This window comes from Zonotrichia leucophrys, chromosome 1, assembly GCF_028769735.1.
Source record: "Zonotrichia leucophrys gambelii isolate GWCS_2022_RI chromosome 1, RI_Zleu_2.0, whole genome shotgun sequence".
NCBI classification, from domain to species: domain Eukaryota; kingdom Metazoa; phylum Chordata; class Aves; order Passeriformes; family Passerellidae; genus Zonotrichia; species Zonotrichia leucophrys.
Window position 1 is genome coordinate 99596033 of NC_088169.1, and position 144179 is coordinate 99740211.

At 41.0% G+C, this 144179-nt stretch overlaps 1 protein-coding gene across 6 annotated transcripts; it reads right to left on the reverse strand.

Moving 5' to 3' along the window:
- Positions 1-28035: 28035 nt before the first annotated feature.
- ZPLD1 (zona pellucida like domain containing 1) lies at positions 28036-108759 on the reverse strand. Of its 6 annotated transcripts, XM_064703180.1 has the most exons (14): positions 108705-108754; positions 85452-86509; positions 85119-85239; positions 57637-57750; positions 48971-49084; positions 43590-43810; positions 41127-41308; positions 40429-40501; positions 37317-37414; positions 36633-36713; positions 35646-35817; positions 34214-34322; positions 31422-31451; positions 28036-29508 (listed from the first exon to the last, which is right to left on the reverse strand). In XM_064703180.1, the coding sequence occupies exons 5-14, from the start codon at positions 49074-49076 to the stop codon at positions 29333-29335; spliced, it is 1248 nt and encodes a 415-aa protein (XP_064559250.1). In that variant the 5' UTR covers positions 49077-49084; positions 57637-57750; positions 85119-85239; positions 85452-86509; positions 108705-108754; the 3' UTR covers positions 28036-29332. The 6 variants fall into 6 exon arrangements, with proteins under 6 accessions (XP_064559250.1, XP_064559264.1, XP_064559269.1 ...); XM_064703194.1 differs by lacking the exons at positions 85119-85239; positions 85452-86509 and adding an exon at positions 57875-57998 and having other exon boundaries at positions 108705-108742; XM_064703199.1 differs by lacking the exons at positions 85119-85239; positions 85452-86509; positions 108705-108754 and adding exons at positions 57875-57998; positions 70987-71047.
- Positions 108760-144179: the final 35420 nt, after the last annotated feature.

Sequence of the window (144179 nt, forward strand, 5' to 3'; positions counted from 1 at the left end):
AAGCAGAATGTGAGAAGGTCTATGGATAGACAATTCCAGGGCCGAACTGCTGGAAATCTTGTCTCAATGTTTAGCCTAAATTTCCCTTGCTGGAATGTGAACCCATCCAGATTTTCCCTATTTGTGTGTCATAACATACCTGTAGTGCAAACTCCTCCTAAACCAGATTGCCTTGGACATCCTTTTCCTGAGTATTTTGGCTATTGAGTAGCTTCAAAAGACCATCACAAGTGGAGTGAGCAGCACAGAGAGAGAATTTCAGCATCCACAAGCACAATCTTGGCAGTGATGCCATGACTACAGAATTAAATATGCACAATGATCTGACCCACACCCAAGTGCAACTTTGTGCACCAGATCCATCTTCCAAGATGATCCCCAGAGTCCCACATCCACTGTTAGGGCTAAACTCAGGCTCTTCAGTGCTATTCAGTGCAAAGCCAGAGTCATTGACAAGAGCAGTGAAACAAATACAAGGGTATCATGCTTGCCTGAATTTTTCTCAGCATACATTATATACATAGATAGATAGATAGATAGATAGATAGATAGATAGATAGATAGACAGACAGACATATAGATAGATATACTGCATCTACTGCGGGCAAAAATTATCCCAAGGCAACAATAATTCTTTCAGGATGGTGTCAAAAAGGCTTATTCTATTTTAAGTTTTCTATCTCTTCAACTCCTCCTTAGTTTTCTAAATAAATATATCAAAGTGTCAAAAAAGAAGTTGCTTGGGATCAAAAGATAGCATCTTCTTTCAAGAAACAACATGTTCCTTAGAGAATATCAAAAGAAAGAACTTGGACTTTCTCAAAGTTTTCTTCAGAAATAAAAACATATGACAGGATGGTCACAAAAATATAGAAGATCCTTTGTCAACTGACATATTTGGATGCAGCATTTGGCAGAAAACATGCCATAGGAAAAGAAAAAATGTCATAATGTGCCAAGCTTTCACACTGTGCCTCAGGCTACCTGCTCACACCACGCAGGAGACAATTCTCTTTACAAGGCCCAGATCACCATTCAGCAAGAGGAATATCTCATAAAAACACAGTCACTAATTCACTGGAGTGTGTTGGTTATCCATGTAGGCATCCCCTGGTCTAGGTGGCATTCCCATGTCGATCTTTGAGCCCAGTGTAGTTAGCTGGCCTTACACAAGCTGTAAAGGGTTACAATGGTAAAAGGCTGCCCGAATGCAGTAGGGATTTGAAGTGTGTATTTATGTTTGTAAACACCATAGTGTGGCATTCACATTCTCTGAAAAAATTCCTTCGCCCAGGATTTTCCTCCTGGGAAGCTGCGAGGCCTCAGAGAAAAGGAAAATAGTTTTTATCTCATTTTCTTCTCCTGTGTTGTGCTCCTTTGGAATGTATTTGGAGATTGTTTACCCACAGGTGATTGCCTGATTGGACTCTGGTGTGAGTTATTTTGACTCTTTGGCCAATTGGGGCCAAGCTGTGTAGGGACCCGGGAAAGAACCGTGAGTTTTCATTATTAGCTTTTTAGCACTCAGTATCCCTTCTGTATTTTTTAGTATAGTATAGTATAGTATTCTTTAATATAATATAGTATAATAAAGTAATAAATTTGCCTTCTGAGAACATGGAGTCAGATGCATCATTCCTGCCTTCGTCAAGGCTCTCTGCCAATACAATATCTTAGAACAGTTTGTGTTGGAAGAGACCTCGAAGCTCATCTAGCTCCAACCCCTTGCCATGACAGAGACCCCTTCCCTTCCTTGCTCAAACTCCATCCAACCTGGCCTGGGACACTTCCAGGGATGGGGCATCCACAACTACTCTGTGTAAGCTCTTTCACGGCATCACCATAATTGCAATAAGAAATTTTTTCTGATATCTAACCTAAACCTACCCTCCTACAGTTTAATTTATGTGTTATTGGCAACTTTATGAGAGATGAGAACAGATCAGAACAGGGGAAAAAATGAGATTAAGCTGTCCTCCTGGGAAACTCTGAAAGTCTTCAGAAGAAAGATGTTACAGTACACCATAATATCGTTAATTTTTCAACATATTCCAAATAGAAGCAAGATATTGTCAAACACCTGATAAGGCCTTGACAATTACAAAGCTCCTTAAATATTAATGTGAATTGAGTGAGATATTTTATTTTTTGGCTTAGCAATATTTTACTTTCTATTACTTTGAGAGTACTCAAACATGGAAACGGGAGCAGGATGCACTATCAACTGGGTAAAGTGCCAGAGAGAGCAATATGAAGAATAAATTGGAATCCAAATCTCATACACAAATTACTATTAACACTAATTTCCGCATATTACAAAGCAGCTTCTTTGCATGTATGACATTGCCTTTTGCACCCAAACATGACTTTAATTAAGATCTAACTTATTCATGACTATAATTCAGATCTAACTGCTGCTCTAGTCAAATGAGTATAATTAGTCCCAGAGGGTAGATCTAAGAGAACTAGGGTTTCCTTTTTACTCTACATTTAGGCAAGCACAATAGATGTTGTAAGATCCATTTGGAAACCTGGAAATGTAAAGAGTTTTACAGAGTTGGTAGGTAAACTCTAAACAAAAATGTTGTGAAAAAGGACTTTCATAAAGGCTCATTCAGCTTAATTTATTCTTTCAGACTACACAATAGAAGTGAAACAATAGAGGTGATTAACCAAAGTAAAGCTGATAAACTTTTTGTAATGATTTCCTTGTTTATTAGGAAATGGAACCACTAAAGTTTGTTTAGCCCATCCACACATAATTTTTAAAGGGATTAATGAGATGGGTACTCATTTTTATTCCTCTCCTGCAGAGAATACAAATCAAAGAACCTTCTGCATAAGCTGTCACTGGCATAACCAAGCCAGAAGAAGTCCTAACAAATACTCTATAATCAAGCATTCAATTATCCCAGTGTCCCCACTCACAGCATATTCCATCCAGAAGGCAAAACAATGAACAAAACACAGTCCAGATGATTTGTTCTTTCTTCTAGTACATCATCCAAACCCTACAGCTGCTTTGCTTGTCACCACCTCCTCCTTCCCACTCACTTCCCAGCACGTTTGTCCCTTGTCCACAAGGCACTAACTTCACCTTTCCCTGCCAAAGCAGTTCTCACCCAGTTCCCCTGTCCTGAAAGAAGGCTGATAGACATTGGTTTTGCAGCAAGGACAACCTCATTTCCCAGCTGCCCCAATGTCACATCAGCTCCTAAAACATGGAATTACTGCTCAGGCCCAGCTTAAATTTTTATGTATTCTGCTGTGTCACTGTGCTTGGTGACCCAGCGGTTCAGAGGACTCTAAACTGGCATTGTTGTACCCTAAAGCTGCCCTCTGGTTTGATCACTGATCATGTCTGAACTGCAAGGAGAAGTGTGAGCTTCCACACACTGAATGCTGGGGACAGCTGCTCTTCTTTCACAGCTGGCTTTTAATCTATCTGGAGCTGGGACTCCACAATGCATGTGAAATCTCCAAGCTGCGTTGGAGAAAAAAAAAAAAAAAAGACTCAAGAGACCTTGTGGTGTAAAATATCGTCACAACCTCTGGTTCAGCCAGAGGACCAAGAGCTGAGGCTCTGAATATTTTGCTGTTCTCACCAGAGTTAAAGTAGCAGCTCAGGTGCTTCATGTGCAGTCAGCCAAGTTTGGTCTTCAGAGTGAGGGAGCTTTCGCCATCACTCTGTAGGTAACAGCAAATACCTTTCTTCTTACATTCATTACAGATTAAACTTCACATTTCCCAAGAATAAATCCATAAACTCAGTTCTCAAAGGTCAGTGACTTTTTTCAAGAACTGCTTTTTAGAAACAAGCACATGTTCTTAATATTCATTTGAGATAAATAGGGCTCAGTATATGCCTAGTTTCAACCATATGGTATTTGCATCCTTAAACCAAGACTTCTCCTTGTATCTGTAAGTGGAACTTGTTTTAAAACTATTCCCAGAGTGAAGGAAAAGGGGAAAAAATAAAATCAGTTTCACAAGGGAAGAGGGAAGTTAAACTCACAGTGTTAGATTGGCAGCTAATGCATGAGTCTTGTAAGGCCACAGCCAACTGGTGTGGTACCTTTATGACAAAAGTGAGAGAGGCTCTTTTAAAATTGTACTTCAGAATAAATGCACACACACACAAAAAAAAAAAAAAAAATAGAAAAATTCTTAGTAAGCCAATATTTTTGTAGTGAACTCACTTAACCAGGTGATAAAAATCATGGTTTGATTCTGCTCTTAGCATGTTGTTCCAACTGTATATTTCCATCACTTTCACTAATTTTCATCTTTGTATGCAAAAAGACAAACTCTCACAAGTAACCACTTCTTTAATTGTTTACCATTTCTCACAAGAAAGTCTCTTAAGAATGATCATTCAGTCACGAACACAAGACAGTTACTTTTTATCTCAGTAGCAGCCCAAAGAACATTCAAAGTTTAAAAGGGAAATGGAAGGTTTGTTTAATTTCCAGAGGCATTTCTGAACTTTTACATCCAACACAACCCTACCAAAAGAAGACAATGTCACTTTAGGAGGAGTTAACTGGATTGTCCTTGCTAAATTGGTTTTGACTCAATCAGGTCTTAGGGTGATGTACTGCTTCAAATTACACAAGTATTTTTATCTAAGAAATACATTGAACAAAACATGTATGAGTTTCTTCACAGTAATGGACCCTGTACAGTGCTAAAGAAAAGCTAAATCTGAGCCAGGACTAAGAGGCTGAGAGATCAGAAATTCAATTTACATTGCCTTGCAGCAGGTTCAAGGCAAAGCTGTACTCTGTGCATCCTTTACCAGGTGTTGTACAACACATCCATGCGCAGAGCAGTAGCAGCGTTCTGCTGGATAAGCAGGCTTGAACAGCTTGTGCTGCATAATGAAAGACAATGGAGAGTCAGCTCAGAGAGGAAATAAAAACCTATTAGATTGTCTATTTCATCCCCTTACCACTATAAGACTTCACTCTATAATAATTTCATACCATTTATTCTATTCTAGTTTAAAGTGCCTGGGGTGAAGAAGCTTCCCCTGAGATATTCACAGCTTGATAGATCTCAGTATGTGGAAGCATTTCCTAACACACAACACTCATGTTTCCCTTTGAAATTTCATCCCATTACTCCTGGGCACCCACCCTAAATCAATATTTCTTTTCCTTCCCTTATTTGTCACCTTCAAGTTTCAGCAACACACCCCCTTTTGCTCTCACTTAACAACCCTGTAATATGCAGCAGATTTAATATCTTCTAAGAGCACAAATCAATCCTCAGTACCCCGGTTGTTTGTGCCTTCCCCTCACAATGTTCCATACCTTCAGCTGAGGACAGGGCAAGAGGGCTCTGCGGGGCCAGGGCTGCAATGCCCCTCAGCCCTGATTCACAGCCACAGCCACCTTGGCTGGGCTCAGGGTGCTCCTCCACCTTGCAAATGGATTCTGCTCCTTTGCACAACGTGTAGTGCACAAATCCATGTTAAAATCCTTCCTTGCACTTTCCTTTCTAAAATGGATATATCCGCCATGCAGCAATTTGTGCAGTCAAGGGACAGTACAATTAGGAATGAAATCCAGTTTTTCTTTCCATGTGTTTTGCTCATAGGCTGGCAGGTGGCAGTGCATCCTTAGGAATTAGCCATAGAAACATGGCCACTGAAATTGTCATTTATCTTTTATTTTTTGTGTGTGGGAGGGTGGTTTTTCTTTTCTCCTTCCTCTTTCATTTCACATTTCTTCTTTTTCATATTTGTTTCCCTTCCTTATCTCAAATAATTGTTCTCCCCTTTCCTGCATGGAAAACAATTTAATACTATGTGTTTCACATCCTCTCTGTGCATGTTCAGGTATGACAACATTTTTGGTTTATTCCTAAAGGTCCTCTATTCTCACAGACATTCAAAAAAGTTAACCTGCAAGGTCAGTAAGAGAGAAACTGAAATGAATCAAGTTGCTTTGGGCAAAAGCTGGAAGGAGAAGAAAATCTGAAGTAACAATCTTGCTGATGCAAAGGATATCAGCCAGCTAGCTCAGTCTGCTGTGGAAATATGCATTGCTGGTCTTTGATAAAAGATCAAAACCTTATCTGGTTTCTTCAGGAAGCCCAGATGAGACTGAAAACACCACAGAGGAAGAGAAAAAAACAACGCTGATACCACTTGTGTTTTGTCTCACCTCAGGCAGAGAGGCCCTCTGCGCTCCAGGTAACAGTAAACAACATCTTAGGGAGAGCAGTGGGATGTCCCAGCAGCATCTCCCGAACCAGAGACCACTCCCCTGCACTACAGGCTCTGTTCCAGTGCTGGCTGGTGGCATGAGGAAGAGCTCATCAGGCTGTCAGCTGAAAGGCACTGGATGGACAGGCTGTAGAGCAGGGGAGATCCTGCTGCCCTCAGCCCAGCCCAGGGGGGCTGTGGGGAAGCAGAGCACTGAGCAGCTTTGGACACTGCCCCCAGCTTACGTGGCTGGAGTTCCAAGAAGCTCCTTGTTCAGGTTTTAATCACCTTGCTCTTCATCTTCCCCATCCTGGCTTTAGTGTATGAAGCACTGCTCCTGCACTGGGCTGGCCACTGGAGAGGTAAGAGCAAAAGGATGTGAGGCAGCAGTTTTGGGATGGGGACAGCACAAGGGTGGCTTTCTGGCAATGGAGGAAGCCAGAAGAATCGTGGCCAAACAGGAAGATGCTGGAAGCAAGCGAGGCACAAACAAGAGAAAAGGCATACAATTACATGGCAAAAGCAGAGGGAGGTCCAGAAGGAGAGGTGAGACCAGAAAATCCTGAGAAAGATGTCAGCCCCTGTGACAGTGGTCACAGGGGTTTTCAGGTGAAGGGAGAGACGAGAATGTTGACTCCATGTTCAGAAGGTTTGATTTATTATTTTATGATATATATATATTACATTATAACTATACTAAAAAGAAATAGAAAGGAAAGGTTTCCTCAGAACCTAGCTAAGCTAAGAATAGAAAAGAATAACAAAGATCTGTGTCTCGGACAGAGAGTCCAAGCTATCTGGTCTGTGGTTGGTCATTAATTGTAAATATACAAGATGGCCCAATCACAGACAAAACCTGATGCATTCCACAGCAACAGATAACCATTGTTTACATCTTGTTTCTGAGGCCCTGTTTCTCTCTCAGAAGGGAGAAAAATCCCAAGAAAAGATTTTTCACAAAAGATGTCTGCAACAAGCCCCCCTCCTCTGAATGCCAGACTCATGGGCAGACAAGTTAGCACAGCCTGAAAGAGCAGCATAGTGGGGAAGAAGAAGGCAGGACACTCATGATTCTGTCCTGCAGGCAGTCTCTTCCCATCTCTCATCTCCAGAGCCTTTTGGTGAAAGAGAGATTCACAGCAGTGACCCTTGCCCCCAACACTACAGAAGCAAAACACCCTGTTTCTCAGGAATGCTGAAAAATATTCACCTAGGCCCATCACCTGCCTTCCCAGACACAGCTGTTGCCTCCTCATTCTCAGGGCAGGAGTGCAGGCTGGCTGGCTTCAGGAGCACAGACAACCCCCACCAACCCCTCATCACAGTCCCAATCCTCCCAAAGCTGCTGAGATCCCGCCAGCACCGCAGGACCTCTTCCCTTTGCTCCTGCCCTCACTCCATGACAAGCAAACTGTTGTCACACTGTGTCAGTCTGTGACCAAACCCCCCGGTTCTCAGGGAGCCCCATGGCTCCCCATCCTGCCCTCACAGCTCTCCTCTCAGCCCAGACCCCAGAGGGAGCACTGCCAGCTATACTGCTCCCAGCCCACTGAAATTAACACAGGCAGGAGAACTTTCTCCATTTTAATGCTTTTTTAAAAAGCGATCAGCTTGGGTGGGGAGAACCCACAGGTCCATGCTCACTCCGCCACTGCTCCCAGGAGCGACTCTGAGAAGGATGAAGAGTGCAGCTTTGTCCATGGGTCTGTGGCCAGAGCTCGGGGGGGTCCATCCTCAGGAGAGCATCAGGAGATCCCTTCTTGTTTGGTTCAACATTTGAGTCCTTGTCTAGCTGACATCTTTAGGTTAGGGTGAGGGTTAAAAGGGGTCTTGGTGGATACTAGGTGCTGTTCCTCACGTCTAGACATAACTTTGATTCGTCAATTTTGTGTCGGCTCGTTGTTTTAAGGGTTTTTGGCTAGGTTTGGTGAGGGGTCTCTCCCATTGCCTTCTGGATCCGATGTCATTTCCATGCTAACTCGATGTCCTTTCCCCTTCTCCGTCTGGGTGCCATCCTCCAGGAAGCAGCAGGGCAACACCCGGCTAAGGGGGAATTCTTAACCATTCTCGACAGGTAGTTAACGAAAACCACAGGTGATTACAATAACAAACAGTTAGAACTCCACCCTGGCAGCAACTGGCCCAACCTGCGAACTCTGCAACCTTTTTTATAAAATGGGCAGCTGTTCTACTCATAACACCCACCACTGCCAAGCTGAGCTCTGCCCAGCCTGCCAAAATGCCTTCAGCCTCCTCCAGCCACAAAATTTACTCTGGGTATTTATTTTTGTCTATTTTTTTAGGTTTATTGGCTAATTGCTGTTGCCTCTTGGCTGTGGTTGTGGAAGACCTTTACCCTTCAAGCACTCAATCTTTGCACTGTGATGCAGGCCCACATTTCAGCGCTTTAAGTTATGGGCCATTATCTTATTCCCTGGTTCCTCATTATGGTACTGATCCAAAATCAACGGAGGCTTTCCTCTGGCTTCAGCACACTCTGGATCAGGCTGGCAGCCCCGGCACAGCAGCAGCTGGCACGTTGATGGCTGCTTTGAGCGAGCTGCTATCCAGAGAGAGCTCAGAAGAAAATGGCCAATAACATTTGGAGGCAAGGGCAGAGTGTTATGGAGGAGATTGGCAGTGGGCATTTAAAAAGCACCATGAGGTGGGAAACAGCAGCTCCCTGAAGAGGTTCAGAAGTCCCTCACAAGGAGATGAATGGCTAAAAATGTGCCCAGCTTGGCTGAATGAGCATGCAGGTGATAGACCAGGTAAGAGCAGAAGGGGAAATGCAATGAAATTTCAGACCAAGCACCAAGGAAAAAGTCCCCAGACAGACCTCTGCTTAGCTTCTGGAATATCCTCCAAAAGAAAATAATGCCAAGCCATCAACTGGTATATTTATATGCAGATTTGACAAAGCACCAATAAATACTCTATTGAGAATAATTCTACAGTGACAAAGCTATGGATGCTTTTGTGGAGGTTTTTTGCAGCATTAGGGTATGTGATTTTTAGGATACAAACTGGAAAAATGACAATCCTTCCCTCCTCTGAGATAAAAACCAAAGGAGCCATGCCAAATTACTGTACCATATATGCAAATGCCTGAATGCAAATTATGTTGTTATCCTTGTGTATACTCCCAAGGAGCCATAGCATCTTTTAAGCCCTTTCTTCTCCACGTACAGTGGATGTAGCCATCCGTGACAAATTTGTGTTTTCTTTTCTGAGAAGTAATATACTGTATTCCTCAGTGGCAGAGAAGTGAATGGAGCTGCCATGTACAAAATTTAAATGTTTACACCCAGAGCGCAATTAAGTGAGTTTTATATGATAATGTTATAAATGAAATGCTAATAAGTACTGTAAATGGCCATGTAATCACATCCCATCATTTGCCAATTATTAACGGGGGGGGGGGGGGGAAGAGCTGAAAGCCAGCAGTAGAGCTGAAGATGACATACTACTTTAAATGAGAAAATGCAGGTACTGTGTAATGCACAGCCCTGACAGAGGCATTTTTATAACAGAAATTCAAATTTCTAAGCAATGTCTGATTTTCCCTTGTATTATCATGTCAGTAGTAGTAATAAATTTCTCTGACACAGGCATTTTGTTACAAGTATTGCCAAGGGATTTACAGAGATGAAAATTGGAATTTCAAAGGAACTGAAGTGCACACCTACTTCAGGAGCTGCACAGTGCCCAGGGGGACTTTGCCTGGGCTGCAGTATAACACTGTGCTCTGGAAATTGTTTAGAGGCTTTGTTGTGCAATTGTGTCCCAGTGAGAGTCCTTAAACAGAACTTAGTTGCTATATCCCTCTGCCAAAATGGTTTCTGGACAATCCCCCTTTCCACCACTTTGAGGGGCAATTTTAGACAGGTCTCAACAGAGTAAGTAGGAATATACTTTCAGTAGGGGCTCAGAGACTGAAGTCTGAGGGGATGCCAGTAAAACTTTCCTGAACATCATAGATTAAAGCAACTCAGACTGTGAACTACTGGGCACATAAAATCTTTTTTTGAAAACTGGACTCTGGTCCCAGAAGGTTCATCTCATGGAAGAGAATTTGAAACACATATCAAACCGCTGGGAGCTATTCTTGACCCTGTTACACATGTGACTAAACAGCTAAAGCCCACAAAGACTTCTTCCCAAACCAACCCTTCTCCCAAAGACTCATGTGGGACCCAGAATCACTTCTGCTCACACCACTCAGAAGCCACAAGAGCTGCTCATCAGTTTGATGACTGAAGGTCAGAATTTCATCTGTTCTGGAACATTTTCCTGGACAGGCTCCCTGGGAGACAACAGGGAGGGAAATTGCTGGCTTACTGAAATGAGAAAAATATGATCAAGATTCAACAACCTAACAATTAAATGAATATACCTCAGGATAGCTACTACAGCATGAGGTCTTAAGTAGAACAGAAAGCTCCTTGTCTCAGTCCAAGGGCTCTCCTATGTGAGGGTACCATTTCCTAGAGCCAGTGCAAAGCAACCAGCAGAACGCAGAGGGAAACCCTTTCACATTGACACAGGCTTCTCTGGTTCCACAAAATCAGCATACACCCATTTTGCATCAAAAATGCAGATTCAGGTTCCTAAGTGCCAAGCCTTTTTGCTAAAGCAGCAAAATTCTTGCCTTTTCATCATAAGGGAACTGTGTCCAGTATTTTAAGGCTGTAATGCCTTCCTCAAGCCATGAAAAGCCACATCAGATGTCAGAGGGCATAAAATTTAAAAATAATACCTTTGACATTCATTCTTTCATCCTTTGAGCCCTTAGAGATCATATTTTCAAAATCCTCTCCACCACTAAAAGAGATCAAAAACTTTCTAAACAAAGCCTGAGAATCTCATCTAATCATGCAACTCTATAAATGAAACTTTTTTTACAGAAAAAATAATCAATGGACATACAGCAACACAGAGCTGGCAAGAGTGTTCATAGGTAAAGACCAGGAATGAACAGTGAGACTCATGTTCAGAGCTGCACCAGAGGACAGTGAGTGAAATATGAATTACAACACTATCCAAAGAACTATACCAATTTTATAGACTTCACTATTTCACAAAATAAAAGGCCTTCAGACACTCAGGAGAGTTTTGTATCTGAGAACCTAGGACAGGATGACAAAACTCACAATAATACCATGTTATAGTTCTTAGTCTGAACTTAACTGTGGTACTTCTGACTGGGCTTTGCAGGTCAGACCCTGAATTTTCTGTATCCTCTTCCTTAATGGGTATTGATCATAAGCACTGGCCAGAAGACTGCAATAAACATGCGTAATAAACAAATATAACTACTGCGTAGGAGAAAATCACTTGGCATTGATGGTAATTAGTGGGCAATTTCCATGCTTATATTTGGTTTTAATCAAGACCATGAAGCATTTTTTTGCTCCTATTGTGACAGATGAAGCATGACAGACAAAGAAAGTCATGAGTTTCACCTCAGACTCAGTGTAAGCAGTGACGAGATTTCTACAATTCACTGTGCAGAGCATGTTGTTATATTTTCTACAACTCAGCAGCTTTGGAGAGTAAGGTAACAAGGATTCTAAAAAATCACAGAAACTATAAAGAGCAAAGGAGAGTAAGTCTGCCTGCCTGAACGACATCTAGTAGGACATTGGTACACACAAAGCCTTATCCTAGAAACAGGCAATCCCCCAGCCAGGGAATAATGTGCTGTGACTCCATGATTCAGAATGCTGAACAATTGCTTTATTAAAACTATACTATATTACACTACTACTATATTAAATTACATACTAAAGAGATACTATTCCATATTACACTAAAGAAAAACCCGTGACTGCCTGGGACAGCCAGGACACAGCTTTGAGTGGTTGGCCAATCACCCAAAACAATTTTCACCCGTGTCCAGTTAACACAATCACTTTCTGTAGACAATCTCCGTAACACATTCCACATGTGCAAAAACAACAGGAGCAGTGAATAGAGATAAGAATTGTTTTCTCTTCTTCTCTGAGGTTCTCACTGCCTTCCCGGAAAAATCCTTGGGAAGTTGTGCCTGCTGTTCTCTGTAAAGAGAGCTGTGGTCACAAAGCCTCGCCTATTTTTTAGCAGTGATGTAATCAATTCTGCAGCACATGTTGTCTGGATGAGTAAGAAAAGATTGAGCAGCCCCCAGCAACATCAGCTGAAGTCAGGTTGGTTTGGAACATCATCACCCCTATGAGTGGGGTAAAGTCAGGGGGAAGGTGTGAAGCTGGAATTTGTTTTTTGCCTGCATGTGTGCAGGATGCCTGGGCACTGTGCTGGCTCTGCTCAGAGTCTGCATCACACTGACAGGCAGTGGTTTGGGCACACATTTGATCCATGGGGTTTGCCTTTGGATGCCTAAAGGAAAATACTCCTTGCTGAACTCCATACATTCCCTTCCCTACCAGTAATCTAGGTGAACTCAAATCTGTGAATACCACAGAAGGACCACAAGAATTATGGTGGGGGTTTGTTTTTCCTTCCATTTCTGCTCAGTCTGCTTTTCTCACCACAGAGAGTAAAATCAAAAATTTAAAACTGGGAAGCTCAGACAAGCATTTAAAAGAGCAGCAACACATTCATTATCCTCCTCTCTATGACCAAGCCAGACAGCAGGACCCATCCATACATGCTCTCCACTGGCACACTTTGCCCACCTTTATGGCCTGAACTCTGGCCATACCTGTAATAAGGAGCACCATCCTCCACACACAGACCAGGCTTCCTTAGCTGAGTGCTCCTGGCTGGAGAAGAGCAGCATTTTTGGAAGGCACCATCTCAATGTTTTCCTGCTGAGGAGAGGCACACCAGGCTGCACCCATACACCTCACCATAACCTGGAGAAATGTCCTGACAGCCAGGAGCTGATGGATTCCTCTGGAGGTCTGCATGCAGTGGGCACAGCAGGGAAAGGTACAGGACAGGGAACTGCAGCGTTTGATCTAGTGTTTAGAGCACTCTGAAGGTGAAAACCATGAACTAGAATTGGAAAAGAGCAATGCCAACGCTTCCCCTGCAGAATGTTTGCTCACTTCACACTCAGGAACAGCTTTTTAAATCTTTATTAAATCCTTTCTCCCGTTGGAAAAAGAACTCCACAGAGAAGAATTAAAAGAAATCTCTAGAATTTCTCTAACAGTATTGAAGACCCATGTTAGACTAGGTGATCATGAAGGTCTCTTCCAGCCTTGATGATTCTGTGATTACTCTGACAACATGTGAACTCGTTTGCTGCTTGAAACTTTCTTATTTCCTATGTGAAACACTAGCAAAGTTACAGAAGGAAACAAATCCCAAGGAGTTCACAGGAGCCATGCATATTAGGGTGAAAAAAGAAATAATAAACCACATGAAACAGGGAAGTCAAAAATCCAGCAGGGATATCAAGCAACTGATTTGCTTAAGCAACAGAAGACAAATGGGAGAAAATTTCAAACAGGTGAAAGAGATGATGAACATGGGTTCATAGAGTTTAGAAGCATGGCTTAGCACCTCTCATGCAGATGGGAAAACTAAAAAAATTTATAAGATTTATGCACAAGGCATTCCCGTCTAAACATGATTCACAAATTAAACATAACTTGCAAGATGAGAGAACCCCCCTTTCACAGGGAAACCTGTCTTTCACAGCCTCCCACTGGTAGGCATCAAACCCAGCTCAGAGCCCAAAGGCAAACAAGCAGCCCTAGGCTCCTGCAGAAATTCAGGATCCTGAATGCAGAATTCAGTGAAATGGCTGAAACCAACAGGGCAGGGATGAGACAAGGATCTGGCTCCACATCCATGCAGGGTTTTCTGGAACATTAGCTGCAAGGAAAAGAAATAAAAGTCACAACATTTAGTTTTACTCAGAAAAGGATGTAAGTATGTCTCAGTATGCCCAAGGAACAGAACTGTTGCATAGATAAATGCTATTCCTACATATTGCCATTTCTCTCCAAAATGCACATTTTTAATGGAACAATGTGGAATACTAAGATGTGCATAATATGCACAAAATGCATAACAGATTCACATTTTCAGTGGTTGAAAAGCCATTCAAAACCACCTTAATTTCTCCTGAAAACATTTCTAGAATAACTAAAAAATATCCCATGCAATCAGAATACATCTACATCCCTGTAATGCAATCTGCTCTAGGTATAAGTGTCAGAAGGAGTTATAAGGTGAGCAATTATTACTGAGCTCCACATTGCCAGTGGCCTAAGTACAAAAAATATGCAAGACTACAGGGGTTTAGAGTGAAGGGAGAAATATATTGTTTTTATTAAAACGCATTAGGATCTCATTTGTCTAATTCCCAGTTTAATGATGCAGCCTCTTGGCAGAAAAATAGCTTTGCCATTAGTTAACTTGATTGTGTTGAGGGGGGACTTTTTTGTAAACAGAAAAGCTTTAACATCAAATTGATTTTTTTCTCTATTCAAATGAACAAGCACAAAGAGAAAGGTCTTTTTTGAGAATATATTTTTATTGGGGAAAGACATTTTTGTCCATTCTCTTTTGGGGAAAGATTCTGTGGAATGGATCATCACTAATCTAAGTTACTTCTAATTGTAGCAGCCTATTTTCACAAAATTATTCCTGAGTGAAATGTAATTTCAATAGAAATGCCTCATTTATTCCTATTGATTTGAAAAAACAACCAGAAGATCATTGTCCTGAACCTTTTGCAAATCTGTTACTTTACATAGCAGTAAATTATTGATGTAAACAACCCCAATATTAACCAACTCAAAAGTTAACTCTAGGACAATTTATTAAGCATTACTTGACCCAAAAAAAAGAAAATAATTAAGTGGGGAGAGTCAAGGTATTATATACTGATCTCTTCCCTTTTTAATTTCTCCACAAACTATTTAATACATTATTTCTCTGTTTTGCCATGTTTAAGAGGAGCAAGTGCTAGAACCCAGTTTTCATCTAAAAGTCAAGAAACTGATTTGAAACTATCAATAGAGTTTTACAGGTTCATCTTTGCTCTAGGTTTGAAGAAGCAGGGAAGGCATGATTACAAGAGAAATAAAGGAAGAAAATTAGGGAGTGGGGAGAAAGGTGTTAGGATAGGGTGGAAATGTAGAGAGCAGTGCAAGGAGCTAAGGATCTTTTCCAAATCAGAGTTAGAAGATGGAGGTAAGCAAGCAGTGTGAGCAAAACCAGCATGCCAAGCCACAGACACACACACTGCCACCACCCCACACCCTGTTCCAAGGAGGAGTTAACTTGCTGTGACTTTACAGCATTTCTCATAGTTTGAAATATCAGTCAGGGCTCACTTTCTGCACCATTTAACTCATTACAAACTCAGTTTTGGAAGTTCACTCATTGGAAAATCTTTATATTTTCACATGTTTAGTTAGATACAAAGGGGCAGAGATGAGATAAGGATTCCCACGAAGCAAATGTTTTTGCAAGATACAGCTGTTTAGAGGCATGAACCATTGTGGAGCTCGTTATCAAACTGCTACAAGAAGTAGGTCACTGCAGCTTCAGCTATTCAAATGTCACTCTTCCAAGAATCAGTCACTGCTGGGCTTCGCTAATAAAAGGCAAATCTCCAGCAAAAGAAAAAAAACAGAGAGAAGCAATTTCCTACAACAGCAATAGCAGCTCATGAAATGGTACTGACTTTGCAGTATCTGCTGACAGAAATTGTTGTAAGAAGTCAAAGGAGCGTAACTGGCACAACATCTGTCTTCAAATTACACTTCTGAGTTCCTCATACATCATTTAATGTTGAGAGAGTTTTGCTGGCTTGAGTAACCTATCCCTAAGATGTTTTTTCCTTTTCACTGTACAACACTTTCCATGTTTATTCCTAGGCATAGATTGCTATCATGCTGAGGCTTTTTGTTCTCCTTTACTTCACCCCCATCATCTCACAAATAAAAAACACTCCTGTCTTCTCTAGTGTGGAGAGGGAGGTTGCTCCCTGCTTTGTGGAGAACATCTGATGATATTAACAGGTCTTTGCACACTGTTTCCCTCCTGCCATTCTCACACAGGACACCAAGGACACGAGAAAAACATGAAATGCAATAGGCTCATGTGTGTGTCATCCACTGCCTCTCTAGCTAGGGCAGACTAACATCAGAAACCAAACCAAACCAGAACCCCAAAGTTCCCATGTGCTCATGTTTTGAGCAGCTCAGGGTTTAGCAGTCACTGACTCTGTGTAGTGCAGTGAAGGGTCCCCAGAAATCTCTTTGCTACAACCATACCTGGTACAGGGTTCTCAGCATTCTGTGACTTGATGCTGTCTGTCAGGGCAGAACACTTTGCTTTACCAGCTGATACTTCACCACTGCTCTGCTTTAAGCTTCTGCTCGCTCTGGAGATGCCCTACAACACACTACAGGCTTGCAGGTTGAAGAGTAGTTTAACTACTTCTCTTTTGGCCTGGAATCAGTAAATATGAGAGGAGATAACAAGGAATGCTCATCTTTCCTCTTTGTGTTACCATTGCTTGGCAGTGAGCTATCTCCCCTGTGTCCTCGAAAGTTGAGGGATCTCAGGTGCTTGTAAACAATTTGAAAAATCACGCCAGTGGCAAGCAAGACTACTTAAACCTGTTCTATAAAGAGTTAACTGAACTTTTTAATGGATACAGAAGTGCTGCCTTTTTAAAATGTAAGAACTTTCTTTAACTCTTTCGATACCTTCACACACCCTGAGCTCCAAGAAAATAAACCAGAGAAAAGCAGAGGCAAAAGATATTTACAAGAATTCAGTTTGAAACAGAATGGTCAAAAAGCTCCTGATCTACTATGCTTCCTGCAGTTTTGGTTTTAACCTATGGCACAGCAGCAAGCTTGAAACAGCACCAAGCTAATGGTGGTGCTGCATCCCACTTACACTCATGTGGGATGTCTTACCTGAAAATCCATGGCCAGACCTGAGTTCCAGAAGGGGAATGCTCAGAAGAACCACCTGCTTCACTGTGGTACAAACACAGGACTCTGCCTTGGCCAAAAGGGATGTTATGAAGTGTGAAATCACAGCCTTTAAATGCATCCAAGCAGATGAGAGTGCAGAGCACTGCTTGGGCCTCACTGCCCTGGAATATCCTCAGAACCACACAAACCTTCTCTGTGGAATTCCATTCATTTTCTGCCCCTACCTCCTGCAAGCAGGGGAGCCAAACCCCAAGGATTCTGACTAGGAGGTCACTGAAGAAAAAGTGGGTCTTTTTTTCCTTTTCCTGTCACTTACTGGTGTTTGACAATTATTCTCAACAACTCCAGCTCCAGAACAGGCTTTCCTGCCTTTCCCCAGAGCCAGAGGATCCCCACCTTGAGAGCAGCTTACTCCAGGGCTGACTGTGACAGGACAGGCCTTAACATGAAGAATATCTTGCTACAGACACATAAGGATTTTTATTCAAAACAGTGCTGAACTATTCAAAACCGCAAACTGCTTTTTAAGTTTGCCTCTTTTTGTGCAAAACCAGCACACACTTCTACAGAAAATAAAAGTTTTTCATATAAAAGAACACCTATTTGCATTTTCAACTAGCTTTTTAATTGCTCAGTCAATGCTCCTGAAATGCCCAGCTTATTCCTTCTTGCTGCCAATGAGTTTATTGCACATGAAAAGGGCATCTGTATGGCTTTTGTCCATGGAGAAAACAAATAATGGCACCAGACAATAACAAAACACAATCTCCTCATATTGCAGTACAACGTAGAGCACTATAAAAGCAAAACATTATATTACTCCTCAGCACAAAGTCATTTTCTCAGAGCTCATATGAGTGATGTGAAATAGCCTTGTACAGTACTGTAATGATTGACAGACCTGATACAAAATATCAGGATAGATTATATGAGCTGCAGGGCTCTGATTTCTGCCACCATTCGTGGGATGAGCCAGTAGCAACAGGAAAGAGGTACTGAGCTGTCATCAGAAGCCACAGCACAGAAGCTTCCTATCTTTCAAAAGAGGGCAAGAGATAAGGTCAAGAATTTCAGTTCATTATATACAGATACATAAATTCCCAGTAAATACCATATATTTGTATTTTCAAGTGTTGATCTTTATAATCACTATGTGCCTTCTCTTTACTGGTAAATATAAAGTGTGACAACTACAAAAGAAGTATTTTTCCCAACTCTACTCCAAGAAACCCTCTGATAGAGCTGGTGCTATCAGCAGTGCTTCTCTGAGCACTTTGATCTTACATGGACATCACAGACACCACAGCATTAAGTGTACTAACCTGAATGATTCCCATTGACTCCTCAGAAAATTTACTAACTTTGCCATAAAATGAGAGCAGCTGCTCATCAGTCCTTCATGATGCCTTGACTGACTTGGAAATGTGCTAGTTCAGAAACGAAACCTGATCATATCTCTGCATCTATCACACTATTTGCTAACTTAGCAGTGTGACTCCTTAATCCTTGGTCAGCAAAATAACCTTCAAAGCATTGCTGCCTGGAGCTATACTCCATCTAACTGATGTGTCCACACAGGGAAGGTGCTGCAACACATCCCTAAAACAACTCTGGTCTGGATTCAAGGAAGTGATTGAGGCTTGACACATTTTCAGTTTTCACCTGCAAAACTTCTTTTCATTCTTGCTTCTTCATCTTAATTCTGCCTCCTTCCCACTTTTCCATCATTATACACCCCACAGAGTTAAACACTGGGATATGCTGTGACAAAGATGCTACAGCACATGTAGGTGTTGTACCAGCATAGCAAGAGAGGGGCACTGTGCACTCCAAAAAGCCAGCAGCTGCCCTCCCAGTGCTCCAGGAGGAAGTTACACCCTAAGATGGGCATGGATTTGTGTTTTACTTATCTTTTGGTATTTATCTTCTGGTACCTGCCCACATCAGCTGTCTTACCCAGAAACATGGAAGTACCATGACATAGTTCACAAACCACAACTGTGTACCTCAGCTTTCTCCCATCACTTGCTCAAGAATAATCTTCAGCTGAGCACTGCACAGGCTTGTCTCAACAGAGTGGGACTCAGAACATTACCAGCTGCCAGGTCCCATTGTCAAGGAAATGAACAAGTACCAGCTAACTTATGTTCCCATTCTTCTTGTCTGGATATCAACCAAACCTGCACAATACCACCATGTCCAAACAGCTTCTTGCCATCTCTGCATCACAGCTGTCAACTGGATTTGGTTTCATTCACCACCACTCTCTGGGCCTGGACATCCAGCCAGTTTTCTACTTGATAAAGAGCATTCCCATCCAAGCCATGAGCAGCCAGTTCCTCCATGAGAGCTCTGTGGGAGACAGTGCCAAATGCCTCACTGAAGTTTAGACAAACACCCACAGCCTTTCCCTCATCAGCAGGTCATTTTGTCATAGGAGATCAGGTTGGTCAAACAGAACACATGATGTCAAGAGGTCTGTTGTATCTCACAGGAACATCTATCCATTTCCTCAGTTTTACAGTGGCATAACTCTTCAGATGACTAAATGAATAAAATGGTAACAAATAACTTGTTTTATAAGTTCTCCTCACAACCTTCACAGTTCATTGTGAAGTGTTCCTTGTACATTACTATCCCACATTTATATTTCACTGGAAGAAACCCTGCCCAGCCAAGTCACCCTGTTACAATTAAAAGCAGGTAAAGCATTCTCTATAGCCAAGAAAGACAAAGGAAATATTTCATCCAAGAGAAAAGGATACACAGATTTTTTTTTTCCAAATAAAAGCCTTCCCAAAGGCCACTTTGCTAATTCATTGCTATACCTCAGCAGATACTTGATCAAGGGTATCTTGCAAAAATCAACTGAGAAAAAAAATCCAGATTGTTATTTATTATTTTCCTCTTGAGATACCTTTTCTACTGTCCCTAGCAGCTTTAAAAAGAACAGAGAAACACAAGCACTATGATTATAAAAGACACCAGTGTATCACAGCAGAAGTCAGAGGGTGAAGGACTATTGCAACTGTGCTGAGGAAGGTATTGAAAGATGATTATTAAGAAAGGAAAGTTTTCAGCAAGCTTGAGATAGGAAACTAAAATTTCAAAGGAAAGGAAACCATGTACAGATGGAAAAGAAAAATAGGAAAAGGAGGCACGCAGCTTACACCACAAAATTTACATCTCTATAAAATGCACCCATGTCACAGAATCACAGACTGGGTAAGGTTGGAAGAGACCACAGTGGATCATGTGGTCCAACCTCCCTGCTCAAGCAGAGTCACACCAGAGCACATGGCACAGGATTGTGTCCACGGAATATTTCCAGTGAGGAAGACTCCACAACCTCTCTGGCCAGTCTGTTCCGATGCTCAGTCACTGCACAGTAAAGAAATTCCTCCTCATGTTCAGGTGGAACTTTTGTGCTTCAGTTTCTGCCCATTGCCTCTGGTCCCATTCCTTGGCACCAAGTAGAGCCTGGATCCATCCTCCTGACACCCTTCCTTCAGATACTTGTTGGTATTGACAGGATCCCCTCTAAGCAATCTCTTCTCAAGGCTGGACAGGCCCAGCTGCCTCAGATTTTCCTTGTAAGAGAGATGCTACAGTCCATTATTCATTTTCATTGCCCTCCAGTGGACCTGCTCCAGGGGCTCCTTGTGTCCCTTGTCCTGAGGAGTGAGGCACATCTGGAATCATGTGTACAGTCAGAACAGGACACAGCATTCCAGGTGTGCCTCACTAGGGCTGACTAAAGGGCAGCATCACCTCCCTCAACCTGCTGGCAATGCTTTTCCTAGTGTACCCAGTTCTGTGTTTCCTTCAGCAATTCAAAGAGAATTCAATTCAAAGTGTTTGTGAGGCAACTCTGTGAGAGGCCAGACTGTTTTTACCAGATGGAACCAGATACAGATACCATTAGCTATTCTATTGTGTATTCACAGCCTGGTAATCATTACAGAGGTTTTCCTCACGGAGGGAAGCTCTTTCCTGACAGCAAAACAGCAGCAAAATGCAGCTTCTCTACCTGCAGGCAGCCAACGACTAGTGATCTCCATACCTACCTTAAAAGGTGGTTCCAACACTCCTGGAAGCAGAATTAACCCTGGAAGCAGTCAATCATAGAAACAGATACAAGAAGCAAGATACAGGTCTCTTTCCAGCCTTCTCCCATGGCAAAACATGTAAAATGAGGATGGCAAGTAGCCTCTGTATCATAGGAGCAAACCTGTATGAATTGTAAGGACAAAGAGCTGAGGGAGAACTTAAGAGAGATGCCCTCTGAGAACACAAGTGTCTTTCTGCTTTATTTTATTAACTCTAGAAGGCCCTCATGCTGTATGCAAATTCATGTAAATGAGACTGTATCAGTGACATTTTTTTGCACAACTCCAGTCCAAAATGGAATAGACCAAAAATGCTACTGAAGCAGATAGATTTCAATTTATTTTTTAATTATGAGGCAAGTGAAAAAATATCAGTAAAATGTGTCACTGTGGCTTTATATGTTTTCCTTCCTCTTAATGCTATTAGATCTTCTTTCCAGTATGACAGCAGCAGCAGACCATGCTCAATATATTGAGCATCAAAATTTATTTCCTTAGGACTTACCCAGAGGAGCAGTAGGTTTGACATTTACCGAAACAAGAACTCATTTTCTAGACTGTTAGCCACTGCATGCTTTTATTACTATAACCAGAGGTCTCCTGTGCCCTATCCCAAGTAAATGGAAATTGAAAAGGCAACAATCACCTAAGAGTTTGGCTTAACCACCTGGAGGAGGGACACTAACACTCAGAACCAGAAACACAAAGGGGATAATGCTTACATGGCTCCCACAGAGTCACAGCTCAGGGCTAAGCCAGGCTGGGTGGACAGAAGCAGAACTGCAGTCAGGCAGGCTGGGGCCAGGCAGGAGAGCAGGCAGGCACCCACCCAGTCAGGGAGCAGCAGAAACAATGGTCTGGGCAGAGCACAGGGACTACAGCCTGAAAAGCCCTAAAGCAGCAGGCAGGGTCAGGAATACTCACAGTGGTGGAAAACTGCACCAAGAATGATGCCAAGGATTGAGGCTTTGGCTTTACATTGGAGGTGGGGAGAAGGTGAAGAATTAAGGTACAGGGCCTGATCTCAATTTAAACTGTCATTCCAGCCATATCCATCAGGAGACTGACCCAGATGCGCTGTCCAACTGGGCAAACCAAAATCAACCAGTTTCACCATACAGCCATTGTCTTTTAGACCATTTCCCTGCCTTTTTCACTGGAAACTTAACTTCAGTAAAGGAGATAGGGCTTCACTCAGCAGCAAACTCCTTTTCAAACACTGCTTGAAACGACCCTGGTTCACTGTTCACCTTGTACCTAGGAGGCAAAGCAACATTCCAAGGAAAATAAGAAGTCTTCTTTCCAAGAAAACACAGCATATCTGAGCATAGCTCCTTAGTGCTTTACTTTGTACCATTAGCTTTCTGTCAGGGTTGGATTTCTGATGTAATTTCCTGATTAAAAATAAGCAATATAACAACCTCTGCTGTGTAGCATTGTTATTGTCCCTATCATACAAGATCAGCAGAACATGAACCTTGAACTGACAGCGACAATCTCTTTCAGCTGGACAGATGGAGGAATGATTTAGTTCATGGGTAGTGGTCACTGTCTGCCTGGATACCAGCAACAAATGGAGTACTGCGGAATTCTGCTTGAGATTGTCCTTTTGAACACCTTTATCAATGATCTGGAGAAGGTGACAAAGCAGACTATAGTCAAATTTTCAGATGCCACAAATTAGGATCACCACCCAATACTCTTGAGAGCGGGGCTGACATCTAGAGGGACCTCACCACACTGGAGGAATGGGCTGACAAGGACATCATGAAATTCAGCAAGCACAACTGCAAAGTGCTGTATCTGTTTGGGATTAACCCCTGCAGTGACACAGGCTGGGGACTGGCTGGTTGGGAGCAGCCTGGTGAAAAGCAGGGGGATCTTGGTGGGCAGGAGGCTGCCCAGGAGCCAGCAGTGGGTCCTGGCAGCAGGGCAGGTCAGCAGTGCCCAGGGCTGTGTGAACAGGAGCATGGCCAGGAGAGTGAGGGAAGCAATTTCCCCTCACTGCTCATCACTTTTTGCACAAACAAGATAACCTGTGTCATTTTCTAATCCCCACATTAGAAGGAAAACATCAGTAAACTGGAAGAAGCCTGGTGAAGGGCCAACAAGATAGTCAGAGGCTAGAACACCTGCTGAGGGAATGAAGAACCTAATAGGCTTTAAAAATTTGAAGATTTGAAAATTGCTAAGGAAATACAAAGCACTATCATAAGCTATTGGCAATTTCCACTCTAAGGATTAAAATTAGGGTAGGAACTGAAGCAGGACCCTACTCAAAGCATGTCTAAGTTTCACATTAGCAGTGAAGGCACAAGTCACACTGCTGTTTTGGGTATGACAGACCAGAAACACTTTTATAAAGTGAAATTAATATAATAGCAGCTCCCAGGAAGGGGTTCCTATCTGAGCACTGTACCTGTGCAGTGTTCTGCAAGCACTGATAAAAAAGCTGACAGAATTGAGAGCACCCAAGTGCCACTGAAGAAAAACACATATTGCTGCTGTAGAAGTAATCTGTACAAGAAAAAAAGTAGATGTGTGCTTAAGGTTTCAATCTGAAGACCTATATCTTGATGTAAGCTTGGTATCAAAGCAGATTTCCCCAGGATGACTCAGTCCTTCCTAGTTTATACCACAGAGCCTACATTATGCACTAACTGCCCTGGAGTGTACCTGGCCAACCACAGATATTTGCTTGCCCCATAGACAACATAAACATTAAAAATTCCTGCCACATCATAGATGGAATAAAGCAGCTTCTCTTCCTTGTGGCCTGACATCTTGGGAGCCCAATCTGCAGGGGCTGCTGCCCTTGCACCTGAGGCCACAGTCCTGACACCGCCCCATCTCCCCGCCCTGCCTTCATTTGTGAAAATAAACACAATTATCCAGAAAGGGGCTCATTCTGTGATTTCTCATTAATTCACACATTTCTGTTTCTGTATTTAATTGGTATTCCCAGCAGAGCAAGTCTGTGTGGGGTTCACGTGCAGCAGAACAAGCTGCTCAGCACTCTGCAGGAGCAGCAGCACAAACAAGCAGCACAAGCCCTGCCACGGCTCTGCTCCCACTTTGCCAAGTCCCAGTGCACATGCAGAGCTCTCCCAGAGTCAGACCTGCAGCCTGGGAAGCACCAGGACACGGTGGGGAGGCTGACTGGGAGCACCTGTCCTGGCCACCCACCTCATGGTCCTGCCCACAATAATTGCAGTGCTGTGATGACAATATGCAACCCAGTGCTCAGTGTTTTGGGGGGAGGGAGAGAAGCCCCAAGGCATCACTCTATCACTCAGTTGTGAAGCCCCTAACATCCAGGAGCACGGTTTGACTCTGAAGTGAGACAGTGCCCTGTCTACTCACCTCCTGACATGTCACTGGCTCCAGAATGGGTGCAAGCCTCTGTAGAATACACAGGCTTGTGTATGCTGTGTGTGCATGATCCTCTGAGTCATCCACTGCAGACCCTACACTCAATTTTTGCCCTAAAAGTCATTTGTAATTAGCATTTGCATTAACAGCATAATTATTTTTATCTATTAGAATCTGGAGAGGGGAAAACACAAATCAGGAGTATCTGCTCTATAAAGTAGCTTGCGATTGTACTGACTGGTCCAGTTCACTAATTCCTCTTCATAAACTGATAAAAACTCAGTTCAAAAAACCACACTAAAATGAGGCCTGTCCCTAAAAACAGCTGCTGAGCAGAGACATATTACTACCTGATAAAAGTAATAAAATTTTCTGAAAAGAGTTTGATTCAAGCTCAGCTTGAATCAAGAGACAAGGGATTACAACACTGAGGAGAAAACAATCACAAGAGCAGATTCTTCTTTACCCACTTAGAAGAGTGTCTGTAATGGATATCATTCAGCCTCTCTGTCTTGATGAGAAATATAACAGACTGCTGGAAGGAACACTGGGCCTCTCTTGATTCAATCTTCAGTCCAGAAAAAGGGGTTGAAAACTTGCTGAAGCAAAGCTATTTTTATTTTTTGTTTGTTTTATTTATGCGAAACAAGCAAGTTTGATAAACACACTTCAGAGACCTAGAGTCTATACACAAGTAGTTCAGGATGCAAACAGAGCATTTTATGCCTGTTCAGGTGAGGGTAGTGAATGTCTATAACCACCACCATCTCATGAGTTCAAAAGAGTGAAGATTTCCCCTTTTTGCAGGGGATTGCAGCAAACATTTCAGCTATGGCTGAATTTTTTGGTTGCAAAGACAGGAGGAGATCCTGCTTTAGCACAAAGTACTTTTCACACTACACTCTGAAGTACAAAAGCAGAGGTTGAAAGTGTAATAGCAGCATTTGAAATCTGGCTGGCCAGCACGTTCCTTGGTTTACCAAACATGATTAGTTTACCTTCTTCACAAAATAAGTCACTTGAACAACTTTTCCACTGTATATTTTCTATTTCTCTGATCTCAAGGATGTGCTTCCTAATTACACAAACATACTCTTTTAAAGACCAGGAAAGAGTTAATTAACTAATAACAGAAAAATTAATAAAACCTTTCAAAAGAGACGCTATGGCAAAGAGTCATGACAATACTGCAATCACAGGTCCAGTCAGTGCAAAGCTGTTGTCTGATGTCTCTTCCAGGTCCATCCTACCTGCTTCTTCCTGAAAGGCATGGTGGAAGGTCCAAGGGGCATTGAAATAAAACCTGGGAGCGACCTGAGGAAGGACCAGTTTGCAATACTTGGAATATTTCCTAGTTTACCACAACACTCCTACCTATTTGTCCTCCAGATGAAGAGGTGAGTAGCTCAATCAGGGCAAGTCTGCTTCTTCTGGCACCTTTTGGAGCCTAAGAGATACTGAGAGTCAGAAATACTGTCTGCTGAATGAAGTAGGAAATGTGATTTACTTCCAGGTTCCTCGGCCAAGGTCTGTTTCTCAAACATCAACTGAATTTATCCCAAGCACTGGAAATACACAGCTCCAGTTGGATATGCCATTTATCTCTTCCTTCCAAGGGGGAAGCCTGGAAGTGTTTTCACCCTTCTATATATTTATTAAATCCTAGTGGATTTAGAACTGAGCTTAAAATTTTAGTTTGTTTTTAGTCTGCTCCAAAATCTAGGTCACAGCCCTGAGAATATTTCAGTACACTGTGATTACCTGCAGAAACCTGACCTCTGTGCCAAAAAAGCATTAAAACACACATAACAAGCATCCCTAAAAGAATTGCTTACATTATCAGAGCCACTATTCTTTTAGCAATTCTGTTTCACTTAACACCTGCAAAAGTCCCATTTTGTATTGGGCCAGAGCTCCTTCACACAAGGTACAAAGTGTCATCTTAATTTCAGTACTTCATTTACAACTTATATTTTCATTCCATTCCCCATTCCCTCCCACCTGACATCCTGCCTCTCAAAAAGGGGGGTGTAACCTTCATGCACATCCACTCAACTTCTGCCTGACCTCTTATTAGAAACTTTTGAGGTCACAAATTATGGATTCCACATATTCCTTAATACCTGTATATTTCTTTCAAACAAACCAAGATGGGGACATTTTTATAAATTCTTCACCTTCCTAGAAATATTTTGCCAGCCTGGCTCAAGTTTTCAGCTCCCCTCAACTCATAAATCATTCCTATGTCAGACCTGTAAATGGATAAGCCTTAGTTTAGGCATCATTTTCCACCTGTGCCTCTCCATGTTTCTTTATCAAGGAGGAATATACATTTATCTCTTTTAATGAATGATGGAGACAAATAAATTCACAATCCATAGCAAGCTCAGTAATGACTCCTATGGATGGCTGTTGGAACTCTGTCACTAATTTAGCTAAAGGGAGATCACCCTTTGGTACCAGCAATTTCCACATGAGGAAAAGTTACACAGATATCTTACCTGGTTCTTCACAAAAACAAAACACTCCAGAAATTAAAAAAAAAATAATAATAATAACATTCTGCATATTACATTATTGATAGCAACTCCATTTTTGTAATAGGTTACCCGAGCCTCAAAAAATGTGGTCAACAAGACTTTGTTAATGACTATAAAATACGTTTCCTTATAGAAAAGCAACAAACTGTCTTCCAGAAACACAGAGCAATCAAACAGGACAAGTACGATACCATATCAGCAACTTTTTCTGCTTCTAAGACCATTCACTTTCTTTTTCAGTGATCTTAGCCAAACTGAATGGGATTTGTGTTAGAAAAAGGGTCTCTCCCTTTCTCTAGCAGACCCAAGCCTGACATTTTTTAATGGCTGGTAAGTTAAAATGGGCATATTCACATTAGTAAGCATTTTTAAAAGTATTGAAGAGATCAATTAACTGCTGAAACAACTTTCTAAGGATAATGGCTATCTCCATCACTGGAAACTTTCAGCTAAAGCTGAAAGCAGCTAAAGCAGCTAAAAGCTGCTCCTTACTAAGTAGCAATTACTTTAATGGGATTTTTGTGGTTGTCTTTATTAGTAAATTAAAATAGATTATCTGAATTTATTTATCCCCAGACTGGAATATAAATCTCCAGAGCTTACCACACTCATTTAAAGGTCAGTAAATCTATAATTATATTAATTTATCCTGTATATTGAAAGCTCTTACCAAACCAAGTTAAAAAAAGCAGGTGCAGTTTTCCCTCTGTAGAATGAGGTTCCTGGAAGCATGTAAAAAGTAACAATTGGACAGGGGAAGGAAAACAGTTCAGACAAAGCATCCACTCTGAAATGTTTAATTTTATTAAACAATCGTGTTTTACATGTCATCAGACCTAACCCCTGAAGTGCAAAAATGTTTCTGAGGTATTAAGACTGGAGGAAAACAGGCACAGTATTGGTTGTTAGGGATACCGCCCTACAGCACAGTGGAATTTGCAAACAACAGGCCTTTATACAGCATTTGCAGGGTCAGAGAAAACTGAGAACAAGACTGTATTTGTCTTTAGCCTTGAGAGCCAAAAAGCCCTGATCATTAGCCAGTTCTGACACAGACACAGTTAACACAGGATGATGATAAATATCAATGAGGTGTTTCTAGGCCAATATGTACAGTACACGAAAAATGGAATTTAACTGCTGTATGTGTGACCAAAATCCCAACTGTCTATCCGGTCCAGCTTAATATGTTGTGCCCATGGTGGCCTCTCTAGTACCAGCATTTTTGTCTACACAGCTAAGCCACTGCCTTGTGCTCCTGTTTGAGGGCACCTGCCCCTCACACTCACTTCAGATAAGTCAGATGTTCATCAGAATAACTAGAGGCAACAGTGCAGTACTGCCTGTAGCCTGTTATCCTTCTAGTTGCCTTCTTCCCCTCATCCATGCAGTGAACAAGTCTAACTCATGCAGAAGATCTGCTAAAGAAATAAGCACTGGTTGATGACTGTTCATGTGGAAATGAAAGCTTTATCTGAGAGCTGGAAAACTCACAGGGCAAAACTTGCCCTTAACAATTAGTATATTACTGGGAGTTTTACTCAGTTGCCAAACTGTGTACCAAAATTCATTTTCTGTGAGGAAAGTTTGGGTGATACTTGATACATGATACCTCCACAAGCCAATGAAAGATATATTTAAGAAAATACTTTGAAATTACAAATAAGTAAAAGTCACTTGTTCCAAGCCTCTCTTAGGTCATTTTTAGCAAAGACAGCTGAAAACAAATTCCTCCTGAGACACACTTGTATTTGTGAAAAATGTAATACCAAAAAAGAAGTTATCCTTATCTTACTAGGTGTTCATGAACTTATGAACTTTCCTGAATATGTCAGCCTTTGTATTAAAGTTGCATACTTGGAAAGGTTCTCATCTGCAGCCTCTCCAGCTTTTAGACCTTACTGAGCAGATGAAGATGTGAGCTCTATTGTCAGCACATTCATGGGCAAATGTCATGCAGTCTGATCGCAAACACAATTGAGATTCTCAACATTTTCTAGGCTTGTTACCAACATCACTGCTGCTCACCTACACAACATCATCTATCAAATCTACAAATACAGAATAGCTGGAACAGAAGCTGGATATCACTGGAGTGTTGCCTTAATTTTACTTTTTAATGGAATCATACTTCACAGACAAGAAAGGCAACCCCAAACAAAAAGTGCAAACAAATCATCACTTTCAGTTGAAAACTGGGTTTCGGATGCCGCTCAGGACCGAACTGCTGGGCCAGTTTCTGTGCAGAAGGGTTAGAGAACATACAAAAAAGAAAATGCTTGAAATTCCCAGGACGACAATGCCTGAAATCAGCGCACTGGTGACCGTGTTCATCTGGAAAGGAGGTCCATTTGGGTGAGCTGCAAGGAGAAGAAAAATTCTCAGGTGACATCTGGTTTTATCTCTCATGAGTGCCAAACACTTCTGCCTTCCCCTTCCAACACCCAATATACTGTATAATTGAAATGAAGGAACTAAAACTAGCTGTACCTCAGAATGTACACCTGTCTACTTGGATAAAGCTTATCTAAGTATATTTTCTTTCAATATTAATCATGTTGGGGAATAAAGACGTGTGCCTTCTGAGGCATTACCCTCATCTGCCAGTGACCAACATTGACCTGTGTTACTCAAGGCAAGACTATGATTATCCAAGGACCTATCCAAGAACTTATCCAAGGACTATCAATGTAGATGTATAAGGATTGGTGGCCTAATCAAGTCAATGAAAAGATTTCTTCCCCACTGTCATTATCTACATTTCAATTCAAGGTCTATATAAATCAGCAGATATGTCTGGCACTGGACATTGGACATTCTGGAAGCTTGTTGCACACCTTCAGAAAGGGCTTCTTAATATGTTTATCAATTCTCAGGTAGGAAAGGTGACATTTTTAATACTTATTGCAGATCAGGAAGCTGCTCATGGACCAGTTCTGACATAATGGGCCACATACATCCACATCAAGTACTGTGTTTTCCAGCAGGAGGGGAAAAAGCATTTGAGCACCAATGAGCATTGGCCATTGCCAGTGGTGGAGAGTGAGGTGAAATGACAGCACAGTCTTCATGTGAGAAAGCAGACTGCTCCTCCCAGAAGCAGCCCCCTGCCCTCAACACCATTAATCCCACCCTCCTCACCCAAGCTGAAAGGAAATCAGCACTGTTGATCTGGTTACCCTCCCCTTCCCAACACTCTGCTGCTTTCTGGCTGCTACAGCAGCAACCTCACCCCACTCTACCTCTGCGCTCTCCACAGAGACAGCAACAGGCAAAGGAAAGGCTTTTGCTCTGGGATGGAGAGGATGCTTCTTTTGTTGGATGGGAAGGAAACATAGCAGCCATCAACACAGCAAACTGTGTGCAGCAAATAAAGAATTTGCTTTTTATCATTTTAATTATATCCATGGGTAGGAGCACACCAGGGAACAATTAATTACAGGAAGAACTCTCCATGACAGACAAGAACAGCAACTGATTTTATATGTTCTTAATTGAGTAAAGAAAGGAACAAATAGCGTCAGAGTTCAGAGGACAGGATGGATTCTTTGTTCCACTCAGTCATGTTATGAAGAAATACAAGGTGGAATGGCCCAGTGTACCACCTGAGCATCCTTTCTTAGCCATCAGCCACTCCTTGTTACCAGCAGAGAACAGTAACAGACAGGCTGAAACAAGTGTTCCAAGTGCCCAAAGGAAAAGCACCCTAAAACTTTAAGAACTGAACTGCCCTGCAGCCTATTTCCTTCACTGCCCTAGCAGAGCACAAGTTCTATCCAAGTTTTTCCACAGGCTCTGTGAGGTTAAACACTAGGATAACAGGAGCTGAAGATCTGACCTTCTGGCTTTGAGATGTGAACCAAGCTAGACCATAACAACAGCTAGAACCAAGCACCATAACAACAATTTTTCCACTCTACTCCTGTGTGGCATGGGAAAATTTTACTGTTTAAGTCTGGTTTTGCATCTGGTGGCTATAATGTACCCTTCACCCTCAAATATTGTAGCATTAGATCTTCATTTCAATTTCATCACAGGAATTAAAATTTCAATGTAGATGGTGTTGGGTGCACAAATTAAACTGAGAATTCCATACTTACCACTTGCTTTCTTTTCAGAGCATGTTGGTATTCACTCATTTAAGCAACAAACATAAATCAAAATTAAAAAGGAAAAAAAATCCCAGTGCATAGATATTAATCAAAATGGTTCATCCTCAGTTCTGCTTCCCTCATAAACCCTCTTATGTTTCTGGAAATTCTGATTAACTTACCAAGCTGTGAATTGTTGGTTGGTGTCTCATCTATATTAAAAAAAAAAGGTATGTGTCATATTTTTAAAATACCTATGACTACCTCCTCCCCTCTTGCAAGACAAAAGCCAATAGTTGTATCTTTATTTTAAAAATACATCAGGTCACTTGCCACATTGACTAGCAGCTTTTAGCATCTCTGTTAAAATATGGACAATAACATTATTGCATGCCATTAATTCATTTTTAATATCAGGAGATATTAAAATATTAATTTAAATTTTTAAATTTAAATTGTGGAAAAACAAACCAACACCACCTTTAATCAGGAATCTCTTAATTGAAAAGGTGGCCAGTCCTGTTGTCTCCCTCAGTAACATCAGAAGCATAAGCACAATGTTATATGTAAGCCCCTTCATTTAATCATTTATAAAATAACTCTATAGGAAAAACCTTGAGTTTTACAAGAAAAAATATGTCAGCAACCATAAATTATTACAAAAAAGCTCTTTTTGCCGTGCTCATTTTCCTCTTGGCAGTTACATAGTGGCTTTATATTCAGGCTAACATTTGTATTTTGTCTTCAGTTTTTACTTCCCAGTGTCCATTTCAGAATTACATTTCTTGTCACTGTTTTGGGGTTTTTTTGTGCAATCTGTGAGCACAGTTCACATGTACATTTGTTTTGAGCAGCTGTCTCCCAAGCTTAAGTGAGACATCCATCAAAAGCTACATAATTTTAACTTCACAAGTAGGTCCCTGCTTTGTCTCCATACAGAGACTAAAGCATTTTCTTCTGTGTGTGCCTCCTGTAATGACTAATTTTGGATTATCAAAAAAGAATAACGTTTCTCTGAAAAGAGCCAAATGTTAGAAATATGAGTTCAGAAACACACAGGAGAAGGACCAGCACTTTTTTGCAGCAGCACTCTTCTGTTCCTACCAAGGCAGCTGCATCAGAGCAGCTGGTGACAGGCCATGGGGGGACAAATGTATCTGTGCTAAAGCTAGACCAGTGCTGGCCTTGAAAACAGTGTAAGCACTTCTATGCACCCTGGTATTCTTCATCCAAAATTTACCTAAATTCTAAAAAATTATCCAAAATTTTCCAAATTTATCCAAAGTTATTCATCATCCAGATAGTTTTGGTCAAGTTCTCACATGACCTTCCCCCTTTTAGTTTGTTAACAGTATTCATAATCCTCCTAGTTCTTACAAGTTTATTTTCACAAAGGGAATTGACAGCAGGACTAATTCCCCTCTTTCTGACCCAGAAGAAAAAGGGAAATGCAAGGGAGATTGAGGGACTTGCCCAATGCCAATCATTAAATTTGTGTCAGAGTTTAGAATTGAATTCCATTTTTTTTTCAAGTACTTCCCATTAAACCATCCTTCTGTCAAGCATGAGTGGAATGCTTCAAAAGCACACTATGGAGAAATCAAAAAAGCTTTATCCACCCACTTTTAGAATATACCTAAAAATTACTTTCCTTTTTCAGCCTTATTTAAACAACCTCAAGAGTTGTCATGAAATTATAAAATTGTTTATACTTTCTTTGGCGCCATTAAACATCCATCAGATCTCTTTGCTTGAAGCTATACAATATTTAAAGATAATTGATCAGTATCCTTTTTTTTTAATTTTTTAATTGTAAAAATAGCATCCCCAGCATTTGAATCATGAGCTATGTTACCTACCAGGGGCTGCTATAAGAAGCTGTATCTAGTTTCCATTCCTTGCCTAAGGCAGCATTACTCCAGCACGCTTGTTTGGCTGAGCAAATCCATCACTCATTTCCCATATGTACTCATGTATGCAACTTTGAAGCTAGTTCTTCTCACTTTTTCTTGACTAATCAGATGGCAGCAACTCAAATGGGACCATGTATAATGAAAAAAATCACTCATTTTCATTGCAGATATGCTGCTCATAATGGAGCCTGTTTGCTCTAGAAATGGTCGCTTGTTAGGTGGTTCCCCCTTCTGCAGGGTCAGTTGCTCTCTTTATATATACAGGTACAACTACTTGGTATTTAAAGAAGGATTTTATTCTCAAGTTTTAAATTAGATTTCCTAGACCAGGTTCAGTCCTACTCTCAGCATCCTAAACCTAAGACTGCTGAAATAAATTGCTTAACTGCAACTACTTATAAATATTTGTAATTTTTAAAACTTAAACAGCAGTCATATAAATTTTTTTTCAGAGACTGCAGGTTACATTTAGAGCTGCCTGTTATTTTTTTCCTAAAACAATTGGCAATAAAAATGAAAGTCATGGAATTTCACCCTCAATTAAAAGTGGATTTTTTCCTACTGTTTAAAATTTACAATGGTTTTGTCCCATTTCTTTCTTATAGCTGAATCTAAGAATAGTGTGCATTAATTTGAAGCAACATGTAGATAAAAACCCAGAGGGAAGCTGGAAGAAATGGTGAATAGAAAGTGACAGTGAATATTCATTATCCATCCAAATTAAATTGCAACACTGAACACAGTGCCTTAAATTCTATTATCTCCAGTGAAATCTGACAAAAAAAAAGTCAACCCACTGAGTCTGGACTTTTATAATAGCCTTATATGTGTAACAGTATCCCACGGTGATTTTATTGGAGGAAGAAGCATGTGAGAGCCAAACAAAAATAGTAGCTCAAAATTTCTACCAAACAAAGTAGTAAAAAATGTCGTAAAAAATATTCAGTAGTAGTAAAAAAATACTCAGCAAAAAGTGACTGCAAATTTACATTAAACTGCAAAACATTTCCCCAGGTTTCTGAAATTCCTGCAGTCCCTAGAGAAAGATTGCTTATTCCTACCACTCCTTGTAATGATGGGGCCAGCAGAGATGACAGCATTGCCCGATGTGCTCTGAGGGCGCCAAGTCGTCCGTCCACCAGTGTCTCTTCTTTCTCTGTTGCTGCAGATCTGAGTGGTCAATCAAAACAATCACAGACTCAGAGTGGAACACAACTGTGGCCTTTTTGTGCTTCCTGATGTAATATGAATTCTTTGGAAAGGAATACTACAACTTTGATTTTATTTCTTAGTATGCATTAAATCACTTTGCAATAAAAACATCTGCAATATTGCCTAGAAGTGCATCTTATAAATTCCTGGCTTCCCATTTTATTTTGCCTCACTGTGTTTACAAAGCTACATTGCTGTTGTGTACAAGATCCATCTTATAGTATATTAAATTTTCAGTAGTTAATTTCCCAAAGCTATGTTTACAGACAGTTTTCCCCAACAAATCTGTTTTGCTTGACAATCCCTATTCTAGCAAGCTTCTTGAGTGAGAGTTTGCACATCTTCCATTGAGTTCTAAATAGCAATGACAGACTAAAACAATCCCCAGCACTCTCATCTGGTGTGCACCATTAACATTTGTAACCTATCAATAGGTTAATCTAATGGTACTCAAGCATGCTCCAAACAGGAGCATTTCCTTAGTTTCAGCTTCTTGTGAAAGAACTTCAAAAAGCTCAGAATATAAATTGAATGCAAAATTAATTATGTAAATGTCTAACATAAAAATATAAACAACATACAAAATTTCAGGAGTATACTGAACTGACCGCGCTTAAAATTCTCAATGGGAAGTCATTCAGTAGGAAACAATGCAGTGTTCTGAAGACAGCACAGAACTTTGTGTTTATATGTTTATTTAAATGTTTCCATTTCCAAACTTTGTGGTTCCTGATACTCCTAAAATTAGTTAATTTTAAATAGACATAACATCATGAACTTCATCACAAGAGTAGTTTTCAGATGATAAAGGAGATGATATACTCTAAAGGGCATGGTATTTTTTCTCACTGTGAGAAACTTCCACAAATTTTCCTTGTCAATATAACAGTACTTTCTATAGCATTAACTTTTCCATAAACTATATTCTAAGATATTTATCTTCATCCACTATGATGATGGATACCTTACTATTATACTAAGAACATCAACCTGAAAGCCATCTCAAAGTTGTTACTTTTAAAAATTAAGGATCACAGGGCAAAGAAGTAATTTCTGATACACTCAATAGCCTGTGTTTTGCAGGTCTAGTGTTATTTTATCTCCAGATGACAGTATTCATTTCCACATTCTTCATCAGTAGTTTCACATTCCTTCAGGCACAAAAAACATTCTCACTTCAGCCTCTACAAGTCGCTTTCATTTTGCACCATCCAAACTTCCACAACACTTGTATGCAGAACTCCATGATGCCTGTTTTATATCCAGGTAATTACAACTTACTGGCACAAGAAAGGGACAGTCATCTGCTCTGCACAGCTTCGTCACACAGTGGAGGAAGACAGTGGACATCTTCTGGTTCTTGTGCTTCACAAAGCGAAACACCTCGAAGGAAAACCGGCCCATTTGACTCTTGCCGTTCTCAATTATGGTTGTCTGCGGGTCCTTGTCACAGCTAGTTTTTGTAGAGAAGAGTGAAACCGGGATGAGCAGCTCTGTTAGTATTTTGAAGCTCTTAGCTGGGAATATGATAGCTTAAGCAGCAAGATCAACACTTTAGCTCCTTGGAAATGAAAATATCTGCAGACACAATCTGCCTGCACAATTAGGCTGCAGGTTCCTGTGCTGAAACACATTCCTACAAAAATACTGTGTTGTTTTGCAGCACCACAGCTATAACCAAGGTACCATTTAATTCCAGTGCTCAAAGAAACTTGGGACCTGAAGCAAGAAGCAGGTATGCTAACTAGTATAGACAGGTAACTCCAAATGAAGACAGTACCTCTCCATTAGGTGTCATGGATAAAATTTAATTTGAGATATTGCCAGGATGTTTTTCAAAGGTCCAATTCAAATAAATGTTATTACTGGGAGTAGAAGTAGCAGCATCTATTTATATTTGATAATTTGTTTAACTACTTTCCTGGACTGAAGTCTCTGATGTTTTACATCACTGTCATTCACCACATTCAACTTTGGTAAAATAAAGGCCAGTTTAGCCATTCACTTTAAGTGTTTATGTTATCTCTGGAAGAAGTACTTTGGATATATGCTTTTCTACATTCATAATTCTTATAACTTGGCACCTGCTTCTATATTTATGTTCACCCAAAAAGAAGCTCTGACATGTTATCTATAAGCCTAGCCCTTGGTCCGGCCTACTAATAATGCTTAAACTTTCCAGGCAGTTTAGGACACCACTACTGAAAAAGTTTATAATTATTTTTTTAAAGAAGGACCAACAAAACACTGGGTTTGCACAGGCCCTACCTGAAGAAAAGATCATACCGAAGATCATCACTAGGATTGCCAGATGGTGTGGTGTAACAGTAGTCCATCAAAACATTCCACCTGCACAGGGAGCAAAGGGATAGATGAGGGGAGCTGGCAGTGCAAGCGTGGGGGGTGTGAGTGAGGCGAGATGTAAGGACAGCACAGAAAAGCATACAAACAGGTAGTGCAGGCTGTTACAGTGAAACTGAGCTACTGTGTTAAACAGGTCACATGCCAGGCATCCTGTTTCTTCAACTACTTACAAGATTAAACAGCACAACATTACAGCAGAACTTTATAAATCAAATTATTTGGTTTCAAAGTCAACACACACTGCACACCTCCTCTCAGAAATCATGGCCACAAAGGACTAGAAATCAAAACCAGCCCACTTTTAAAAGCCCTGGATTTTCTCTCTTGGTCCAACAGAGGCCTATTCTTAAAAAGAAAGCTATGTAGGATTTAAAGTCTAATTCAGGAAAACTTTCATAATGAGAACTGCAGCAAAATATGCATTCACTGCCAAGGACCTGACACCCTCCAGCTGCGAGCATTGATTACTGAACACCAACCATTATTTTGAAATACAAAAAGCTATGAGGAAAGACAGATGCTTCTAAATCAGCTAAGTAACAAGAGCTGGAAAGCAAGCAAGACAAGAAATAACACCCTCTATGGTACCTGCCATCAAGGTTGGTTGCTCTTACAGCTGCATATATTTTGGTTTTCAAAGGTAAACCTGTGCTTGGAATAAGGAGTTGCTGGCTGTAGGTTGAATCCTGTAAAACAAACATTGCCTCAATTGTAACAGAAATTCTACTTTAACAACCCATCTGTATCCAGACTGTGTTCTTAGCAATTTTTCTGACCCTTCTGTGTAGAATGATTGCTACTTCGTTCTCTGTAAGGGAAGAAGCAAGAAGCAATGCGAGAGAAATTGCCTACAAGTTTTTCTGCAAAGACTGGCTTTGCCCCATGCAACAATTTGGAAGAATATATGATTTAACAAGGTGGTTGGTTCAGTGTTTAAAGAAAACATATCATTCATCGCCACTTCAGTAAGTCTCCCAGAGCTTACAGGCACACAGAGGAGCTACTCTGGTTTTCTAATAGAGGAGCTTTACTCGGTTGTTCCACTGCATTCTTTCCCAGGAAAGGTTGGTAAAGTTATTTGAATTAGTGGAGTTAGGAATATTATCCATGAGATGCTATATATTTCAAACTACAGTCCAGGAGAACAAAGACATTCTGCTATGCCAAAGTGTAGTTTGTGTCAAAGTGGCTTATTGAAAATCACAAGTAACAAACATTTTCATTTAAATTCTAGTATTTCAAAAGAGCTGTTTCAAGAATGCTGTATTCAACATAAAAGTTGGGAATTCCCCATGTACTACTTCTTAAATGTAGGTGTTTTACTGGGGCTTTTTGTTCAAAATCTCAACCATTAACACCACTTTACACCTGAGCAACAAAGCAATGAAAGAGATCTGTGCAACAGAGATTAACTGAGAATATCAAAATGCACTACCTGGTAAAGTCACCTTTGTCAAACTAGTGCTAATACAGACAGCACAGTGACTCAGCACGTTGAGACCTCTTGTGAAAGTTCAAAACACTCAATATCTATGAAAAAACTGGTAGATAAGATTTCAACCAGGTTCATTGCGGCAAGTGAGACCATGGCAAGCAGCAAATGACAGCAACAACGGTGTTCGCACCAGAGACCAAGTGATTTTTTTTCAAATGCCAAAATTAACAGCATGCCCAATATCTAATCTATGCAGTATCAGAGGCCTTCAGGTAGGTTTGCCTTCTTTCAGATTAATTATACATTTCTATAACAGTTCAGCCACATTTTGCAACTGATTAAAAAGTGTAAGACCCTCACTATTACACTCCATAGTTGCTCTTTATTCTTTAAAAGTAGTTTTTATTCATTTAGAGAGACGTTTGCAAAAAGGCATAAAAGCACATAGCCACTTAGGTTCTGTGAAAGCCTATTAAACATTTTGCTATTAAACTCTTAGTCTACCATAACAACACTTGTCTCTCCTAACAATGACATGTACTGGCATCACAAAGTAAATCTAAACAACACTTTGTGACAGAAGACAGAAGTAGCTTAGAAGATGAAGAGTCAATGTTGAGAAATAGCCCTACAGGTAAATTTGGAGAAGACAGCTTGCAGTCAAGAGACAAATCTGTACATATCCCGTCACTAAGAGCAAGGGTGGACATGAGCCTTGAGGCCCAAAACAAGGACTACTAACAGGGATCAAGTGAGCCCACAAGAGAGCAGGTGTCCAGAGGCACTTCCAACAGGGAAAAATGCAGGCAGAGCACAAGGTGTCCATGTATTTATCCAGCCCTGGGGAGTGAAGCAGAAGGGCATATCCACCGCTGGAATCTGCCAGCCTTAGCAGTGTTATTCATTGACAGTGCTACTCATTAGGGTGAGTCATTGGCTGCTACCACCGCTGGTCATGGTCAGCTTGTAAACTTACAGGGGTGGGCAGGTTGAAAGCACATTTGGCTTTTGGGGATATCTGAGGGGAAAAATGTGCTCAATATGAGCAACAACTGCATTTATTCCTGGCTGTTTGCTGAACTGGGCCCTGAAAGGCAGTCAACATGCAGTGGTCAATGCTTGGTTTGACTGAGAAATTTGCCTTCTTCATTCTGCCCCATCTTTTTGATCATAGGTTTATTTAAAAATGAGAGAACTATAATCATCATTTTAACAGATTATAGGTTCTTATTTGGAGCTCTGCTCTTTCAAACAAACATGATTTTTTAGAGAATGCCATTGAAAAATGTCCTGTTGTAATATTTATAGCTCATTATGTTCAAAGCATAAAGCATTGACTTTTAAATCAGTTGCATGAATTATAACTCAGCAACACGATGGCATGAATAATAATGCAAAAAAAATCGGATTCATAATTTACAAAAAATGATGCTTGATAGATTGAAAAATTGATATTTAAATCAGGTATTTAAAATGTATGAGTAAAAATTTTAATCAACACAAAAATATAATTTCAGGGATTAATGTTAAATAGAGGTCCTTGCATTTTTCATGTTTCAGTGTCACCAACCCATTTACATGGTAAAAGCTTTTACAATAATGCATATTCAAATTATCTAAAACATAAGGAAGAAGCATTGGATGAAAACTGTCATAATTATTAACCCTTTAAATCTTTAAAGGCCACACCTTAAGGCAGCATATGCATCAGTATATAGATTTGGAACTGATGCATCCTTCACAACAACCAGAGATGACTGAAACACTCTGATGAGGCTTGAACATAAAAATACCACAGCCAAAGTGCTACAGTTCATTGCTATGGGAATAGGTCTGGAATAATTTTATAGAATTCTACAGAGTGCTCTCTGTTTAGGCACAAAGCACCTATAGACACACAGAGAAACATAATAAATGCAAACAAAATGCACTCTGGAGTATGATTGTTATGGCTACAATTGACTGGTCACATGGCACTACCAGCTGAAAGCCAGAGCTGTGAATGAGGAACTGAATAAATACAGGACAAAAAGACTGTGCCTGTCCTCAAAGACCAGCCATATGAACACAAGACAGCAGGTACATGCAAACAAAAAGAAAGGAGGAATTCAGAGATGAAAGATGCCTGGAAGAAAGTCTTGGCCCATGGGGGGAGTGGGAAGAAAACAGCAAATTATGAATCTATACTTTCATCTGCTAAAACAGTTTGTAACCACATAGCACAGAGATTAATTCATTCCAGGTCATACTGTGCTTTATACTCACATTGTAAAGCAACAAATTCAAAGTGCTGATAAATGTACCATTGTTCTCTCTCACAGAAATAGCAGCTGATGACCTACAACAGACCCAGAAACCAAAAACCATCATGAAGAAAGATACCTTATTTTTGTTTTTGCATACTTCAGTAGGCTTTATCATTAAAAAACTCAATGAGTCATATCACAAGGAGTTAATTTATGCATTTGGGTTATAAACTTCAGAAACAGGAATTTATAGTGAAAATACTGACAGTCTTAACTATGCAGAAAATAATGGATGGTACTGGAAACACAAATCAGAAAAATAATTAGCGGAGAGGCAAAGTGACAAAAAGGAACTCACCTGACATGATGTAAAAGGTTTACTCATGGAAATATTTTCTCTTGCATTCTATATTTACAAGTTTCTATTTCATAAAGATTTTTTTTCTGCTATAATTTTTAAGAAAACCTGAATTTTAAGGGAAGTTTTACATTATCTAAGGGTCTCTTCATAACAGCAGGTCTTCATAAATTATATTATCTCGTATAATGACACTACAGAATTTTCTTTTTCCTTGCAATACTTCTTTTGGTGCTTTTTCCTTTTCCTTTACTCTTAAACAGCCAAAATTGCTACACGGACAATGCTGTTATGGCCTGCACATATAGATGCTTACACAACCATGGGGATGAAACACACAGAAACAAAAAAGCACTTACGAAGCGAGCTGGGTGTTGTTAACCAAGTACTCCAGTGGGTAGCTACAGCTAAATTTGTACAGAAGCCCAGGCAAATAGCTGATAATCGTTGGTGGGTCTGGTGTGTCAATATAGCCTGAAACATTACCTATCTGTACCACTGAGGTATTTCCATAAGCATTGATACCTCGAGCTGAGGATACCTATTGAGGAAGAGAGAAAATTTCTGTTAGCTGAAGTTAACTGTGGAGCAAAAGAAACTGAAGGACACTGATGGTTTAGCCCATAATTTACCCTGAAATATGGTCATTAAACATTCAAAAAATATTTAGTTTCATAACCTCTTCCCTGTGTTCTGTCTTTCACCTCCCTGGAATCATGCATATAACAGTCACTGTTCTTAGAACGGACTTGAGCAATATTTGAAAAGAATTATGAATCTTGGAAGCATATTTTTTCATAGGTACTTTTTTTCTCAACATTCCCAATTAATTTATGCAACTTATTGGGAAAAGTCACAGCAACATTTCTATTACTGTTAAAAAGTATTATCTTACAATGAGCTTCTATATCCAATAAAAAGGCCAATACACAAGCAAGAAACAATATTCTCTCACTGTTGCGCTTCAGTTTGGACACATCAAAAATAAGGTACTTTTATAAGTAGATACAAACCAAATAGTTGACCTTTGAGTGTGGCTTTGTTTATAGTATATATTTCTAAATCTTAAATATAAACTGTCAGAAATTACAGAGCTCAAAAGCAGTACAAAATTAATGTCAATGCAACCTGAATTGCATCCATGGGCTATTCTGTATTGCTCAGGTCACAGAGTGTGCAGAGCCTGCAAGAACACACAGTCCTCAGGAAAAGTGAGGGGCACTTCCCTGCTGGTATCAGCCCAGCCCCACTCCATCTGTAGCTACAGATCTGAATAAGGGGTTGTTTGAAAATAACTGAGAACAGCACAAATTCCTTTTTCAGTAAGCACAGACACAACGGGGCAAATTAACATGGCACTGGACTTCTACTGCAGCATTTCTTTTGTACAACTGTATTAGCAAAACAGATGTTCTCAGTAGCTTTAAAACACATGGTTTCTTAAAAAACCATTTCATTATGGAAGAATCATCATGAGGTGCACATGAGTTGTAGCATTTTGCAGTAAGTAGCACAGGATGCATGGAATTTTGATTTCTTTGTCCATCAAAAACAAACCTAAAAGACAGAAACAGGCATGCATTTTGCCCATAGTGTACTTAATAATTTTTTTAATGGCACAAAAATGTCGAAAATAGAATTTTCCAGGATCTGAGTTTTGCCTGAACATTACAGGCTAAATTAGTACAGTCAACCAAAGCTTTTTTAACTTCCTCACCATCCTACTCCCATAAAGTAAAAATCTGAGCCTGCTGTGTTACAGAAAGACATGGGTTTTACACAAGTTCTGCCTGAATTGTTGTCTTTCCTTTACTCTTATTGAAAATTAGCTTGAAGGTCTTTGCTGTGAAACACTGCCAAGAAATGCAGGGGATTGTAAAACTCCAGCGTGGGGAACATGATAAGAAATGCTCCCTGCTCCATTTTTGTCCTCATCTGGGGGCACAGCATGAATAAACAGAGAGGATGGGGGAATATTTTTGTTATATTTTTAGCAGCTGCTTTGTCTTTGTATTCAGTGCAGCCTGATGGGGGACTTCATGGGAAGCTCCAATTATTTGGACTTATCAGACTGGGGGGTCTTTTTGTTTTGTTTTTTAAACATCAATCTCTTACGATTATGATCAAATAGCAAGATCAGAGAGTTTACAAGGTGACCAAATACACAGGAACAGGAAGAAGTTGCTTCCTGGAAAATTCTTCTACTGCAAGTCATACAGGTGCTACAGCTAGAAAAGAGAGTCTTGAATTGGCTGAACTGTTTTTTTGTTGAAATTTTAAAAGAAAACTCACCCTAAGTCACAGAGCATATCAAACATTTCAGCAAAATTATTAGCAACAAAACAGGGGGTTTGTTATAAAAACTGACAGGGATCAAGTACAAATAAGAATTTTTGAGAGAATAAAAGCCTTGAAAATAACACATTTTTAAACCTGGTTTTTAAGTTATTCATAGGTACTTTGATTTCACTCAATGTGATACACATGAACTATCAAACTCTCCACTTCTGCAAAATCTAAGGCATGGTCAGCAAGACTTTTAGAAAGACCTTGGAACAATCTCATTCTTCCACTGAAAAAACACTTAAACAAAAATTACACTTTCTAATTAGAGCACAAACGTGGGTCCCATCATATTTTCTCAATAGCAATCAAGATTATAAATTATGAGCTTCTTCTGGTTTTCTTTGATATATGCACTATGTTTCCAACTGGATAAGACAAAGTAAATATAATCTATGGAAGATACAATACCGTCAGGGCATTCACTTGACCCTATGTATACATAGCCATGCTATAATTTCACTTTGCTTTGGTCTTACCACTAAGGTGTTTCCACAAGATTCCAAAGTACTCAGATTGATGATGAAAATGACCACTGCTGGAAAGGTGTTGTTATTGATGAAGCCCCTGCAGTGGGCATCCCCATGTTTCCCATTCAGTGCCAGATCTGTCTCAGAATAACCAGAAAAAAGAACTGTGCAAAAATTTATCTTCATAGTAATCGTCTGTACTCCACAGAAAACATTGATATCTCGCTCAGCTGCAAGAAAAACAGAGAGAAAGACATTGTAAGATTTGAAGAAATCATTACACAACTATTGTAGCAGTTAGTCTAGCATTGTGACTTACAATCAGATAAATTTTTAGATTTCAGTTTCAGGAAAATATTAGAATATAAAGGTAGGAATTGCATTAGTATGAAGAACAGATCTGACTCTACCATTTTGCTGAAGAAAAAACCACAATTTAATATAGTAACATAGTGTAAACAAGCAAGAAATATATTAATCCCACAGCAAATCTTTTAGTAGCACATTTGTAAAATGAAACACTGCAATAGAGTAGAAAACAGCAAGTGTTCAAATATTTGGAGTCTGATTAAGCAGCCCCCTCTGGAACAGAAATTTCCAGCAATTCTGAGAAATAGAGAAGGCCAAGCTCTGCCTCCCAGCCCACTCTGGCATGAAAACTGGCTACATTTTTCTGAGCTGTCTGGAGTCCACTTCGTATGAGATCACAGTCTCAGGCTGTGCAGACTTTGAAGTACAATCAACAGCATATCAGAGTAATTTATTATGATCTCTCTAAAGTTGGTTTTCCCTGGATTTTGGCTTTGGGTTTTTTTTTTAAGAACCATCAACTTGAGCTTTAATGAAAAATCAGTTGGCTCTTGGAAGACTATGATCAATACCACAAAGCATCTTGCAATCTTTCATTCTGTGCATTATGACAACACAAAAGACCTAGAAAGAAGCAGCTGTTAAAACTGATCAGTTTTTGAAAAGCAAAAAAAGTGTCTTCACCAATTTGACCTTTTATTCAAAAGCTTTGGAGACTTTTATGTTCTGAATGGAAAAGCATCAGGTTCAGATACAGGCACAAGCAGCAGATTGTCTTGCTTTAAAGCTCTAACATTGCTCTTCTTTAAGCTCTTCTTTGCCCGTAGATGGTTGGGGGATTGTTCTGGCATTTCCCCCCAGTACTTTACAAAAATACATACTGCATTGCATTAAACACAGACATTACTCCTTTATAGAACTAATTTATCACATCTGCTTAAAGATTAAGGGCTGTTAAAAATTGTAGAACAACTTCAGTCAATACTGTACCATTAAGCCTGCTAAAACGAATTGTTTCACTTCGTAGTCACAGCAGAGAGGAAATGAAATTTCCATTACAATGAACTAGTTCTTCCCCCATGGTACAGGAGCACAAGTAGTTTAATTTAGACAGCTTTAATGGTGGCTTTCAAGCCAAAACAATCAAGTGCAGAAATTAACAGGCCAAACTCACTCCTGAGCTAATGCCATGATAAATGTTACTCACTGGGTGTAAATCTGGGCAGAAAGGTACTGGAGGCAAGACAGGAGTTGAAGTGATTTGGCATGAAATTCTCCTGGTTTGTACACAATCATAATCCCACTAATGTAACGCACAAAGATCAGGAAGCAGCATGCCTTCGTTTTCTCTGCAGGAGGACTATTACCATCCATTTAATGAGTGTACCAAGGTAGAGGGGCCAGCACAAAACAGGGAATGGCAAATTATGCATTTATGCCTCCTTGGGCTGACGCACAAACAGATCATAACAAATTGCAGGATGTAACAAAGTAGCTCAGTTAATTTCATAACTCACCTCAAGCCTTCTCAGAAAGCAGAATAATAACTTTACCAATTAACTTATCATTACTGCTTGCAAAATTATCATTTGACACTTTGGGAGATGAGACCTATCATACAAAACCAACTTCTGCATGATACAGGAGGAGGATAAACAACCTTTACAGACTTAACCTTTTCTGCCCGCTATTTCATGAAGAAGTATTGCTGCCAAATTAGTCCATTCTGGAAATAAAACATTTTTTGTGCAGAAATTCATCTGAAGCCAGTCCCAAACAGATCTAATGCCCTCTAAGTTGCTAAATATCCAGTGCATTTCTTAACAATTTGGGAGGGTAAATATTTGCTATATAAGTTAAAAGAAACAAACAAACAAAAAGTATTTGCATTCCTGCATTAAAAGCCTCTGGTTTTCTGAGTCAGAGGAGTGATGGCTTTAAGGTTATGGCACCCAGCTGGTGAAGCCTTAACTGTGAGGGCCTCAGAGATTCCATACAGGCAAATTTGGTTTCTTTCTGACTCAAATCACACAAGCTATCTACAGCCAGAAGTGCTCATGGATGTCTCTCAAGCAAGAGGGTAAAGCCCAAGAGGTACACAGATCCTACAGAAACAGAGACCATCCTGAATTACAGACAGACTCATGGGGGAAAATGCTGGGAGCTTCACTGCCCACTTCTGCTCTGTTACCCCTCCACACATTGACAACTCACCCCAGGGCAGGCAGCAAAAAACCCTCAGAGGAGAAGAGTTTCCACAGAACACCACTGATAAAAGTCATTCCATCAGAGGAGGAATGAAATGTCCTGTGTAGTTCAAAACCAGTTTCTCCTCATGAACCTCCTCTTTGATCAAATCCCTGCTTTGATATTAAATTAAAATGCACAGTGTATGTGAAAAATCTGCAACATTTCCTCGGTCCCTACAAAGTTTTCAACATGAACTCAAGATAAGAGCCCCCTGAATCAAAACTGCATGTCCCAACTGGAGACAGACTGATATGGCTCTATGTCCCAGAAGCCTTGCAAAAGCTATGCTTCACTGCAATGCAGATCTAAAGTTTTTCCCTATGTAAGCTTTCTGAATGATGGCAAGATCTAACCTAATTATATATTCTCTAGAACAAATCTAGCTTTGGTACAAAAAAATTGCTGCATTTTCAGTCTACCAAAAATGGGGCTATTTTTTCCTTCATTCCTGATGACTATTGCATACCTGCACTCTAAAATAAACTTGCAAACTGCAGAAACAAAAGTTCTGTTTGATTGTCATCCTATTTATGCAGCACTATTCCCTATGCAAGAAGTCACCTAAGCGATGAATGATAAAAGCACAAACAAATGAAAAATGGATGAGCTCCATGGTTCCTCTAGGAAGGCTTCATTTGTCCTCTTTGTTGAAGACAACTCCTGTTTCTTATCAACATTTAAAGAAAAAGAGGAGACAACTTCAACACCCAGTGGCTTCTCCAGTATCTGCACATCATGCTTGGAATTCCAGCTGACAGCAATAAAGACTCCTTGCGTGGAACAAATAAGGAACAGGAAGAAAAATCTACCCATAACAAGGCTCTGTGAGTACTATCTCAGCCTGGAAGATATTGGTTTTAAGATGTTCTCCTTTTCGACCTCTCCTGAGCCAAGTGCTGGGGAAGCCAGCACAGGAAGAGTGAGCCCCTTCTCCCTGCAGAGGCTCTCTCCACCTTCAGCAGCCTCACAGCTCCACTGGCCCCAGCCCATTACACAGCATATGCCCATTTCTGCATATTGAAAACAACACCTGGCAAATTTGGGGCAAAAGGGCTTCTTGGCTTTTACCTCCATCTCAGATGCACAACTAACAAACAGAATTATTTTTCTTTCCTAGCTCTCAACATCAACAATAAGACTGTTGATTAAATCCTGGCCTTTGAATCTTTTATGACAAACAAGAAAAAAAGTAGGACTCTGCTCTCAGCTCTTATGGCCAGTTAGGGGTGAATTGGAATTTACTTTAAAAAAATCTGTTTGCCTGTAACCTAAACAGATTTTCTCTGAATTCAATCAGATTTGGCAGAAACGGAATCTGATATGACTCATTTTTATGAGACAGAACTGCAAGAGGCCCCTAAGTACCCTCAATAAGAGATGAATTCAATTTGCAGGTATCACATTGCAAACGAACATTGGCACAGAGCAGGTGCAAAAAATGACCAGAGAAAAATTTTAAAACAGAGAAAGAAGAACATAAACTTCCTTCTACCTGTTGCAAACATCTCAAGAAGCCTGAAACAGGGACCAAATAAGCCACAATTACATAAGAAACTCAAAAGGTAGCTCTGAAGCAAGTGGGCAAAATTCACGCACACTTCAGAGCCAAGTCTGCAAAAATTGACACTAAATGGAATATATTTATTATTAATAGAATAGAATAGGAATATATATATATTAAAAAGTAGCTTGCAAAATATTCAGCTAAACTGTGATTTTCTCAGGAATGGAGACAATGTATTTGATCTTTGCATGTCTTATTTCTCTGTTCTTCATGTTCATATTGATTAAGTGGAAAAGAATCAAACCCACTGTTGGTCCTTATGCCAACAAAACACCTAGCAGTGTGATAGTAACATGGGAATCAATAAACCGACTTTCTGCCTTCTGCTGACTTAAATTTAATAAAAGAGCTGACCCTTCCTGAAAAAAAATCAAAACTTTTATTATTCAGAAAGCAACAACAGGAGAGGTATTACAGTGTAATACTATACTGAGTGTTCATTACTGAACTATTCAAGTCAATCGCTATCTCAGAAAAACAAGATGTGAGAGACACAGTATTATCAGGCTTCTTTTTATTATTCTTACTCTGCCCATGACACAACTCAAGCAGGAAGGATCAGCAATGTAATAGAAACTAAAGGATCCTTTGCCTGAGTAAATCCTGATACCATGTCACCAAGACTGACATTTCATTTCTATTTCTCCTTGTATTAACAGCTCTGAGCATCCAATGTCCCCAAAATGACTTCATTCCCATTTTCTTAGAGGAAGGAAAATACATCATCCATAGACAAAACTCATTGCTTCACGTGTCCCTAAGCAAGGACTTAATGCTGAAGCGAGGCACTAAAATTTTGCCATCAAGGTAATTTTGCTTAAAATAGATACCTATTTCTTTATTTTAATAAAATGATATAATTATATTCTCTTACCCAGGAAAAAGAAAACTATAAAACCTAAACATGAAAGAAAACCTAGTTAGAAGTGTGAGAGTGTTAAATCTTTAGAGAACATTTACAACAATATGAGCTCTGGTGAATGTCTTGGGCAGTTTAGAGCACTGGCAAAAGCAGGTCAAGCCCCACTGGTGTGAGGGGAATGGTTTGCCTTGCTACCAGGCTGAATTTGACCCATTGTGCAATTAAGAAGGAAGTAAAGTGCAGCATTAGGCAAGTTCATTGTCACAAAAACAGTTAAGACTCACTTAATCTGGAGTCCTACCCCCAGGCCTTAGACAGATTTAAAGCTCTGTATTTAAAAATAAGCACTGCTTTGAACCAAGACAATAAAGAAGCCATTAGAAAAAAAGTCTATCAAATACTTACCAGGAAACCTGCTATGGAGGTTAGCATCACAGTTGTATCCATTGAACTGAGCAGTCACTGGGAGCACTTCAATCATCAGCAGGAGCAGCAACCATACCTGTTCCATTGCAAAACCTAGCAAAACATGGAGTGGTTATTACACACATCTGTTCATTGAATTAAAGATGCTCACTGCAAACATTCCACTGCTGGGAGGCGGTGATCTCCAGCAAAGGAATTGAGGATAAAGCTCACAAACTTGTGGGAAAGAGGTCACAGGCAGCAGGGCCCATTTCTCTGCTCCTGAGTAAGCCTAATTTCTATTAACTTCCAACTTCAATCATAACTAGCAAAATAAGGCATTCAAGGATAATAGAAAAGGGAAAAAAAACAAGCCTAAAATATAATGATAGATTAGAATTGCTTGAATATTTAAATTCCAATCGTTTTTTGATGTTTCAGCGTAAAATTGCTGAGGAAAGACATCTTGGCTATAATAAAACTATTTTTCCAAGTCATAGAAAACCACAGAAATAAATTGTTAGCTCAGAAATTCTGAGGTTCAAGATCCTATAATAAAAATGGGTTCATATCTGTTTGCCAAACATTTGCTCTTTGCAGCACAAATGCAATTAAACTGAGCTTCCACAAAGAGCTGATACAGACACTTGCATCTACTTGAATTGTATCTGGCAATCAGAACACATGAATTTCAAGTGTTCTCAGTAATGATTCCTTTTTCAAGGAAAGCTCCAAGGTGTAATACCTGTGGTACTTACCACAACCAAAAAATCCCAACTTCTTATACCTCTGTCAAAAGCATCCCAAAATATTGAGATTTTTGTCAGTGAATCCAAGAGCACTAATTTTTTGTTTTGTTTATTTTGTTAGTTTATTTGTTTGGGGTTTTTATGTATGTAAGATTTTGTCATTCTAGAGAATATAGCTGCTAATGTAGACCCCAAATGTGGCAATGTTCTCCATTTGCCTATACAGGAACCCAGTAATTCCAAGATTTCGGAAATTGCTTCCTCTAAGAGCACAGATCACCTCTCTCCAAGTGGATAAGGTACATGTGCAAACTCCAGAGATGTAGCACTCCTCATTTCAGCCATACCTGGCATGGCAAGGGACTGTCCTGCATTGCTAAAGCTGGCCACAGCACATGGAGAGAACACGAGACAAAATGTCACTCTTTACTGGATCTTTCATGGCTACACAGCAGTGTGAGCCGCTTCTCCTCAACAATGCAAAGGCTTTCATTAATTTTCAAACCATGCTCATTTAATGTTCTGCATTGAAAGAAAGACCCCTAGAGGACAGTCCCACATGCTTTGTCAATGAACAGATCAACTCCAAGAAAACACTGACCCAAATTCTTCTAAAAAGTCAAAGGTGTGTCCAAGTGTACAGCCAATGATTCTTGTGTAATTCTGCTTGGAAGTACACAGAATAAAACCAGAATTGGAAACACCAGCTTCCAGCTACGCATGCACATTTGGGGAGCCAGGTGTAACTTTTGCTATTATCACATCCAAAAGCAGCTCTCCAACCTAGTTCCTCTCAACTTGCTCAACGAGTGAGTTACAGCAACAATGCAACCTCCTTTTTGTTTTAGGTGGATACCTAATTCCAAACAAAAGCACTCTTTGACTCTTAACACTTTTTCCATTAGATTCCTGTGGAGATTGACAGCACTTGCAGCTAATGTTGATGAAGAATTGTGAGAACATAAGAAAGAAAATAAAATTTCCAACTGGGTTGCTATGAAACCTCTGTATTTTCATGATCTCTTCACCCTGTCCATCACTCTCAGACAGAGAAGCACAGCAGTGTTTTGCTTGTTTGTTTACTATGAAAATTTATACGTTATTTTGAAAGAAACATCTTTTCTTTCAGAATATTGGCATTTCTCCAGTGTTCTGGAGCTTTACCTCTGCTTGTGCATACAGCAGTTATATTGATAAAGTGGATATTACTGTTCTCTTGTATATGGGCTGGTTTCTGATGTCCATTACAATGGGATATATCAAGGATATACCAAGATCTAAATCTGAGTTTAATTTTCTAACATCCACAGTGGTTTTCTGCTAGTAAAAAAATGTTTGAAAAGAGTTAAATGAAAGATGCCACTGATAAAGCTGTAATTATTATTTTATATGAAAAGCAGGACTTCACAATAAATTCTAAAATTTTAATTATTAAACATAACTTAAACTGCTTCATTTTGGAAGAATGATAGATGATTGCTAAGGAACAAATCTGAATTAAGACATTAAGTATTTATAGCATTATTTCTCTAGCTATATTCAGAACAATTCAGATTTTAACACAACCAATAATGTCCTACTTGCTTTTTGGCTATTGACTCATCTGCATATGAATCAACATGCAGATCCACATCACCAATTGAGTTTACTCCTGCTGCTTTTGGTTAAATAAGCTATGAATATGCATAATTTTTCATTTTTCAAGAGAACTGTAGGGCTAGAAAGCATCCTGGGAGGCCAACATCACTGATCTGCCCTCACCAGACACAACTAAGGGAGCCATTTTTGCTTTTCCAGTCTGGTCTTAAAGGCCCCCAGCAAGATATTTTTCAACATAAATTTCTGAACTTCAGCCCTCCCAAATGTATAGGTCATCCTAACCAAAAGTTTTCTACCATACCAATATGGCTGACCATTTAATACAATTATAGAAGCATAAAAGTTCTATCAAAATAATAGCAAGAACATGATATGATTGCTGATGTATAAATATGAAACTAAAAATCCATGTACAAAATCATAAGATAGCATGCAAGTGTCAGGAATGGGATTATTTATAATCCTGGAGTGAAATACATGAGGAAGATATCTGCCTTTTTTCCTTCATTTAGTGTGCAAGTCTTAGTATGCATTTTTTGAGGAATGCTGTTCTTGATGGTTTAAAAACAAAAGGCTTCTTTGATCTACAACAAACACATCTGGCTGTTAAGAAGATTTCCAGGATTAAAAAGATGCCAACACATACTGCAAGGGAAATCTGACCCCTTCTGTTCATTAAACTCCTAAACAGCAAACCCATATAACGTTTCACTGCTGTACCCTGACTCAGGCCCTGCTGTTCTGTGCTGCTCACCACTGAAGAGTACAGAGAGGTCAGAGTTGCAACAGGCAGTGCTCACTTCAATTGCTATCACTTTACAAAGCCCTTGTCCCTGCTTTGATAAACTTCACTGTATCAGAAAACCTGCAGAGAATTCCCAAGAAAAGATGTTTATGATTTAAACATCACAAGCTTTTGCAGTCGATTTAGGAATTTAATTCCACTGAGAAGATATAGTTTGATTTAAATTCCCTCTTCTTTCCTCTGTCATGACCTGATATTCATTTATTTTCTCTCCCATCCTCTCTAAAAAGATCTTCAAAAATTTTCCATTGTCAACAGTATTCACTGACTCAGCCCTACATTTTTATTGAATTGCATTTGTGAGCCAGTCGCAACTTCCAAGTGCATTATTATTTCAAATATTCTTCCTGTATTTTATAAGAACTTTCTATAGTCCACTGCTTATTCTCTATTTTTAATCCACAGGGTATGGCAGTTCAGCAGAATAATATGGTGATCCTCATGCCTTCTGACTAGATATATCTTTTAAAAAGTATAGCTAATATTAATAACAAAAATTTCTGAAAGAAAATTATAGATGTGTTGAGCACATAATAAGCTGGTGCCACATTAATAAGTGTTTTCATACATGCCTGGTATACCTAGTAACTGCTTAAATGTTGTCTAGCAATGTACACTAGGTATTTACAAGTAATGAAATAGGAACTTCTGCTCACAAAAATATTGTCAAATTATCATTACATAGTTCAACAGGCCCATCTCAGCCATCTCATGACAAAATAGCTCCTTGTCCTCCTGGCTTGCATTCATCTTTCGGTCCCACTTGTTTCTGCATGTGCACCCAAGATGTGAGCAGCTGTGAAGTGCATTTACTGCGCTACTGTCAGGTCCTCCAGAACCACTTTGCTTCTAAGCACACACAAGACTGCTTGCCATCACTCAAAAGCAACCCAGTGAACAAAATCAGAAGAATATCTCTCTACTTCAAATTCTTCAGTGGAACTTTTTCCTTTGACTTGTACATCCTGTTGAAATAAATTATCCAGATAGTTTCAGTATCACCTCCCACTTTATATCCTTGGGTCTTATGATGCAGATAAAACAGGACTTGGATCTTTATAGCAACTGTTTTAAAGATAAGTCTGTCAAAAGGTGATAACTGCCTTTTTTTAAAAGGTTTTTTTTATAGATAAAGGGCAACTGAGATGCAAAGAACTTTAAGACACATTTCAACTACAAAATTTCTCTATGTTTGTAGATAATCTTTGGTTCTGAGACTTTGAAACACATATCTTTTTTAGAGTGTTCTGTGATTTCAGACCCCATAGTGCCATCACATTCCTGACACCTAGAAAAACCTGCAACATGGAAAAAATAAATATAAACATGCACATACATATATGTACATGACAAACGCAAACACACAGAGGCGCACACATGAGCCTTGTAGTTCAACAGTCTCCTACTAAACCTATGAACAGCTTGTATATTCCCAACATTACAGTATTTAAGACTCACAGCAAATGTCATAATTTGATATATATGAGGTAATAATAAAACTAAGAACATCAGAAATCGGTGCACCTCAGAATGTACAAAACCAGATGATTGTTCACACATGGAAAATGTGAAAATATTTTTCTTTAAAACAAATAAACTAATGTCTCTTGTAGCTATTCAGAACAGAGCAGTTGTGGACTGAATGAGAAAGACCATGATTTAAAAACACACATTAGTCAGGCAGGGACTTGCCTTCAGCATCAATTATCTGGCCTCAGAATGACCTGTATGTATTTCCTAGTCATATTTTTGCCCTCAGTTCTTGAGATTTATAAAAAAGAATCCTGAATTAGCTCCATAATATATTAGGTTTGTAATTAAATATTGGGTAAAAGCTTGGAACACCTACTTAATCTATCAAAATACTACCAGAACAAAGTGGGAGCTTCCCCTGACCAATTCTAAATCATAGCTAAAGCCTCAAATGCCAAGATGTTTTGTGAGTCAAGTAGGTGCCCATACTATCCAATGAAAATGAGACTGAAGAAATTTTTGCATCTTTTGAAAAACAAAGCTTTTGCTTTGGTCCAAAATTTTAAAAAATTCTAGTGTAAGTTAAAATAATTTTGTGTTATTTTCAAATGTTTTTACAATAATCTTTCACAGAACAAAAAAGCCAAAGGGTCTGAGAAAGAGATGTTAAGTTTCCACAAAAAGAAGTTACAACAAAATCATTAGACTTTAATTTGAAAGACCCCAGATTTTCACCAGCACGCTACAATGGGCAACTCATATTCAAGATCATAAAATATTTATGTGGAAGCAATACATAACGTGCTTATGAATTGAAATGAAATAATTCTAAACCCTTCTGAACACCAAAAGGGTGAAAACCTACATCTGCTTCCAGAATTCACAGCTCAGTGGTTTTTGTGTCTCTTATGACTGTAGTGAGAAATAAATGTGTATGTTGGGTAAATAATAGAAGCCTTACAGCTCTGGAATCTATAAAACCAGGTGTGTTTAGAGAGAGACAGCAGCACAGGTCCATCTGGAGCTTCATCTCAGAGCCTCAGATAGGCAAAAATCCAGCTGAGACAGTTTTTCTGCCTGCCTAATGACTGGGGAAATTTAATTGGTGTACCACACTGCCAAAAAGCTCTTAAAAAAATTACAAACCTACCCTCTAACACTACAAAACATTCCTAATAAACTTTTATATATTGTATCTTAGTATATGTGTATGTCTTTATTTTTACAACCAATCCTTGGATGCACTGACTTTTTTTTTTATCTAGTCTGAAAAGAAACTGAGTTAACTGCATATTTACAATGTAAGAAGAGAATGGTGATCAAGTGAATACTACACCTTTATGAAATATTTCCAGGAGATTTATACAAAGCAGCATAATACCTTCTTCCAAGAAGACAGACTACTGGGAAAATACAATTATAATAGTATAAATAAATCTAAACAACTATTGTTGAACAAGCCAGAGATCTTGACTTACTAGGTCTATTTAAATTTATTCACTTGCAAGTGTTGAGGTCTGTTTTCCTGCTATTCTGTGCTAAATAGCAAATTTATTCTAGCGTTTCAACTACATCCATTAGTGAAATAATATTCTTCATAGGTGATATCTTCCCCCTACACTGTTCCATATTACTTTCACCATAGCTCTGCTTAGTATTGTCTACTACATCAGAAAAACTTTGACATCAGCAAGATACCTGAGAAAAAAAGAAAGGAAATTCAGTATAAGATTTGGAGACTATTGCAGTGACTAGTCTGAAAAGATTACTTTAGCTCAAGTTTGGATGTTCCTGACAAGTCAAGTCCTCCTTTTAATCATTAAAATCCACATAATTTGGCTTATTGTGCTCTGCTTTTCTTTAATTTTGTGGCTAAACTCTTTAGTGGATACAACTGAAACACCAGGAACATAAACCAACCAAAAACATTGATAGATTCCCTATTGAGGTCACTGCAGTTCTGACTCACATCATAAAACTAAAATAAAAATCATGTTGGATTTTCTTTATCTTACTTCAGCCACAAAATACTATAAACAAGCTGATTACAAAACAAGAGCCATCAGATAAACACCAGCTGGGCCACATTCACTTACAGGCTGGCAAGCACATAGAGAAGTATCTGTAATGAACAGAACTACAGTGTTTAAGACACTGTCTAATTAATCCAATAGTGAGGAAAAAAATGGGATCATTTAGCTCTATTGAAGCTGGCTTACATTGTGTTTCTCCTTCACTTTCAGTGGAGACACTGCAATTTGACAATCACTGAGACTAAAGCAAGTCCAGGATCACCTTGGACTGAAACACAAAAATAAAAGCTGTGACACGTCCCCTGCACAGGTAGTGTACAAAGACTGCCCCTAAAACCTGGAACTAAGAGGCTGTTCCTAAGCTTAAATACATTCTCCACACATGCACATTCAGTGTCTAATTCCTTCTCAGACCACTGATCATTATAGGGGTTCCACCAGCTAGCCAATTTACAGAGCAAATTTACAGAGACTGTCAAATCATCTGATAGAGGCCCCTGAAGTGTCATCACATTCTACTGGCCTTCAGTAGCCTCCAACCATGGTCTGGATTCAAACACACTGATCTAGTGATGAGATGCACTTAATCCTATTGCCTGACCCCAGAGCCCTGCAATCACATGGGCAGATAAAGATCTAAACTAGTATCATTCTACTTAATTGCGCTTTTTATGATTTTAAAGAGAGTGATATAAATATAAATCTTCAGTAAAATAATGCTTGATCTCACTAGCAAGTAGATTATACTGCAGCCATCTGTTTGCAGTTTGAAAAGTTACCAGTAAAATAAGACTTGCCTGACAAAAAGCACCAAGAGTTTATGCCATCAGGATTAGTTCAATTTCCTCGCTTCTAGAAACAACAACTAAGCACGAAGGATGTGGAATAATGCTGCAGTAGAGTACAACCTTATCTAATCCTTGGAAGTTAAACAAATTAGCAGTAAATAATGCTGCCAATATCTTGGTCAAAGAAAGCATGTAATACCACAGATTTCATAAACTATGAAATCAAAGAGATTCTGTTCCCAAATTTATATTTAAAAAAGAAAAACTGCTTCTACTGTGAAATAAAAGAGATTCGCTTATGGCTATTTCTTTCATCATGTTTCAAGTCCGTGTTGTAGCCATCTGGGACTTAAAACAAGATTTGAAGTAATTTTTGAGCCAACCTGTAAAACAAGCCTGAGGTGTACTGCTGAAGATCTAGTAGAAAAAAAAACAAATCATCATGCACTGGTAAAACCATTCTTTGACCAAGAATATGTAAGCAGGGTCAGCATTCCTATCTCCTGCAGCTCTTAAGGCTTTCCCCCACAGTACACAAGGCAATTATAGTAACTATGTCAATTTGGACAGTATCAGTTCATCAGCTTAACCCAAGACTTGATTTCAAATCCCCGCGATCTTCGCTGAAGAATATATCGCTGTTATGATTACTTTTAAAATAAACAAAGGTGGTGCAATTACCACGTCCAGCCAGCTTTGTGACCGGAAACAATGTCACTTCCAATCAACAAACTCTTGTCATTCAGCTGCAGTGGAGCCAGATAAGAAGTCCTGCTTATCAAAATTTTCCTCCATCAATGCAATGACTGTGGGAACAGGCTGACTGACACCACAAGTTGGGGAAAATTGCCTTCTTCAAGCAATTGATTGTTTCCCTCCTGAAAGCAACATGAGGGGGTTTGACATACACTGATAGCCTCTACATTGCACAGGGCTTATAACCTTCCTCCTCCAGCATTAATAGCACAAGTCTGGTCTGTGTACCCTTAGGTAAAAGCTAACTTGCAAAAGTCAATCCCAGTTGGACGCTAAAGCCTTCATGTTTGCATCAGCCATTCCCTGCATGCTTTTTCCCCAACAAACTACCCCTGAGATTTCCTAGTGAGGTTTAATTTGTCTGATGGGTGACAAAGTAAAAATTTCCTTTTAAAAGTAATGAATACTGTGATATTAACCACTATTTAATAAGTCCTAGTTGGCTGACATCGTGGGCACTTACCCAAATCCCCTGTAGCTGTTGAGTCAGCTGTACTCCATCTATCCCGTGCTCCTGCATGTGATCAACTGTTCAACTCCTCTGCCCTGCAGAACTTTTTCAGAAAATACTCTGAGCCTGTGGATGGAGGAAAAGAGACACTCATTATGAAAATTCTTTTTAAAATAGGTCTGGATTTCAGATGGGAAAATTTGACAGGTCTCAGAATACTTTACAAGCCTGTTCATCATCAGAATGAAACCTGAGTAGGCTCTTTATGGTGCCTTTTTTCAATCCTTTGCCTGTTTTTTTCTTGCAGGCTTTTGATCTGCTTCTCTCCACTTGTATGAAGAAATCCAGAGGACCATGTGGGGCGAACAATCAACCTGGAGAAATTATTCTGTCATCAGCTTGTTGAGGGAAAACCTTGTCTGCTTAAAAAGAGGGGTGGGAGGAAGGAGAGAGATGGAAGCATTGAGATAGGATCAGTAACTAAACTGCAAGGTTATCAATGTACCATTGTGTGTTGTGAGAAGTGTCTTTTGTGGTTTTTTTCAGCTCTGGGCTAAACTCATAGTACTAAACAAAACAAAAGCAAAAAGAGCGACATTTCACGCTGTGATGAAAATGTGATATAGGGGTGTCATCATGAATACAGGTGACAACAGAAGGATAATTACCAACAGGACATCAATGCACACAAAGCCAAGTGCACACAAAGGCAAAGATCAAGCTGCTAGAAACTAAGCCTGCTTCATAATGTCTACTCCTCTATTTCTGGGATTTAGGGGGGAAAGGGGAGGGGATGCTTAACTCCCATTTCTGGCATTAGACTTTCTTCCTCCTCCTGCCCCCTCCCTTCAGTTTATATTGTAACCATCTATGCTTGGAAGCTTTTGTTACACCTCTGGCCAGGGAAAACAGTGCGTTATAGAGACAGCTATGAGGTGCTTGGATTTGTTGGAATATGGGGCAGTTTTTAGAAGAGAAAAGCCCTGCCTCTGCCGTGCCTCCACTTTGGCCAGCTCCTCTTAAACATCCAAGTGCTGCAGAGCACATTGCATACATTGATGGCAACCCAGGCAGGCCCCACAGAGCAGACATGGCAGAACCAGCACCAACATGATGCACTGACTCCCCTCCTCTTCATCATCCTCCAGTCTCAGGGCAGTGACAGAGGAAAGCGGATTTTCCTCTTAACGCTGAAGTGTCGTACAAATCCAAACTAAAATTTCTCTGTGTAATATCAGTTTCACAAACAAGTGCATTTAAAGAACAGTCTAACCTTGAGTAGGTTTCCAAAAATGAGAATCTCTACTTATGTTGTTTTATCGTTTAAGACATGTCCAATAACACAGCCATCTCTTGCCTTTTGGTCTTCAGATGAGATTATTGGAAGCATCAAATCATCATAAATCACAGCGCAATTTCTGCTTCCACTGACAGCAATCACAGCTTCTGCAACATCTGGGTTTCCTCCCTCTGCAGGAGCATGTACACAATGAAATCCTGACAGGTGTCATCCCACCTTTCCCTTGCTGCAGACTGTCTTTCAACAAATTAAGGAGACAAAGCACAAGACTGCAGGACAGGTCCTTATTATGAGAGCCTAACTCAAGGAGCTGCTCACCAGCAGCTGTCCATGGAGGAGCTGAGGCTCCTCCTGGGAGACAGCTCTCCCCAAAAGCTGTGGGAGCAGCTTGGCAGAGGTGAGTACACTTCCACCTGCCCAGGTGTGTGAGCAAAGTGGGTTAAAAGCTGGCTGGGCAGCACAGCCCCCAAGCTGCATCTACTGCCTCCATCCCAGCAGGGCACAGCGCAGCACAGCACGCTCCCTGCGGCAGTCACTGCTCACAAGCACCTCTCACCTTTACCTGCTCAGGGAAACAGTGATTACCTGGATGTTCCCAACCCCAACCAGCTTTTGCCACCTGGAAGGGCAGCTGGTTTCCCCTCAATCTATTAAAACCCCATAGGCAGGGTGAAAAACAGCCCAGCATGTTTCATGATTTATTAACTATTCTTGTTTACAGAGCTATGAATCAAGAAATCCCTGTTCTTAGTAAAAACAAGCCCTTCACTGCTATAACACTGTACCTATAAGTGACCTAAAGGATGTACCACACGCCCTCAAAAATCCAAGTTTCTTTTTTAGCTTCTCTTTGGAGAATTCATTAATTCCACTGCTATATAATGTGCTATTCCTGTATTCTTTACATTAAAAAAAGGAAATCCCTGAATCCTTTGACAGGGAAAAAAACCAAACCAAAACAAAAAACCTGACTATTTCACCATTAACCCTTGAGAGAATGTGCCCCCAAATATTTGATTCTCCAATCTAAGAGTGTATTCATAAGGAAAACTATTTTCACCTGGTATAATATTCAATGATTTTGAAAGTTTTCAGCATGATTTCCAACAGCTATTCTGGCCAGAACAAATATAAGACTGCAGTTCTGTGAATAGATCACAATAAGCTTTCCAAATTTACCTCATAAAGAGACATTTTGCTCATTTCCAAATTAAAAATCTTTCTCCAGTCCACAAATCCCTCTGCCCATCTCACTCATATTTTATATATTATTTGAAATCAGACAAGCTGATTCTTCTAAACCATAATTTTCAAGGAGATTTGGACACAGTTTGCTTACTAATTTTATCTAATTGGCTTCTAAGGAACTTTTTCTTTTCATATAGAAGGGTATAACACATAAGCAAAAACATTTATTTTCCCCTCTTCTCCAGAACATAAAAGCCCCCACACCTTGCTACCCATATCTAAATACATGTGAAGAGACAGAGAAACTGCAAGAGAATAGAAAAACTCAATGGAGAAGAACAAATTTCAAATAAAAGATTATGTCCAAAGATTTGAACCAGCCCACATGCAAGCCAAATTCCACTGCTATTTTGCCCACAATGTAACTACATATTTTGCCAGATTTGCAATTACTGTAATAAAAATAACATAGATGAGATAATCCTTTATTATTAACCACAATAAAAAACACTCCTAGGTTTTATCACTATTATCCTCTAATAGATAGCTCTGGAATTATCTTAAACTTGCTTCTACCAAACACAGACCACATCAGAATTTCAGTGTTAATATGAAATTCTACAAACCTCAGCTACAGTGAAGCACAGAGGCTATTTCAAAACAAAATATTCTTCAATGTCATAAGTCATATGAAATTCCCATTCTCAGTTTAAAAGTGAAATGCTTTGCTCTGTGAAGAGGGATTCTGGGTTTTTTGGAAATGGGCTCTGAAGCTGCACAGTGATTGCTGGAGCGTCCATGAAATGAGTTCTGCAGCTTAAATGACCTTCTAATGGAACAATTCAGCCAAAGCACATCTCCACTGTTTAGAAACAGAGGATTTTTTTATGCACAACTATAAAAGTAATTTTTCTATAAAAATGTGCTTTTTGTCAACATCAAATGTTTAAAATATGTCTAAAAAAAAAAAAAAGGATAGTTAAAAGAACAACCTCAGCTGTCAAAACAGAAACAACCAAATCTTTCTGATAAAATAACCTGTCAAATTTTGGCATATTTTTGGGACATATATCTGTGTATAGGCTTTTATTTGAGAGTATTCTCATGGATTTTCTCCCAAGACATCAACATCATCATCCATGTTAAGTTCTTCTGACAGTGAAATTTTTTAATCCTCCAAACAGGCCCCCACTCCTCCTCCAGTTGCTTTGTGTTTCTTACAGCTGTATTCATCTGCACTTAAACTCCACACACACACAAACTTGCTTTTCTAGGCATTTCTCAGTATTAAGTCCACATTGAGCCCCTTGATATAAGCAATTCACATTACTACCCAAGTTTATTTTCTAAAAGATCAGACCTAATTCAAACCCCAGCTAAACTGGATTAACAACTTATATAATTCTTACTGTACCAAATCAATGTGTGCTGTAACCACAAGGAAAAAAAATGTAAAAAAAATCAATACTGCATGAGAGATTCTTCCCTAGTTGTAATCAAATATACTCACACAAACATATGGCTTAAAAATTGTCATGGCTGTTTACATTATTGGCATCTAGAGAAAGTGCACGCCAGTTTTAACTGAATAGTATTCAACCTCAAAACCATCTAGTTCACTTTCTATCTTGCCAAAACAATTGTAATTTAAATCTCTCCAATGCAATCTACTAGCAGAACAGGGAGCACAAGTGAGAAAAATGATCATGAAAGTACACCTGCACTGAAACATCACAGAACCCAAATCCAGTTTAGGCAAAGTTTTACCAAAGGCAAAATCATGACCCGAACAGATTGTGAATAACCCTGGCATCAGTTTCATTTGGGTACAGACCACAAAACTGGGAAAGACAAATCCCTGTTAGTTTTACTAGTATACAACAATATACATTAAAAGACCACTATGTTTCAGTATTAGCAGAGGTAAATGTGAATTAGAAATGGCTGTGGTTACAAATTGGGAATTGAAATAAAAAATACACACAAGACTCCTTCAGCTTCTCTGGATTTACGCAAACCTGCCTGCTCAGTGGTAATAAATACATACTCCCTATGCTTTAGAACAGCATTTAAACCAGCTCATTTCTACATTGAAAACTCCTTTTTATTTCACAACTCTGCTTTTTAGTTTTAGATTTTTAAGCCCCTACTGGCAGAACCTACAACTGATCTACATCAACACTGTAGATTACCTTAGCTCACCTGCAGCTGTTTTGAAAAAGAATTTTCGTGTTGACAATTACAGACTTGACACCTCAGTGTGGAAATAAATCTGGAATTCAACTTCCTTTTGGATTATACAGAAAATTTTTGGTTTGTCCCAAATCAAAAAAAAAAAATTAAAATTTAAAAAAAACAAATCACCACGTTACCATTTGCTATCTTATCTCCAGTTATAGAGAGTTACGCTTTTCATACACAAGACCCAAGTTTGTTTTTAAGGCTACAATTTCCAAATATGCACACTCTTTGGTAGCATTAGATGAATCCTGAACACTGCACACTTGTATGTAACAACTGAGGCACCCTCCTTTATGAACATATTTCCACCTCCCAGCCAAACCCACAGTCTTTATTCCTGTCCTAGATTATTCTTTGTTTTTCAGTAGTTAAAGCATTTTCTTCTTCTGCAGAGGCCCCCTCATCCCTCAGATGGGAAGAAAGGGTGTTTTTGACCTGAAAGGAATATTCACCTGGTCCTCTTGCTTTACAGCATAGCCTTTTTCCTTGTCTCCTTCTGCCATTAGCTTCTTCAACTAAATGCAGATGTCACCAGCCTTTCTTTAGAAAAGGGAAATAAGTGTCCCATTAAGTACTTAGAGGAGTGGACAGATTCTCCCATTCAGCTGGTTCCCTACACACTTGCTGGTGCTGAACAGCAAATCTTCTATTTCTGAGAAAGGGCTATCACAGAGAGGTCATTTTCCTCTAAGTGGTTTCCTTATTTCATCTGTTCTCAAGTTTAGTGTTAAGTTGCTGAAAGATTACCTCATTCACATGATTGCGAGCCTGTTCGCCTCCAGAGTGTAGGGTGAATGAGGCAATAATCATTTGTTGGAAAAATACAGGTAGTTTAGCTTGCATTGCAAAGAAATATGCCTAAAATTGTCATTATTCCAGTGACAAATCCTGAGACCTTTATTTTCTTTTCAGAGAGTCAGGCCCTGCTCACAATGGGGAAAAATTACATGCAGAGAGTCCCAGCTTCTGCTGCAGCTCAGTGAGAGCCCAAAGTGAGCTGGGCAGAGGGGCTGCCTCACCAAGCACTGCTGCAGACCACGTGTGCACCCACAGCCCGGGGCTTCTCCAAGAAGGAACGCAATCACCAAGTAAGGTAGGACGAGAGTTTTATGTACTTTAGTACACCAGTGAAGGTCCCCAAGCCAAATGGTTCCGTGTGCCTCCTTTGGCGTAAGTGGGTTTTTCAGCTTTAGAGCCTGGTTTACATTACACCAGAAGGTTCTCTTGGAAGTCTCTTATATTTGGAGGCAGGGGGGATTTAAGCTACTTATTTTCAAGAAAAAAAGAAAAAAAAAAAAAAAAGCAAGTACAGTGTTAGTGAAATAAATGCAGAGTTTCCCAAGTTTAGTCAATTCATGGGCAGATTTCTAAGATCATTTTTGATAAGATTTTTCCCAGCCAAATACATTCACTGTTGTAGTTACTATGACAATTTTCTATCATTAAATGCAAGATTAAAACTTCAAAACAATAAGACCATTAAATGTCAGGAAACTAATAAAGGAGCAAAATTGAGTGACAGAGATCAGAAAGTTTTTTCCACAGAAGAGCCTTGACCCATTCCTCCTAGGTTGCACCTGCTCTCAGAACACAAAAGCAGCAAACTGCCCCTAGAAAGAAAAAAGCTTACTACACAACCCCTATGAACTGCATTTAAGATGCATGTTCATTATTTTGCAGAAGGAACATGCAGCAGGATCAATATGCCATCAAGATAAAAGAAGAGTATAAATTGTCCTGAGAGTTGGTCAGAATTTTCTTTACTGTCAGCCAGGGAATTAAAAACAGGGCGGGAGGCATATTAAAACTGTGCTTTTATAAGCCTAATCAGTAGGCTGGAAAATGAGTTTCACAAAGAGATAATGAGCTCCCAAATCATAATTTGCCAAGGCTGCATCGATTTTCACTCATCTTCAGATCATTTACAAGCACCCAGCACAAGAACACCTTTCTGCCCCAGGCTCCCTCCAAGCAGGGACATGTGCCAGAACAGCTCTCCTTGTGCAAGAAGGAGTTCCCAGCTCAGTGGTTGCATCAGCTAGAAAAGGACATGAATTTGGATCCACTCGAGATGGATATTTCATGGTCATTATCAAAGCTGAGAATTAAAGCATTCTTGTGCCCTGTTGAACAAATATTTGCTTCCCTTCTTGGGCATCTTCACAGATATGGCAAAGAGATAATAATAATAAGCAGATGATAAAATCAGTTGTGCTGCCATCATGGTTTTAGCAAGACTGTGTTCTCACCCCACTCCATCCCCAGAACTGTTAGGGCATTTACCCAGTGCACAGGAGAACAGACTGAATGTCCCTCCTCCAGCTCCACCTTGGGGACCACTCCATTAGGTCAAAGGATGAAACTTACACCTGGGTTAGCGACAACAGGTTTGTCCCCACCAGCTCATACTGAAATGGCTAAATGAAGACTCTAATGTCAATCACAGCTAATGAGAAAATAATCCAGTTCAACATACATCTAGATCAGTGCCTACAGCACTGTCCTGAGCAACAAAGTTGAAATAATGCTCTCAGACTAGAGAGGAATTAAACCTAAGTCTTCTACATCTTAGTCAAGCAGCCAGATCCCTGAATTAACAGAGAGGAGCTACTGCAGAGGCAGCTTTCTATCACGGCCATCAAATTTTTTTACAAATAGCATCACAAGAGGGATAACAGAAGTTAAAACCATGATCTTTTCATTCAAGCTGACATTTGATTTCTTCTTTTATGGCAACACACAAAATCCACATACATAATCTACATTCTTGCTACCATGAGTCAGGCTTGTTTTCCTCTCCCACCCACACATCACCAATCCATAAATGCCCTATGCTAAAAGCACTCACTGGATTTTTTCAGGAGAAAGGTTGGAATCAGTCTTGTCATCTGACTCTTCTACACTTCAAGCTATTTTAATTCCTCTATAATTTGTATTTAGAGTTAAGACTTATATGTACAAAATTCAATGTTAACTCCTCTCACTTGTTTCACCCTCTAGTGCTTTCATTTTATTTGATTGCACCCTGCTCTTGTCAGCAATTTAGACTGACCAGGTATTAATTGTCTATTACATCACACCTTTATTGTGTAGCAAGCACAATTTTCTCTTGTAAAGAGTTATCTTCATCCCAGGACCTGGTTGGATTCCAAGGGAGCAATTTGTTTGTCAGGGCAAAATTCAATAAAAAAATGTTGTTTATCTTCAGCAGCTATTTATTGTCTGCTACAGAGTAGAGTAATTAAAAAATGGTATAGTTTGAGGACAGGGAATAGGTTGCTGAGTTGTTGTTTTCTGTTTAAATTTGGTGTTGTACTCCAAAATTCACTAGTACTTCAAAATAGTTTTTGCTCTAGCTAAAGGCACAATTATAAGGGGGAGGAGTGCTCCAATTTTTGGACAAATCCTTTCTTTTTTCCTTTCTGTCACATCTCTGAACAAGTTAGACATTCCCTAAGTTGTTCATTTCAGTGGAGAATGAGGAATACGTCCCTTACCTTAGTAGTCAGTCAAATAAGATCATATATTTCTGTGGGAGGTGGGAGGGGAGGAACCTGCTGCTCTCTTTCTTTGATTGCTTGAACATGTATTTTTAATTGCAGAGTTTATCTCCCAAGGCAGGAAACAACGTACCCCACATTCTTCATTGAGAGAACTCAAAGCTGATGCTTCCTCCCTTTGTTCACTAGCTGAACATGCCCATCACCAGACCTTAGCTGATCCATCTAATCCCCACTTTGAACTGTCCTTCTCTGAAATACTCTGAAGTTCTTTACTCTGCAGGTGACTGAGCACTGGAACAGGTTGCCCAGATAGATTGTGGAGTCCCCTCACTGGAGATATTCCAGACCTGTCTGGACACAATCCTGTGCTCTGGGATGACTCTGCATGAGCAAGGAGGTTGGACCAGATGGACCCATTGTGGCCCTTTCCAACCTACCCAGTCTGTGATTTTGTCCCTTCTTTGCTGTTGTACAAGACACTGCAAGACAACTTCTCAGGAGTGAAAATTAAAACATACTGGTGGTTCAGCATTAAACATCTTAATTTTCATCTTCCTCCATGTTAAACCAGCACGAATAGCTGCAAAGTTTAAGCTCTAAATTTCATACTCATTTTCTAGAGAAAACACAGAAGAAATGAATGCTTGGAAATCTTCATTAGTCTGTACATTATGGAAAGTTACTGTAGGCTAAATAGCAGAATTGCCTATTAAATACCATAGCAACAGATCAAACTATATTTTAGTGCACTAAACAAAAACACTGCAAAAAATGAAAAAAACCCAAAAAACATTGTGATTAAATATTTTTTTAAAAAATCCATAAAGTTAAAAGTTGAGGAAAATATATTTTCTCAAGAATTACAGCTCCATTTGATCTATTTCTTTCCTTACTATTAAGTCCACTGAATTATTTATTCATTCAAGTGCTTTAATCAAGATAACCACTCAGAAGTCATTTGATTTAAAAGTACTGTTACTGTTAAATGCAGCAGTAACAGATCACAGGAATTTGCTGCTCACAATTACGTGTGGCAGCACAAAAAGCTTGCCGTACTGAGGACACACTGCATGGCTACAGCCAAGAAAGACATTTAAGGGTGTAATAGGATATTTTTGTCTTTCTACGATAAAGAAATACTATTGTGAGAGACAGCCCTCCCCTTTTGCTTAGCCCCAGGACCCACACCACACATGGTATGAAAGTTTATCCTGCGAGATGAGACAGTCTTTAACTTCAACATGTTTCAAGCCCACAGCTCTACCCATGGGAGCCAGGCTACAGAACAGGGGACCCAAAGCATTTTTAAAAATCTATCCATGAATCAGGTAAATACCCAGCAAATTTACTTGGACAAAACACTCTCTGTTGTGCCTATACAACTCACATTCAAAAGCCTGACACAATTGTTGTCAGGCTTTTGAATGCTGAGCAGCAATGGCTGAAATGACACAGGGATAGGCACAGACTCTCACATTTGTTACCAGCTACACAAGGACAACAATTCTTACCAAAACATGGGTTTTTAGCTAAAGCAATGTTCAACAGATTTTTTATTTCCTTTTTATGTATTCTCACACTGTGGCTGGAGAGTCTCCTGTACTTTATTGTTTGTAAAGGTACTTACTCTTTTCCTCCACACTTTTTTGAGCAGTGAAAACAAAATCGGATTAAAGAGACCAAAACATTAGCATGTTGGTTGTTGAAAATATCTCAAGTAAAATGTTAAATCAATCATTAAAACAGTATCAGAGTTTTGGTTTGGAGGTTTTTTTAGCTTGATACATCTGAAATATACTTTTTTCACAAACTGAATTCCACAGAACATTTGGAACTTCATTTCCATTTCAAATCGGGGTGCTGGGATCATTTTTCTAAAATAAGTGTAGGGAAGTTCTCCTGTGAAATGAAGAAATCCATTTCTCAGCCAGCTGGCTCCATCAGATCTCCTTCTGAAATCAAACCACTAAGCCACTAAGAAATACAAAAACTTTTAAGTAACATAAAAAGGAATACATTGAACACTTCAGCTAAATTGGAACACAGACGGTTTTAGAATTAGAACAGAGAAAAGAATGTATGAATAACAATGGGTCACAAAACAGAGAAGAAGCAAGAACTTTAGCAATGCTATTCCTGAATAAAATACAAATCACAGCTTTAAGAACATCCTTGTAGCAAAGAGCTGCAGACCTATGATTAACTTAAAAGAAATACTGGGAGAAAACTAGAAAGTCCATATCAGGTTGCAGAGCCACAGAAAATGAAGATCACGCTTTAAAAATCTGCCCAACACATACACACAAACTCTACTCATGTAATAAATCTTTTAATACATAAAAAAATTATTTTTCCCTCATCAGGACCTATGTACAATCTCAGAGACAATCACATAAAAGACAGAGTCACGTTTGTGATGTAAGCTTGCGGCAACATTATCAGTACTAAAATAGAGAATCCAAGTAAAGTAGATGAAAACTCTTACTAAAATAATCTACAACTGTAACCACTAATGATTACAACAATCTTTGAACAGATGCATCAGGATGTGATCTTGTATCTGTTTTAAAGCAGTATATCCACAGACCACAACTATACTTGTAGCTTAGAGCTTAAGCTAGGACAGGGGAAGGGAGATCATAAACAAAGTCTACTGTTTTTACACTTTTTCTGTAAAGTCCACATCATTTTCAGCTTTACTTCCAAACAAAAGTAAGTGCTATTGCTTTTTATTATTCTATGCAAGAAGCTGCTCTCTTAAGATGAAAGCCTGCTACTTGCAAGACAAATACATTTGGGAAAACAATTGTGCTTTGGAGAGTTTACTGTCTAGTTTAATTCCAAACATTACAAGTGAGAATAAAAATAACATATGGAAAGAACACACAACATAATGCACTAGTTTAAAAAAGTCCACACTAAAATTCATTTTTCTTAAATAAATAACATTTTCAATTCTCTTTCAGCTTTGTATTTCTATTTTCTTTCAGCTAAAGCTCTAGTTAAAGAACTTTAACTAGATAAAGCACTGTCTATAAAAATCCATTGACAATTATATACTCTTTCTACTGTAACAATCCTACATTTGTGCCAGAGACTGCAGAAACATCCTGATGATAGCATCTGTCCCAAAAGCTTAGGAATTATATTTGCAGTCCACGAGAACATGTGGCTTACATACAGGACAGCCAGTAAAGCCATGAGACCCCATGCAGCAGCAGGAGGAGCTGTGGTCCTTGGGCAGCAGGGAAAACAGGCCAGATAAATCCCATCCCCAGCCATAAATCCAGCCCCTGCTCCCAGCCTTTCCATGCTCTTTCTTGTCACATTGAAGTGTCTTTTCTGGGAATGGAAGAGAAATGGTTTAGACCATAAGCAGTCCAGCCAAGACATGTTCAGGCCTTAACATAACAGAGCCTTAATAGGGAGAGGAACAGGTATATTTAGAGATATTTGCTAGGATTTCTTACCTGGCTTGACAGGAAGCAAAATAATGAAGAAAATGTTTTAAGCCGGACACATCACTGATTATAGGGAAAAGGCAACATTATCAGTAGTGAATGAGGAAGGAACTGTAACATCTAAAGCCACAAAGGATCTTGCAAAGAGCACAGACACAAGTCAGTGCAGAAGACCTCAGCAACAAGTGAACAAAGAAACAGGCATCACTGACACAGCCAGCTAAAACTGCACTTTCCCATCCTAGAGGAGTACAAGCAGAGCATGAATACACTCAGCAAGCCACCAGACAACAAGGCAGAGCCCCCATCTCTGGAACAAGACACAGAGTGAAATTACAAGAGGGGCCTCATCTGCTTGCACAACAAGGAAAAAGGTACAGATTTCACAGAAGGGAGCTGCAGTACTTAGACACTGCCTAGAGATAATCACATTAACACAGATCAATACACTGGGTGTGAATGCCAATGTTTGAAAGTAATTACTTCCAGAATTCACTTACTTCTACTTATACTCACACTGTTTCTATGCACACACTAAACTGTAGCATTTCATTCCTTTATTTCAAAAATCTACATTAATAGTACCAGGCAAGAGTTCTCATCTTGTAAATAACTCAAATGCTCATATTGGGATAAAATAAGTTCCATAATTCCATTATTTAAAAAATATTATGAACTATGAGCAAGAGAAGAACAAAAAATGACTATCAGCATAAATACTTGGGCCAGATTTATAATCCATAACTATGCAAGGACAGATGACCTTGTGGGCAGGTTCTTTTACAGTAGAGAGCTTGTTCTAGGGATATAAAATATCATGCAATTAATGATGTGAACAGAGTTAGATTTTCATAAGTTTCATCTGAGTTCATTTATTGACTTAAGTTAGCATGGTACATTTATGAAGAAGTATGGGAGCTAAAATACACCTATAGGCGTAACAATTAGGTTGCACAATTTTTCCATGCCCTTAAGAAAAAGGTTATCAGCCAACCTAACACTTTAGACCACTTTTCTATCTAAATATTTGTATTAGGAAAAATATGGGCAGAGACTTAGCCGAGACTTCAGTCTATTTTTATGTATGTGCATTCTTAATATACTAGTAAATAGTTGATGAAGTAGATTTAGCGGCTCTGCTAAATTAGGGTGTCTTATATTTACATGATAATTTCATTACCTGTACCTTTAGGTTATTTATGTGGGAGAAAAATTAGCTTAGATTCAGACTAAGGCCTTTTAGACACAAAGTAGGAGCACAATAAGCTGCAAGTGCCTATGTGTCTTGTGCAGATCAGGACAGAAGGATAAGTGTTTGGAAGCAAGGACAGAGGGCAAAAAAAAAAGTATGTAATCTACAAGCACTGGTACAGAAAAACTAGCAACACAATCCAGTACTCTGAAAAGAGGGAAGCAGGAAGGCAATGTGGTATAGGCAGCTAAAAAAGATTGTGACTACTGTCCACAAATTCACCTTTCCCAAGACATTCCATTTTTAGCACATTAGCTTTGGTCACTGCCACAAGCATCTCCCCTCTTCCACACGAGAACAAAACACAAAGGAATCCACTAACTCTGAAGAGCATCCCAATAGGAATCAAGTTGAGTTGTTCACAGAACTCAAGTGGTTTTTATGTTTCCATGGTACACAAAAGCTTCTACCACTGACCTCCATCAATTTAGTTTCCCATTTTGCTGCAACACATAAATGTAGCTATTCTTCTCTTCTCCACTCAGGAGATGCATACAGGAGACTTCACTAAAGGGTGAGATATTGTGTTAATGTGGGTAACATGAATAAAATTTGTACAATTCCTCCCTAATTTTAAAATTGTCATAGAAAAAGGAAAAATAAAAAGCAGTTTCCACCAGTCCTGATTTTTCAGGATTGTAATTTCTCCATGCTTTCATACAGCAGAACAAATCCAAGCCATTCCCAGCCTTGCTCCAGCACCTCTGAAACAGTCCTGCAGCATGATGACCCCAAGACAAACCACTGTTTCCACTGCATCTCTTGCTTGGTGGCTGTCACCTTCTCCCCTCCCATCACAAAGGAAAGCATTGCATATGCTTCATGCTGTTTTACAAGTAGAACTGTTGCAAATACCTTTCTGGCTGGCCTGGCTGGTACCCACCTTCACTATATTTCATTAACACCTTGCTGAAAATCTTTCACACCACCAGCACATTTCAGGTTTTTTAAAGAAGCATTCCATAGTTGAAAACCCAGTTTTTTCAAGTGCTGCATGTCTGTCAAAAGAAATGGCATATATATCATGTTTTAGATCCCACTGTGCAGAAAACCACAGTTATTATACTACTAAAGGTCTTGGGCCATCATGGCATTGTTTCATTATGCTCTGCAAGCAAGATATCAAGGAGATATTTTCTGTCACAAGCTACCAGAAATACTAACATTATTTCCCCTCTAGAGCTAACACCTTAGACAAGCAAACAGGCAAAACAAACACTGTGGTTGATTCCTCAGGAAAGCACTGACAAAGACCCACAGTATCTTTGGTACCCGAGTCAGCCAGTGCCAGGCAGCAGCAAAGGGCCAGCTGCTCACCAGCAGCCCTGGTGGCCTCAGAGCCAGGTCCCAGGGTCTGGGAACAAGAGGCAGATCTGGTCATAGGATTCATCAGTGCCCCTGGACAAAACACAAAAGGAATCAGATCCAAGGCCCCTCTGGAAGCCACAGGCAGAACCACACAGAGCTCTCTCCCAGACCCTGCTGTGAGCCAGGCAGTGATGCCACCATGCTCACCCAACCAAACAGAGGTAGGGCTGGGCTGTCACAGGTGGAACAGGGTGATTTTCCACCCATCAGCCACAGATTTGGACCTTCCTTTTCAGTAACATCTAAGGAAATGAGCCTGGTTTCCTGCTGCCTTACACTGCAGCTGCTACCCATGGCTCCCTGAAAGGCAGCAGGCCTCACACGGCCATGATGGATGGCTGGCTGCTCATGCATGGGAGATGAGGAGCCCATCATCCCATGGACTGAGCACAGCACTGCTGCTGGCCTGCTCCCAAATTTAAGATGATTATTTCTCTCATCAAGCAAATGCATAACAATGCACCTTTGAGACTGTGAATAATGTTTGGTTTAATCAATCATCCAAAAGTCCATCTTAGGAATTAGCTACTCTTTATTTATTTTGATTTCTTAAGTCAAATTATTGAATAATCAGAAATATTCTTACTTGTCTTATATATACCAGAAGGATATAAACACACCAATGTCATGGACTCCTTGTTATGCTGACTAGTTACCCCAGTAACCAGCCTCCAAATGAATACTCTACTCCTTCATCCATTTATTTTCAACTGCAAAGTACCTATGCCAGGGCCCCTGGATGTGATGGTGTTCACAGGGGTCCCAGGATGAGGGAAGAGACGAGAATGTTGACTCCATGTTTCAGAAGACTTGATTTATTATTTTATGATATATATTATATTAAAACTATACTAAGAGAATAGAAGAAAGGATTTCATCAGAAGGCTAGCAAAGGAATAGAAAGGAATGGAATGATAAAATTTTGTGACTGACCAGAGAGTCCGCGACATCTGGTCTGTGATTGGCCATTAATTAGAAACAACCACATGAGACCAATCACAGATCCACCTGTTGCATTCCACAGCAGCAGATAATCAATGTTTACATTTTGTTCCTGAGGCCTCTCAGCTTCTTAGGAGAAAGAAATCCTAAGGAAAGGATTTTTCATAAAATATGTCTGTGACACTTGGAAATGCTCTCACAGGAACCAGTTAAACAGGGACATTGTACCATGTCAAGTTTTCTTGCTGAGAAGTCTCTTTGCTCAAGTTGTCACTAAACACCTCCAGGAAAAACAAACACCAAAGAAGCAAAGGCACAGTAGAGGGAAAACACCACCATCAAAAATATTTCATATGAAAACTGGTATTGTTCCAAACCTTGCAAAGCATCAAAGTGTAGAACCATGGCAGGCAGAAAAATGACCAGCATCATATTTTACAGATGCCAAAACCAAAGTTCTGAGTCCTCTGTATCATGCTGCATAGCATGAATTCAGTTACTAGTATCTCCACCACAACCAGAAATATTTGTATGTTTGCTCTCTAGGCTGGAATTCAGTCTCAGAACAGCATAAACCTGACTTCTACCTTCAAATCTGTATTGAAGACCAGAGGAACACCTCTAATGTTTTATTCTGAGCTTTTGCACAACAGAACACCTCCCCTGCTCTTTCTATTTCAGGTTCTAACCCCTCTTTGAAAAGTTGTTGGGTTTCTTTCATTTTGTTTTGTAATCTTAGTGCTGGCAGAAAAAAAATAAACGGTAGTCAGAGCTTTGGATCGATGGCCAAAAGCAGGTTTGATCTATGCCTTCCCTTTAGGAATTTATTCACCTTATATAAATTGCACAAGTACAGAAACAAATGTCCTTACTTTAAAACAATCTTTCACAATCAGCTTTGAGAACAACAGTCTCCTTAAATGGCTATCCCAAACGGTACAATATTCATCAAATACTACAATGATCAATATCAAATTTGTAATTAGATGAACACCAATAAACACACAATGCTTAGTCATACATTATTAGTGGGGTAAGGCATGCAACTCTTAGTCATACCTCATTAGTGGTTAATTATGTCTCTGGTTTAAGTTCCAAATCAGCAGAGAAGCTGAGTGTGGCCAAAGACACAAATGGTAGAACCCAACACATTTGATCAGAGGAAATCTCTCTATTTTGAAGGAACTGAACATAACACTGGCCCTCCCAAAAAACAAAATAAATAAAATCAGTTGGCAACAATTAAGATGGGGGCAGGAGCATGCTATGTAAAGGAGAGAATTTTTTTTATTTCAGGCAAAATTTAGTCTAACAAAGCTCAGACTTCAGAAGTACAACTTTTGTATGGAACAGCTTTCATTTGTGAAAGGGAGAGGCTCAAGCAGAAATGTCGCCCTACAGTTTTAGTTTCTGACTCTAGAATCTGAAAATTGTGCCTGATTCAGAAGCATTATAGGAGAATTTATCGTATAGCCTTATTTAAATTTACTTTGCAAACCATAGCATCATATTTTCAACAGCTGACAAAGTGATTATAAAACTGATTAGTCTTTACAGCAATTGAACATTGTTTGCTGGATCTAGCAACACTCACTCCAAATCTTTTTCAGGCACCAGTTATTAAGTGCTTCAGCTCTATGAAATAGATGAAAGTTCAGACACACACACAAAAAAAGAAAATAATTACAAAAGGAAAGCAAAATTCATGTTCTTAGAGACAAAAAAGATGAGATGAAAAAGCCTGATTCAAAAAATTGTATTTCATTATGAAATACCAAGATATTTGAGGCTCAGATAGCTTAAATATATAATGAACAAATATCCTGAATTTTGATATACTTTATCTTGAAGTAGAATTGGAAAAATTAACTAGAAAAATCTTACTGCATTTTTACTTGTTTAAATTTCATTAACTTCTAGGAACAACTGTGCTCTTCAGCAGGCAGAATACATGAAAAGGATAAGCATTCAAAATGCAAAGAAAAGCCTTGCCAAGCCTCAAAATTAATTCTGCAAACCCAAAAGCAGTTGTAAAAACATGCCTAATTTACAATGCTATACTATCTTTCCATTTGTGAAACGGTACTTGAAAGACTTCCTTATGATAGAAATACAACAATTGGCACTAGTAGCCTCACAAGAGAAGGCAGATACTTAATTCAATTTTCTTAAATCAGGATCTTCCAAACACCATTGGACCTGTACACACAATACCACACATGTGGTGAACAGCAACAGCTCCAGACAAAAATCTGACAGCTGCATTAACTAGAAAGGTACTTTAAAGGTTACTTTAAATTTAAATTTCTTGGATAAAAATCACCACATTTTCAAGTAGCTGTTTTGAAGGCCAAGTTCTTCATATTCAGGTTCCTTTCACAATACAATCTACTGAAAAAAACCTAAACTATGGTCAGTATTTCTTTACATACAAATATATGGTTGACAATAGCCAATTACATAAACTGATTAGCTGTAAATAAATATACAATGTAAATACATATCAAGTACAAGCTCACATGAATAAATTTACAAGTGTTTCTTGCGCATGGCAGCTACTGCTTACACATCCTTGTTGTTTCATAAGGGTATTTGCTTTCGGTTATTTCAAAGAATAAGAAAGCATAGAATATCCAGAGAAGCACCAGCCCACCACTATCAGCTGACATAGGACTTTAAATATCGGGGAAAATCTGTTTAAGTAATGAAATAATCATAGAAACATACCCCTAAGTATTAAACTTCTGCTGAGTAGCAGACGAGTGTGGTTCAGTAGCTGGATATTCTTTAAACCCCACATCACTGGGCTGGAGATTCACTCCTCATCTCTTACTCTCCACACTTATTTCACAGCCCTAACACTCTTTTAATGTAGTTGTTTGTTGGTGCTGTGAAAAAAAGCATGTATGCATTCAGCTGCACTGAGCAGAAGATTCATACCCCAGGTGAGAGACAACTTGAAATTCCATTTCCACTTTATAATTACAGCACACATAAATGGAACAAAACATGAAGCAACTCTCCACTCCACACAACACATGGCAATGCTATATCATCAAAATGTATTCAAGGAAACAGAGCACTAAAAGGACTGAAGTACATTTCCATTTGTCAATATGTTTACAATGCATTCTCAACAGGAGGGCTCATCATGCTCCTCTAGTACTCCTTTTATTTTGATTGCTATTATTACCGTCATTATTACAATATGTTTTTCCCAGCCTGGGCAAGCAGCACAAGCACTGATTGATGAGACAGCCCTGCCCAAGCAGAGAAATGATAGCTGTGCCACATGCCAGCAAGAAACGACACAGCCTTTGTGGAATCTGAAGTGTCTATAGCCATAACTATTTGCCACAAGGTGTGAAGGCTGTACTATAGTCTTGGCACCTCTACAGGTCTTTCCCCCTGTTTTTCCTTAGGAGTAAAACAAAAATCCACAATGCTGTTCATCTGCAAGATAGGCAGAGAAAGATGTTTATGTCACACCTCATGCAAGTGCCCAGTGTTCCATTATTTATAAGCTGTGTTTCCCCTCCAACAGTCAGAGCACAGGACAGCTTCCTTCCACTCCTTTTTCCTGCTCCTAAACACAGAAGACAAAGCCAACATTTGCAAGGCCTTTCCCAAGGCTTTTCAAGGTGCTTGCAAAGAGAGGACAATATTTCCTTTCACAAGGAAAGGAGAAAGGAAATATTACCTCCTGTGTAAGTAGATTTTCACAGCTCTCCCACTCTCCCTGCTGGTCTTATGCAATTCAGTACAAGCTGAGTGCCAGCCAAAGCAGATGATTGCTTCCATGGGAAGATCCTAGCCCAGAGATCCAGAACTGGGAAGGTAACTACTGAGTTCAGACAGACCCTCAGAACCTGAATTATCAGGGCTGACACCCACAGACAGCATTTCTTTTTCTCCCATTAGCTAATGGGAATTGGGCCAGATGTGTATCTTCATCCCACAGAGGCACCAGGCAAAAGTCCTGTCAAGAAGTTAACAAGATGGGCCCCTCTGCAAGCTCTCACATGGAAAACAAAAAGCAAATAAGTGAGAAAGACTATCTCTAATGCAGCAGGGACCCCCAATCATGTTTTCACTTGGCTTGGACATGATTGGTCAAGTTTTGGCCTGAAGCACATTCCTCAAGTCCACTGATTTCATCAAACAAATGGAAAATAAATATCTACTTTCATACCTATCAACAGGAGCTTATACAAGCTACATTTCAAATCAAAACTAGACAAATTCAAGTTACAGAATGTTTGCTATATACTTATTTCCTATTAAAAGTATTTCTCCACAAAACCTAGTAACAAGGTGAAACAAGTGTGCCATTAAATGTAATAATCAACCACTTCAAATTTGAAAAAAATCCAGCATATCATTTGTCCCATTCATTCCCTGACACAGTGGTGATGATTGTACACTATTTTTTGTTTATTTATTTCAATATCTTCCTTGATTAACCTCCATATATTCAGGTAGTACCAGTCTCTCCACACAAGAAAAATTCATTAGTCACTAATTTCATTCTTCCTACAGACAACACCAGTCTCCCCTAGCAAGCTGAATATTGATGCCCATCATTTGGCTACTTTTGGCTACCGAAAGCAGTGCTTTAGAATTTCAAGATGCTTCATTTGGTTTGATTTTATATATTTTTGTTGTTGTTGTTTGGTTGGTTTTGTTTTGTTGAGTACAGAGCTGAAAATCTGCAAGATTCAACTTTTACCATCTGAGTATTAATCAGGTGTGTAGAAGGTGTTATGCTGCAAACTATGGAGATGGAAGAAGATCAGAGAGGAACAAGTGCTGGCCATGGGGCCTTCATCTATTTCTTTGTGTTAGGATTTAGGCTTCACATGAAATTCGTGGCTCTCATTCCTATGAAAGCAAATAAAATGTGAAGAAGATAATTCCTTTCACAGATGAGTGCTACTCAAGCCAAGATATAATAAAGGAATGTGGCAAGTTTTAACTGACTTCAAGTGGTTCCTGATTAATTTCTCAGAGAGTCGCAGATAAAAGCCAAGACATGAAATAGGTGGCAGCATTTTAGGGCAGAAGTGGTCTTCTGGGAATCAGAATGAACCCCAAATAGCCATGGGGGTTGTACAGTGACATTTTAGCCATGTCATTGTATAGCAAGAAAGTCAAAATTAGGAACTTGCAAATAGTTGATATGCAGCTTAAATATCTCTAAAACTCCAGTTTTATTAACTAAAATAAAGATGAAAGTAATTTAGAAATAGCATCATCTTCATTCTGAAGTAATCTGAGAAAAGACAGCTTGGTAACTGAGCAGCAAGACATTGAGTTACTTCAATATTCCTAATCTTTTTATCTTCTTTTTTTAAATATAACAGAGGACACCAACTCTTCCTTAGTTACAAACATCATTCTATTTGGAAAGCAAAAAAGAAGAGCAAGAATAGTTTCAAACATCAGTCTGCTTTGAATTATCACACAGAACAACTCTTACATTAGTCTTGGACTAATAGGACAGCAATCTGTCATTTTCCTGTGAACAGTGAGGGCAACTGCTGTTGTGTCAAACTGTTGTCATGTAATCTGTGCAACCACGAATATGATCACAGCACAGTGCTGCAGTCCAGCTTCTTCCAAGCTGCAAGGGCACCTAAAGACAACAGGATTTTGGTACTAAGAAACTGGCAAGACAGGTAAATGCAGGGTTTTTCTTCTCAGATCCCCCCACTCCTATGGCCTTCTGTCACTCCTACACACATGGATCACATACCCACACTCCAGTCCTTTGCATTGCCGATACTCATTTAGGCACCTCTGCATCAGCTGCAGCCCACAGGAGCACTGCTGAAGTATCCATCTTTGTCAGTGTTGTGACAAAAATAACACTGGACGACATAACACAACTGCACCCTGCTGTTAGACTGACAATTGGCCTGGCAAGTATTCTTGTTCCTGTGCTTATGATCCCCTGGTAGCATTTATGGAACTGAGTGCTGGAGAAAATATGAAAGTACAGAGCAGCACATTCACTGGATAAGATCAATAGCATTCGTATCTCCTTTGCAGTAAATGAGCTGCTACCTATGGCAGTTCATACACTTGGCACAAAAAAGGTAACTAAAATAAAGATGTATACCTAGAAACTGCATTATTGATTAGGAGCACTCGTTTAACAACTGTTACTTTGGGATTGTCAAAACTGATGACCTAAAGTAAAGTGCTCACTTCTGAGGCAGTATGTATTGATAAAAGCATAAACCAATAATGCTATTTATATTTCTGTTTTCTCTACAGTGCTATTTAATGACCCATGGTAGTTCTTAAAAAGGTTATTTTAATTACTCAGATCTTATTCCTTTAAGAAGAAGTGTCCTTTGTTGGCAGCTCTTCTAGCTTGGAAAGGTGGAGAAGGAAGATAAGAAGGGAAAAAAGACAGAAATAGACCCAGTCCATTTGTGGAAGTCCATGGGAAAAATCTATGTCAGAAGGTTTATGTACTTATGATTAGGTATACAATTACATTGCCTATATGGAGAGTAATTTTGCATACAGATCATTCCAGACAGTCAGGACAGTTCCTAAACAGCTTCAATCAACCAATGATCAGACCTAGAAAAGGGCATCTAAATCCTGTACCTGTGTGGTACATGGAAAAGTTCTTTGGGCAACTCGTGCCAGTGCCTCATGACCATCAGATTAAATAACTTCTTACTAATATCTAGTCTAAACTTCTCCTCTTTTAGTTTAAAACCATTTCCCCTTGTCCTCTCGCTATATGCACATGTAAAAAGTTGCTCTCCCTCTTTTTTATAAAGCCCCTCTAGGTACTGGAAGGCCACAATGATACCTCCTTGGAACCACCTCTTCTCCAGACTGAGCAATCCCAACTCTGTCTCTCTTCACAGGAAAGGTGTCCCACCCCTCTGATCATCCTCTGGGCTCACTCCAATCTTTCTTGTGCTGAGGACCCCAGAGCTGGATGCAGTTCTCCAGGTGAGGGTCTCACAATGACAGAGTAGAGGGGAGCATCACCTTCCTACACCTGCTGGCCACGCTGCCCTTGATACTGGCCAGGATGTAGCTCACTTTCTAGGCTGTGAGCACATAGTGTTGGCTCATGTCCAGAATTTTATTCATGAAAAGACCATAGTCTTTCTCTGCAGGGCTGCTCTCAATTCCCCAACAGTGTGTGCTCATGTCTGAGATTGCCCCAACCCAAATGCAGCATCTGGCTCTTGGTCTTGTTGATCCTCACGAGGCTCTTGTGGGCCCACTTCTCAGGTTTGTCCAGGTCTGTCTGGAAGGCACCCCTAGCACCCCCGAAGCAACAAGAGGCAATAAGGGACACAGAAAATAAAACTGAATGGGTAGTCTAAGTATAATGACAAGTCTGTTTCACTTATTTGGTTAAAAACCCCACATGCCTGGTATTTTTGATCTCAAACCAAATAGCAAGACACACCCCAATCACCACATTTAATCCCAAACAAATATGCTTTGTTGCCTCAGCCAATGGCTAATTGCCAATTTGTTTCATGAACAAAACCTGACATAGAAAACAGAACCCAGCTATTAAGTGTACAGGGCTACAAAAGAATGCAGGTAGCTTTAAGCTTAAGGCAGAACTGCTCTGCCAGCAAGCATCAATGTGCAAAGCAAAATCCCACCTTCTCTATCTCCTCTTTTGAATCTAACTTTTTTGCAGTTGGTTATCTCCCTTAAGGGAAAATGTATTCCAAACATTTAAGGGCTCTTACAAAAGGCCAGCACGGATCTCTGTGCTTGAATAATATCCCAAATGGACCCTCATTGGTAACACGATAACAAAATCAGTGTTTCAGTCAAAAGAGAAGAGTCTTTCTGCTCCTCTGTTCTTCTCTTTTTGTGCATTGATATAAAGATCAGAGTCACCAGCATGAATAAGATTTAGAATTCTGATGAAAACAATAAGAGATACTAAACACTTTCTGGCCCTCCCAAATTTGTATTCAGCCTCTCCCTTTGTTAAAGCTGTAATCACACTCCCATCGGTATTCAAGGGATTTATGCAAACAAGGTCTCTTCTGTCAAAAATCACAGCAATTTAATGCAGTCACAGCCTGTTGGGTTGTGTAGATTACTGGCACCAAAGACACAACTTAGTATTCTGATCTGTGTCAGCTCTCTTAAATACAGGTCAGATGTCTTAGTAGACTCCTCAGCCAGTCTAGCCATAATATACTGCATCCACATGCAACAGAACCAAGGGAAAGTAACAGAAGGTGACTTGAATCTGAAGTCATAAGGAAATTTAACAATTAAGCTAAAACTCAGCCTGTTGCTTAACTGAAAGGACAGTATTTAGAATATCCTAATTTTGCTCTCCATACTCATGGATGCTTTCATCCATTGCTTAAGGATGGACCCAAATAAATAAAAGCCTGCTGTCTTTACCTCTGTGCAAGTGATGTTTGTACCTATTACACACCCACCTTACACACCCACCACTCAAAGGAGGAAAAGGAGTCCATTACAAAGGTCCTGGACACAGAACTTAAATCATTAAATCCAGCTGGAAAAAAATCAACTCTTAACACTCCAGTGGCTTTCTGCCTGACATTCTCACACGTAATACCAGCTCCTCCACCACTCAGGGCCATATCCTGCCTCCCCTGGGCAAACTGTGCACTTTATTTCAGTGGGCACAATTTAATCCCTTGAAGTGACACAGACACAATTTAGCCATGACCTGCCCCCATCACATTATTAACTATAGACAAATCTGGCCATGTTGGAGAAATTCTATCTGCTCTTGCACAGGGGATAACGTCTGTGCTCACTGTCACCTTTTCAAGAACAAAGAATGGATTTCTCTTCCTGGCTTAACACTTTTTTCTAAAATCAGTTTGATGTTCTGAGAGAAAAGGGGGGGGGAGCGTGAGTTGATTAAAAGCCGTGATGAAATGCAGACAACAGAGTGGAGTACCTGCAGTGCTCTGTCACCTCCATCCACTTTCTCCTTAGGCAACCAATGGCCATTACACCATCAGGGCAATCTCTAATTGGCTGCATTCTGGATACAATTTCTGACCAAAAATACATATTAAAAATACACGATAAAAATATGCCATTCCCAAAGTATAATTTTATTCCTAAAGTATAATTTGAATTTAGGCATCATATTACCAAACATCTCACAGACATGATAACTTCAGCAACTCCCCTGAGTAAAAGTTAAGATCTGTGTGAATGCTATATATAAAAATTGAATCCCTATATATTTATATATTAAAGTCTCAAATCCAAGGACTTCCTTTAATCACATGGACGTCTTCTGCATTCACTTTCCAATATGTTTATGCCACTGAGTCGTGCTAGCAGATACAGTTGAAAAAAAGAATTTAAGGATTTAATTAAGAATTTAAGACTTTAATTTAGAATTTAAGAATTTAGTTGCAGAAAGCAAGTGTTACACTCAGGCAGATCTTGGTGCCAAGATGACTGTACTGCTCATGTATTTTCCAAAGGTGAAAAACAAGATTCCATTTGCAGGATGAATCCCTGATTGTGTATTATTTACTCAACTGTAGTGTATTAATAGCTGGTTGCAAATAAGGACATTAAGGTATGTTTAGTACAGAACCTCAGTATAGAGAGCTCATGCTGCCAAGTGAATTGGGGCCAAATACTTGACTTAGTAAGTATTATTCAAATCTAAAGGGACCAGAAGCAAATCAGGTTCTATTCCTTACTTCATTCCAGTCCTTATCTCCTCTCCTCAAACACATGACATGCATAATCCAAACACAGCATTCTGCAAAAATGAGCCTCATTATGTATAAAACGAGCCACATTAGAGAAATCCACAGAAGTTGATACAAAAAAAAAATGCGATGTTCATCCTTTTTCATGTTGACTTACAGTTCCTTAGAGCAAAATTCTCATCTGCGTTCCGTGTCCACAGGCTGCATATCACTGGTCTCCTCACTGGCTGCTCAATGCACTGATGTGATCTAAATAAATCAACCAGTAAAACACACAACACAACAGCTGGTGTCTCTCAAGAGATATTATTGGGCCTAACAGTATGGAAACACCTTCTTCAAAGAAAAATAAATAGTTTAGCTGGTCTTCGCCATTAAGTACCTTTTCTAGAACTAGAAAACATGAATCAAATCCTGCAAACTTGCATTTTCTCCACAAGTGTTGAGAGAAGGCAGGAGCTCTAACTAACAAGTGCCCTCATCACATTGTGTTTATACTGCCTTCACAGGACCCTGAAACCTCAATATTCATCTACTTGGCCTCAGTTTAGCTGCAGAAGTTCCAGCTGCTTTTTAACATTCAGTCTAATTAGGGAGACAAAAGAAGTTTCCTTAGAAGTGTAAGATAGCTTCAGTGGTGAATAAGATGTTAAAGAGTAGGTGATGGACTCTCTAAAACAGCTTCTCTGATCTCCCAGTACTCCTTTCAAGATCCTAGCTGGTCTGCACTACTATTAACCTCCCTCCACACTGAGAATTAGCTATTTATTCTCAGCCTTTGTTCCTTCTCTCAAAGGGCCCCCTCCTCTCACACTTTAACCAAGAATTCTCAGCCATCTTCTATGAATGTGTATAACAAAAGCCTTTTGAAAGTCAAAATAAATTATATCCACTGGTTGGGATACAGAGAAGCCCCTATTTTGACCATTTACAGCACACTTTGAAAAACGTGATCCTGATGCAATGCTGTTTTTACTGCAGTCTTATGAGTTGACAGTGGTGTTAGGAGCATATCCAAATGACCTTTCCAGCCTCAAATCTTTCTCTCTAGCACTAGCAAAGAGCAAGTTCTTTGTCCTTGTGGTGTTCCAGCAAAGTAGTTTTATATAGCTTCAATCTTTAGCACAGAGAATTCCAGCAATTTATCTTATAATTGAGAAATAGTTCCTCCTGTCCCAGGATCTCTGTCAAAGAGGTACAACAAGGAAAAAAAAATCAAAAAGCATAATTGGAAACCCATTAAACTTTATACCTCCTTAAAATATATGTTAATGTAGGAATAATAATAAAAAAACCTTCTTACAAAAAAATCTAAGAATTGAAATCAGCAAATTGTGAACAAACCCAACAAAGTAATCATGTGCAACATGATCTTTGTTAAAATTGGCAATCTCCACAAAGAAAACAGCAAACTACCTGAAGTGCAACTCCTTCCACACCCATAGGGTGTTCAGTAAATCCATACTGAACTTTATTGACTCAAAACAAATGTAACAGTTAACTAATTCAGTGCCTAAGGACAAAATCTCATTCCCAGCTCCCACACATCACAAAATGTCACAACATTTGGCTGCTTTCTATCAAGCCAAAGCAAAATACCATGACTTCTCTCAGGGCAGGATTAAAGGACAGTGTCAGTGCTTCATTAGAAAGCTGGCAAATGTCTTCTTGTTTAGCACAGTCACCCTGCCAAAGCAGCATGGTGGTAAGAGGCTGAATGGAAAAAATGGGCACGAGAGAGAAGGAACACATTCCATCTGCCTATCAGTGTCTGAGAAATAATTATTAAATAATTGTGACTTTCTAACAGAAACAGCAAAGTGCTTTGCCATCTTTCTACTCCATTAGAAACCATTTCACTGATCATTGCAATGAAACCAAGGGACACTGAAAGGATACCTGAAAAAAATTCTTAATTTAATTAAAAAAAAAAAAGAAAATAAATGAAACTACAAAACCTATGGTTCAATATTTGGCACGAGCCTGAGCAGTACATCACACCTGAAAATGGAAAGGTTTGCATCAAACCTTAACTTACTTAGCACTATCTCAGAGACTCTTGTTTCAGTTTGGACTGGGTGGGGATGATGGGTTTGAGTCACCAGGACTTCTCACTCTATCCCACATAAATCTTCCCCAGAGGTTCCACCCAAGCACTGCTGGGGCATAGTCTGTCAGATTTGATGAGACAGGAGGCCACAGAAATGAGAATTGCTCAGCCAGATCCGAGGGCAATCAGACTTCCTACAGCATGACAGGGTGTTACAGTAAAGCAGTGCCATGGAACATTGCATTCAGGCTTGGTAATCAAATAAAACTGTCATTCAAGACTTACTATACTCCTGTGCATAGTTATCCATTAAATGACACAAAACCTGAACTTACCAAATTACTTCATATTTTCAGTATTATGCTGTTGTTTATTACAGAGCAATATGAAGGAACGCAGAAAGAGTAATTTTCTACTAATACTGAACAAGGAACATTATTAGATTAAGGACAGAACATTACCCTTGCAGCTTTTCTCTCAGCTTTGTGCCATTGCAGAACATGCAGTTATATACTTCTCCCTGATGCCTCCTGCCACAGATTTAAAGAACCAAGGCAAATCACTCCCATCACTCTTCTAACGCTGGGGAAGAGGCAGAGAAGGAAATATGTTAATTTTGGTACCATACCAGAAAAGTACATTGGTGTCATATTCCTTCCATCTGCAGAAAACAAAAGGCTAGTTGGTTCCCACCACACACCTATAAGATGAGACAGGCAGAAATGCCCAATGATAAAAGGGGGTCTACAAAAAAGAAAGAAAGATGAAAATTGATACACATGTAATAGCAGTACCTGGGTAATGGACAGGAGGGAAATCATGTTTCAGACAAGGCCCCACAAATCCCTTTCCAGTGTTTCAAAGACAATGCATAAGTTGGGGGGTGGGAGACACACAAGAGCCTGGAGTCTCTGCTATTATTCCTCCAGTTCCAATCTTGTATGAGCAGAAGCCCCAGGGCAGGAGTTTAGTTACCAGTCTTTGCCCACAGATTGCTCTTCTGGTTGTTCATCAGTCTGAACAGCTATTTAGTGCTTGCAAGAGCCAAGTGCAGAGGCACACAGAGAAAGGAGAGCAGTGCACAGGCATTGCAGAAGGAGCTTTGCAGGCAGTCTTATCTCCTTGACCTCCTACAGTCACACCACGAGTGCAGCAAGTCATGACACAAAATTCTCTGGTCCCCTCAGCTTAACCCTCTGAGGCAAGTGGGAACAAAGTAGAAGAGGGGCAGAGAAGGCCGACCAGATCCACTTTCCCAAGTGGAAACCAGCAAGGTCATCTCAAACCCTGACAAGCTGTATTCTACCCTCCTCCGGGAACTCTGTCCATATGATTATGATGAGGAAGCAGCTCTGCATGCAGCTGCCAGTTATTTTCACTTAGCCCCAGCATTTGGCAATGCCCACATGTGAGACTGCAAAAATCTTTTCACTCTGTTTCCATGTGTTTACAGGCTCATTGTTCAGAAGCTTTCTGATCAGACAGCATTGGAAGTTACATCATTTGCCAACCAGATTTGGAGTGCTCAGTATCTGTGAAGATACATGGTGTAGTCAAAACTCCATAGAAATAAGGATTATTTTTCAACTTTAACTAAGCTTTTTTGACTTCCGGCCACTTTGATTGAACAATGAGAGATTTCTGCAGTGAAAACCTTCTCCAACCTCCAAGTCCTAATGAAGACTTCTTATTCGAAGATCTTGGATCAGGAGAAGAGAGGCATACTCAGGTGAATGTTGCCTCAGGACAAGAACAAATTTACACAGCTTTTCTCACTGTGAAGGGCACAGGAGGAAGCCACAAAGACAAGCTAGCAAGGGCAGAAGTCCGATCAGCCTCTGATGTGGATAACCTAAAAAAAAAAAAAAAGGATTTGGATAACATTTTAGCCCGCAGGCAGAACAGGAGGTTCATATGGCTAAAGGATCCAGAATTAGATTTAACACACTATAAACACAGCCTGCAATGTGGGCAATACATCTTACCCACGTTGGCACTGACTGCTGCCACCAAAGTACAACAAAGCTGAATTCAGACATCAGGGCTCTTACAAGACCTACAATACCCTTAGGCTGCCCTCAGTGCCTTAAGGAAACTCAGAAGTGAGGGAAGTCCATCTTTGCAAGAGACCTTAACAGAATAAAATTATTTCTGGCTTTCACAGAAGAAAAAAAAAAGTCATTGTTTCAAAAGTTAAAACAAGGGAACAGAGACAGGCAGGGAGATATTTTCAGCTACTGCATTTGTATCACGAAGAACACAAGTAGGTAAAAACTGAAAAGAACAAAGTTTCTGCCAAATGGAAGTAATGTGAAATTGTTACCGACTTCTAACTGTAATTTGCAAGAAAAGAGAAGGGACATTCCAAAGCAACAGACAGAAAGGTTGAGAGTTGCTCTATGTGCTATCAGTATGCTGCAAACCCTAATAAAATATGGGCAATGTGTACTCTGCTGTCCTCTGGACTTTTCTGATTGCACCATATGTTGGAAGTGCACATCTGCTCTTTACATAAAATGGATAGTACATACTTTAAAAGCAAATGTGAGGAATAATACACAGGGTAGAAGCTGATTAACATTGAGCTCAGCACATGAATTTGTTAGTCCAGTGCCACATGTCTGACTCACACAGTCATGCTGATGCAACATTCTTTAGGTCCATTGCTGTGAGCCTGGAAATTGAACATCCATTCAGTGCTACAAGCAACATCTCCAGCAAGTAGCTCCTGAGACAAATGAACACTTTGCACTGAAATACTGGGCTTCTAGAGAAAGCATTTCTTCCCTTTTATCAGGTTATACATATCTCAGTCTCATTTGTATTACAGAAAAAAAGAAACTTGGATTTTTTGAGAATCTTTCAAACAAAACTGTGTTACAATTCTGTGGCAAAAAGTAGTGTGATGTGATGTGCTGCCGATCAATTTTTGACAAATCAATATTCTCATGACAGATTAAGAGGGCACATATTTAACAATTTATAGCCCTCACAATATGCAAACATAGCAATGAGCATTTGGGGTAAAGTTTCCTGCCTAGGAAGTTTTTTACATAAGGCTTTTAAAGTATTTTCTATCAAAATCTTGTAAATATTTTCTTGTCAGTAATGCATCTACTCCCTAGTGTTGGAATTCTCTACAGGTGGGTGTTTCAGCAGATTACTATTATGCTCAATTTTTCCTTGCCTAAAATACAATTAATCCTACCTCGGGGAAGAGGAATTGCCCAATTTCTGTAGAAATTGTAACAGAGGTTATGATTATTACTATTAAATAGACATGTCAGACAGTAGAAATCCTAACATGATAGTAGACACAATGTGTCAGGTTTTTTGGGGTTTTTTCTTCATTTTGGGACATAATCCCATGACTACAGAGTATTAGGAAACTACTTCAAAGAGCTACATGAAAACAAGCAATCTCCTCTCTTTAAAAAAAAAAAAAAAAAAGGAAAAAAACAGAAAAAAATACCCCACCCACAATACCAAAACTCTCAATATTTTGCAGAAGTATCATTCCTTCTCTTCCTCTTTTCAACAAAACTGTTTGAAACCTAGGTTTAATAAAGTTAGTCACAATTATGCAGCTCCTGTTTTTCAGCTCTATTAATCCTGGATGGAAATGTTCAATTATTTCACATTTTTTATCTAGCTACAATTATTTCTAACATACATCTAGATAAATAGCAGCACCCTCTTTCTTTGTGCTTCTCAATATTGGATGTAACATTTCATTTTAGGAAAATTTCTGGGTTGGGACAGGACTGAAGACACAAAACAGTTTGTCTTTCTGAGCTCTACCCAATTTCTGATAAGAAGGCTGAACTGAAAATAATCACCCATGCAGGAAAACTACCTTGAAGTCCAGAGATGAACATCCAGAGAAGGAAATTAACTTGCAGAAAATCAAGGAAAACTACCTCTCATTAGTTTGTCTCACATTTTGTGGAATTTGCAGTGTATTGCACAAAAATATTGCTTAAACATTTAAAGAGCCAAGAAAGCACGTTTTTTCTAGATAGAAGTTCTCTCTTGAAGAAAAACAGGTAGCTGGAGACTACAACAATGGGGTGGGATAAAAAGGACAGCAGCAGCTGACAAAGCTTACAATAGCTAGAACCACATTGCCACCATATCAAACTAGTTTTAGTGATCTAATTCCATCCTGTACCATGATAAACCTGAAATAACACCAAATAAGAGCCACACTTGAAGCTAATTTCACTTTTCAAAACATGCCCTACTAGGATGTTACACCTACAGAAAGTCTGGTTGATGAACTGTGAGGGTGGCTAACAGTGGAAAAGATAGTATTTCCTTTCTTATTACTGACTTTTTAAAATGTGTTTTATAGAATTACCTCAATGCTTTTTGTTGTATGCACATATATCTGAATACAGCACATGTAAAGCATTTATACCTACATCACTTAAGTTATATTCCTATTTAAGAATTGAACTAATATTTTTACGCAAAAAGTGCATGTGTTTGTAGACTGATGGGTAGATGGTGATAAGTAGATGTTACTAAGTGCAAAAAGAAGATGCATTTCTAAAAACATGTGAATTTTGAAACCTGCAGACTATCCTAAGGGAGAGTCAGTCCACTTATTTTTTATGAGTAAATGGTCCAGTGTTTCCAAACCTATTTTTACTTTGTTGAGTGATTCAAAACCAAATCCATCCTCTACAAATATCTTTGCTGTTTGCAAATTACTCACTGAATAATTTATATGAAGGAAATTCACCCTGAGGGTTTGCCTGCGAGCTTGTTCACTTTTACTGTTCCCTGCCTATTATCCAATGTGTTTGAGCAGGTTCCCAAGTCACACAACTTCATTTCTACTCCCCAAGTGAATGAGTGAAACTTTGGGCTGCTATAGCATACAAGAGGAATAACAAACCATGAATCAGGAATAGCCAATTTTGGCTTTTAGTGAAAAGCCATCTTTACCTAGCTGTTTAGGAGCTGACAACATTCCCTCAGAGAGCACATCAAGAAGTGTGACTCATGAACCACAGCAGCAGGGCTGGCAGGGTGCTTCATCAGAGGGCAAATCCCATTTCAGACACAGGCAGAAGGGCAAATGCCACAGGGGGCTCTCAGAATAGCTTTGCTTTTGTTTCTGAAGCCCAGAAGCACCCTTCAGACCACTGACCTCCCCAGGACAAAGGCAAGATTTCACATTTTGCAGACATTCATAAGCAGTTATTTGGCATCCCTGTGACCCCATGGTTCTTTTGCGCCATATTGCTGCTGTATTTTACAAATCATGAATTGCAAGAGCCTGTCCAAAATAAGTTCTCCAAAAGCTCACCATTGTTTTCAAACGGCATGGCATTCACAACTATAGAATAGTCATCAAGTAAGCTAGTTTCTAAGATTTCTACCCAAGCTGAGATAAAGATGGACCAGAGAAGAACTGAACAGAGGCCGTGGAAGGGACAGGCAGGGAGCAAGATGACACAAAAACCCATGCACTGTTCACAACCATGGCTCAGTTAAAAGTCAGGTAACTGTTTAGGAAGACTGGCCAGAAGACCTGGCCTGCACAGACCAGTTCACCAGCCAGCTTCAAGGTAGATCCTGCCTTGTTGTAACAACTGTGGCTCTCGAGCCTGAGAAGCAGCAAGCACTTAGTAATTCCACAGTAAGCAATAACAGCAACTCCAACAGTCTGCTGCATAGAGAGAACAATATTTAGCACCTGTCAGGGTTATGTCCACCCAGTAAAAAAAACACTTGGCTAGTGTCATCTACTTGTCACCCTGTCTTAGAGTCTTCATTTTCTTTTGATCCAAATGTCACCATATTTTCTGAAAAATCCTTTTGCCAGGATTTTTCTCCTGAGAAGCTGAGAAGCCTCAGAGGAAAAGAAAAACAATAATTATCTGCTGCTGTGGAATGCAACAGGTGTATCTGGGACTGGTCTCATGTGGTTGTTTTTAATTAGTGGCCAATCACAGCCCAGCTGTCTCAGACTCTCTGGTCAGTCACAAGATTTTATCATCATTCCATTCCTTTCTATTCCTTGCTAGCCTTCTGATGAAATCCTTTATTCTATTCTTTTAGTATAGTTTTAATACATAATTTTCTTTTAATATATATCATAAAATAATAAGTCAGCCTTCTGAAACATGGAGTCAAGATTCTCATCTCTTCCCTAGGATCCCTGCAAACACCACCATATTTGGTGACCCTGAGTGACGAAAAATTCCACAGATCCAAATTCAGACCACACCACAAGAAAAAATTACATGTAGAATATGATTAGTAAAATAATCAACTTTTATGACCTGAATGCTACACACAGGGTCCATTGAAATAGCTACATTACATTTCTGGATAATCCTTCCTTTTTTCCTTTGTGCATGCATATAAAAGAAATTTTTACACTGCAATCATATAATACTGACTTCCCTTTCAGCCCACAGAGATTAACCATCCCTTGAGGACTGTATTGACCCTGGCTTTGCTCTCACCACTGTTTACCTCTCTGGTCAATGAATCTTGATGCTGATTACAACAAAGTCAATACCTGCTTATTACAGTTAAAATAAGAATCACTGAGAAGGCTTATGGACACTAGTCTGGTGTCTGCCAAAACTACCCAGTTAAGGAGTCTGTCAAGGTTTCATTGCGTCTGTCTTCTTTTCTAGCAAAACCTGTCTCAATGAAAAAATTCACTTAAAGACTCAATAATACAGTCTGTTCTTATAAAAAGAGCCCTGACAAGAATATTTTAATATTTGATATATGCAAGTATTCATTAGTATACAAATTCATACACATAAGCCCAGACTTGATACTGGATAATTGTTATTTGGAGGTTGTGTGCAATTGTTGTGGGTTTTTCAATAGTTGCTGAGAGTTTTAGGATTTAATTCAAGTCTTCTTTGTATTAAATATCGAGTGCTGGTCCCCAGAGTAGGTAGCACATTTAGTTCTCTCTTCCCTTTTACTTTTATTTTTATGATAGATTTAAAATGAACTCCAGAGCTCAATTGTTGTTCATAACTTTCCAAAGAGAGCTCCAGAAACTGTCCAAGTAACATCTTTACAATACTAGCACCAGAATCCACAAAAATCCATACATACATCCAAATCCTGAGCTAGGATGAAACAAAATAATGAGAGATTATTTTGGAGGGAAAATATCAGTGAAGAAGGGTAGCTCAGTAAACCTTGAGAAGAAAGGCATGATGACTATGCAGCTTTTACCAAATTCATGGCAAACACACAGACATTCTCAGTTATGCATACCAGGGGTGCCCACCCTTCCTGCTCCTGCTAACAAGATCTGTCCTTACTGTGCAGTTAAGTTTACTGACAAATTTATACTTGGTCATGTTGTATTCCATTAAGGTATCATAAGTGTCTTAAAGCCACAGGCAACAGCTAAACTTACATTAGACATCCTGGTTCCATGCATTCATTGAATGCAAATTCAGACAAGCACTATCAAAATTCTGAAGACCTTCCCCCTTTACTCATGCCATAGGCATGTTCATCTCCATTGCATTCAGCAACTCTTGTCTCTGCCCACTCAGCCAAACAACCCAGAAATCCTCAGCTGAGCTTTCATGAGCATTAAGATTTATAAGAGGTTGAAGCTTAAAGCAAAGGTCATCAGCACAGTTTTAAGAGAAACATTGCAAATATTTTCTGACTGCCCACTTCCTAACTGCCTTAAAAATCTGAGAATCTACAGGGAAGGTGAGGTCTAAGCTTGGTCTTAAGGTCCTTGAATAAGCAAAGACATTGAGCATGGTTGGGCTGCATTTGTCACAAGGCCCAACACCTTTCCAGAGGTTGCAGTGTTTCTGCAAGGCCTGGTGTTTGCCTTTTGTTTAATCACCTGCCCACTCTTCAGTCTTGTTCCTAGAGGAAGAAAAGGGTGTTCCTAAACTGTTTGTTACAGTTAAACATAAAAATTCAGAATAGATTTTTCGAGTCAGTTAACCATATTCTTGAGGGAAAACATAAGGTAGTATGATTATTAAAGAGCATTCTCAGAAATAGTCACATCTTTATTGTGTCAACCCTCTGCCAAAAAAAAAAAAAAGATTTATGGAAAAAGCCACTTACTTTTCTTCTTTGCAGAACCAAGCCATCTGCCTCCAATATACCATCAGACCCTGCTAGATGAATTCACACATATTTTAAAGCCCCAGAGTAATCATTAGAATGGAAATTGGACACTACTTGTCATTTGCAAAGATTTCTTAACTGGAGAGGCTTCCCATTTGTTCAATTAAATGTTTGCATGTGCAATACACTTTATGAAATTTATCCCAAAACAGTGAGGACTGAAATAATCTTGGAGGCAGATGGTACAGCTGTTCCATTTAGAGCTATCCTTGGCAATATATGAAGTGATGGACAGGACGGGGAAGTGGGAGTGAAAACTTGGTACTATGAAGAATATTATCCATGGGTTTTAGCAATAAACAAACCAGTTCAGTGCCAATCTTCCCTTCCCTATCGTGTGTAGCTGCGTGACTCACTTGAGTTTATCCAATTAGAAAATACTCATTTCATTCAAGAAGCCAACCACTGAAGCCATGTAAGGTTTTCCCCTAAGAGAATCCATCCTTCTGCCTTGAAATCTAAGGGAGTCTGAAAATATGTCTCTTACACTGACACAAGGAGGCAGATATGTGTATGGGCTGAGGAGACAGCCTGCATGCAGAAGTGACACAGATACCAGTAGGAATAGGGAGCAAGTCTAAGCTGCTGCTTATTTGCATGCCTCTCACAGAGCAGAAATCATTGCACCGTGCTCCAGATGCTGCAAATCTCAAGATGCACATCCAGGGCTCATAATTAAACTGGAAAACATTTTGACTGAGGAGAGGGAGGAAAAAACCCCAGAGCTATCCCAGATACTCTACATCTATTTTGACATTTCTGGGGTGCTGATTTGTTCTACCACCTCAGTGTAAGGAAGTTTTGCCCCAGGAAAGGCAAAAACACTCCCTCACAGATACAAGACCTGAAAGAACCTGATGAGAGCACACCTATTTCTGTACAGCACCTAGACTGGGGTCAGAGGTTCAGTAAACTAAATGAGTTAAGCAATCCAAAAATTTCTTCAAAAAGATTTTTCAACCCTCATGAAAGAAAATAGAATAACATGTAGAAAGAGATTTAAATCAAAATAGGCTGTCAGGAAAGGTTTTCATCTGAGAAAGCACTGCTTTACTGGAAAGCAAAGAATGAGGATCCCATTGTCCATTGCAAGCCAGCACATATCCCACAAAAGATCTTCCTTAGAGGCAGAACAAAAACCACTTGGAGCAAGAAGACAGATCCCAATCCTTATATCCACAGGTAGGAAATTACAGCAGCTCAGTGGAACCCCAGTCACCTTTTCTGCAGATTTATTAAAATATCAACAGTCAAAAAAGTTACAAGGCCAAACCCAGTTAAGAATTATAGAAACCAAAGGACAGGTCTCACCACCTCCTTTCCTCCCCACAGCCTACTCTTCCTGCTCTCTTCTTCAATCCTACAGCCTATTAGAGACAGTCACAGCTGGAGTGCTGCTGAAAACAGAGAAAATCTGTTTTGTATGGACCGTCAGTGAGATGAGAAAGTTCTCCACAGGTGCCATGTGTCAATAAATGGCCTGGGAGAGAATGCTGAAAAGCCAAAAAGTACATCCCAGCTCACCAGAACACCCATGTTTGAATAGGTACAGCTGGAGACCCTTATGCCTAATGCCTTCAGAAAAAATAGAGAGAAAAATACTGCCAGTGCACAAGTAAGGGAGGTGACAGGGCACTTTGGAAATGAATGGCACTCTGCCTAGCAAAGGATTTCTTTGTGACAGTGAAGGGTCACCAGGTTGTACATTCAGAACTGTATTACTTAGAAAAATATTTCTTGACCTTGCTGTTTCAGGATAAATGCTTCCCTCCCAACCACCTCTTTCACAGTGGTAATACTATAAAAGATGTGCCCCAAGGGACAAGTTTCTAATAATACTCTAATCTGGCTTTCCAAGCACTTACAGCAACCACAGGAGCAATTTTAAGATAAAATAAGTAAATTCAACCTCTTCTTTATTTGCATGAAACTTTGGCTGTGCCTAAATTATTGAAAACTGTACAATCACAGATAAATATATCTAGTTTCTAACTCTCATTTTCTCACACTGCTGTAAACAGCACAGCACAATACATGGAAACTCCAGACAAGTGATGAAAAATAAGTGTCCTAATTTACTGGTTTTGCACCCTGGCTTCTTTTCAGCTACATCTTAAAAGGCCAATATCCACATATGATTCCAGTAATTCTAATGACATAAAATGGCCATTCATAATTCGCTATTTTCCACCAAAGTTGTAAATATGGAAGTCACCACAAGGGCACAGCTAATCCAGAAGTAATCTGCTTCTGCAGAATACTTCTACAAAGCATCAGCAGGAAGCAGAGGGAGTTGGTGTACATCCTAAAAAGCATGTCCTCTTTGAAACACCATTCCCATAAGAGCAGTTCTTCCACTCTTTCCTGCCACCCCTGCAGCTTTCTCATCCTCAGGGGGGCAAGTTACCCTCAAACACAGCACTATGATAACGGCACCTGCCCTCCTTCAAGTGCTTGTCTCGCTCTGCCCTGGCCAGATGCCCCTCTCAAGGGCCTCTGAGGAGACTCAGGTCCCTCAGGATGTGTTAACTCTAACTACTACTCACCAGCTTCTGCTCCTGATTTTTGGAGAAAGAGTGGAAGTCAGCTCACACCCACACAACTGTCACCCAGTAATCTCCACTTTTGAACAGCCAGTAAATGATGAGGGGCAGGAACCTGGCAGCTACAGTAGACATAACACTGATGGACTGGGAACTGAAGGATAGTAGGGAAAGATTCCCACCTAAAATCTTGAACTATTGCAGTAGGTAGGAACCAGGTCACTGATACCTCTAGGAAACATGCAGTGGAGCATTGATTTTTCCTTACCACCCCTATATCTTGTGGAAAACTTTTCACTTTCTCCTACAAGAAAATGAATTAATTGGTAGAAACTCTGCAGGTGATGGGGTTTTTCCCCTCTCCACTGCAATGATCTTCAACCTGCAAGTTACCACAGTGGCAAAATGCATTTCTGTTTTTAGGGTTTTAGTTATTAGGGAGACTGGGGCAGGGAATAGGGGGATGGCAGGGTGCAGCAGTTTGGTTGGGCTTTTTTGGTTGGTTCATTTGTTGGGGTTTTTTTAAGTGACAGCTAAAGCAAAGGTTCAGCTCTTCAAACGGAACGGAAATGAGCTTTTTGCCATAAAAATTGTGGATATCAGAAACAAAGGAAGATAGCAGTTACATTTTTTCACTCCTGTAGGGGTTCATGAACCCTCTGTTGAAACCTTATATGCCCTACTCCCTTCAAGCTACAGGATGAAGTCTCAGCATCTCAGAAGATGGATGTCTTCTTTCTAAAAATAACCAAAGAAACCTCAGCAAACATCAAAATTCCACCTGTATGCCTGAGGTCTTCAGAGGATCAAGACCATGCTTTTACAACAAACCCCTTTCCGCATTTCTGGGACACCTAACGCCAAGGCAAACAGTAAAACTGAAGATGGCTCTTCAATTCACTGATCTCTTGTTACCAGAAGAGTCACTGGTGGTGTGTGGACTCTGTAACTACAGAGAATTCAAAGAATATCAAGTGAGGGTAGAGTCAAGGTCCCCAAAGCCATGTACCCAAGCTGACCCTAAAGGCCTGTGTTAGTCCATAGGGCTCCCCAAGGAGTGAAGGCATTCCTCACTTCTACCCAGAGAACATAACCAAGTTGCTTGTCATCAGACCCCTCCCTCTATTGTATTTTCTGGGAAATTTTGTGACCTGGCTTTACTTTTATCATTACTGTCTCTGCTAAAAGGCTACTTCCAGGTTATGTTATTGTTGCTCCAGCAGTGGAGGGTGATACATTAGGCTCCATTTCAGCAATGCTTTCAAGTTCTGTTACTCAGAACACAAGATAGTTTTTTCTAGGCTCTGATGTCTCCTCCAAACCCCTTAGATTAAACTATGAGAGAGTCCCCTACACCAAACTTCCCTTCTATATGGTGCTAAATAGCTCCCACTGAAAGTCACACAAGTCACACAGTTCTTGATGTAACAAAAATCAGTCCATAAGAAGGATTAAATCTCTTAAAATCTTTAATATCTATAGGTTGACAGTAGCATTATAATGGTGCATTAATAAGGTATAGACCTGCAGGAATGGTGCTCCACCAGCAGTGAGAAATAAAGCTCTTCACTGCTCAAATCAGAAGTCTGCAAACTTACATTTTCCAGCATTTACCCTTAACTATGCCACAATAAGATCTCAAACTGGGGACCACTGCAATCTGCCGGAGGTTGAAACAACTTCTAAATCCTGCACTTCCCATAAATGATTATCTCATTCCTTGAACAATGAAGCTGCATGAATTTTGCATGTTACCTCAAGCACTGCACTTTACTCCAAGAATAACAGTTCCATTTCAAAGCACTTTAAGCTGAATCCCCATTTTATCACCCATACAAAATGGCTCCCAAAAGATAACATAGGCAATGAGCACAAGAAACAGACATAAATACCTAAAGAACAATCCATAAGGAAATCCCAAATCAATTTCAAGGAATATATTCCCTTATTTAAAAAATAATTTAAATACATATATATATGTGTTTCCTAAACTAAATTGAACTCCTTGCACCTATTTTAGGTGTCTGTGGAGCATTTCCATAAAGCTGGAAGGATACTCAGTATATATTTAAACCTTTTAGTCTGCAAATTTTAGTTAAGTGAGAGAATTTATCACTGTCGCTGAGATAAGGCCCTGCTTAGAAATGAGTAGTTCAGTTCACCAAACTATTAGAAACTTGTTCTAACCAGCAGAATCAAAAACTTTTTTTTTTTGAACAGCACAAAAATGAAAGAGCAAAACTGACAGTGCCTGACCCGTGATGGTTTGCATCTGACCCCCATTTTTCACCTCTTCTCTCACTAATCCTGATTTTAATTATCTACAAATTTGTACTTACTCAAGGCTAACACCTAATTTATCTATGGAAATTCAAATCATCCCATGTTAAAATAAAGTTTCTAAAATAGACAGGTTTGTCAGCCCTTAATGAGACCGTTATTATTCATATTAAGAATAGTTGAAAGTGAATTAATAGCAAAATGCTTCCTTTCATTTGCAGGGAACAAGAGGGATGACACAATTTGCAGATATCTTTGCAGTGTGGGGTCAGTTTGCAGTCAAACCAAAAGGTCTTTCAGCCATGCAGAATCCTGTTCTCAGAGACCTGGAGTACATCCCAAACATTCTTCCTAAGACAAAAGCACCTAATGAAGCAAAACAGCATAAATCTTGAGGATTTGCTCCCAGCCTCTGAGAAGGTGATAGGAAGATGACAGGTGATAGGAAGGTGATTGGACTTGAAGGGTTCATACAAAATTGCATCTCCTCACAATATTGAGCAATAGGAGTTAACTGTGTCACATTGCATTTGAGATTGTCACATGCTAAGCTATTCAAGTGCTCAGTATTAAGAATTCACAGCAGAGGTGTTATGAATAAGAAGCTTGACTAGGCCAATAGTCAAGCAACAATCAATTTATTAATTAATATGGTAAAGTATGAGCAATACAGTGCTGGGTACAGTGGGGGAAGCTTTCCCTCCAACTGCACACCAATAGTTGAGTCTTACAGGCATTTATAGGGGTACTCATAAGCTTTCTCAGCAGTTTCTATTCCAGTTTTTACTCATCAGCTGTTAATATTCCCATTTTTTACATCACAGTTCTATACACTATGGTGATTTAGTTTTTCTCAGGATGTATCCCACGTGGTGGTGGTCTGGTTTCCGAAAGAAGAAAGATGAATCCCATTTGGTGAAGTCCAGCTCCCCAGATGTGGGTCCACCTTTTAATTCCAAAGACTTTAAGTCTCATAACAGTGATGTCCAGCTTCCCTTGGTCGAAACAATTCATCCTTGAGTTGATGTTCATCTTCCTTTCTCAAGCTGTTTTTCTCTGCTTTATTAAGGTGTGAGATAAGCATATTTCCTTTACACATATTCCAAAGCTATAGTATCAAGGATACAAGCAATATTCTAAAATTATACTTCAAAAGGTTATTATTGCAAAACTCTTTAAGGCTTAACTACAAGCAAAGAGCAACATCCTTAACACTTTAATTCAAATGCTCCTAAATCAACTGAGGTTAATTGCCAACACAACATAGGTTCAAATGCCTTCTCCCATGCTTTACTTTCATCAGTTATTATTAGAATTCGTCTTTATAACTGTCCCATGGTCAGTCTGCACACTTATCACAATCACAAACACACACTTTGCCTCTAGGCACCTGACACAAAACACAGCTCTGTATTTCAGAGGTGGCCAGTAAACAGGGCAAGTTGACTCTGTCAATGACTAAGTTCTCAAATTCACCTAAGGGATGCTTCAAATTTCGTTCTAAAGAGGACAGAAAAAGTCTAAAACATCAAGGTGTGAAAAGGTGCTCAAGTACCGAAAGTGACAGCGATGTAATACTCAGAAGCCTGGCAACTAATTGGCAAAACGGAACTAGCATTCATAATGAACTTTGGATCTTCAAGAAAAGAAAAAAAAAATATTAGGGCTGTGAAGGACGACCAGGGGATCATGCTCCTGCTATCCAAGGCTTGGAAAGTGAATAATAACCGATAGAAACAAGTAAACCTTCTCTTACTGATTGGACACGCCGGTCAACACAGAGCCCGCCACATCCCTGCCTCAGGAAACTTCTGTCGAGCACCAGCCCGGGATTCCTACCCGCAACCCTCACACCAGCCCCCGCTGCCACTTCTCCACGACCCGGTTCGGCCCGCTCAGCACCGCCGCTCTGGGCCCGGTTCCCGGCCCGGCACCGCCCGGGGCTCGGCGGCACCGCCGCGCTGGGCCGGGTTCCCGGCCCGGCACCTCCCGGTGCTCGGCGGCATCGCCGCACTGGGCCCGGTTCCCGGTCCGGCAGCGGCCCCTGGCGCCCGCCCCGCTGCCGGGAGCGGCTCCCGGCCCCCGCAGCCCGGCTTGGCAGCCTCAGGGGCTCAGCAGGGCCGAGCCCCGCTTGGTCCCACAGCGAACAAGGAGTCCCCGAGAGCGGCATTCCCAAGCTCGGCGGCTGAGAAAGGGCAGCGAGAGGCAGAAGGCAACTGTGTGGGAAAGGGAGGGATTGCACGGTGTGGAGGTGTATTTCCAAATGGGGGGGATATCCAACAAGTTTTTAAAATTATGAAAGATGGAGACAGTGCTCAAATAAAAAATTATAGAGGCAGACGAAATAACAGGGGGATCGTGGGTTTCTGGTGTCACTCTTAATCTGTTCTCGAATACCTCCAGTTGCTGAGAATGCTCTCTGAATCCCTCTTTCCATCCTAATCCCCACAGATTTTCCCTAACGCTCTGCCTAAGCCAAAAGCAGCAATTTAGGTCCATCAGGTCTCATTGCACCCACCACAGAGACAGGGCACACATCACTGCCCTCCTCTACAGCACTCTACAGAAGAATGCCATTTTCTAAGCCACACACCATCAGTTTCCTCCAGCCTGTCACAGGTTATGTTTGCCAGAGCTCTCTGATGGTGCTCTCTGCTGGGCCCTCCCCAGGAGATCATATCTTTTCTGAGCACTCCATACAGAATAGCTCCAGAACTCCAGCAGTGCCAGGACAGCAATATGACGCAGTATGTCTGTTCAGCACCTCTGATTGACTGTAATCCTGTCTACTATACACTTTAGTAACATATTTGCCTCTTTTCTTAGTGTCATAACACTACTGATGCATATGCTACTTGTGATAAATTACCATTCCCTACCTCATCTTTTGTAGGGGAGACCAGATTCACTCCCCTCTCTGAGTTATACCCACTGAGTTACCTCCCCCATGCTGCTTCTGTGCAATTCATTGTTCCTGCTTCAGCAATGTATCTCATACTTGTTCTGCTCAGTTATATTTTTCTTCTTCCCTTCTATTCTATGCTATTTCTCTCTATTACACACAATTTTCCTGGTTTCTCAAACTATTTGTCATTTCCAAGCTACCTGCAGTTCTTTTGAGCCCAGGAAATTTAACATCTAGCACCAGTACACTCAATAATCATCTTCTGTAAGTTCTCAGCAGTATAGGCTCCAGAATACACTTTCCAGGCTTACTTAGTTCTCCCATTTTGGTGGCAAACCACTGTAAATACTGTGAATTTTATTTCCATTCATATATTCCAGCATTCTGCACCTGTTGTATCGCTGCCTTCATGTAAAACACACTTCTCTGGCTCAGAGAGTTATTCTCTCTTCACAAGACAGCCCATGCAATCTTAAGGTCCTTCTCCACCTTTAGTAAACTCCACTCCTACAGTGGTCCTGTACAAAGATGCTGTGCACGGAGAGGTAGAACAAAGGACTCACCCTGAGGTCTTCTGGAAATAGTGAATACTCAGGGAAGTCCCATTGTTTTAAAAACTTTATTGACAGTAACTGCAATGCTCCTTGCCTCAGTGCCAACCTCTGCTAGCAATCTGTACTTTGTTAGAAATTGCCAGTATTGTTTTTTCTAGTCAACAGTGCCTGGATTTACAGACACACCTCATAAACAAAATCCCATCTAAGACAGAGTTCTTGCATTGTATGCCAGGCTAAAGGGACAGATTTCATCATTGTTATATACTGTGGCACACTGACATCTCTGCAAGGTGCCATATCAGCTTCTTGTCTCAAGCCAAGCCGACATGGAAAACAGACTTTGGATTAGAAGTAGCTCAAGTCAAGGTGCTGCAGCACATGAGCAACACAGGCACACAGCTCTCACTGCTACAATGATTGCACTCACCCACAACAATGAATAATCATAACTGAGCACATGGGCAGAGTCCAGTTTCCATGAGCTTCAACATGAAAACTAGCTAAGCTTCTGAGAGCTTTCAAGGAGTGTATTTCAAGGCCAGAGTCTAAAAATAGAAGAACAAAGATGGGAGTATTACTTCAGAAATATTTACAAAAACAGTCTTGCAAAGGTCACTCACTTAATACTCCATTCAATCCACGGCAAGTCAGCCACCCCCCACTCCTCCCCAGCTGGTGGGGATGCCACTTTTAACAGAGGCAAAAAGCTGAGCTCAAAGAATTAAAACCTTGATATTTTTTGTGACAAAGCAATGGTCTCAGTGTGATTTCACTTGCATAGCCTAGGGTGGTCCAGTGCTTGGAACAGCTACTGAACACAAAACACAGCCATGTATGGATGTATAGATCCTTGTGACTAGATCAACTTGGAAGAGAAGTGCCTAACTTCCAGCTAATGTACTGTAGGACCTGCCTTCTGTCCTTTCTGCTGATCTGCTACCCTAAGCACAAAATTTTGGAATCCTTTACCAGAACTAAAATTCAAATCCAGATATTTCTTGTGCCAAGAAGTGCTGTCACCACTGCAGATGTCATTCTCTCAAAATCATGAGTATTTTAAGCAACACAGATCAAGATCAACCATCAAAGACTTCAGGTGACATCTGCTGACATCCTTTATGCAACAGGTGCTATTCTGAGACAGTTCTGTTTTCCACTCCCTATCCAAACCAAACCTACATGTTTAAACTCTACATTTCTCATACTACAGGTGAACTTTTGTATTGGGATACACTCTGTTTGCTCCTACACACTGATACTGTGACAGCCTTAAGTATCAAACCAATTTGGATCAGGAAATCAGCAATTCAACGGCACTACTGAGACTCACCATATTTCATTTGGCTAGAAGTACTTGACTATATTTGACTTGACAGTGCTGCAAAATACCAGGAGCCAGATGAATATTTTTGTTTTTTAAAGCAAATGGGAGGGAGGGGGGATATACCCTTCCAGCTGCCTGTCTGGTGCTTTAGAGGTTAATAGGGCAGGTGATAAACATGAAACAAAGCACCCATCCTGCTGACCCTTATGCTAAAAGCAAACTCAATTTTTAGCTCATTTTCAAAGCAGCAAGTACTACATCGGCACCTTAGAGTTATTTGGCTACACACAGGTTCACTGAGCTGAGTGCTACTGCTCAATATGCCCAATAAACTCTATTATACAGAACACTGCCCTTTTTTTCAATTATTATGGTGATTGTGAGAAACCACTACCAGAAACATGACTGCAGAAAAAAATTGGCATATTGTCATGATTTCTGAAAAGAGTGCAAGTACTCTGTTTAATTGCACATTTTTCCAGAGGTTATGTACTACCACCTGCATGTGTATAAAAATACCTAATAAAAATACTGCTGAAGAAGAGCTGTGTTGCATGGGCAATAACCTTTTCTCATAGCAGTCTTATTTTGATTGATACCAGAACACTAGATCCATTGCTGGGAGGGCTTTTAATAACAGTAAAACATACCAACAAATAAAATCAGCCATTATTATATACAGTAAATGGCCTCTTCAGCCTTCTAGAATGATTACATTCACCCACAATAATAAATAATCATAACAGACACCCAGAGCTAGATCCTGGCACATAGACTAACCATGCAAAACAGGCTCATAGCTAGCTTCAGCAGCTGGCTGAAGATTTCCCAGAACAAGGTTCACCCTGGAAGTGATGAAAATTCAGAGCTGAAGCCTGCCTCCCACCTTGTAACACATATGGGAGAACAGCAGTGAGGACAAGGTGTATTGAGAGTCCTACAGCTTCTGCAATTCACCCTTGGGTGCAGCAGCAACAGCCCCTGCTACTCAACAGTCAAAGAACCATTCATGATGTTACTTCATTTCTTTTTCTGTCTAAGGGCTTCTGATCTCATGTCCCAAGGGAGAAATTGTTGGATATGAAGTTAGAGCTACTCTGGAAGTAGGTCTCTCCCAGTCTGTATTGGTACCCTGTTTCTCTTTGCCAAAGGCATCCCTGTGCTCAGTCTGGGAATGAGAGCATTCATCAGAACCACAGTTAAGAGCCCCATGATGGGAAACAACGCCTTCCTTTGTCAGTATTTACTGAGGACAGTAACAGGACACACTGAGAGGGCATCACCTTATAATACATTATTAGTATGCTCTTTGTGCTTAAGGATTTTTGTCTCTTTACAGTTCACTTTCTTCCAAAGTGATGTTTTTTGTCAGCAAAGCATTGAACTCCAACACCTTCGCACACGGTTTGAATATCTGAATTCACTGCCCTCACTCTTCAACCTGGCAGAAGGATTCAGCGGAGAATGCCTGAAATTCTCCATTTGAGGCAGGGCTGGGGATGCTGCTGCGCCGAGCGGACAGGGCTCTGCCTTCGGTGCTCTTCTGCTGCCATCTGCAGGCTCGGCTGCGGCTCTGATCCTGCTCGTTCTCCCTGGCACTCAGCAGAGCCAGCCCACGGACAGACTAGCCTGGACTTGAGGCATTTGCCAAATATTCTGACAGTCACACCATGTGTTTCTGATCTGCCACGATAAAAGAGATGCTTTGGATCAGACACGCAAGGGATTCTGTTTTTAAAGAGACCAGCGCACAACAACAACCGCAAAAAAAGAAAACATTGTCTTTGAAAGCATTCAGTGCACTGGGTCAGAACACGTAGACCTTCTGTGGGTCCCTTATCTCACAGCTACTGTAAAAGCAAGTTGTGGGGCAAAAAACAATTGCCTGCTTGGATGTACAGAACCAATCTGCAGGACTCTCTGCCTCTGAAAATTAAAGAGTACTATGTTACCTAGGAAAGGCTGAATCATTTTATTTACATTAATAATGCTTTCAGCTCCACAACCTACAATAAAGTTTGGAATAAGATGATAACCAAATTTCATGCTTCACTGCACAGGCAGATCACCCTTGCAGACAAGGAAGCATTTCTCACGCATAGCTCTCCACCCTTTATACACTTGTACTCCATTTTAAGGTGATCATTTTATTTCTTTGCCTTTCCCTGAAGCATCCACTCACATAGAAATTAGAATACCAGATGAGAACAACCAAGGTCTGAGCTAGCAGAGAAAAGACAAATGTAACAAAACTTTCTTCAGTTAAAGGACTTCAAAGGTACTATAGCTTCTTGCCATAAAATAAGTTGTATATTGAGTTTATGCCTGTGAGGAACAGATAGGCTAGAAAACACTGCTCAAACAAGAGCCTCTTTCCTGTCTTGTGTATCCTCTTTCCCTATCCTTTCCCTTGCAGAGCCTCAGACTGAGCAGTGTTATCCTGCACAGGCAGGATAAAGCTGACTCCACCTGCCTCTCTTGAGAATGCATTTGCTCACAGAAGGTGGTGAGAGCAGAGCCTATTCACCAGGAAAAGCAGCTCCATCAGGAAGGCTAGACAGGGAGGCAGTTTTTCCAGTTTGCCAGTTACTGACACTTTTTAGTCAGCCATTTGAATACTTTTTTTATTCCAAATGCTGTTTACACACAGAAAGAAAGCATGATTCTTCATGGTTACCCTCCTAAGCTCTGTAAGAATCAGTTAGGGAAGATTTCTGTGGCTAAAATATAGTTTAGCAGTTTCACCCAAGCCAGCTTTTGCCAGCCATATCTTTTCAGGGTTATCTGAGACATCACCATTTCCCAGTCTCATTACAAAGAAAAATAACAGTCTGGAGATGTTAACCTTGAGATGGTTTCTACTGTATTTTTCAGGCAAACCCCAAAAAGTTCTTCTTGGCATGGCTTTAAAAAGCAGACATGAGGCAGATTCTCGCTAAAGACAAAGCAGCTGTTGAGGCCTTTATTGTGTCCTCAAACAGGAAGAAACAAAAAAGGCAAAAAGTAAATTTTTTCAGAACATCCTCACATCACCTTTCTCCAAGGGTGCCTAACCTCACTAGTGAGAGCATCCAGGTCCCTGTTAGACAAATACAAAACAGTGATTAAAAAAATCAAAGCTTTTTTATATGAACAAAAAAAGTCAATGGACACTGTTAGAAAGCCTTGATAAGCAGATACTGGAGCAGTTTTTAGAAACACTGTTATGGGTTCTCTGTTACATGCTTCTGAAAACTCAAATGTACCCTCATGATGCTTCCATCTAGCAGGCATGTGTTGCTCATCACGAATCACAGGACAGAGACCACTGCAAGCAGGTTAAGTTGCAGCAGATAGAAGGGGAATTAAGCTCCTTTTTGTTTCCCAGGTGTCTGTCTCTTGCAGAGTGAGGCAGGCTCTCCCTAGCTGCTGAGGGACTGAAATGACACAGGGCTGTGGTTGGAGAAAGGAGGAGCGTGAGCTGCAGCATGCCTGATTCCCAATTACCTCAGACTTTTCTGGGCCAGCTGCAGGCATGACTCAGCTTCTCACAAGTGGCTGCCTAGCTGCAGCATATTAATGCATAATCAGTGCCAGTTTCAGCTTTCCTCATAGGCTGGGCTGTTATTTGGGCTGTTCAGTGCCACAAACAGTTGAGTCACAGCTGAAGCAAGGCCAGATACCTCAGAGGGGAATAACATCTGAGTCAGGGGCATGATGGGTGTCCAGGGAAGGCTCACTTTTCACCAGCACAATTTTACAGTTTGCTCATGTTTGTGAGTCAGCACCACAGACCAGAAGTACAGAATTGTGAAAGTTTCTTACTGCAAAGAATGTTTTGTACTTAACAAGCACTAGGAATAACTTTCTTCAATGTCAAGACATCAAAGTTGTGGGCAAGCACAGGTGTGAACACATCTGTTGCAGGATGCTATGAAAGGTGGGAAACATATTCCCCAAGCACAAAGCCCCCAGAAACTAAAAGCAAAACAGAAATGCCACTTGATTTGCCTAATCTGCTAAATGCTTATACTGTTTGGGATTAAAATGAAAGATAGCAGATAAACAAATCAGCTGATTGGTAACATGATTATTGCTTATCATTTAAATCTGTCCTTCAGGGAATGCATCCTGTTGGGCTAGGGCTTCCTTTCATTCCTAATATGCTCAGAGTGAGCAGTTTTGCTTGTGCAGTTCTCTTCTGGAGGACAGTAGAATGTGCTATAGACCAAGTGAGATGGGCTGGAGATTTTGAAACTACATCCTCTGATACCCAAACCAGATGTCTGCTGCTAAGAAACTTCAGAGGGCCTACAATAGAGCTTGGCAACTTAGAGAAGTAAACATTAATAAATTACAACTACTGTGGTCTAATATTTACTTTGACCTTGTCCAAGCCTTTTCATCTACTACAGCTTTTAGGTTACTGAAATCTTCTACTGTATATTGAAAAGAACCAAAGCCCTAGCAGTGAGATCCAGTTGTGGCACCAGTTTAAGAAGTTAGCATATGTCATAGTGGAAGTTCTTTTAGTGCAGAATTGATGCCCTCAGTGCTGCTTGACCTCTCCTGAGCAGGCGCATGATAGCAAGCAACCTTTTCATGCCAGCTCTCTGGTGGTCGCTTTGTTTCACAGATTTGCAGATCCTGATTAACACAAAGCACCCAGAAAGCAGCAGATTACCAGCCCAGAAAGCCCTGACTCTCAGTATCTGATATTAACAGACCACTAGAGGCCACACTCAGCTCACTTGGTACCTTTGTACCAACAGAGACAGTACCCTTAAAAGCAGGGCTTAATGACTGGTAGAAGATACAAAGCAGAGGCAGCTCTGGATATTGCAAGACAACACTGATATGCACCTGGGTCTGGTGGCTGAGATCTGAGCAAGAGGAAAACCTTTGCTTGCCCTCACTGTTATCATCCCACCCAGGTGCTGACCTACCCTGTGTCCTGAGGGCACCTCCTCTCCCCTAGCCCAGCAAGCCCCACAGGTACCCTGGCATTCCCCACAGCCCCCACAGCCCATGGCAGGGATTCTGGGACAGCCCTGAATTCTGTAGGTGAGTGTAGGTAAGACACTCTTTCTTTTAGAGGGGAGCCTTGCTAGAATAAAGCAGCAAGGAAGTGGTCCCAAACCTTTACCTCAGATATCAAATGGTACTTGAATAGGAGCAAGATTATTGCTCAGCATCCTCCCTTGCTTTTTTGGGGTGTATCATAGAACAGTTTTAGTTGAAAAGGGCCTTTAAAAACTATCTAATCCAATCCACCTGAAGTAAGAAGCAGGGACTTTTCCAACTAGATCAGGGCGCTCAGAGCCCTGTCCAACCTTGTTTCCAGGAACTGTATCTACCACCTCTCTGAGCAACCCATTCCAGGGGTTTATCACCCTCATTTTAAAGACTTCTTCCTTACACCTATTCCAAATCAAGCTCCCTTGTTTAAAACTGTTACCCCTTGTCCTGTGCTGAAGCCCAGCACATGCTCTGAGGTGATCTTACTGTAGCCTTTCAGTACCTGAGGGGACCCACAAGACACCTGGAGAGGAGCTGCTGACAAGGGCATGCAGGGACAGGACAGTGGCTTTAAACTGAAACATGGTGGGTTTGGATTAGAGCTGAAGAAGAAATTCTCTACAATGAGGGGGGTGAGGCACTGGAACAGGTTACTCAGAAAAGTTGTAGACCCTCCATCCCTACAAGTGTTCAATGGCAGGTTGGATGGGGGTTTGAAAACCTGGTCCAGTGAAAGGTGTCCTGCCCATGGCAGGGGAGGTTGGAACAAGGTGGACTTTAAGGTCCCTTCTAACCCAGGCCATGCAATATTAATTACTTTGGTAACAAAAAGGGGTGCCAGCCCCGTACTACAATCCATCCCACACAACTTGGTATAAAGTTAAAAAAGAGGAAGAGCCTTTTATCAGGTGCAGAGAAACTACTTCTATTTGACTTAACCTGTGGCCCCACCACTAGACATAGCCAGGGGCTTCACCAGCCAGTGCTAGAATGGTGAGGACAAAACAAACCAGCAATGTCAGGGCAGAGCTAGGCCTCTGCAGAGTTGGAGCTGCTGTGGTGGTGCACATCTGCTAACCCAAGTGGGCACAGGTGCAGAAGCCCTGAAGGCCCAAGCACTGGCCAGTTATGGAAGTAACTTTTAGTAGCGTGGAGATCTTTGTTCACAGCTTGAACAAAGTCATGGCAATGTGATTCCAACAGAACATAATAAGAATGCATCAGAATAGGTTTTTCCTGTCCTTGTATTCCTCTCCAGTTGTTGTTATTATATTTCTAGAGTCCCATACCTTCTGAGGGGTTTTCTCACGCACAGCTCTTAACAGCAGTGTTGTTCCTGCTTCTTCATCAGGGCTCCTCCAAGGCTCTCCCTGACTGGCCAACCCACCCCCTTTTATCCCAGTTATCTTCATTAGCACAGCTACCACCCAATTAAGGGCATCACAGCTGCAGCCCATTTAAAACAACTAGGACTAGGGCAAGGCCACTTATACAATACATATATTTTACTAGGACCCCTACTATATTCAGTCATCCACTATCCATCACGACAGCAAGACCACAAGCTGGACCTTTTGACAAAGTCTGGATGTCCTCCTTTAGCTTTTTTGAAAAGGACAGAGCAAAACCAGAAAGGGGACAAGGCCATTCTGGTGCCTACCTCCAGGGAGTTCTTTAAATCTCCTGCACCCTTTTCAGAGCCACAGAAGGCTAAAATACAGCCTGGATTTAGATAAGAGAATGCAAAAAAAAAAAAATCAACTACCTGACAGGTGCTGAGAGAAAAATCATTGTTCAAGCCCGGTTCCTTTGTGTGACAGATAATGCTCATAAGGAAGAGCAAGTGCTGAATTTAATGGGAGACAATGAATGGAAATGGCACTTAGCATCAGCCATTTCAGCATGCAACAAGGGAAGACTGTTTAATTAAGATGGTGCTTGTTAATCTAAGTTGAAATTCATTATTGGACAACACATAAATGGAGCCAACACACTCTTACATCCTATAGTTACATTTTGATCCATCTAACAAGCTTCTGAACATACATTGTAAGTTAATTAAACACCAAGTACACAGTTTCTCATTCCATTATTTTCTGTAACATTTCAATTAAAGACTGTCTTGGGCATTTTAAAATCACTATGTGAGGAATTCTGTGTTTTGGTTTGATTAATAATACAATTTGTTTTCATGGAGCATCTTCCAGCATTCAGCCTTTATGTTCATTTAAAAAAATACCCAAGAGTATTCCATAATACTAGATTAAAATATTGTTGAATGTTTTTATTACCAGGGTAAGATACACTATATTGAAGTTATTGCTATAGATTAGGGGTATTTTTCTCATTAAAAATGTTAGAAGGGTTGAATTGATTATAAATTACAGACAGCTCAAGCACACCAAGGAAAAACATTAGAGACAAAAAATATCCAGATTTCTTTCAGGGATGTTAAAAGAGCTCCATGTTTCACATGTTCCATTACCCATTCCACCTCTTAAATTTAAAAATCTCATGACAGCCTTGATATATCTTATGAAAAATATTTGGGGAAAGAGAACAGCAGCAGCAAACAAATTCAGTTTCACAAACCTCACTGCAGCAGAGCAATTGTGTGGGGAACAAGCAACACTGCTTACAAAGCTCACAGTGACTTGCTCAAAAGAGCACATGCCATGGCAAGGACACAAAAGAAAAGTTTAAAAGTATTAAATATATTGTAAGGTGGGAATGAGGTAGAAACACAGCTAGAGAGGGGAAAAGAGAAAGGATGTATTAAGCAGAAAAAATCCTGTGTACCTCTACCAGAAAACCAGGGTGGGTTTTTTTAAATACTAAACTCTCCCTCCAATACTTTCCAACAGCGCTGAGTCAGTCCACAGCCAGGATCCATGAGACACCTGCTACCCTTTGTGGTATTACCTGTTTTCACTCATGCCCAAGCCTCACCACTGAGGAGTAGTTCCCACAGTCTTTCCCTCAGGTTGGTACATATTTTGCATTTTGCAGAGCAGCCCTGCAAGCTTTTCCATCAGCCTCCAGTCCCACAGACCAAATCCACCTGTAGCAAGGCAGCCAGAAGGGCTACCAGAGAGCAGCTGGCCCAAGCCCTAACACCTGCTTGCTCTTCTGCTCTAGAGTCTCAGGGCTTTAGCTGGTCAGAGTGACCTTGAGATGTGTTAGAAAGTCTCTTTTCTCAGCCCGGTGCTCGAAGAAGGAGTCAGAGCTCTTCTTGTCTCAGTCTCAAGGCTGTTTCTTGTTTCTTACATATAAAATTCTTTTCTCTGGCCTGCCTAGGTCTGTCCAGCAGGACAGTTCCAGGCACTCTGCCCACCCCTAGGGCGGTGTTATCTTTTTATACTAAAAACTATGTGTACAATACTTACAATTACTTTCCAATACATATCACCCATGTTAGACAGTGAGCTTCTACTCTAAACCAATCCAAAAGTGCCAACATCACAGCAGAAGATGGAGGCCAAGAAGAAGGAGAAAGGCTGGACATGCCCAGATTCCTCCATCTTGCCCTCTGAACCCCCATTCTAAAAACCCCAAATAATCTATTTTTCACCCTGTGAAAAACTAATCATTATTCTACTTAAACTTTCATGGCTTGCAGGTCCTCCTACAATGTTGGCAATTTTTTCCATGGGTCATAATCAAAATCACAGGTGTCTTGGGCTCTGTGCCAAGGTCTCTGTGCCCCCTGGCAGGGGTTCTGGCAATCCAGGACAGCTAGAGGGATGTCCTGAATTCTGACACCAGAGCAGTGCGACAAATGGACTGGCATCATGTTTCTGCCAGTCTCTACCTTCCATATGAGATCTAAAACCTAGAGCCTGTCTAAATGGCTACTTAAGGTCACACAGTTCCTTCAATACTCCTTTCTTTCCCACATTCCAGAGCTGAGGGAGTATCTCACTATTCATTGTCTCCTGAGCAGGCAGCATTCTGCCAGCATAGTGCCAACCTGAGTCAAGCGCAGTCCTCCTTCCTGCTGATCCTCACGTGTATTGAATCAGGGCTGTTAAATTCTCATTACATTCTTAACTGAGCACCACCTTCCTCCCTGCCTGTCCTCGAGCAGGGTAACAACAGATACTGCCCAGGAAAGTAGGGGTATTCCGCCTGGATGTAGTAGCCACAAAGTTATCCTCAAAGAATGCTTTGATCTTGAATTTCTACCACTTCATCCACTCTTCCCCAAAATGTAAAACCCACAATTCCTCCAGCAATGCAGTCTTACAAATCCTGATTTCTTTGGGTTTGGGGATTATTTTGTTTGCTTTTTCTTCTCGTAAGAGCAACTTCACTCTCCTACCTTTGCCAGGGTACTGACCTCTTTAGAACTTTAAGGAAAGAGTAGTTTAGTTCATGGGGGAATCTGACATCATTTCCAGTTCAGTCAAATTTTCCATGGGGCATTTGAGCCGATTACTAAGTGTGTACTCTACTTGTTGTGATACTTCTCATTCACTAATTAGAGCTGAAACCTGCCTATTGAGTTCTGTCGCCAAAGATACTTGGTGGCACATCCCTAAGGCTTTAAATCTTTAACAAACTAGGTAGGAAACCATGATCTGAATTAGCTAGGAAGGTCTCATTCTTCCTCCCCTTGAAAAGGAGAAAAAAAAATAGCATGATTTTTTCTTTCCCTGAAAATAGATTTAGATTTGAAATCAGCAACAACAAACATTTTAATACTGTCTATTTCAGGCACATGCTTTTACACTGCATGTGATATGTCAGTCCTTCTAGCAGGGCATGCTCATAGACAATATTCTGGAGAACATAAAGAATGCTATCATGTTTGATGGTATCTTAAGCTGTTGTTTGCTCTGCCCCCACTGAGAAACCAGAGTGAAACAGGCAAGTGACAGTTTAGAAAAACCCTCAGCCAGCTCACTATTTTTCTTTCACAACTAAAGTTTCATTCTGTGGCAGAAAGAGGTATAAGCCTGTTTGCCTTGTAAAGATGCACTTCACTTCTACGTACCAGGGGTTGCTCTCTATGGCTCTGGTAAAGCAACACAGACATCTGGAATATTTTGGCCCAAAATGATTAAGGTCGTTGTAAATCATGATGATTTCACCCATAAAGCTATGCAAAAGCCTCTAAAACATTAAGGAATGAATTTCTAATTCTTCAAACCAGGAGAGCTGAGAAGGCAAAGCTACAATTAGAGAAAGCATAATCTACCAAAAAGCTCACCTTTTCCCTAGCTTCACATTTAAGCAGAAGAACCTATTCTCTTCTCCCCAGCCACACTTATTTTCTCATTTTCCTTTTTCAGCCATTTATACACTCAGGCAAATGTATTTAATAGCTTCCAGTAAGTCATACTCCTGAAGTAAAACCTCTACATACTGGTGACTTCAATTTGTATCCAGCCCAACAACTTTTAACAATGCAGTCTCCTGATTAAAACTGCACTGAAAGAGCAGATAAAACAGCACACATCTTTACTGTTTTTTTATCAAAACTTCTAAGAACAAAAGCTGAAAAAGCAGCTTTCATGAACGAAGAGTCTAGCAAACCTCACACAGAACAGGTATGTGCATAAATTACTCTTCATATTTAGCCATGTATAGCTAAAGAAATAAAAGCGTCTTCCTTCCCTTTTGGATAGAAGCTGCAGAAAAGTATCTACCACAGAAAGGCAGAGCCTGCATTCATGGATCTGCAGTACTGAATTCAATTAGTCTGATTTTCCTGAGTCTACTCTAGATAACGAAAGCTTTCCCAGGAAACTGCAATTATATTCCAAGTGATACAGGAGAAGAAATTTAGTGATCTGCTTTGAACAGTCACCTAGATGCAAAAATATTTAACTATCTGTTTTATAGTACACAAGGCAGATGCCCAAGTAACTCTATTATCATGAATTATGGAATTTTGTATCCTACTCCCAGCTGAAGTTTTGTCAGAATCCAAGCTAAACATCTTAACAAAGAGCAACAAATCTGAGCAAGATTAAACATTAAATCTCAATCAATTCAGATTAAAGATTTCATGTCACCTAAACACATAGTAAAAAGTTCCTAAAAGCCATTAAGACAGCACCATAATTACAGTCAATATTTATTTAAACAAATGTCTGCATTTATAGAGCAAGTGCTGCATACTTTGGAGGGAGGCACATGTTTCCTAGTAACTGACCTTCCACTTGCTGCCATCAGGCATCCAGACACAATGCACTTATTTGTGACCAAGACTTGTTTGGTTTTGGTTTTACAAGGTTGAACAGCTCTATCATTCATTTTACATGTTATACTTCCATTTGTTTTTTTGACTTTTTTTAAAAGAAAACTTCATAAGAATGAATTTGGCTGTGCATATATATATATACACAAGTGTTTATAAATACAGAAATATATACATGCACCACTACGCTGTACATTTGTACTTGTGTGCAATTATACATTTGCTCTGTCTCATATTAAATTTAATATTGCTGCATCATCTCTTACACAGTCTGAAACATGATTGGGAGAAATAGTTTTCCAACTGTTTATGTTTATTGCCAAGTTTTCCATTTTATCTGGATGTACAGAACTTCAAAGAGGAACTCCTCCAAACAGATTCTGCTCCTGCCAGGTTACTTGAGATGCAGGTTAATAAGCTGCTAGTATCATTGGTTAAAGCTCCTCTACCCAAGCATTATTTACTTGAGCTTCAGGAGCACTTCTGCAAAGTCCTTTGAAGATGATCAGTGTAAGAGGATTCTACTTCAAGTAGTATTAGATGCTATTCTACTCAGGTTTCCATTCTTCCAAAATACCAGTAGTACTGATGTAAAAAAACTCCCATATAGCCTGATTTTTTAAACTAATCAGCTCAACTTGGAATTACATGCACAGTTTTTCTGTCCCAGCAGTCACAGAAGACTTCTCTAAGATCCTTAAACAGGATGTTGCTCCTTTGCAGAGAACACATGAAAAGCATCACTGCAGCTCTCTTTCCTCCTTGTTCTCACTCTTTTCTTCTATTGTGGGTAATTCCTGGACCCTGCATCATCTCTCCTGCTCCTGGTCTTTCAAAAACGAGCTTCATTTCTCCTCTTGCACCCCACATTCTTCCTATATGGGAAGAATAACTGTCCTTTAACATTGTTCCCCCTCCTTACAAACATCCCCACAGTGGGAAAACATTCCCACCGCAGCCTGCCATGCACACGGCAATTTCTTCCTCTCATTTAGATTCAAAAGCCAAGCACAACTAAAAACTGTTCTCTGTGTTAAAAGAGGCTGACTGATCACTTTAAAAACATGATCAGTGGTCAGAAAGCAAAAGACCCCAAATGACCAATTGAAGACTCCTCATGTCTTCTAGAAAATGGAGATAATGTCACAGGGCATCCAGGCAAGGCACACAGCTGAGTTTAGCAGTCACAGAATATTCTGAGTTGGATGGACCATTGAGTCCAACTCTTAGCCCTGCATAGAACCTCCCCAGGATTCACACCATGAGAATTGTGTGTGTTCATGAGCTTTGTGTTTTTTTTTTTTAAGGAATCCCAAACAGAAAGATGCTGAGAAAGCAACGATTTTTCAGAAATATTTTAGTACAAGGCAAACTAAATAAAATGGCCACATGATGCCAGCATTGTCTGGGAAACAGCAGAAAATTCCATTCCTAATCAAAGTATGTGGATTCGTTTCTTTTTCATTCTAACCATGTTTTTTTAAGTTTTCCTTAGTGTGCACACATCAACCCTTTCATTTCTCATTTTGCTGCAACCTTTTTATCCAGACTCTTAACAGCCTGCTTGGATAACCCCATGAAGAGTGTGAAGCCCCCACTTTTTATTCTTCCAGTACTACAGAGTTTCAGCAAACCTATGCTCAGCCATCTCATGACTCTCACCCCTTTCACAGCTTGTTTCTGCTTTCTGTTTTGCATGCCAAAAATCAACTCAGACTTTCTGTTTTTACATACAAGGAAACCCCATAGAATGATGCATTTCCACCTCACTACTTGGGTTTGCTTTTAGCATAAGTCTGATTGAACTTTCAGGTCATTACAAATTTTGATCTGGCTTACAGGAAAGAAGAGAATAAGGATGGTTTTTTTCCTCCAAAACAGAATCCTTCCATCCACCACAGTTTCTCAGTTCAAAATTGTCTTGTAAGAACATCCACAGTATATTCTTGCTCCCTTCCATGGGACCTTGCTTTCAGCTTTGTGACGTATACACACTTTCCTCATTTTTCCTTGAATGTTGAAAACCTTCAGAAAGAGCATAGAACTAGAATCATAGACTCATTTAGGTTAGAAAAGACCTTTAAACATCATCCAGTCCAACCATTAGCCCAGCACTGCCACTAAAGTCCACCACTAAATCATGTCCCTGAGTGCCACATCTACACATCTTTTCAATCCCTCCAGGAATGATGATTCAACCACTTCCCTGGGCAGCCTGTTCCAGTGGTTGACAATCCTCTTCATCAAGAAATGTTTCCTAATATCCAATCTATCCCCTGGTGCAAGTTTAGGCCATTCTCTGTCATCCTATCATTAGTTATTGGGAGAAGAGGCAAACCTCTGCCTCTCTACAGGTTGCTGTAGTGAGAGATAAGGTCTGCAGTAGCCCACTGGCTGAGCCACACTCTGCTTCTAGCAAAGCTAAATGTTTCAATAATTTGGTCCCTCTACTCTGAGACCATAAGCTAAAGAATTCTGAAGACATTGTTACACTGTTAAACAGTCTTTTTTTTTTTTTTTAATAAAAATTAAAGAGACTAGGCACTTCTGGTTTTTACAGTGATATCCAGAAGATATAGACTTTCCCCCCAAAGCTTTTTATTTCTCTGTGTATATGTCCGCACTTTTATAAGAGCAATTTCTAGGTGGAAGAATTTCTATCTTACATTTTTTAATGCATTTGAGATGTATTGATTGGTAGGCCAATTGCACACACCTTGACCTACCCAAATAAAGCCACCCCAGGGTCAGAAGCTGTAACTTGAACTCCAGGCAGAACCACACTTGTCTCCCCTCTCTCACCCCCCAACAGGGCCTTGCTCTGCTTGCCTTCTCACTGTGGTGCACTGAAACAGAGCAGAAGTACACCCACACCTGCTCTTCCCAGGCAAAAAAAAAAACCCTAGTAAATCAGAACAGCAGCATTTCAAATCTCGTGTTTTAGAGGAGAAATACAAAACACCCAAGGTCAGACATATCAGGTAGAGACATTTGGCACAAGGATAAATACTTCCTTTTGGAAATCCTCTGCAGAGATTAACTGGAGTCCTTATTCAGCTAGACCTGCCATATAACCTTGGTTTTCATCTCTTCCCTATATCAAGTAAAATATTTCAAATGGCTCACAGCCATGCTGATCTTAAGACTCACATCCTAGCACAACAGAAGTTGATCCCTGTTACCTCAGACTCTGTGGAATTGTGTCAATGCAGATTTCAAAATGCATTCAAATTCCCTTCACAGCAACAGGAGGATGAGTAAAGATATATTTACCTGTTTCATTTCCTCATTGTATTCCCCAGTGCCTTAACAAAAGAGGTGCTTTCAAGGAGGAAGGTGCTAAAGAGATCTGGCCAGCAGCAGCCTCCAGCACTCCCAGCCTGTTAACCCACCATGCAAGGACAAAAGGCACCTGCTTTGGTGGAAAAGCCAGAGCTGGATCTCATTCAGTGTTGAGCTTTAACCCAGTTGGATCTCATTCAGTCTTGCCACCAACAATTACCTGTTTCAGCACTCTTTGTCCTAATACCACATCTACATTTCCTATAGCTGAAAATGCAACCACCACATTCTTTTCTATTTCTTCAGTTAAAAACCTCTGTTCTTTCTGCACAATGGGATAATCCCATATTAGAAGATGCTCAATGTGAATTCAGATAGAGCTCTTTGTGCAGAGTCTGCTCCACAAGCTGGGCATACAGCGAGGTGGAAGAGCTGGGTTAAGTGACATGAGGCAAGAGAGGGCCAAGCCTGGCTACTGCTCATTGTCAGGACCCTCCCCTAGATGTCCCACCAGCACTGGTGAGGCAAAAGAGCACAGCTGCTCCCATCTCCCCCAGCCAGACTGATGAGAACAGGAGAGATGTCCATGTCCTGACCACCACCCCACAGCTGGCACTGAATCACAGTCCTTGGAGGCTCTGGGAGCCACAGTGTCAGACTACCCATTGATTTCAACTTTACACAGTGCTTTAGAAAGCCTGGTCGTTGCCCTGCAGCCCCACCATTTCTCAAAAAAAAAAAGCTAGCATGCCAAATTTCCACAGTTCTGCAACAGGCAGGTGTAGTTTCCAATAAATGAGTGGCATCTGGCCTGGAGGCAGATCCCAGCTCTCCTGGAGAGCCCCAATGCACCATTATGCCAGAGCCAGGCAATAAAGCCAAAGGACCTTTGTATTCTTGGCCACTGCTCATCATTCCTTCATATCAGAGTATGCCCAACAGGCCTTCCACAAACATTTTTTTTTTAAGTTAAAAACACAAATGAACTTTCAACACATTCAGCTTTCACATGCTGAATTCCTTCTGCCCCAAAGGGATATGCTATGAAATTGGGGCATTTCCAGGATGATGGGAAGACAACCAGTTTGTTCATGATACAAAAATCCATCACAACTTCATTTGTTTCATGATAAATAAGGCATCTCTGCTGTTTGATTTATCTAGACATTCTTGGTTCAATATTTAGAGCATTTGAAACAACTTCACCTTTCAAGAAAACTTTTTAAATAATGTGAAAGGGAGGAGGATGGCTGCTCAGGCAGGTTGGATGATCCTGTTTCACATCAGAAATCTAAAAAAGTGACATAATTGAAGTGTCTGGAGAGTATTACAATCACTTGGGGTTCATTGTCTAGCTCTCAGTACCACATAAAGGAAGCTGCCTGTTAAGTAGGGAAAGAAAATGGTTTTGCATCAAAAGGTGCATCAGTATAAATATCATAATACACAAGTGTCAGCTTCTGCCTTTTATTCAGACAATGAAGGGAGCAGAGAGCCTATCTTAATGTGAAAAGTTATATGATTCTGTCAGAAAGACAGCAAATTTGAAAGTCATAAAACAAAAAAATTGTAACACGTTCTTTGCATGAACTGAATTCAGTTACACCTTACAAGATGCATATTTCGTTATTCTAAAAATCCCAGAAATGCAAATTAAGTAGTGCAAGAAATTTCAGGTGACTTTTTGTTCCCACTTACTAACATCAATTGTTGAAACAGATAAAGCTCTGCACCCCTGTTTTTCTTTTAATTTACCAATCTGTTCCTTTAAAAAAGAAATTTTTAGTAGAATTTCCAGTCTTCTCTGAATGCTATATAAAACTCATAAGCTGACAAAATGCTGATCAGTTCTAAGGGGTCCACCCTTACTTCAAGAAGAGATGGGGGAAATAACAAAAATTTCATTTTATGACTCAGATCTTTCTCTTATCTGTAAAGCCAAATCATTTAAAATATTCATATCTTGGCTACAATATGGCTTTTAACAGCATTGAAATGAAGAATACTCAGAATGCAGTTGAAGAGTTTTTATAATAATTATTCCATTCCAGATAAAAACATATTGTTTTATGCTTAAGGTTATGACAAGTATCCATCATCCATTACACATGAGCATATATTTGATGTGTATCTTTTCATACAGCTCTGTGTCAGTTGGCTATTTGTTCACACTGTGTTGATACTGGAAGAGTTAAGTGTCCTTACCATATCATGGTATTTCTTCAGTTTCCTGGCAAAGATGTCTCATAAAATACCTGCCAGAGCAGCTTTGCAGGGTCTCTGGAAACTGCTTCGCTTCCTTAAGTGACTTGGCAAACCTTTGCTAGCAAACCCAGAGAACATAGATGTGTCTGTTTGGATTTCTACCTGATTTCATGGCAGAATTATTTTAGCTTACAGTGTGCCAGAAACTGGGACATTTGTCTGTGCATCACTTAGCACAGATCTATAGCACAGAGCAGCAGCAATATCTAAAAGCAGAAATTTCCTCTTTACCTGTCCCAAAGCCCACCTGAAGGCACTGCATCATTTGCAATACTGGGCCTGACTGAACCACTTGTGCATCCTCTGGCCAGCCTGCATCAGAGCCAGGAGCTGAGGCTCTTGTCCCCAACGCAGCTCTGAGGGTCAGGGACACAAAGTGAGGGAGAAGGGAAGTGGGAAACATTGTATTGTTCATGGAGGTGATTTTGCTGTTTAAGACCTTGACTCACGGGGAGTTCCCCGTGAAGGCAGAGAAGACTGTAAAACCACATGATCACATAATATTGTAAAAACCCTGACCAAGTGCATGACAGAAATTCTTGGGTGACTTTCAGGAAGTTACTGTGAACACGAGGGGAGCAGTACCATGCACACCTGCCTTGCTCTGCCTTCCCCCACAGTGCCCGTTCACCTGGCCACTCCTGGACAGAGAACAGGGTCCAGACAAACTGGTGCAGCTCTTCAGGGCTGCTCACCATGGCACTGCTGGACATACTTGCCCAGAAGAGTCTCCAATCCTAACATTAAGTGAGCTCCTTATTATCAACATGCACACAACACATGGACAGGACAGGTTTAAGCAGTGTGGCTACAAGAGGCTCCATCTCTCCCAGTGGTATCCAGGCCACAAGGTACCAGCACAGTTTCTCCCTGCCACCAGGTGCTGGGTAACACAAGCAGACACACAGTACCTCTGCTCTGCCTAGAGCTACCTGGACTGACACGATCATCTGCCTCTGAGAAGGGTGTGTTTTCACTCCAGAGCTGAAATCAGATCATATTCTCATCATGGCTGAACAAGCACACAGATTTGTGTATTTAGGTCCCTCAGTATGTTCATCCAGCACTAAGCTATTTTGATTGCCATGCTTTAACACAGGAATGTGTCTCTTAGGCACGAATGTGTTGGCACCGTTCAAGAGAATTAAGAGGCAGTATTGATTATTCCTGCCAGAATCAGTTCTCATGACTGGCAGTAAATCCAATCAGATTCAAACGGTAACTTGGATGCCCTGAAGCATGACAGTTATTTCAAGCTCTGATAGAATTTGTTTCTATAATTTATATCTCCACTGTGTGCTTGCTGTGGTGTGGCCATGCAGCCAGAGTTGCTGGCCCAGGAGCCCCAAGAAGAAGAAGACACCCTGGGGCCAGATGCAACCACAGCATCATACAGGCACCCCTCTCACTCGTACACCCCCGTACCCAGCAGCCATGCAGCAGGCAAGCTGGCCACTCTCAGACTGAGACACTTGTTCACACTCAGCAGAAGTGGAGTAGTCCAGGTGAAGTAAGAAGGATGACACTGTAACCAATTTATGTGGGTGCAAAGCATTTCATGTTTCCAGCAACAGCTCTGTCTCTACTTGGTTTGGAGCAGCCAAAAGAGACCCCTGAGCCAAGAGAGTCCCAGGTATCCTCATGTCTCCTGCCTGGCTGGGATCTGAAAGCCATCCAGAGTGTGGAACCCGCCCCCCAATACCTTGGTGGAACAGCAGAGCCTCCAGGGCCAGCAGCAGCTCCTGCAAAGCCAGCCAAGGCATCTCTGCACACACAGCCCCATCAGGCCTGTGACTAGGCAAGCCCTGTCCTGCATCAGATGTATAACACAGTAATTCATGAACTAGGACCTCTTTCTGAAGGGCATGGTCATGGGCAAGCCCACAATACTCAATTTGGAGTGTCTCCAGACCATCACTTGTGGGGGTGTTCAGAGGAGTCCCAGGACGACGGAAGAGATGAGAATCTTGACTCCGTGTTTCAGAAGGCTGATTTATTATTTTATTATATATATTATATTAAAAGAAAATTATAAATTATAACTATACTAAAAGAACAGAAGAAAGGATTTCATCAGAAGGCTAGCAAGGAATAGAAAAGTATGGAATGATAATAAAATCTTGTGACTGACCAGAGAGTCTGAGAGAGCTGGACTGTGATTGGCCATTAATTAAAAACAACCACATGAGACCAATCAAAGATGCACCTGTTGCATTCCACAGCAAAATGTAAATTATTGTTTACATTTCATTTCTGAGCCCTCTCAGCTCCTCAGGAGAAAAAAATCTTAATGAAAGGATTTTTCATAAAATATGTCCACGACAATCACTGGTGAACTTTTTGTTAAGGAGGTAATTAGTGCCTGCTGGAACAGCAACCCCCCAGAGCCCTACCAGCCCACAGGCAGCGGCACAGCACCAGGTGAACATAAATCCAGGCACGACCTGCCCATGCAGCCTTGCAGCCTAGAAAGTCCTGGGCTTCATCAAAAGTGTGGCCAACAGGCTGAAGCAGGTGGCTCTGCCCCTCTATTCCACTCTCATGAGACCCCCCCACACACACCCCTCCTGCAGTGCTGCATCCAGCTCTGGGGTCCCCAGCATAAAGAGGTCCAGAGGAGGGTCACAGAGAGGATGCAAGGGCTGGAATATCCCCCATAAGACAGAATTGGAGTTATTTAGCTTTCAGGGAAGAGAATGTTCCAGGGAGACCTTACAGCAAACTTCTGGTACCCAAGGGGGGCCTAAAGAGACTACTAGAAAGAACTCTATATCAGGTGGTGTAGTGATAGGATGGAGAGTAACAATTTTAAATTGAAAGACAGTGTTTCAATAAATTCTTTACTATAAGGGTGCTGAGAACTGATTTGCCCAGAGAAATTATGCATGCCTGGAACTGGTTGTCCAGAGAAATTATGGATGCCCCCATCCTGGAAGTGTTCGGGGCCAGGCTGGCTGAGGCTTTGAGCAGCCTGGTCTAGTGGAAGGTGTCCCTGCCTATAGCAGAGGGGGTTGGAACAAGATGATCTTTAAGGCCCTTTTAACCCAAACCATTCTATGATTGTATTGCATTTGCTCCTTGTGGAGAGCAAAGGAGGAAGTGGAATTGCTGACTTGTCAGGAAAAAAAAAAAAACAAAACTGATGTTGGTCAATTCTTGGTCAAAGATGGAAATTTTTTTAAATCATAGTGAAACCAAAGTGTGCTGTGTGCATCAGCCATATTAGCCATACCTGTAGTGAGCCAAACAGCAAATCCTTTCAAAGACCTTCCAGTCCTATTCCCTTCACATCCATAAATACACTTGCTCTAAACCAATATATACACTAGCTTCTATGCATGAGATTAGTAAACCATTAAATATTTTTGATTTTAATAAGTAATGAAACAAGTTGTTCTGCACTGAACACAGAATTTCCCAGTAGGATAGTCACATTTTCTCTTAGTGTAGTTGCTCCAATTGACTTTTTTTTTTTAGTTCAGGATTGAGTCATCACAAATAGCCTAGAAATTTGCTCTACCAGTGAATGGAGCTCTTTCAACAAACTATATCAAAAGCAAATTTCAGATGATGTTTAGAGTATAATTCATCCCTACTGCACAAGTATTTAGCCTTCCCATTATCTGAGAAATATCAAAATCTTCATTACAGCAGATGTTTAGGGTTTTTTTTAATTGATTAAATGAAAATTCTAAAAAACAACAATTATTCTTGCTGGCTTTATGGGTATGAGTTGGTTGATATCAGCTTGCAAAAATTAGGATTTCTGATACTCTCCACAAGTACTGCACAGCAACTGTGTTTAGTGTATGTAGAAGGCTGGATTCTGGCAAGCTTGCACACCCTTTCTACACCAAGGAGGAGTGGACAACATCTCCGTGCATGCAGCCCACAAAGGCAAAACAGATGTTTCAAATCATGCTGTCATGTCGGAGACATTCCCCATGAGATGAAGTATTGCCTAAAATGAGGCAGTTAAGCAATGCAAAGCTCCTTTGTGTCAACACAAGGGGCCCAGATGAAGCCTCCTCTCCCCCAGGGACACAGCAGGTGAGGTCTGCCCCAGCAGAGGAAGGGGCTCTGAGTCCCACTGAGCATCTCCACCTCTGCCCTCTGGCTCCCTCCAGCCCCACTTCAGGTTCTGTGCAAAGGCCCCTGCCCCAGCAAAGCTTGAGTCAAGAGCGTTTCCAAACAATTCACCTGCTCTTCACATCACCCTGATGGAAGAGCAATGGCCAAAATGCTGAAAGCGCAAATTTCTTAAAACCAAGGAATGATGTGGGAAAAGTGCATAGATGTGCTCAATGCTAAAGCCTGTGAAAGAATCCCACAGGGAAATCATTTGCTACTCTATCACAAATATAGATCACTACAAACATGATAGTTCAAAAAAAAAATCCATGAACAATCTTCATTTTCTCCAAAACGTTTCCATAATGATATTTTGACTTTCAGAATCTAATGTCTTTTTTTGGTAGAAGACTTCAAAATATGTATCTTAACTTCAGTATGTCCATCAAGCTGTTCCTTTGAACAGCCACCTTCAGAGCACGAGGCTTTGAGCTGCTTCTCTGACATTGTGACAAGGAGGAGGCATGGATAAATAATGAACTCAAAGTGGGCAGGAAAAATGCAGAAATGAGATATCAGGGTTTGCGTCATTGGTTAGTTAAAGAGCTAGACTGCTTAATGGAGAAAATTTAGGACAGGATCTGGTTTAAAGCAATTACTGAAGATAAAATAAAGTCTCCAATCCTGTGGATGTCAGAAAGAGGTGTATTCAGCGTGTTCAGATCTCGAACCAGCACAGAGGATTTGCTTGGGCACTTCAAAACGCCTGCAACCCCACCCCTGCAGACCATCAATAAACAAAAGAAGAGGTAGACAAAAAAATGAGAGGGAATCATATCCTTTACTGAGCAGGGTTAGGCACTGCTTACCAGGGACCACCAGCATCCTGCCCCTGGGGTCAGGCACTCTGGGAGCAGCTCCCTGCATCCCCCCTGAGCTCAGCCTCCCTCCTGCGCCGTGATCACACCAACCTCCCTTAGCCTCCCACATGTGCTCCACCAGACTCCTGTAGCTCCCAGCCACCTATTACCAAGGTAATTAAATATTATTACCTTTAATTAATAAGTTCCCTCAGAAAACACACACATATGAGCAGGGTTTCACCTGCAGCGCTGTGTGGGTCAACAGATTATTGGTCTGGGCTGATTAGACTTTCAAAACGTGCCGCCTGATGGGCTGTTCCTGGCAGGGCAGGAACGGGCAGCAGTTACGAGAATCCATGTCAGCACAGCCATTATGTAACCTGGCACTGCTCACACCCTTGGCTGCCTGCCCCTGAAGTCCCTCCCTTCCCTGCCCTCCAACACCACCAAAAGGAAAAGAAAACAAAGAAAAATCCAAGAGGCAGCGGGCAAGAAAGCTTTGTGACCCTGAAGGTTCACTCATTGACCAAGCAAACACAGTGGGAAAGGCTCTTCAGAGTAACTGACAGCTGGGAATTGAAGGGTCAGAGCATAAGAGAAAACCTTTATTTTAGAGGTAGTTTCTCATTAAAGAATGTGAACATGGGGTTTGGTGTGTTTTGTGCTTTTTTGGGATTTTTTCCCTCTCTTTCCTTCCGTGCAGGGACCCAGCCTTAACCAAGCTAAAGCTGGTGCAGGGATGTTAAAGCCATGATTCAGAAATGCTGGTTTTGAAGCTCTTGGCTCACACAGAGATTTCCTGCGTGACCTTGGGCAAGTCATTTGTCTGTACAGCACTTCAGCTTCTAATCCATAAGGCAAAGACAATGCCTCACAGGCAAGTTATGAGGTTATTAGTGACTGCAAATAGCCATGATGATGGGAGGCAGAGAGGCAATCAGGCAGATATGAAAATCCACCTCCTGCAGGATCCTGATCCCTTGGGGATTCTGTCCAAAATCAAACCTCCCACAAGTAAAATGGCCACTGTCTAATTAACACTGATTTCCTGGCATGTTTCAGCCTCTCACGCTGAAATTGCATTTATTATTGAAATATGGCTGAATCAGAACAAGATGGACTGCGGGTTACCCCCTACACAGAAGAGTTTTCAAGATGCCAGGGAGAGAAAAAGCCTCATCAAGCCCTTTGGTCTTCACCTTCCTGACTCCACACTCACTTTTCAGACTTGCCTCTCTCCCTTTCCCTTTCCCTTTCCCCTCCTGCTAGAGGGGATACAAACATTCATCATGCCCTGGTTCTAAAGAGTGGTTAAATATTAAATTCTGCAGACTAGTGGGGAAGCAGATGCTCTCAAAGTCATTTTGAGGTTTAATATTCTGTTCAAATTGCACAGTCTTGTTTAAATAAAAGCTCAGACAGATGTAGATCATCACAAGCCTTTTGGGGGTCTCCTATGAGGGCCCCCACCTTGCCCAGCAATTCCTTGGCCCTGCAGAGTGTGTGCCAGTCAGTTCAGCATGGCCATGGCCCCAGAGCCCTCACCCACACCTGGAGTACAGTCACACAGGGAGCCACACAAAGTGTCCCTAAATAAGGATGCAGCTGATTTCTGGCCCACTTGTGGGGCTGCCCTTCAGCCCCCAGCACTACAGCTGTGCCCTGCTCCAGGCATGGGCAGCACACCCTGGCAGAGCCAGCTCCTGCCCAGCACCCAGGGGGATTCCTCTACTTTATTAAAACAACTGAGAAGTCTTTCTTTCAACAAAGGGCTTTGTTGAGTAAATTCTGACCTGCTCCAGTCAAGAAGAGACTCTAGTAATTTGTAGCTGCTGTGTTCTAAGCTTTTTTTTGTCAATTCATACTGTATGATTACTCACTGGGCATGTTTATGATGTTTTACCAAAAGAGTAATAATACATGAAGTCATAAATTAGGAAAAATCCAGTAAGTAGTTGTTAATTAATAACTTCAATCCATTACAGGCCTTTGACCTTTGCCCCTTTGAGCTGGAACCCTGAAAATAATATTTGCTTCCTCTATTTTTGTTAGTTTTAGAAAGCATCCCAGTTTGTGCTATTTATTTTTTAAAATTAAAAACAAAGTGAGTGAGTGGACTCCTGCCCTACAATCTAAAACATACAATGTTCTGTGCTGACAAAACATCCCACGCTGTAAGTTACTGGATCATGACTAATTTACCATCATTATTTCAATGATGGTTGTGACTGAAGAAAGAAAACATTTTTCCAGGTTACAGAAGACAAGTATGCAAGTTAGAAGTGATGGCTGAAAACATTCCCAAGTGCAAAATATCTTGCAGACTTTGAAATACCAGCCTTCACTTGACTTTAAATCTCTGATCAGCCAGTTGTAAGGCAGAAAGAGACCCCCCAGTAGCAATTCATGAAAGCTCAGTAACTGATCAGGCTAACATCAAAATAATTATGGAATATCTGACCAGAAACATAAACACAGCATATGAATTGCACTTGCTTTTTCAAGAGAGCTTCATAACATACATTGTTTGCATTTCTGTGCTGCCTAAAAGACCACACTAGGAGCCACAATATAAGTTGTCTTTCAAACCTTCATATCCTCTTGGACAGCATATTTTAAATTCTTAGGCCAAGCTTTTGGGAGCAGCTAATGATTTTGTTGTTCTTCTTAATGTACGTGCAGGACACAAGTACCTGCTCTCTGAGAAGGGAGCTCTCCCACCTAAAATTCTGTGGCTAATTTTTGGAGATACACCAGCAGCACGGTGTATTTAGAAGCCCATTTAGAAGCCCAGAAAACTCTGCATCTCTTCATCTTCTTTTATTCAAGAAGTCAAAATAAAAGGGAAAACTTAAACAGAAACCCTGAGACTTTGGCTTGGCGCATTCCTGTGGAGTTTGTCAGCGGGGAGGAGTGCAAGAGCTGGAACTGGTGCAGCACACAGGAGATGTTGCAACACCAAACATTTCAGTGCCCCAGGCTTGCCCTCACTCCTAAGCAGCTCCTGAGCACAGCACAGCAACTCCAGTATCGGTCAGGGCTGGTGCAACCAGTGTGAAATGCAAAGCTGTGTTTCGTGTCAGGCACATACAGGCAATGTGTGTGTTTGTGATTGTGATATGTGTGGAAACCCACCATGGGACAGTTATAAAGATGAATTCTAACAAATAACTGAGGAAGTAAAGCATGGAAAGGAAACCATGTACAGATAGAAAAGAAAATTAGGAAAAGGAAGCACGCAGCTTACACCACAAAATTTACATCTCTATAAAATGCACCCATGTCACAGAATCACAGACTGGGTAAGGTTGGAAGAGACCTCAGTGGGTCATGTGGTCCAACCTCCCTGCTCAAGCAGAGTCACACCAGAGCACATGGCACAGGATTGTGTCCACTGGAATATTTCCAGTGAGGAAGACTCCACAACCTCTCTGGCCAGTCTGTTCCAATGCTCAGTCACTGCACAGAAAAGAAATTTCTCTTCATGTTCAGGTGGAACTTCTGTGCTTCAGTTTCTGCCCATTGCCTCTGGTCCCATTCCCTGGCATCACCAAGAGCCTGGATCCATCCTCCTGACACCCTTCCTTCAGATATTTGTTGGTATTGACAGGATCCCCTCTCAGCAATCTTGTCTCAGGCTGGACAGGCCCAGCTGTGTTGAAACCCAGGAAATTCCTCTGGCTGCCCTGGAGGGCTCGAGCCCCTGCCAGGGGGCTCAGAGACCTTGGCACAGAGCCCAAGACCCCTGTGCCTTTGATTTAGCCCTTGGAAAAAACAATTACCAACCTTATATGAAGAATTACAAGCCACAAAAGTTTAAGTAGAATGATAGTGAATTTATTACTGGGTGAAAAATAGATTTTTGGGGTGTTTAGAATGGGGGTTCAGGGGGCAAGATGGAGGAATCTGGGTGTGTCCAGCCTTTCTCCTTCTTCTTCTTGGCCTCCATCTTCTGCTGTGATGTTGCCCATTTTAGATTAGTTTAGAGTAGAAGCTCACTGTCTAACACAGGTGATAGGTATTGGGGAGTAATTGTAAATATTGTACACATAGCTTTTAGTATAAAAAGATAACACCGCCCTGGGGGCAGGCAGAGTGCCTCTGTCTGACCTGCTGAACGGACCTTGGCTGGACAGGAGAAAGAATTTTATGGATAAGAAACAATAAACAACCTTGATATCGAGAACTGAAGAGCTCTGACTCCTTCTTTGACTGCCAGGCTGGGAAAAGAGACTTTCTAACACATCTTGGGGTCACTCTGACCAGCTAGAGATCCTGAGACTCACTGATCCCTTCCATGGCAGGCTAGGAAAGCACCACGGTTCCTCCTCCTGCCCCCACCTCCAGATCACACTGATAAAATGAGCCAGGTGAATATCAGCAATGAACGGAGGTGATCAGGAACAGCAAGCAAGCAAGTGCAGGGTAACCCTTCAAAGACATGGAACACCTCAGCAATTGAAATAAGATGCTAAACACTAGGGCGACTTCTCCAGAAACAGCCAACACAGGCCAAGGAAAAACAAAACAAAACAACCCCCAAACCAACAGCTCTGCCACTTGCTCTTTTGTTTGCATCTTGGTTTGGATTTCATGCTGAGATCATATTCCTAGGATAATGAAAGCCTTAGGCAGCAGCAGGAGAGATTACACTGAAGAAGGGAGGAAGAGCACTTGAGAAATGGGACGGAATAGCCACCTTTGTAAGCACAGGCACTGAAAAAATGTTCTTTTAAGCTATGTAGAGCATAGCTTAGAGAACATACCCCATCTCTTATTAAATGCATGTAGCCCGTGTGCCAGGGCTACATGCATTTAATAAGAGATGGGGTAAAGCCAAACCAATTCCATTCTGCTCACACTTAGAGGGACAGAGCTTCCTTGTAACTGCAGCCAAACAGCACAAAAAAAAAGTCATTTCACACCTGTATGTGGTGTCTAGACTGAAAGATTTATTTGCAGATCTGTTGACCTAACAAATCTGCAAAATCAAAGTGGTTTTGAGGGTCAATCCCATTTGTGCCACTGTCCATAATTAACAGGCTGACTAGCTCAGCTCACTATCCAGAGTCACAGCTACAAAAATGCTTTGCCTTCCCTAGGCCCCCACCAAATGCTAACTAAGGCATATTAAGAGTACCCTTCTTTTGTAACAAAACCAAGGCCCAGGCTCAAACACTTATTAAACTGGGCTGTTTTTTGTCAGAAGGAAATAAAACTATGATTGCTCAGAGAGGGCCATTATGTCTGTCCATAGCTACTACCAGTGCAATAGGTACAGGCAAATAATAGAGATAGCTTGAGTTAATTAACAAATATTCCTTTAGAAGTCACACTGATATAAATTATTTACCTCTTCGTGGGTGAATTAGAAAAAAACAAGGGCATTAAAGAAACTGTGGCTGAGTCAAATGATTCACAAAATATCAGGAAAAATAAATAAAGTCTCACTAAAATTTTGCGTACCATCAGCACAAGAAAAGGTACTTACTGCCTAGACAACACATGCAGAAATGAGGAATAATCATACCTTTTGGGCTAGGTTTCTGTCACCACCTGCTCTCTTAGACAGTAAGAGAATCAACATATAAGCACTCTCTTGGCCACTGCCATAGGACGTAGGTCCCATCAAATCTTCCTGCCTCTGTTCCATCCCTCTAGATGAGAAAATAAAAATGTGATAATGCATTTCTAGGCCTTTTATAACCCAGAGGAGGCACCTTAGAGCCCACTTAACTCTTCTTCAAAGGTGATTCTCCCTTCTACAACACATTGATGTAACTATCATCAGTCTCTTCCAATTTCCTCAGCCCTACTGCTGCCGCTCCCTCCCAGTGATGCCCAGCTGGGCCACTTGACATCATTTTCCCCAGCTCCTTTAAAGTGCTGGTGACTTACCAGCAAAGGGGGATTACACTGGAATAATGGGAAAGAGAGCCTGGAAATACTCAGCCATGCAGAGAAACCTCATGGCATTAAAGATGGGGGCATTTGGTCTGAGCTGGAGGTGGGCCAGCCTTCACAAGCTGTATCCTGTGTTGCTGGAGTCAACAAAGCCAAGTCCATTGTGTCCAGTGGGCACTGAATCCAGCTCTAGTGGAGGATAACTGAAAATTAGCCTGTTTCTTGACACATAATCCAAACAGCACAAGCTTTCCAGTTCATGATTAGTTATCATCTCTGCCTTCCCCCATCCCTCAGACTTTGAACTAATGGACAGAGTAATTAGCAAGGGTTGGGCAGGAGAAATCTGCTAGCAGTGATGTGTACCCACAAACACACGTGCTCACGTGTGAGCATTAAATTAACTGATGGGGCTTAGCACCATGATGATAAATACTGAGGCTCTGAGTCAGCTGTGACAAAGCAGTTTTTCATGTTATCCTTAAAAAATAAACAGAATTTCCAGGTACTGCGTGTCATATCAAATGAAGAAAACAAAGTTACTCATGGCTAAAGTTCGTGTCCACTAACTGGAAAGCAGTAATAATAGTCAGCCACTCCTGAAAACTGGGCTGGAGAGTAAGACACACAAAAAACAACCCACAGGTTCTGGTACACCGCTGGCAAAGGTCTTATGATTGTTACTGTTTTTCTTAGCAGTGCCAAGTATCATGCAATTAAGACAATCTGGACTCTCATTAAAACAAAATTAAGTTCCCGGAGCTCAGAAGTGCTTCAAAGCAGATATCTTTTAGAATCAAAACCAAAGGCAAGTGAAACCTGAGTTTGTAAAAACATGTACGTTCAGATCAGTTTTAGAAGCTCAACTGTTAATTTGTGAGTGTGTGTGTTTGTGTGTTGGTGTTAGAAACACTGGGTTATGGAAGCAATGTGGGACAAACACTCACCACTATGAAGCTCAGAGCTAAACACAGACATGAATGAGAAAGTGGATGTGGAATCACAGAAGAGTTTGGTTTGGAAGACACCTTGTCATCTCATCCAGCCTCTCTGCAATAAGCAGGGACACCATGTACTGGACTGGTTGTTCAGAGCCCTGGAATGTTTCCAGGGTGGGGCATCCCCCCCTTCTCAGGACAACCTGTTCCAGTGTCTGATGACCCTCATTGTAAAAATCCCTGCCAAAAACCAAGGCCTAAATCCTTACAGAGTTTGTTTTTCTAGCCCATAAGAATTGGCCAATTGCAAGAAAACTGCCCCAAGAAGCATCATACTGAGAGTCCAAATGTGCTTCCATACTACTGTTGGACATCATAGGCATGGGTAAAGGAACACTGGAAAAATAACAAGCCTCCAACATGATTGCTTAGGAGCTGTGAGTCAGCCAGCATGAAAATTGGTGTTAATCAGTATCATAAGCCCTAAGACAGGACAGCTAAATTCACTCTGATCTTGGGTTAGGTGCTACAGAGTGCTCATGCTTACCTGATACCAAAAAGCTCCAACATTCATTGGAACAAGCCATTGTGCACAAGCATTTTCCAGAACTCCTTGTCGCATATGGTCCATTCACTCTTTTAAAACCTCAGCTACACTGTGTGCCAAAGCAGGACATCTGCCCAGGCTGGCACTTTGCTCTCAGCAGTGTGACTTGTGACTCACTGGTGGCCAAGAGCTCCCTGGCCACTGCCAGATGGCTGTGTCATGGCCCAGGTGCTGGGTGGGCAGCTCTCTGTCCCCTCATCAGCTCCTCACCAACAGCTCCTGGCACAGCTCCCCTTACACAGCCTGGGCCCGGAACCCTTAAATTCAGGGAAGTTCTGGGAACAGAGAAGCAGACAGCCAGAGAGGTGGCTGGCTAAAAGCCAAGGACTCTAGTTGTTCTTCCAGTATGGGTTTCTTCAGTTCAGCTCAAACAGCCATTAAAAGCACAGAAATAGAAACTCTCCCTTGGGTCGTCTTGTTCACTGTCCTGGAAGCCAGCTCAGAGAAGGACAGCATGGCCCATTTAACAGTTGTTGTATTCATTACTTATTTATATTATTTATTTATTTATTTATAAAAATAATTCACTGAGAATCAATCAATCAACACGCAATGCCAGATTGGCACTCTTAATACCTTCTCTAGTCATTTGTCCAGTCTTCTGTGAAGATTCTTACAAAATGGACATCTTCCCCAAGGACTTTGCCCTCCAGGCTGTCTTCTATAAACACTTTCCTAAATTAGAACTTTGTTATTTGGGGTACTGAGAGATACCTGTCTTTTTATGTAATCTTCTAGGCTCCTAAACACATTTCTCTTTCTGGTCAATGCACAGAGCTGTTGCCATCAGCAGCTTTTCATTATCAGGACCTGTGGGAATACAATCACTCAGATAGGTTAGAAAAATGGATGATGAAGCTCCTAAACCCATTATGTTTAGAGCAGTGACCTACCTTGGCAAAAACAAAAAAAAGGGGGATACGGAACAAAAATAGTTCATACTTCTCCCTGCTGTGAGAGAGCATCAGCAATAGTTCTGGTCAGCCTGGACACCTCAGCCCAAGGGACTCTGGGCAGGCTGGGTGCACACCTCTGGGATTTTTGGGACGCCCAGAGGCTCTGGCAGAGCAGCTGCAACTCTTCCCCTGGCTGCACTGTCAGAGATCAGGAAACTCAACAGCAGATGCACAAACATAGCACATTTTGGGGATCTAACAGCAATATGCCCTGTCCTTGCTCCAGAAGACTGCAGATGAGAAGTGATTTAGGGTGACAGCTTGGATCTGCCACCCAGCTCACTCAGAGTGAAGACAGATGTCACTCCTTGTGATGACTGCAACAGAGACACACTGTGAGAGTTACACACCTGCCTGAAAAGATTGCTGGGCCCTGTTACCACCTTCTTGTCACAAAATAGCTATGCCAGTGACACAAGGGAGGGCTGAAGGGAGAGAGGGGACATGTAGGAGCCACAGCATCTCCAGGTAGCCCAAAACAGAGGGAGAAGAGAACTCCACACAGCAAGGGATCAGAGCAGGATTTAGTGTGCAGCTTCCCCACTGTTCAGAGGCAGCACAGAGAGCTCAGCCCCACAGGGTGCAGTCAGTGCCAGCAGGACCTTGCACAGCACAGTGGCAGCATGTCCCCAACCCCAGGGGACACCTCCTTCCTTGTGCCTGTGGCTGGCAGGGACACCAGCAGCAATGCCAGCAGCAGCACACCCATCTCCTGCCTGGAGCAGGGCAGCTTAGCAGGAGTGGGGTTAATTCTTCCCTCCCAGCCATGAGTGGAGGATGCAGAAAAAGCCAAGTGGGATCACTGTGCCCACGCCCTGTTTAGTTTGGATGGCAGTGGCCAAGGTTCAGAGTTTGTGTTGTTTGTGTTCATTTCATTTCCCCATAATGATGAGAAGTCCCAGCATAGAGACAAGTCATGCCAAAATGGGAGGGTGTTTTCCGAGCCTCTAGCTGAGCCTCCTCTGGAATAATGACTTATTTGAGGCAACAGCACTGAGCATCCTCCTTGGCCAGGCTCAGATGGGAAGTGGCATCCACCACGCCCAGCCCCTGCAGCTCTTTGTGCAGCCAAGGGCCAGCAGCAGCTGCAGAGCCCAGCCCTGCCCTGGGTGGTGCCAGGGCCTCTCCATCCACAGCTTGGCACTGCCAGCTGGACTTAGCTGGATTTAGGGTGAGACTCCTCAGGGGTGTCCAAGACCATGCCCAGCCAGAGCTTGTCCACTCAGGGAGAGCACCAGCTGTGTTTTGTGCAGCTGGAGCTGGAAGTGAACTCCAGCAGTGAAGAGCAGCCTTAATTTCCCAGCCTGACAAATCCCCCACTGGCAAATCCAGGGCTAAGAGAGCTGTGGGGCAATTATTGCCTCCATGGGTAATAAAAGGCCCAATGCCCAGGGAGAGGGACTGGGAAAGACAGAGTTTATGAAAAGATTTTATCATCTTGCCTTGTGAGAAACTGGGTTCAAAATATTGATGTTTTTCAAGCGTCTCTCCAGAATTAAAGGAGACTGTGTTAGTTGTCTCATGTACAGTCACAGGGATGAAAACTGCTTCTGAACACACCCAAATTTTGGGAAAGCTTGCGATTTTATGACTCAGTCACATTTTCCAGCCCCCACACCCTCACAATGAATAACTTGCATTTGCTTACACCACTTGCATTTGCTCTGTAATACAGTGTTTCCTTTACACATCATGGATTAAAATCCACAGGCTGAGGCTGAGAAATACACAGTTAACAACATCATTCATCCTTGCTGTACTGACCATAATTCACACTGTTTTGGTAAATTTAAAGAGACAATATTTTAAGCCAAACACTGTATAAATTCACAGCAGTTAATAAATAGTTGCTGACATTTTAATAAGTGCTAAACCAGAGAAAGAAGGAGCTACAGAGACAAGCACAACAACAGTCATTTTATAAATATCTGTGTCACATTATCATCACATTGAGGTCTGTATCACTTTTATAAAGATCAACCAGTCATCCAGACAAATCTTAGCCTCTGTTTATTTCATTTGAACTGTGCTTTTCACTGTGGGTGGAGCAGTATGCTGACAATCTACCACCACCTTCAAAATAAAGACATACCTAGACTTTGTGAAACCAAAAGTAAAAGACTGAGTATATCATCTTGCACATTTGATACCAGCACTGTTATCTAAAGCCATATGACTTTTAGGTTAGGGCTTAATGGTCCCTTATTTCCCACTTTCTGTTTCCTGGTCTGTCTCCTCAAAAGCAGACAGTGTGGATTATCCTGAATTAATCCTGCATTTGCCAAATTGTATGGTCATGCCACAGACCACCTTCTTATACTTATTGTATGTGCCAATGCTAATCACTACATGGTAGAATGAGACTTGGTTTTATGATCCATTATGAGAAAATTTTGCACAGTCTTCCATTTTCCTTATCCTGATCTTATTGACTTGTGATCTAATTCTCTTCTTATTCTTACTGCATAATGACTCAGAAACACAAAATTAATCAATGTGGAAAATATTTACAGCCTGTGAGCTGTTTATACATTTTGTTAATGGTGCTGTGACATTTCCCATTGTGAGCTGATTACCTTAATTGCTCAGTACTGCTCCTGTTTCCTGATGGAATGCCACTCACCTGAGTGAGAGCTGCTCATAAACATGAGCTGCTCATAAACATGGCTGTGAGGCACCACCAGCATCCATGCACAAACAAGGAGATGTCTTTACAACAGGGCAAAGCAGATGATCCTGCAGTATATGAGAATCTCACTGATATTTTCTATGTGCCAGCATAACTGTTTGCCTGCAGGTAGCCAGATTATTTTTTAAATACTGCATCTGTGCTGTACACAATTGCTGCCCACAGAGGCTCTAGTTGAGAGACAAAAAGAGATATTTGCACACCCACAGCCACTCAAAATTCTTTGCAAAGGGGACAAATTGCACAAAATCCTGAAGTGACTGGGAGAAAGAGATGTGCAAGGCATGTATGCACCTACCACAGGATGATGAGTTTAAGGGGGAAAAAAAGCAGCCATTGAGGGGCACTGGGATGAGGACACCACAGTGCTTGCCTACCAGGCACCCAAGCAGGTCCAAGGCTGATGGGGCTTGTTAGATTCTGCTGCAAAATATTGCAAACAGGGCTGTGCCAGAGATGTGCATTGTTGTTCAACTCTGCTTGCAAGAGAAGGGGCACCCCAGCCTCCACCCCACACCCTCCACAAAACCCAGCAGGGACCCAGCAGGTGTCAGCTCCCCTCCCCTCTTCACCTCCAGTCCCCAGGAGGTGCTCCTAACACAGACACAGGGCTGGGCAGCTGCCCTGCTTCCTCACCCTGTCCTGCTCCAAATCCCCTCCTGGCTTCTGCCGCTGCTCCCTGCAGGGCTGGGAGATGGAAGCAGCCATCTTCCTGTGCTCAGACTGCTTAAATCTCTGGAAAGGGAGGGGGCACAGACTGCGTAAACCTCTGGGAAGGAAGGGGACTTCCTTCCTTCCCTCTGCCCCCAGAACTAGGTGATACCACATTGGCAGCTAAAGTAGAAAAGCAAAAAACGCTTGGAACCAAAGGCACACTTTGAGACTCAGCAGTGCTATCTAGATTCTGGCTGAGACCTTCTGTTTATTTATTTTGTCAGATACTTTTGTTGTCTTTGGTTTCCCTTGTGTATCACTCTGACCTGTATCTATAACACTCCAGCTTGCATTATTCAGAGTCACAGGCCTGATCATATCCTAGTTAAGCTCTTTGTTATTTATACCTGAATGCAATAACATTTTTTTTGTTATTGGTTGAACTGTAAATGCTATCCACTGAACCATGACAAAGGGGAAACCAGCTTTGCAAAAGGAAGTATCACAGAAACCAGCCAAAGTGATCCTGCCCCCTGTAAGAGCCCCTCTAACCCTGAAGAGGAACAGGAGGTCCCATTTAGGAGACCACAGGGGGACTGGACTCTGCAGCAATCCCCAGCATCTATCCCAAACTGGGAGTCTCTAGGCAGCCTGCCTGTTCTAGGTCCAAACACATGTTGGTGTTTCCAGAGCCGGAGCTCGGGCACAGCCTTGGGAGATGACCCAGTTTTGCAGAGGCACCAAAATCTGCAAGGCAACCACTCAGATCTCTGAGGGCACGTGCGAGTACCTGTCCACAGCTCCCACCTCATCTCAGTGCCAGGCTGAGGAAAAGAGATACCAGCACCTGGAAAATACCCACTGCCCCCTCTGTGAAAGCCCCAGCTCATGCGTTTCTGTCACCACCAGGTGTTGAAGGAAAGCTCTGCTGCTCCCTTAGGAAATTATTCCCCTGCAGGCTGGAAGGGCAGAGGGAAAGTGCCTGAAGCCATATCAGGCTCTTGGACAAGAACAGGGTTTCCAGGCTGCACCAGGTCTGCTGCTTGCCAGTACGTGGCCATTGTTCCCCTCTCACCGTTGTTCACTGTCACAGACATCTTTTATGAAAAATCCTTTCCTTAGGATTTTTCCTCCTGAGAAGCTGAGAGGCCTCAGGAACAAAATGTGAACAATGATTATCTGCTGCTGTGGAATGCAACAGGTGGATCTGTGATTGGTCTCATAGAGTTGTTTCTAATTAATGGCCAATCACAGTCAGCTGTCTTGGACAGAGAGTCCAAGCCACAAACCTTTGTTATCATTCCTTCCTATTCTATTCTTTCCTATTCTATTCTTAGCTGGCCTTCTGAGGAAATAATTTCTTCTATATTTTAGGATAGTTTTAATATAATATATATCATAATATAATAAATCAGCCTTCTGAAACATGGAGTCAGATCCTCATCTCTTCCCTCATCATCAGACCCCTGTGAACTCTGTCACAGTTCATCCTCTCAGGGGAGCTGGGGGTTATGCCAGCCCCAAATGTGACAGGTGTGGAGGGCAGGGCTCACTCAAAGCAGCGTGGAGCACAGGCAGAGGTGCCATGCCAGGAGACAGGCACTTGTGGGTTTGGGAAGGCTGGGTCCAACCCTCCCCACTGGCACAGTCACTGCGAGCAGGCTGCCTCCAGCAGTCTGTGGCCCATTGCCAGGTGGGTTTTCCTTAACAAAGCACATTGTCTCATCTCACCACCCTTCACACTGCTGCAGGTTACCACTGAACACGCCTGTGACAAAGCACAGCTCTCCCTTTTCCCTCTGAAACATACCCAAGGAGTGTAAAAGTGACTTGTCAGACAACCAGATACAATCAGAGCTTACCAGAACGTGCAAACACAGCTTTGATCCAAGCTTTCCCTCTCTCTTACCTCAGCACATGTCATGCAGGGTTTGCTGCAGGCTGGCTGTCAGGGCTGATAGAAAAGCAGGAGACTGCAGCTGAGCTGGGAGCAGAGTGTGGCTCCTCCACCCTGCCAATACATAAACCCATGGAGTCAGCTCCTAACACCCTGCTACCAACATGCTCCAGATGAATTGCTGGTAAATTTGGATTTGGGTTTAAAAGCAGATCTCTGACTGAACTAGATTCCATTTACCTGTCTGGGAATTGGGATTGAAAGAAAGAAATTTGGGGTTGTTCAGCCTGGAGAAGACTCCAGAGCGACCTTAATGAAATCTTTCTGTACATGAGGGAGCCTAGAAGAGAGATGGAAAGGGACTTTTACAGAGGCATGTAATGGTAGGACAAGGGGGAATGGCTGCAAACCAAAAGAGGGTAGATTTAGATTAGATATCAGAAGGAATTCTCTTCTGTGTAGGTAGTGAGACACTAGAACTGGTTGCCCAGAGAGGCTGTGGCTACTCCATTCCTGGAAGTGTTCAAAGCTGGATGGGGCTTTGAGCAACCTGCTCTAGTGGAAGGTGTCCCTGCCTGCAGGGGGGTTGGAATTAGATGATCTTTAAGGTCTTTTCCACCCCAGAACATTCTGTCAGATATTCTCTTTTTCTTTTCTCCTCTTCCACCCATCCTTCACCAGGCTGACCCTGCCATGATCCCGTTCAAATTCATGCAGACATTGTGAATGGAGCTGTCAGCTAGTCAAGCCAGGAGAGTAATTTCTCTGGGAAAATGACTGGCACCTCGACAGCTTCAGGATGGATTTCATTCACAGATGTAGATAGATTATTAAGACAACAGGGCAGGTTGATTAATACCTCACCCTGTGTGTACTTTAGTCCAAAAGGTGCATTGCACAATGTCTCTACCAAAAAAAGATGAGAAGCCACAGTAAAAAAAGGATAACTTCAATACTCACTATCAGTCTGTGTTTGCCACAAAAGTAGAAAACCCTTGGGAAGTCCATGAAAACAGTTATAAATAGAAACTTGCTTCACCTGTTAACAGTGGGAAGCAGAAAGGAAGGCTGCATGTTTTCCAGGAGTTGGAATCAGCAGAACTGGAGAGCGACAGGTCACAGCCTGACCAGATCAGCCCTGCCACATGAGCACTGAGGTCCCCTCTGAGGGCAGCAGGGGTGGTTGCTCTCTCCTTGGCCCTTCTCTGGCCAGTGGCCCCAGGTCACTGTGGGCACTCAGGGAGCCAGGCTGACTGTGAAAGGCTGACTGGGGGCAGATGCAGCCTGGAAGTGCAGGGCTTGTCTCGGAAGGTTGCAGTTTATTGCAGCCCTGAGACACGTGAAAAGTCTCTGTTTCGGCCCGCATGTTCAAAGAGTGAGTCGGAGTTCTTCAGTTCGCGGTCTCAAGCTTGTTTATTGTTTCTTATCTATAAAAATTTTTCTCCTGCCCTGCTGAGATCCATCCAGCTGGACAGTTCCAGGCACTCTGCCTGTCCCCCGGGGTGGTGTTATGTCTTTACACTAAAAACTATGTGTACATTATTTACCATAACTCCCAAATACCCATCACCTATGTTAGACAGTGATCTTCTACTCTAATCCAAAAGTGCCAACATCACAGCAGAAGATGGAGGTAGAGAAGAAGAAGAAGAAAGGCTAGACATGCCCAAGTCCCTCCATCTTGTCCCCAAAACCCCTATTCTAAAAAATCTACTTTTTCACCTAGTGATAATTTTATTATTGCACTACTTAAACTTCTGTGGCTTTTGGGTCTTCATACAAAGCTGGTCATTCACTCCATGGGTCATAATCAAACCCACAGGTGTCCTGGGCTGTGTGCCAGGGTCTCTGAGCCTCCTGGCAGGGGTTCTGGCAACTCTGGACACTGAGAGGGATGTCCTGAGTTCCAACAGGCTTGCAGGGGAGGGCACCCTGCAGTCCCATCTCCTGGAGCAGCCCACACATGGACCAAACCTGCACCCACCCTCACCACATGACGTGACTGGCAGCCCAAAAATAGCCCAGCTGGGAGCAGCCCAAAAATAGCCCAGCTGGGAGCAGACCTTTGGCTTTTACGCCCTCTTGAACCAGCAGGACAGGAGCTAATGGGTCATGAAGTGACAGTGACAATACTTTGCTAAACATTATTTCACTGAGCTTTCCAGCACTCACAGTGTACCTCATTGTTCCCCACATGCAGCTCTGCTGGTTGCACCACAGAAGGCTTCACCAAGCCAGTTTCTGATGCCTTCTCTTCTTCTGCTCCCTGCTTCAAGTGCTCAAGAAGTGTCAGTTCACACACACCCAGATTGTTACACAACAGCTGTGTTGTTTCAAAAGCAATCAAAACAGTGAAATCCACTTGATGAGATTATAGGTGGACATTGGGAGATTAGATGATCTTTGCTGAGCAGCAGAAATAGGTCTGTGTCAAACTGAAATCCCCAGAGTGTTATTGTAACCTTCTCTGCAATATTTGCTTTGTGATTTTAATTCCAGATCAGAGTGTAAAACTCCAGTAAAGGCATAAAGCAACTTGAACCTGATAACTGCATTTTATTGTCAGAATGAAAGTGGTGGAACACAGGCCAAGAGAAAGGCCAGACAGACTGAGACAACAAAAAGAATAATTTCTTAGAAAAGATCTCTCTGGGGGAAAGGGACGTGTTTTCTCATCCTGAATCCTAATTCAAGGCAGAGGGAGGGGGTTTTTGAAGGCAAGCTGACATGAGAAGTTCACCCCAGGCAGAAGAACCTCCACATGGGTCTAGAAGGGCACCAGGCAAAGTCATGCTTCAGAAGAACAGCAATATCCCAACTTCAGCAGGCACTCAGGATTTGTTTCTTCAGCCCTCCTAACTCTACAGACACTCTGTTTCAAGCCTGGGCTCTTTCCTCTCTGACAGAAGAACAGATGCTCAGTCCTCTCTCAGTCACAGGGGAAAATATCCTGGGGACCAGGCCTGGGAAAGGTGTGACACTGCCACTGCCACCCAGGGTGGCTGACAGTGGAGCTCCCACAGGAGACCACATCTGCCTGACAGGTGAAAACTGCACAGGCTGGGAGCTGTTGATGTGTGCCCCAGGTGGGATGGGTCAGCCATGCTCACACAACGAGCTACTTCTTGGAGACTTTCATGGTTTCCCACCTTATTTCCACCCAAAAATCAGGTGGGGAAATGGATCTTGTTCTAACTTCAAATTGTAGGGGCTGAATATAATTCTTCTGCTAAGAATAGTTACAACCAGTGGTGACTGTGGCTATAAATCAAGGCTGTGCATTTCTTTTAATGCACCAGTTGAACTGGGGTGAAAACTTTGCTTTTCTCCCCTTCCACCCACCCTTCACCAGGCTGACCCCGCCATGATCCAGTTCAAATGCGTGCAGACACTGTGAATGGACCTGTCAGCTAGCAAAGCTGTAATTTCTCTGAGGAAAGAGTAATTTCTCTGGGGAAATGACTGGCACCCCAACAGCTTCAGGACAGAGTTCATTCACAGATGTGGATAGATTACAAAGGCAGGTTACTCCTTTCCTACCTCAGCAGGCTGTATTGCACAGAACAGAAGAAACATACTAAAATAAGGGAATGCTTTCTGGTAGGTGACACATCTACAGCTGGACAGAAGCACAGTCACCCACAATTGGCCATATGGGCCCATACAGTGTCACTCAGGAGTTTATTCTACATTTACAGCCTTGTCTCCAAACAGAAGTGAGCAAAATTCCAGTCTGTGCCTCTGATGCACAAATTCACATCTAACCTAATGGTTGACTGAGGCCACATCCTGCCAGCTTCCTCACAATACAGTTTTGCTGCTGTTCCAGAAGAGAAAGGAGACTAAGAGGCAATGAAATATCCTCTGGAGGCTTCCGGATTGCTTCCATTCATAATTCTGTCTCAGTACTGTCATTGAGATATAAATAATCTCCTTGTTTCCACTTCAGTTACTTTCAACCTCCCCAACGTGAGAACAGTCATGTATCTCTCAGGTATCTCAGAAAGAAAGTTATTGCAGCAGAAAGCAAAGATGATTTTAAAAATAGTTTCCACATCAGTTCAAATGATAATGCAGTCATGCAGGTGTTGTGTAACTAATATTATATTCAGAATAGTTTACTTTTTGAACGTGAAGTATAAACATTTCAAGCATACCTACTTACAAGAAATATGCTTACAAAGCATGATTACTTCCTATGAGGAAAAACCCCCAAGAAAGACTCTTCTCTTTAAAAGGGCAAACAATACATTTCCTCTTCCCATACCACAGCAAAGGCTTACGCAGGCACATCACGTACACACACATACACGTTCACATGTGTAAGATCTACCACAATCTCAAAAGGAAAGTGCCATAAAAGGACCCTGCAGTAATAGGGTAGCACATCTTGATGTAAATGAGAGTATCTCAGAAAAGCTGCAGGCCTTGAAGTCTTGTTTTGCTGTGCTAACCACATGCAGACACACACACAACAAACTACTTTCATGTTAGCTCAGCTCTCCTTCCACAAAGCTTGGTGGTAAAGTTCTCCCTGACATCCAACAAAGAGAGGGACTGATGAGGTGAGAGCTGATGAAAGTTTTGAATAGACAAGGAAACCAATGGTTCGAAGAACTTAATTCCTCCCATCTTAAACAAATGCCTGTTTGCCTGGGAACTCATCAGAGCAGCTGTTCTGAGGAAAAAAACCTCCTTTTTTTCTCCTTGCCATACCCTGTCCTCAGGACAAAAGGATTCCTCTGGCATATAACTACCCACCTCAGTTCCCAGTGTGGGCAACAAGAAGGGATATGCATTTTTGGAGCAGTCTTTGTCTCAGCCTAAAGCAAATATGTAATATAGGTCAGATGAGTTACACCCCTCCAGTCCCCCCCAAAATGCATGTTTCTCTCTGCTGATGGTAGAAGGAGGCTCCCACACTGGCCTTGGAACTGGACCATGCCTTACCCCATGGGCTCAGGGCAGGAAGGAAGCACTGCTCACAAGGGTTGTAGGAAAACTCCTGTTCAGCTCTAAATCCAGAGATTGAACCTGAGGACACAAAAAGGGTGCTCCATCCCTCCATCAAAGCACTGGACAGTTTCTTACTTCATCATACATGCTGCCACTATCTATCCATCTCTCCTGGGGAGAAAAAAGGGCTTCCTCTGTGGCTCCTACATCCCTGATGCACCCAGGCATGGGATTAGTAATAAGGAAAGTGTGAATGGCAACCTAATCTCCTTTTCAATCCTTTTGGACATGCTTTCAGGGTTAGCTGGGACATGTCTTGTTAATTATTAAAAATTTTTCTTCCTCTGCTGCACAATCACTTCAATATTTTGGTGCATTCCATTTTAAAAATTATCTAGGTCCTTGCCCCCATTACACTGCTTGAGAAACTGATCCAGAACTTCCATCTTTGAATGGTTTTACTAATTTCAAGCCTGAACTCCCTAGTGACCAATTTCTAGCCAGCTGGGTTGGAGCCAGTAGTGTCACTTAACTCAAATGCTTCTTTTCCCTCTGTGATTTTCCCCTCTCTCCCTGTTCCCAAAAACATATTTTTAAGGAGACATCATTAATGTCTCCAGTTTCAGAAGCCAGCTTCTTTTCATGGTGCTTGCAAAGGAAGGTATGACATTCTTCTCACAGTAACCATTTAATTAGTTTATCCTTCTGTATTGATAATCAAAGGCGACTCCAACGAAGGGGAGAGAGAATGATGCATCTGACTCCATCATCAGAAGGCTAATTAATTACTTTATTATACTGTACTATGTACATTTCATCTAAACTTAATCTGCCCTGCACTCACTCTTGCTCACAATTGCTCACAATGCACTCATCTCCAATTCTCTCACGACTGTCCCGTGACAGTCAGACACACACACACTTCTTGGCCTGACAGAGGGAGCAAAACACCCTCACTTTGGGTAAACAATCTCCATATTGCATTCTACTTTTGCACAACACAGGCACAGCAAGCAAGATAAGAATTGTGTTTTCCTTCTCTGCTTGTCTCACAGCTTCTCCCTGTTCAGAGGGCATGTGAATACCACACTTCTGGACCATGGGTAACCAAAGCTACAAAAATAATTCACTGGAGAATGGTAGTATAAATGTATCAATACTTCCCTGTCTCCATTCAGAAAAATCCCTCACCTGCTAATCAAGTTTATCATTGTTGCTCAGCAGGGAAAAGAAGACACAGTAGTTGTTATGGCATCCTCTCACCGATCCACAGACCCAAGACTCTTTCTTGAGCTTGTCCCTGCACAATAGCAGCTGTTGTGAAAGGAGAGCAGGGCCCAAAGCAGTGTCAGTGCTGAGCACTAATTGCAGAGCAGGGACACAAAAGGGATTGCAAGGCTTGGCACAGGAGGCAATGCCCACATGAGCTGCTGGGAGTGGTGCTGTGAGCTCCTCAGCTCTCTCTGGCAGCCCCACT

What these genes read in the sequence shown, in the direction of transcription:
- ZPLD1 (XM_064703187.1), bottom strand. Translation starts at nt 49,076, where the DNA reads ATGGAACAGGTATGGTTGCTGCTCCTGCTGATGATTGAAGTGCTCCCA. An exon ending in AACAACACCCAGCTCGCTTC is followed by an intron (nt 40,502 to 41,126) that starts GTAAGTGCTTTT and finishes GGTCTGTTGTAG; the next exon opens with GTCATCAGCTGCTATTTCTG. An exon ending in AACCAACAATTCACAGCTTG is followed by an intron (nt 29,509 to 31,421) that starts GTAAGTTAATCA and finishes TTCTCCTTGCAG; the next exon opens with CTCACCCAAATGGACCTCCT.